Source organism: Phoenix dactylifera, chromosome 9 (genome assembly GCF_009389715.1).
Source record: "Phoenix dactylifera cultivar Barhee BC4 chromosome 9, palm_55x_up_171113_PBpolish2nd_filt_p, whole genome shotgun sequence".
In the NCBI taxonomy this organism is placed as follows: domain Eukaryota; kingdom Viridiplantae; phylum Streptophyta; class Magnoliopsida; order Arecales; family Arecaceae; genus Phoenix; species Phoenix dactylifera.
Genome location: NC_052400.1, coordinates 9787767 through 9930959, shown reverse-complemented (window position 1 = coordinate 9930959; position 143193 = coordinate 9787767). Strand labels below are relative to the sequence as shown.

Sequence of the window (143193 nt, the reverse complement as noted above, 5' to 3'; positions counted from 1 at the left end):
TTATGCACGCTACATAGAATAGGGACCACGGTGCACGATCTGCTGGAGGTTGCAAGGTTCCGATTGCATATAGGAGACGGGCTCCTTGAGATTATTCAGAAGGACACGATGCAGCTACAGATGATCTTGCACGTGGAGTAAAATCTATAGACGCATCAAGTTTAGAGTCGTATACTGGATCCTATTATCCGCAACCACAGACAGCTTATGACCCATACGGATACGGATGTGAATATGGTATGTCTGAGGTATCTTCCGGTTATTACTATCCTACGCAGCCTGGAGCATTTTACGGGTTGGATTTTATTGTCGGCTTATTCGGATGGGCCCTTTTACAGTCATTTTATTAGCCATTTTATTAGCCAGCGGACACCTCTTAAAGTTAATGCTTCAGCGAGAGATCAGAGAGTGCTTATAATCCGAAGCGCATTTCTTATGGGATGAATATACAAAACTACAATGTCGCTTGGTTAGAAGGGTGGGCTGTATGTTATACTATGCTAATGATTCGGATATCTATGAGAGACATCACCACTGGACGAGATTTTAGATTTCAATATGTATGTTATACTTTAAATATATGTAATTGACTGTATTAATTTATTTTTTTCTTCTCACTATTTGATTTGGGGATATTTCATGTTGCTTCTTGTAGTATGCAGCATCTTACTAATCATTTTATGTTTTATATTATTTTAAAGCAATAAGATGCATTATTTAGGTTAAATCGGGATCATAGAAACATCAAGAAACATCAAAAAATATAAAAAATATCAAATTAGACTTGAAATCATTGAAAAAGTTCAAAAAGATTGATTACCAATTAAATCAACTTGAAAAACTCAAAAAAAAGATTGGGCGTGCTGGTATGGAGCCGACATGACCAAGCGTACAGTGTGTCAGTATGGTACTGAATTAGTATCGTACCGACCCGTCCGCCAACCGGTACGAGTCCCGGTACCGGTTCGGCGGATCTTGTTTTTGAGGATAAATTTGGGAGGTACAATGATATGTACAAAGATGTTCAAAAATATGTTGTTGCAAAACATATACCGCTGCTTCTGAATCAAGGATAACTTGTACAAATGATTAAAATTGTTGTGACTACCCTTAAAATGTATGTAAACAGATAGAAATGCAACGTGTTGTATGATGAAACTGAAAATAGATTAAACATGTTTACATTTATGCTCTACAATTTGGTAGACATGTCTTAAAGATCTACTCTCACTTGCTATGTTCAATCTACCAAATACAATACAAATGCATGAATTGTTATGATAGTTGCTCTCTTCCTTTTTTACCTTATTCCTTAAAATGCCTTTTGCCAAGCAAGCCTGAGACATTCCATATTACAGCCATTTTGTTATTGTACAGGGTTTGGCAAATCGGAGAACAGGTGCTACCAGTATAAATGTAGAGAGTTCCCGCTCACATTGTGTTTTTACATGTGTTGTCGAATCCCGGTCCAAGGTAACATCTTATTGTTGGGCTGTGACTAGAACCTCAGCTAAAGTATGCTACACTTCTTTGATTATAGAGTGAAGTTTCCTTCTGATAAAATCCAATGAAAGTTATATAGTTATTCTTAAAAGTTGTGCAATTATAACTTTGTAGCTTCCATTACAAGCTTCCTAGAAAAGTTTTGTCTTTGTAATCTTAATGAAGTTGAATGACAATAAAGTAGCCTTGATGGAAATTTTGACACTTTGAAGGTTGATCTTCATAATCCTTTAGGTTCATGAATTGCACCAATTTATTGCATAATTATTGTAGTTATTCTCCAAGATGTGCATCAATACTATTGTAAGAACTAGAGAAAACATAAACTATATAAGTTACCAATTGATCCCATAAGCATTACCAGATTGGATGTATGGTCCCTAGTAAGGAAGAGATTTTGATATGTTCACAATGATGTGGATGTGGTCATAAAAGATTCTTACTATGCTACCACGAAACTATCCTTTTTAACAAGCAAATGTAGAAGTCCTCTAAGCAAGTAGCTAAGATGACCCTACAAGTAAACGAACCTGATATATGATGCTTCATTTCATCAACTGTCAAGCAAAAGTTGTGATGAGGCATGCAATAGAAGTAGAACACCATGAGTTTTGTATTGGAAAGCCAAAAATGTAGCAGTAGTGAAGTAGAGGAACATAATAGTTGCCAGTGGATCATTGCTTAGCGAAGATGCTAAGGGAAACTTGAAGTGGAGGAATTGAAAATGAAATCTTAAGTAATGATAAGTGCAAGTATACCAATTGAGAAGTGCAGCTATCAAATGGGAGAATGTTGTATTGACCATGAAGGCATGGTGGACTATGGTTTAAATGAGAACTGTTAGTCTAAGTGATTATGCAATTTGTTACATTGGCTTCTTGCATTGCACATGATGGCTGAGCAATTAAGTGAAGATTTGATTGCATTTAAAATTATATCAGATTTCACCATGATGCTTCAAGTAAAGAAATAAATGGAATCCTTGTATATTTGATAGGAGCATGGCTTGTAGGATCATGGCAAAGCTGGTAGAGGCTGCTGGGGGATCTGGAAAACTCGAGCATTGCCTCATCACCAATGGAGTGGTTGTGCTCAATACTGGATGATCTCAATTTTGGTGGTACTAATTTCAACAGGAGCCAAGCTTAAGGCTCTGAGACCAAGAAAAAGGAAGATTGGATTGTGAAAGATGGAGATCAGTGAATGAAAAAGATATTGATGAAATGATCTCATCTATGGCAGAGGCCTTTGCAAGAGCTGCATGTGGAGGATGTGAACCAACGCTACTAGATTTTGACGTATATGGTTTGCTGCTGTGGTATTTAGTGACTAATCAGCATATTTTTCTGGAGTCAGAGTTTGTTGTTTGGAGGGTACAAAGTGATATATGGCATCTGAGTATGGATGCGGCATGTGGCATTTGGAGATATGAAGTTCCAGATAAAATCAAAGGCCTAGGGCAATCAAAAAGGGATTTGAATGTGCAGAGATGATGGAGATGGATCATTATTATTCATGACTTATTTCCTCCATTGATGGTTGCATTTATTATATCAAGGCTGATTTTTGAAGTATGAGAAACTTGGACATTGGGCTTTGAAAGATTGAAAAATAAATATGGTTTGTGAGAACCTTGTTAGGTGGGGCAGCAGGATCAAAGGAGTATAGTGGTCAAAGATGCAGGTGATGGAAACATGTTGCATATTTGAGTGTGAGCTTGTGTGGTTCCATGAGCATGGTCAGAAGTCTCTGCTAGCAACCATTCAAGTTTTTGAGGGGGGGTGTTGCTGGATACAAGAATGTGGAGAAGCAATGAGAGTATAATAGATGGTCAAGATGTATGTGGCGGAAGGGTGTTGCATATGTGGCGGAAGGGTGTTGCATATGTGCTTGGGTTATATCATGAGCATGGATTGGAGTCTGAGTTTGCCATAGGTGCAAGTTTTTTGACGGGTGTTGATGGATGCAAGGTGGAGACTCAATGGAGGCATTGGCTGCATAGAGGGCTGTGCAACCCTGATTTGGATATATTCTTTCAGATTTTGGACATAGGAGGCTCAAGGATGATAACAAAGTGTTGGATCCCAGAGTGCTGTCAGTGAATCAGGCAAGTTTTGTGGAGATATATAAAATGAGAATATATTTCTCTGTGAATGCCTCTTGATCAAAGGTTCAGAACCAATATATAGAATGGAAGTGTTCTGTTATCATAATATATCATGATTGCATAATTCACAATAGGCATTTCGCTTTATCAGATATGGCTCTAATGCATTTTCCCTATGGCCAAGAAATTAATGCATAATTAATTTTAATTGCTACGTCCTACCTTAATTTTTATGGACTTAATGGGCTGGGTGTGTGTAGATCATGAGCTCTGGAATGTGGTCCATCTAGATATTATTAATGGCATTTTTTTAACTATTCCAAATGCTGTTAGATATTCTCAGCCAATATGCTACTTCCTATTGTATTTGGCTTCTGCATGCATATCATAATCTTGGCGGACTCGTTTTGATCTTACAGAGCATGGCTGATGGATCAAGCAGCTTGAGGACAAGTAGAATCAACCTTGTCGATTTAGCAGGATCAGAAAGACAAAAGCTGACAGGTGCAGCAGGGGATCGCTTGAAGGAAGCTGGGAATATTAATCGTTCCCTTTCACAACTTGGGTATGAGTTTATGATTTGAGGTGGTCTATCATCAAATTTACATGCATGTATGCCAATATCATGTACAAAGTACAAATAGACATGCATGTGTGCATCCATACACTAGTACACACACATATGTACCTGCATATTTATGTATATACACTTGAGACATAAACATATGAAAGTTGATATTGTTTAAACTTCCATTGAAATATTTTGTTTTTTTTTGTCCTTTGTGTCAAAAGCAGGCTATGTCATTCACTGGGTCGTTTCTGTTGCATATAGGGTTTCTTTTATTGGATTATGGAGTGACTTACAATTTTGTAACATAAAAAGTTCTAAGCTGACTCTCAAATATTAGTTCTGTTTAAATTTTTCTATTTGTGCCATTAAAACCACTTGGTGTTCATATGTTGAAAAGAACTTGTGATACTAACTTCATGTCTATATCATTTATTTTTTCAGATATTAAGTACTGGCTGATTAGTTAATGCTGATAGTTATTTATTTGGGGATTGCAGGAATTTGATTAACATTCTTGCAGAAGTTTCTCAGTCTGGAAAACAGAGGCACATTCCATATCGAGACTCCAAACTGTCATTTCTACTTCAAGAATCTCTTGGTGGCAATGCAAAGTTGGCAATGATATGTGCTATATCACCATCACACAGGTAAACTTCAGACTATTCTGATCTACTCAAATATCTCATAATCTCCCACCCCACCCGACCCCCCCTCTCTCCTCCAGTTTCCTTTTGATGTGAAGTTATGGATAAATGCAGCTGTAAGAGTGAAACATTCAGCACCTTGAGATTTGCACAGAGAGCAAAATCCATAAAAAACAAGGCAGTTATAAATGAAACAACTCAAGATGATGTTAATGCTCTACGGGAGCAAATTCGTCAACTAAAGGTGATCTCTCCATATTTTAAGTAATATCAGAAATTCTTGTTTTTCATTTGGTCTGATGCACGGTCCAACATTCTAAAGCGCTGCAATTTATTATCTTGTCAATAGGATGAACTGCTTCGTATGAAGTCTAATGGTACCTGTGCAGAAAGCAACGGCGGTTATTCAAATGGATGGAATGCTCGCAGAAGCTTAAGCCTTTTAAGGTTGAGCCTTAAGTGTCCTACAGCATTACCAATTATTGAAGGCGATAGTGATGAGGAGATGGAAATTGATGAGGATGATGTTGAGAAAGTCTGCATTCAGGCATATACACTTCCGTCTTCCTGTGAAGAAAACAGAAGTGATTTGCAGAGGTCATATAATCAGTTAGAGCATTTGAAGAAAGTGAAATCTCATAATGATAATGAGATGGATCAAGAACATATTTCCTTAAAGGATTTACCTGTGCCAGACTATGGAAGTGACCAAGTCAGTAATTTGATTGATATCAAAGTGGAAGGCTGTGAACTAGATAAAAATGTGGCAGAAGAAGTGGCAGGCTGTGATTTAGAGAAAACAACAAATGGACCAGTCTTTTCCAAGTCTTACACGCAAGAGCATTGCTATACAGATAATGTTGATACAATAAGTGAACTCAGGGATAACAAGGCATTGGATGATGGTTCTTTAGTAGACAAGACTTGTGAAATGGTCTTGGACTTGCCAGATAATAGTATTCCTAGAGAAGGCGAGCCACTAAAAGAAATGAGTTCTGCATGCCAAGATATAGCAGCAGGTGAAGATTCCACAGTTGTCTCCCTTGCAGACTCGACTAATAGTTCTTCCAGTTCTCCAGACTCTATAATGTTGTCCAGCCTTAGTGTTGTGCCTTGCCAGACATCCCCAGTTCTTCAGCCACCTGCATTTAGCATCTCAGCCAGGACTGAGAACTACAGCAGAAAAAGTCTCAGAACATCATCATCAGTGTCAGCATCTGAGAAAAGTTTATCGTTATATACGAAGTCTGATTCTGGATTGGACTTATCATTTGCAGATGGTTTGAACAACCCTCCAAATGCTTGTCTTATTTGGCCAACTCATAGTTCCCCAAAATCAACTAAACGCCTGGCAGTCAGTCTCTGTCGTGGTCTTCAAATGTTTGATAGCCATCATGGTGGTTCATCTCTAAGACAGTCATTGTTTAGGTTTTCAAAACAACCTGTTGATTTCAAGCGATTACTTCCAATTATCAAGGTTAATATCGGTACACAAACACTCCCTCAAGAATCAGACATATCAGAAGATTCACTTATATATATATGTAGTTATTGCAAGAATAAAGCTCCTCTTGAACATGATGATGTCAATGAGGGCATGAATTTGCAGTTAATACCTACTGATGGATCAAAGACTGCTGGCAAATGCATTAAACAAGTTCCAAAAGTAGGTCTTAAATCACGAGATGGAATATTTGTTATTGAATTTTTTACATTTTCTAATCTTGAGTGTTGGTTATATGGGTAGTTAACCTTCGGCTCTTATGTTTTCTAATTCTATAGGTTGTGGAGAAGGTCTTGACTGGTGCCATCAGGAGGGAAATGGCACTTGAAGATCTCTGTGCAAAGCAAGCTGTGGAAATTGTCCAGTTAAATCGATTGGTGAGTTGTTTTTTGTTCCTAGCTTCCATACTGTGAATTAGATGCTCAACTTTGTGCACCATCATAATTGACAGGTCGAGCAATACAAACATGAGCGAGAATGCAATGCTGTAATTGAGCAGACGCGTGAAGATAAAATTTCTCGCTTAGAAGGCCTTATGGATGGAATTTTACCCGTGGAAGACTTTATGGAGGAGGAGTTCATCTCACTTATGAATGAGCACAAGGTCTGCCTCTGTTGCTGGCCCGTTTTAGTTTCTTTTGTATTTTATTCTCTTCATTTGAGCTAAAATTGTGAAACTAATTGGTGACATTACCTGCAACTCGAATATCACAGCTTCTCAAACAGAAATATGAGAACAATCCTGAAGTTTTGCGAGTGAATATCGAGCTAAAAAGAGTTCTGGGAGAGCTAGATGGCTATAGGAACTTCTTTGATCTGGGTGAGAGAGATGTATTAATGGAAGAAATTCAGGACTTGAGGAACCAGTTGCAATATTATACGGACTCCTCTTCCTCATCAAATCAGAATCGAAGTCCTCTACCAAAGTTGACCTATGCAAGTGAGCCCATTTCAGCTTTCCATTGTACAAAAACAGACTTAACTAAAGAAAGTGCAGATGAAAAATTCGAACAGGAGAGGCGTCACTGGACTGAAACAGAGAGTAAATGGATTTCTATTTCAGAAGAGCTTAGACTTGACCTTGAAGCAAGTCGGTCGCTTGCTGAAAAGCTGAAGCATGAACTTGACTCTGAGAGGAAGTGCACACAGGAGCTTAAGGAGGCACTGCAGACAGCAATGCAGGGGCATGCCCGAATTCTAGAACAGTATGCAGATCTTCAAGAGAAGCACATGGCCCTGCTTGGGAGGCACCGAAAGATCAGTGATGGGATTGCAGATGTAAAGAGAGCAGCAGCAAAAGCAGGAGTAAAAGGTGCTGAATCTAAATTTATCAACTCCCTTGCTGCTGAAATTTCAGCTTTAAAAGTGGGGAGAGAAAAAGAGAGGCAATACTGGAGGGATGAAAATAAAGGGCTACAAGCTCAGCTAAGGGATACTGCTGAAGCTGTACAGGCTGCTGGAGAACTTCTTGTTCGGCTGAAGGAAGCAGAAGAAGCTGCAGCTATTGCTCAGGTATATACATTTGAGGTTACACTCTCACTTTTATATTCCAATTCACGTCCTTGTGGATAACATGTGCATTTGCTGCACACTTATGTATATGTTGTTTGTTAATATGCCTGCATGTACACATATTCATTTGTGCATTCCTGCTTGCCTATTTTGTGAGCATGCATGTGTATTGTATTTATCTTAAACATTTGTACAAATGCCACCCACCGGATTTCTGTTTAATGTTTTGTTAAAATTAACCAACTTATCATTGAAGTAGTACAATAGAAAACTTTTATCCCAACACTAATCTACTTCATAAACTTTACTAAAATTCCCCTGACTAGCCTTTTCAAAAGTATTTAATATTTACATTTGTTCATATCAACATATGATATCGTTGTGGTATAAAGCTACTTTGATATTAAAAGTTTCATCCTGAAAACTTTGCATCTGGAATACTTGATATATACTGATTTTTGTATCGGTATTTCAGTATTTTCTCATTGAAAAACATGTTCTTTGTTTTTGAACATTACATGTTTAGGGTAACCAAAGTTTTACATTTCGCTGCAGAAAATCATAGTAAAAACCATAACAGTTTAGTACCTTAGATTTGAACATTTTTACTTAAAAGGAAATAGAGACTGCATCACATTATTTAATGTATTAACAAAATTAATTACATTTAACGATACATCAAGAGTTGCAATATAAATATCTTACTTGCATTCTTAAGCAATAATGACCTTTTCAATTACAAAACCAAATAAAGTTATTTTACCATTGCTCCCTCATCTGGAGAAAGAACAATGACTATGCTAGTTGCTGAGTTTTCTTGACTTCAAGAAACTTCACTTATCTGAAACAAGTCTCTGTATACCAGTTCTCAGATCCAACTCCAATAATATCCACAGAATTTTCCTTCTCAGTACTTTTTTATAGAAAAAGAAAAATGCAACATTCAGTTATGACTGTCACTGTGATTCAATATTGGTATTCTTCCGACAGCTTGATATTAATAATTGGTAGGCAAATGTTCTACAGAATGATTAAGAGTGTTGCAAGCTCTTATTAGAAAGGCCCTGGCTGATTAAATTCTAAGTTAGTCCCATAAATCAGCTCTTTTTTATTTTGTTGCAGAAACGAGCTTTTGTGGCAGAGGAAGAGACCAAGAAGGCCTATGAAGAGATTCATAACTTGAAGAAAAATCATGAGAGGGAGATATGTACACTGAACCAGTTTCTTTCTGAATCGCGCTTGCCAAAAGAAGCTTTGAGATCGGCATTTGCCGGTGCTGATGTGGCAAAATATGATGGTGGGGAGAGTCTCAGTGATCAAAGGTGGAAGGAGGAATTCGAACCTTTTCTCCAAGACAGAGATAATGACTTTTCAAGGGGAAATGAGCCCACTTACACATGGCATTCTGGCTATGACCGATGCAACATCTAAAATGGTCAAGCAAGTCTCAGCTATATATGTATGTATCCCTGGAAATTTTGTTGTACACCTTAAGAAATGATAGTATCTGTCATGGATCAGTATACACCAGCAACGAGTCTCACAATTTGTGAGAACTCTTGGTGATTTTCATCAACATTTCCTCCCATTAAATTCATCCCCTGTGTAATTGCTTATATTTCAATGTAGTCATGAATTTTGCTTCTTTCACTTGTTTTGTTTGTTCATGGAACAACATAGCTTATCAAGCCTCCTCTTGGCTGTGTGAAGGGCTACACTACTGCAACTGAGAGCATCAAAATGTCGGTGAATCTTTGTATTAGAATGTATCTCTCAAACTTCTAACAAGCTGAGGTTCATTAGGCATTTCTAATGCCTTAAAATTACTAGATTTTCCAAATTTGTAATATGACTGCTTGTAAACTGTATAGCGACTACATTTGAAGCGAAGGGATAAAAGAATATTAAATTTCTTTACCACATGCCTTGCATCAATCTATTTGCCTCCTGTTATTTCCGTGGGTTGAGGAATTTGGGAGGTTTCATCAATGAATTTGTAAATGTATCATTGAAATTCTGTACTTTGGCTTACATAGGCTCTAAATGTCATCTATGTTTGATTAGAAGGATTTTTAGACTCGATGTGAACCACTTTGGCTACTACGTGCAGGGCTAGATAGGGTTCAAAAGCAAGATTCACTATATTGGGAAGCCGAGTTATGAGTCAAACTTTCGGAGGCTATAATTTGGTTATACAATATTCGATTGAATTTTTTTTAAAAAAAATTAGATAATTTTTTACGATCTATGATGCAATGCCACGTCTTTTAGAAGACGACGCTCCGAGCGATCAAGCCCAAATCCTATCATTTGGCATCTAAAATGAGCTTGTCAAAGCAAAAGTTTTCTTTTTGGATATAAATTTTGACTAGATGTGTCTTCTAATTCGGGAAGAATTAGATAGAGCGACAGCACATAAAGTTGATGCAAAATTTAAAATCTACCTTCTGAAAAAATTTAGCTTTTTTGAGTTTTTTCTACAGTCAAATCTATTTTGGAAAAGAGAGTTCTATTGAAACTAGAAAAAAAAATCCAATCTCGATTGTGTAACAGCGATCCTCACCATTACAAATAGAGCCTATATATCTCAGTTTTAGATCAATAAAAGAAAAAAAGATTTAAGCCTTATTTTCACAATTTTTTCATCTTCTTCTAATTTTTTTTTTTTTGAGAGATTTGAGTTAAGCAGGTTGAGAAAAATCTTCTTCCTTCCCAATCGGATCAATATTTATTTTTTTATTGTTGGTTTCTATTTGTCCTTCCGGCCCTTTCTCTCAACTACCATGCTAAACTCCAAGGGTCTTTGGCAACTTCCCACCTGCTTCTATCCTGACTATATGGAAATCTTTTACCATGTCTACCAAAAGGCAAAAAAATGACATACAACTATAGACTCAAAATGTTCTCCTCTTAGGTCATTTCTCTCAGTTATTTTCTATTACCAAACACGCGAGGTCCTTGCTCTGAACATGACCAAGTGGATCATCTGAGAATGATGGTCCCATGGTGCAGTTGGCTGAAAAAGATATTATCCACAAACTTGAGGTCTTAAGGTACTGGGCTAGCTTGTCCATGAATACATACTACAGAGGAATGATAGAGAATGTATGTGAATTGAAAGGAAGGGGTCCACTTGTGAACAGAAATGGCCTATAGAAGATCGTAGCATGATCTTTCTTGGTGCTCTGGATGAGAAGAAGGTAAGGAGGCAAACCTTCAAGTGGATCAGAGCAATGTCCTGTATCTCATATCCATATCGAAATGCCAATGTAGACCGCCCACCTAAAATTAATTCTGCAGCCTCCCAACAAAAGAAGACTGAACTTAGGAAGGCTTTATCTTACCAGCCATGAACCAGGAATGGTGACAAAAGTTAATGTCCTGTCTGATATGAATGCTCTAGTTGACCAGAGTTACATCATTGAACACAGTGTGATGACTTAGTTATAAGCTTCGATTCACATTGGCCAGGAGGAAGAAACGGCTCTAAAAGCGATACGCAACCTAACTACAGAATTAGCAGAAAACCACATCTCTTGTCCAATCATAATGCTTGGATTTGTCGTCCTAGTAGAGAAAGGAGCCTCCGACAGTGACACTAATACATCCAACCATGCAATTGGAGAAGAGATCATATTCTATAAGAAAGGGAGAGGTTTGAGGGTGATATGAGCAGTCAATGATCTCTATCGGATGACAGTCTCCATTACAGTTGGAAGGCATTACAGAAATACCGGCGTAACAGTTGGTGAAACTACTGATAACTTACAAGGATGACTTACCCAAATTAAAGCGATCTTGGATGAAGTAAAGAATGGTTGAAAAGGATGTTCTTGAGCTGAATGAAACTATGACAGCCTGGTTGATTGGTCCATGCCATGATCCTTTCAACCCCACAAGCAATTAGTCTCTCTCTAACCGTTATCTTTTCTTAGGACCACCTTACAAGACATCCTTATAACTTTTAAGAACTTAAGGCCTGCCTTGCAAAGCTGTGGTCCCAGCATGATTGCAGTATTTGATATGGAGATCTTTATGTTTTGTTGCAATACCTTATCCTTCTGCACCTCTAATGCCCATGTATTCTTGGTGTGCTGCTTTGGTTCTGGACAAAACTTCACTACTACTACTACTACTGCATCATTCTTCCTCCTTGCACTCTGGTAGAAAAGAAAAGAAACCAATGCCCGAAACACCGAAACAAAAGCGCAAGATAATGCTCGTTAATTTTGGGGTGAACAGAGGATAATGACATGCAACCTTCCCTGCCTTTGTTCTTCTTTGGATGCTTAAGACAGCCAAACCTTTCCTTGTGGTCTACCTACAGGGGACCATTCAAGTATTTCTGTCGTGGCTGAATTAGATTTCTTACAGCAGCCTGTCACCAAAAAAAGATGCTCTCGTGCTGGAAGGCACCCTTATCTGGGATTCCAGGACAATTTATTCTTCTATGCATAACTTTGTCAAGATCTCAGCTAATGGGATTCTAAAATAAAGGACTTTTGGCTATGCGAGCCTGGCCAACCTCACATTTCCCAATCTGATCAAGTGACACTCTCCTTTTGTTAATTTCCTAAGGCAATACCTTCTTCCTTCATAGCAGGATGCAACCGAATTTGATCCAGGAGAGAACACAGGAGAGTGTAGCAACTAGCAAGCAGTTATTTTTCCATATTTTTGCACTGCTGGCTAGGGAAGAATACAAACTTCAAAGAAGTGGGCTTCAGATTCTATATACTTTAGCTTAGTTCAGCTTTTATAGATTAGCATAGAAAGAAAATTCCTTTCGCAAATGATCTGCGAATTTAAAAGAGAGCCTAAAGGGGCCCCTTCAACAGCTAATTACAGACAGCAAGTCTAATCTTTGCCGAATTAAGATAGGAACACTAGCAACACTGTTGTGACAATGATTTCTCGTAGACCTTAGCAGATTCTCAGGCATCACCCGGAAACATAGGCGAGAATTGCGGTAACTCGAAGAAAACATCTTAATGAATTAATACTAGAATTTTCTTGATAATACAACAGCATCATGATGTCAAATCTCTCCCCTTCACTCACAGCAGCTCACACTAAATGTGGTGTTTGAAATATCTGCACCCCATGATGTCTCTAGTCTAATGAGACCTTCCACTGATGATCACAAGAATTCTCAAAAGAATCATTTGCCCCAAAGAAGTCTCTAGTCCACCAAGGTGGTAACTTGGTGGTAAGGGGGCAATAATTCCACCCGAGTTGCCCGGGTTCGAAACGCGCGGGCGTCGATTAAATTCAGGGACCGGATGCCCCACGTTCGGTTGGCTCGTTGGCGGTTATGCTTTCCTTCCACTTGTAGCTTGGTGGTGTCAGGTGTGACGTACTCACCTTCGGGTGGGGAGAATGTGAGTAAAATGGTGTCCACCCTTATCGAACATTCTCCTGGCGGGGCGGGGGCCTAGTGCGTGGGGGCTGCTACGCGGGGGTGGGCTGGTCCCTTCCTCCCCCCTACCCCTTTTAACCACCAAAAAAAAAGAAAAAAAAAAAGAAAAAAAAGAAAGAAAGAAAAATAGGAAATAATGAAATTTTGCTTAGACCTAAAGATTGTTAGCTTGAAGCTTCGCGTGCTGTTATATACAAACTTGTACTCTGAATGATTTCAACCGATCAGAGCTCAATTTTCATGTGAGCTGTTGGCAATGAACCTGCATCAAATATATCAGAGTAAATATTCTCTCTTTTTTGGCAACACTTCATGACATAACCAGCAGCACGGTAGACATCGATCCTTACATACCATGAAAGCACTGAGAAGAGATAGCAATCTCCTGATTCTGTCCCAAGTCCACTGGAACAACGTTTTGGAGATCATCCTCCCAGAATGTCCCCAGCTGAAAATTTAGTATTTGTTTCTTTTAGTAATCTCTCTCTAGTTGCATCACAAAATGCTACCAAAGGTTCATAAAGGTCATGGGTTAAGAATAGTGGCAATTGTTTACCTGAGATGAAGCATCTCCAAATCCGTTAACAAAAGGTTGGCGATTGCCTAGATTTTGATATAGAGTGGAGTCTAATGGGCTCATACACTCTGTTTCCAAGGCATTGGTCACAACACAATGGAAAGGAGCCCCCTGCTGAGGTTCGTTTGCATATGTTAGTGCAGCACCGGAGGTCTCTAGTGGATAAACTGAATTTGACACAGGTCCACAAGTTTGATGCATCTGAATCCATGAAGAACACCAAACTAAGGTGCGTAGAACCAAAAATTGACATAGGTGTATGCAAGAAAGAAAATCAGAGAAAATGTTTGTCTCACATCTTTGGGAAGGAGATTTGCCTCATTGTTGAAGTCCAACCGGGGATTCACAGTTGCCAACTTCATGGAAAGAAACTGCAACAAGAAAGACGAAACGAGGGATTTCAGATGCGACAAGTTCAGCCTCTAGAGGGAATTGCTTCTTTTCATGACCTCTATACCTCGACTTGGCGCTGCAAGGACTGTACATAGTTTATAATCTCATCAAGCATCACCGCTTTGCCGGTAACCTACAACAAGAAATTCCAATTCGAAACTGAGTTCTTGAAACAAAACCAGCTGTTAAGCTACACAAGCAAGCATCAATTTCCAAGTTGATAGTTTCAGCATACCTTATTGCAACCTGGCACAAGATCTTGCAGTAACTTCATACGCTGGCTGATCTTCTCTCTTCTAACCTGGCAGATAGAGAGAGATCATTCATGAGAGAGTTATGAAAGAATTAAGATACTAGGAGCCAAGAAACAACCATCGAACATCAAAATAACAATGAATCCATACTCTTTCTGCGAGGCTATGGCTATCTGTCGCTTGGCCTCTTCTTGCCCTGACATGAATATAGTCTTTAGATGGCTCCGAGGGCTTCACATTGTCCTCCTTCCCCTGTTTTTGACCACCATCATCACTGGCACTACCACTGCCATTCTGTTCAACCTTTGGCTTAATTGATCCCTTTTCGGTTCCATCATCTTCTGCAGACCTACTTCTCTTCGCATTCGAATCCTCCTCCTCTGCTGCCTGAAAAATCAAAAATTTTCAGGCACATTTTATGCAAAAGCGGTCGAATTTCACCGAGAACATAAACTTCAAGGCATTTTCTTGAAGAGAATTGGCATACCTTGGGAGGATCCATGGCAGAATTCGGCGAAGCTGTGTCCTTTGGTGCAGCTTTCCTCTTCCTTGGGTTGTTTTCGCCAGAACTTCTCAAGCTCACCTCACCACTCGCCGAGACTGGATCCGATACTGATGATTCCTCTCGAGCATTACCAAATTCTGCATCTTTTGCCTCCAACTGCATCCTCTCCTGTGTCTGGGTCGCCTTGCCTCTCTCTGGCAGCCCCGTTTGAGGTCCAGCTGCCTTGAGAGACTGGCCGCTCGATGCCCTCGAGAGCTTTCCAGCCTCCGGCAGACCAAACTGGCCTGCAAACCCACCGTAATTCCGGCCATCAAAGCAAGAAAACCTTGCGGCCCTCTCAGCGAACCCTGGGTCCGCAGAGAATTGATCCAAATGGGTTATCGGTATCGGATTCGCCGAGAACGGCAGGCTTCCGACGGCCGGCTGGTGGGGGCCGATGCGGCCCATCATGGAGAGATTGAGCTTTGGAGGGGAATTCAGAGGGGTGGTCATGTAGTGGGACTGGGGGGAGATCTCGCCGGAATTGTAGACGCTCCCCAGCCGTCCAACGAGGTTATTGACGGCGAGGCCCTCCGCTGTAGCAAGCGAATTGGACGATGGCGAGGAGACGATGGAGCTGAGCGCCGACTCAAAGTGGCTGGTCGGGTCCATGGACTGCTCCCAGTTGAGGTTGAGAAAGCACGGCGGAAGCTGACCTGGCGGCGGCCCACAGTTCATCTCCGGCGAGGCACCGAACTCCTAAAATTGCTGGAAAAATCTCAGCTTTCTCAATCCCGAGTCCCTAAAAGGAACGAAAATCCCGAATTCGCCGAGATATTGAAATCCTGGAGGATAATTCGCAGCAAGAAGCAAGAAACGAAGGGAAAGGTGGGAGCTTTTTGCGGAGAAATGAGAGGAAAGGGAGCCGGGAGGTGGAGGAGAGAGGGAACCAAAGGGGAAAGCGAAAACCAGGGGAAGTGAAGAGAAAGGAAAGGGGATGGGAGGGGAGGATAAAGAGGAGGAAAGAAGACTCTTGAAGCGAAGGAAGAAGGTGGAGGACAGAGTGGAAGGGGGAAGAAAGAAGGAAAATGTTGACCTTTATGTGGATATAATAATAATAATAATAATAGAATTATTTGAAGAGAGGAGGGAGTGGTCTCACAGATGCCAAGCCCTGGAGGTCAAACAGAGCTGTGTTCCTTCTGCCTTTGGAAATCCTTATGGGCATCAGCTCAGCTTTCCTGCCATTAGAGAGAGAGCAAGATGGGAGAAGGGGGGTGGAAAGGCCGGGGGAGAGAGAGAGAGAGGAAGAGAAGGAAGGAGATCGGTGGGGGGAAGTGGGAAGATATAGGGGGTTTTAGCTCCACTTTGTTCTGATCCCTAAGCAAACATTGTTTGTCCTGAGGTGAATCCATCAATGATTAAACGAAGAAAGAAAAGGGAAGACAGACAGGATTACTAAAGCTGGTACTTTTATTATAAAAATAGTCATACAAAAAATTGTGAACTATTTACATATTTTTTATGATATTTTAATTTTATACAATCAAATGATCAAAATTATGAATTATTTATATATTTTTAAAAATTTATTTTTTATCTGATTATTATTTTATTATAAAATGTTCTTTTGTATTGCCCCAAGCATATTCAAGTTTTTTCTATTTCATTGTTTTCGCCTGTGTTTTGTTTTTTGATGGATACGTGAGGTGTGGATGAGCATATCGGGTGGTGCCCAAAATTTTGCATGGCGGAGAAGGCTTTGCATTTCTTTATATTTCCCATTCTTTTAATGAGGTCAGGTTTGCTGAGGGAATGAAAACATTAAAAATGAACTGAGCATTTTCTTGATGGTATTAAATTCTTTGCCGTTGGCCTTCCTAATGTAAGGAGGGAAAGACAGTGGTATCTTTCAACTGCTTCCATAGAAATTTCTGTGAGGCTTTGGACCTAAAATCAATTGTCTTTTAAATTAAAATAAAAATCTCTTTTAAACGCATATCATCCATAGGACATCAGTGTGCACCGCACAAAAAAAATATGATGGTTCAAAACATAGTATGCCATAGACAGTATGGGCATACTGTGCCATATTGATTCGGTACAGGTGGTGTACCGACATTCGGTACATCAAAAAATTTCATACCATACTATACTGACATTGTGCTAGTATGGTACCGGTACGGAGCCTGGTATCGAGACGATAAACTTTGGTTCAAAGTGTACCAGACAGAATTGATCCTGTAAGTGGCAGATTAGTTTGTATTAGATAACATGATAGGTAACTTAACCAAGGCTCAACAAGTAAAGAAACGGTGGATAGGAGAAATATGAATTCTCTACTGATAAGAGTATGTAGCTTTGAGGTGTACATGGTTAGAACTGGATGGGTTTAGAGATAAGATTGAAATTGAACGAATTTAAATCAGTTTTTAAAATTGAAAACAAAATCGGACCAATGGTCCATAAAAAATGAATGGAACCAAATCGAAAAATTCAATTCGAATTATTAGGTTGAAGAAATCTAATTTTAGGTTCATTGTATTAGGTTGAGAAGATCCAGACATTGCCAATTCGTGATAGTTTTTTTAGAGGTTTTATTCAAAAATTTTATCTAAAAAATGCATAAATTTCACAGGAAAGGAAGAGTGAGAGAAAATGGGACCTACAGTCAGAGTATACTAGAGAAAATTTTTGGATGCTCTCTAATTTTCTTATAGACATCTGACTCCAAAAACCCCTCTTTTCCATATTTTTTATCCAAAAATCAAAAGAAAGGCATCATGATGGGAAGTGAAGTGATTAGTTAAAAAGAGATGAAAAGATTGTAAAAAAAAAAGGGAAAAGAGAGTGGGAATTAAGGACCTTATTAGAAAGTTTCTAGCGCCGAATTTTATAAGGAAGACTAGGGCTTGAAAGAGATGAGACACGCTCCGAGGCACAAGCGAGATGCCTCTCCTGCCCATTATAACCACTCCAGCCACGGGGCAAAGTCACTATGGCTCATCGACTTTGGATTAGTAGGATGGAATCAAACCGATTTTTCTATTCGAAAGTTTTTTTACATTGAAACCAAACTAACTATAGAAACAACCCAATTTAAACTAAACTAAAGCGATCTGTTTGTTTTGAATTCGTGGTTTGGTTGGCTTTTTGCATACCCTTCTTTGTGCTTGGACAGTAACTGACTTGTATGATAGGTGCAATCCATTATAGGCCACGCCACCTAAAGTCATAACTCCCACCATACAGTCTAATAAGCTCATGGAATTAATAGGGTTACCACAAGACTCCATCCACACAGAAGACACTCTGATATAATGGTGTCTCCCATGAAGTCTTTTGCATTGCAAAAAGTATCTTCTTCATCTTGCTTTCCATGCGAGAAAGTTGAAAGCTTTTTTCTTTTATCTTAAATTTATCAGACTTGAAAAGGCAGCCAGAAGTCTTCATTTTTGCTTCAGTCTTACTCTTCATATTGCTTCTACAAGCCCAAGCTTCTAGCCTTTTGGGGCATGGGGAGCTTTTCTATTCTCAACTCTTGCCTTTTCTTATTGCATGGTGCTAAGCAGCTCTTGTAAATTGTAAATCACGCTTCTTTGTTAAACTTGCACCTTATTTTTCTCTTTTTTTTTTTTTTGGTAGAATGGATGACTCATATCTGACGAGTACAAATGCACCCAATAAAATTAGAAAACAGAACTCTCTCATGTACTGAAGTAAAGAATTAATGAGAGAGAGAGAAGTAAACAATTAATAATAAAGAAATTATAGAAGGATTTTTTGAGGAGGAGTTTGTTACCTAAGCAATGGTATCTAAATGTTTCCATACCTGCTACTGTTCAATCTTATTCTATTGGCAGTGCATCGGGATTGCTGTTGACAGTCACATGCATGTGGGGATTAACAATTTGGTTTCGTTTGGAGGTGGGCTTCCACCGAGGTCTCTTCTTTCCACCCCCCAACCAAGTTCTACGTTAGTACACATATTCTCTCCTAATCCTTATTAATTTTATGGGTCTCAGATCACCACCTTTCTTTTTATCATGACCCACCTTATTTAAAAATCTCTTGGACATTGTTTAAGAGAGTAATATATAAGACACAAAAAAGGTGTATCATTTATTTAAAGAAAGGGCGGTTCCATAGAATTCTTTATGATGAACATCATTTATTTAAACACCAAGATAAATATATGGTTGTGTCGTTAAAGGACATGGAGGTAAAATATGGGCCCATTCGGGGTTATTATTTTTTGCAATCATTGGAATCAAAAGGAAAAGAATGAAAGAATGAGGTGGTTAAAAAGTCAAGAGTGAATTGGAAGCATCAAGGTTGATTAGCTTGAAAATGTCAATTTGTGAATGTGTCGGCTATTAGCTTAATCGATAAGTTTAAGAATTTTTCATGGCCCCAAGGTCAATTCTTAAATTTAGTTTTCACCCTCTTGTTGAAAAGCAGCTTAGCTGGTTGGAAGAGCTTTTTTTTTTTAAAAAAAAGAAACTCATTCTTTGTGATTTTTTTCCTGCCTTTTCCTTTTTGGGTTTCCATAAGAGTCTAAAAAGCTTTTCAATAACGGTGCTATAATGGTGTTAACAACCGTAATAATAGTTCATACACTTTATTTTTTTGTGTTATTTTTTTTGAATAAATAGCCTAAAACATTTGTGGGGAATGAGGCATCAATCAAGTATATTTAGTAAAACCTAATTAAGGTTGATATAGGGATTAAATGTCGATAAAGAATAGTGTAGATTGGTGCACATGTTGAGTTGAGTAACGTTATACAGCTCTCATTATACTATACACACGTACAATTTTCTTACCAGAATAAGAAAAAATTGATGTAATCAATAAAATTTTTCCATTAGATGACTATGAAGCCACCAAATTGGCAACAGCAAACTCAATAAATTATTCGTTCGCACATTATGGGTGACCTCGCCAATAATACTTTTGCTTCTTATTGAAGAAGGGAGACTTCAGCGCATTTAATTCTCTCCAAAGCTCTACATTTCTTTCAATATGTGGAGGATTTTATGCTCTGTCAAGACCTTGGATAGCCCCAAGGCCATTCCCTTCCCCCTTTCCTCCTCGCAAACTCTTTTCTTGCTGCAACTCTTTCCATTGCACCATATTCTATTTTATTTTGCATCCATTACAAATCTTGAAAGAAATTTCTCACCTCCTCCATATTTCTTCAAAAAATATATACATATAATGATAACTTTAATGTTTGTTTGCACCAAGGGCTCATTTGGTTCGTGGAAAAAAAAAGGAAGAAAGTGTGGTCAACGGAAAAGTAATGAGATGCCTCTTGTTTGGTTGGAGTTTTCAAAGGAGAAAGATGGAAAAGTTGTATTCCCATGGAAATATGATTTCCACATTTTATGGAAAAGTTTTTTCCATGAGAAATATGAGAAATTTATTTTCTCATGAGGCGGAAATCACTTTATTTTTATTTTTTTTCAAAAATACCCTTCAACATTAAATAAGCATTAAAGAGACATTAAAGACTTAATTTTTATTAAGGACATAATAGGAATTATACATAATTTTTTCAGAAAAATGGATGCCAACCAAACATAAGCACTTTGTAAATTTGTAACTTTTTTATAGTCAAGCAAATATGTCAAAAGTATTTTTTTAGACATTTTTTTTTTAAAAATTTATTTTTTAAAAATTATATTTTTAGAAGAGAAAATGCTTTCCGTAAACCAAACGAGCCTGGTGTTTTTTTGAATCCACCGAAGGAAAGCAGGGGCAAGAAACAAAATATAGAATGATTTCTCCTGAAATTTAACCTATCCTAGAACAAGAATATCCGAAACCTATAGAGCATAAAAATTCGTGACTGCACGACTTGGTTGTCACATCTAAACATAGTCTCTTGACATGACACGCGACATGAAGAAACCTTTCTCGGCAAGAATCAAGGCGGCATAGAAAAATGGAAGGCTTCACGCAATAAAGTCCAAGTACAATGTACATCAAAATGCCAACGACTAGTTTCATGAAATATTGTCCTCCACATCATAAAAACCCCACTCAAAATAGTGACAACTTCGTCTGCATTATAAATTGCATAATAATTGTAGCAATTTCTTCTCTTAAAAAAAAATCATAGAAATTCTGTGTATGATATATATTTTTTTTCAATAGAAGAAGTTGATCATTGATTTAAATCATAGATTTATCATGGCTACTGTCCAAAATGTTTTAAATTTTTAATGGTCCAATAATTTTCTGCTATAATTATTTTTTTTGTTGTTTTTTGCTTGTTCTTTTTTTTTTTTTGGAAAGGGTGTAAACCTAGAGATTTTTGGTGCCATGCATGCGGTTGGTGGATTTTGCTCCTAACCATTGAGTCAAAAAAACAAAAGCAATCATGAATGAATGACTTCAAGGGAGATTTTGAGAAAGATGAATCTTTTTCCATTTCACAAAGTTTTTTTTCTAAACAAAAAAATCAGGATTTTTATTTTTTTAAAATTCATAATCCTTTTGAAGAGACGTGTGCATGAAGGTGTGGCCATGGGATTGCACCTGGGAAAACAACCATGGTAGCCACAAAACCTGGTGGCTTTTGGGGATGCTCAAAGGTCGAAGGCTGGCGTTTTTTTTCATCAAAGGCACACCATACGCCGCACCGAGAGTTACAACCTAACCCCACCCCAACGCACGAGCCAGGCACGTGATAAGTACTATAGTTTTAATTAAAAAATGTATTCGATTCATATAGATAACAAAAATATTAAAATTATATGCATATATACTCTCGTAAAATTGCTATTGCATATTTTAAATGTATATGATCTTTTTTTTATTTTTTATATATATGTACCTATACCATCTAACACTATTAAAAAATAAATGATTTAAATTTTAAATAACTGAAATACCTTTATAGATAGATGTGTAAAAAGAAAACTTTATAAGGATACACATATAAATAGAAACTTTATAAGGGTATTTATACAATTATGCATATTTAGTAGGGTATGCATTTAAAAAAATTCAATAAAAATGATGAAAATTTAGTAAAGATAATTCAGTTGTTCGTAATAAAAAAAGTGACAAAAAAAGATTAATATTATCATATCACATGATCTCATATTAATATCAACTCTTAATGAATGGATCGTGTTGCTTTTATAAAATTTTGCCTACAAAACAAATAACTCAATGTTTACAAATCACTAAAAAATATTTTACCAATCTAAGCATCTATAATAAGGGTATTTCAATCATTTTAGTTTTAAGTTGTTTATTTTTTTAATGATATTAGATGGTACGGCTACATATGCAAAAGAGAAAAAAGAAAGATATACATGCAAAAAATCCATTTCTTAAAGATTAATCTCATAAAATATGCGACATCCTTTTTTTATAAAAAATGTACTCGATTCATATAGATAACAAGAATAATAAAATCAAACATTCATATCACAATTAATTAATTATGGTTTATATGAGAGCAACTATTAATTCAAATCTAAATACCTCATTAGAAACCAAAGCACTAAATGGTCCAAATATCCACAAGCATCCAAAGTAATATTTAAATTTTGACTACCCCAAATTTTAGATGAAAGTATCTATTACTACTAACAAAATTAGACTAGTTTGCAGGGTCTCTTTCCTAACCAGAAGATGAAGTCCAATCCACACCATAAAATAGCTATTTTTGCTCCTAATCACAATCCTAAATGATAGTTGTTCACCTTTACACCGCAATACCTGTTTAAAAAAAAGATAGCGAGCATACTATCACAAGAAGGATCCAAGAAATATAGCAATATATTTAATTGAATTACTAATTCAACTATAGATAAATGGAAGAAAATGCAATTTCACTATATTCCAAATTATCCATAATCATAACATAGAATTTGGAAAAAACTTTTTTTTTTTTTTTTTTGATAGTTTTGACCCGATCATGCTTATATCTCGTGCACCAGCGACATGTCATGCTTCTAACCGGTGATCGGGCAACTATCTCATGTTACATGTCTAGTTCGTGATAGCACATCAAACTCATGAAATGACTAAGTGCTATCAACACAACCAGCATAATCACAACCAACTAGCAATTGTTACATTGTCAAAATTCATATCACACTTAAAATATTAATTTTAGAGGTGAAAGCTTCATTCCACTACTTATTTAAAATTAATACTATTAAATAAAAAATTCAAAGAATGAGAATTTTATTACGATCGCAGTGGCACGAGATGCTGCATGATAGGTGTGTCCAAATAGCAGGCTGGCCCCAGGCATGGTTATTACCGTTATGGACATTTACTGCATTTAGATGTGATATTGGTACGTAATGCATGATAAGTGTTTTTTTTAACTTCAGGCAACATATGATGAGAGTTGATCTAATGAAATTATTATTCATGTCAAAGATGCGAAAAGGACTCCTGAATTATTTGGTTAGGGCGTATCAACCCAAACCAATTGGTTATCTAGATGGAACGAGCTTTCAACTTGGTTCAGATTCGAGCTTTATATAATCCTCTACACATTCCACTTTCCTTCGTCACTAGATCTAGGATTTTACCGCTGCTGCTACTGTCAACGACAATAATATGATGATGATAGACTAGTATGTATACATCCCTCTCTCTGTCTCTCTCTTGCCTTCTATGTTTTGTCTCTCTTTCATCTGCCTCTCTTTCTCTCTCACCCTCTCCATTTGAGGAAGCCTGGCTCTCTTTCTCTCTTGCCTCTCTCCCCTCTATCTCCCCCCTCTCCCACTCCCTCCTTCGGTTTTGGTACAACTCGGAATTAGCACAATATGTACTAATATCATATTGAATTGATGGCCAATACAATATCTGGTACCAATGGTTTTATAATAAAATAATGAATAAAAAAATATAAATATATCAAATAATGAGATATTTTATATCATACTCATAAGTTTTGCATTCTGTAACAATTTAACTAGATACCAATTTAGGAAAAAATTCATCAAAAGTTCATAAAGACTTCGGATGACAAAGAACTGAAAAATCTAAAATTTTTGAACTTTCTAACGTAAGTTTAAGTTTATTTATTTTAAAATTAAGTTTATAAGAGGAAAAATCACAATGATAGCAAAAAACATTGCCATTGCCAACACTATATAGTATCAATAATTTTATATTTTTTGAATTAGTCATGAATAAATCTTAGAATTCAACTATAATTTGAAAATAATCTCATAATTCTAGATCAATTTATTTTTGAAGAATAATTTGAAGAATTATTCGATCAAGATAAAAACTGAGAATAATTCAAATTTTTTTTAATAATTCGGAGAATAATTTTAAAGTATAGCTTACAACATTATAATAGCCACTATTTTCAACTCTCACTTTGTTTGACTTGGCACTTCGATTGGCTAGATGCTAAAGAAAATGCATGAAATTAAAAGGAAAGTTTTGGCAGTGGGGATACTTGCATAGATAGTTGAAAATGAAGCTTACACGAATCTCTTTAGACTCAAGGTTACAACATTATAACAACCACTATTTTCAACTCTCTCTTTATTCTAGATGCCCAGATGGTTGCATCACTCTGTAAGATAATTACAGGACATGCAGAGATTGGAGCATAGGACATGGATCCAGCAAAGCAAAATAATATATATATATATATATATATATATATATATATATATATATATATATATATATATATATATATATATATATATATATATATATATATATATATATATATATATATATATATATATATATATATATATATATATTGTGTTCATGCTTATCAAACATTACAAGGTGATCAATGCATGGCCAAAATGATATACTAAGGTGAAAATGGCTAGGGTACAGCATTGACATGCCACCAACCAAAACTATAGGTAGAAATGGAGAATTTAGGTAACTTAATGATATATTGTGTTCACACCTCTCTGCTTAGCAACTAGAGATTCTGGGATCTGAGTCTTGGGCAATAGAGGATCAGGTCCACTAAATGCATCTAATTACATGGGTACCATTTGAAGTTGAATAACATCGCTTCGAATAGGATCTTTTGCTCAACTTGCAGTTCATCTTGTGATAAAACAGTGTCCTCGAACCGACCTCTTTCATTTTTCTAATTCACAGTTGTTTTTTTAACAGTTTCGATAATCTACAAATCACGGGCGTAACCTCGACAAGAGTTCACCATTCATCATCTTCCTCATCAAAGATCCTATTAATTAAGCAAAGACTTAAGCGACAATCCAAACTTCAAATTGTACCAACGCGGTTGCAACCGCATCCAATCACCTTTCATATTAAGGCAAAGTCCATGCATGAATAAAATAACGCAAGGATCGCTATATAAATGCTCTGTCTGGTGTAGAACACAACAAACTTATAGTTAATTTAAGATGGATTACATTATTCTTGTCGAGTGAGTGATTCCTCTAACAGATGGAAATATATACATATGATAGCCCACATCAGGTCAAGATCCAACAACCGCTATCTCTTGGCTCCATTTACGCCTATTTTCCCTCAGTGAGTGCTCACCCACCACTCCACAACCAACTCCCCACCAAGTCGAGGCAGTAATTTGTTGTTTTTAATTTGCCTTCATTCAAGCTACAAAGATGCTTCTTACTGTTCTGGAGGCAAGGATGCATGCTTACCTTAATAGTTTATTCTAAGAATCAGTCTTGGGTAACGTGGCCTTCAATGATTGAAATAATAGAGATTGGCTCAGTATCGATACAAGGGTAAACCATCGCAATAGCGAACTGGCTTAGTGAAGGACATGTGTCCAGTTCTCCTTGGAAACTGTTGTCTCTGGATTGGAACTCTCTGTTTTAGATCCAATTAGATCATTGAAAACGATGAGACACTCATCCATTAAAAGCTCATGGGTGGGTCGGAAGGCCAATCATGTAATGGGAGGGATTCTAATGATCATGATTGAGTTGGGTTCTTGTTGCTTCTTTGTTTGTTATATGTTTCATCATGAACAAGCCCATGATAGCAATCGCATCACTCGAAATAATTTAATTTCTTGTTGTTGGAGATGTTTATTGGCTCGGTTGGGAAAACAAAATGAAAGCTTTTTCATTCATTACCCATCTAAGAAGATGGGTAAGGCTCATCGAAAATTATGATGTAGGAAGAACTTAACCCAAGGTTATTAGCACCAAAACCACAATAGATTTTCCAATGGAATCAATTGACATTCTGTGCGAAATCTCTTTAAAGTAATAGCGTGCATAAATGGGTGATAGCAACATCTTTCGAGAGATCAACAAGAACAGAGGGATCATCCGCAAGAAGTTAAGAACTTGATGGCATTTTTTTTCCCCTTTAAATTACTCTTGACTTGGCAATTTAGTTTTCTTCCCATTGGATGTTCCATGGCTGCAACACGGTATTCCTTGTGAACCATATTTTTTAGACTATTAGTCCACCCTTTGACAACTCTACCGACATCATTTTCTTAACGTTAAAACCAGCTAGCTGCACTTGGTAGTCAAGGTTTCGCTGCTGAAGGCTTGTGGGTAAGCCAGCCTGCAAACCTTTCATTAAGCTCGTAATTCCATGAGGACCAACTGTTCCCAAGCCCGTAATTGCATCAAATATTGTGTTCAGCAATGCTCGTTTTATTACTTGGTACATGAGACTGTTTATTTGTATAACAAATTGTGAAAACATGTCACGGCTTTTATCTAATCTCTTCATACATAAAACGAGCTCTGCAAGGTCTCTCTCTCTCTCTCTCTCTTAGTTTTTTGACTCCTTTTTTTTGGCCTTTCATAATACCACTGTACATAATTTGTTTCTTATGTGTGTGACCCTTCTGCAGAAGATATAGAAACATGTCATTATGGTTTTATGAAACAGTTATAAGTGGTCATTGTATTATAGTAAATGCAAAAATACAGATGAACACACAATTTTGTCAAATACATAGAAATAACATAATCATATAAACAGCAATTTTATCAAATAAAGCCATTATTTTGCCCTCATTATCTATAATTTTGCTATGAAGTAAAGGTCATTTAAATGTTGAAAGAGTGAGGCACAGCCGTAGAGGCAAGCTTAGATTTTGGGCCCGTGAGCCCGCCCAGAAATTCAAATCAGGCTTTATTAGTAAAATGGAACTGAGAGGAACTGGATTGATTTCTAACTGCACAATTTTAATGTCACAAGTGAGCAAAATGTATTTCTAAATTATTTTATCCCAGTTATAGCTTGAAAACTTTTAATCATATCTTCGACACAACGATGTAGATAATAAGGAATAGAACTTGAATCCTACTGCTGCAAATTAAATTATGCACCGTTCAGATTTAGACTTTAAAATATCAATGTTGACTTAAGATTGATTGTTCTGAAGGTTTCTTCCTGTGCATTCAACCCATATTAAGAAATGTTTATTTTAACTTGTTCTAAGCATTTCAAATAGTGTCCATCATGATTTTACGGGTTTTCAATTTGGTCGATTGATTATGTTACTTGCACCATAAAAGATTTGAGCTTTAACCCTCATGATTGAGTTCTAGCTCAACTCACAACGACAAAAACACCACCTAATGCACCTTTTATGATGCAACAATCTACAATCTTAGACCGCAATGGCTGCAGGACCATTGCTTTGGACAATGATGAAAACATGTAGTTTCAGGTAAAATAGAGGATTAGCAATAAAGCGTGTTGTATCGTACTGCCCTACTGCTACTCCAGCTCCTGCTGCAACATTTATATAGAACAATACATTATTTTTGGTATAGTCTTTGGGCTAGGCAGGCTCTATAACATGCCAGACATTGTCCTGGAAAAAGTAATCAAGCCGAACCTGTGCCCTCAAAGAACAACTTAGTTAAGCCCAATTATGATCGAGTTGCACATCCATTTATTCAGTTTGAGAAATCTACACCCTAACCTATTTGCAGCTCCAAGATCAAAAGAGAGTTTATTGAGCTATCAATATTTCATAACTTGTCATAGCACTCTCCTGGTAACTATTTATGATTCAGAAGAATTCTACTTTTGGTACGACTTGTTTGTTACTCTTACAGTGTGAATTCATATTTCATCCTCTACAATAAATCCAGCATCATCTTGTCCGGATAAAAAAAATGTGTCACTGCAACTTTCGTTATCCATCTAGGTTCTATCTAACATTACTACAACTTTCTCGGATCCCTGAACGAAATGCTATACATACAGTTACTTGTTTCCAATAAGTATCTCCTCCTACAATGCGCAGGACCATCAAAATCAATTCAAATTAGTTAGCATAGGTAAAGAGATTGGGGGCCTGGGGATGTCTTTTTCTAATGCTTAAAATCAGGGAGCCCAAAGATGCAAACCTGAAGCAGCGAAGACAGCTGCTGCCCCACTTCTGGACTTCAACAAACGCGCAATCCTCCAGCCTGCTCCAGGACCAGAGCTATCCATCTGGTTACATGAATTTTTTTCTTAATTATAAAATGGCAATGCACTGTAAGGAAAACCACAAGAAGCATAACTCCAGCAAACATTTATTAAAATTTATAACAGGATATGCCGATATCATATGCATCTACATGTAAAGGCAGCAGCAGGCAAATAATTATCATCCACATACAAAAAATTTATGAAGACTTTAGAACATAAATATGAATTGAAATTTGATAGCAGGTTTGTCTGCTATATTTCAAGTCATATCGTGCAACATCTAGCTATATAATGATGGAAGTAATTCAAAATAACAAATTATTTGTTAGAATATATCAAGGTCGCTACTTCCTAGATATGATGAAGACTGTTGAAATAAACCTATGATTATAATGCTACAGAATGTGTATTGAAGAGACTGTAACTATGCTTTGAAATAATAGGACTGCCCTGCTTCCAAGATTCAATCACTGTTAGATTCTCAGAAATTGGCAACTTTTGAAATGTTATTAGGTCGAACAGCATCTGATTCAAAAATAATAATAATAATAATCTTTACGCTGCATTTTCTCATAATAAGAAAGAGATGACCTGACATAATTCATTTGAACATCTTTCTTGCACAAACCAGAATCGTATCCAGCTTTAATAATAAATAAAGCTTAAAAAAGGCTGAATAATTATTCCTTAGGGGACTTGGAGGGAAGTGAATACAGTCCCACAGTAAGATCTCCTATCCACTACATGAGGCCAGAAACACAGTCATCCATATTAGAATCACCAACAGAACTATCAAATTTACCAATGAAATGTTCATATCAGCAACCAAATCAACTAGCCTTTCTGTCTGACCAGAGTAGCTCTCATCTGGAACTTCTGTGCTAGTTCAGTACTGACCGTATGTGCAAGTTAAAACTTGTGAATCAGCTTGGTTTCATCTCGGCAGTGGCCTGCTTTGATCTTCCATGCTCGATGCATTATCAAAGAACTCTGGATCTCCCAATGGCCAGTAATGTGTAATAGTATGTGTTAGTTGCCCACCATTCTCCACCAACTTGACACCTCAAACTGAACTTACAAACAAGAGAGTAACCAGTCAATAAAGAAATCAGAAATAAAGAATACAATGATGTCAAACTTGTCAATGAACTACTGTAAAAGTATAAATGATCTTTCATTACAACAACCATCTTTAGTGAAACTAGATGTCTGTAAGAAAATCTATAAAGAATACCATGTACATTTTCCATGGAATTCTTAATCTCAAATGTGTTTCTTTGTCATAGTGATCATCCCTTTTAGTTAACTTTAATATAAAAGTCTGTAAAAGTACAAGATATTATGAACAAAATCATATTTCTGATCACCTGAACTGCCATTCATCCTGGTCTTGGTGCTACAAGTCAGCTAACAGAACATATTACAACAGCTTGTAGTTAACGAAGAACTGGTGAACAACTAAGTCAAACCATATGGGCATGTCAAGCACATGTCCAACGAGGCCCCAAGGACAAGGCAAATGTTTGGCATTGCTTTTTCTTTTTCATGTTTTTTTTCCTCAAAACAAAAATATGAAAAATCAACACAAAAAACATGTATGGTACTACTATTTTGGTATTCTGTTTTTAAAAACTTTCATGGTTTTTCCAGTAAGTGAATATAAGAAAATTTTGCTTTTACTTTTTATAGAAAAACAAGGAAGTTGAGATTTAAACTGGAACTCCTCCCACCCCAATTCCTGGATCCCCTTTCTCTAAACCATCTGGATCCCAACCCTCCCCTGTTATTGTCATTGCCATCAACATCACCACCTTCTATCCACCCTGCACCCTCCCCCTCCTCTTCACTATCTCTAAATCCGATCCCCTTCATCCACACTACCTAGATCCCACCCTCCTCTCTATTAACACTATTGCCAACACCACCTCCACCCTTTCCTCTCTCCTTTCTCCCCTCCGCCGTCCCCCAGCTCTTATCCAACAACCCTAAACCAGAACCCCTATCTGCACATTACTCAGATACCATCCTCCACGCTAATCAGATTCAAGCCAATCCTCCTCCTTTCAGCCTTTCATTTCTTATACACTTTATGTCCGATATCATCATGACAAAAAAATGATGGAGGGAAAGCTTGTTTGAAGAAAAGAATATCTATGGTATCTATGAAGAATATCATCCGAATCTCTTTTATTTTGTGTTACTTCTCATTCTGCTACCTTGGGAGGTAACTTGTTTGCTGCTATTATGGGTCTTTTTGCAATAAGCACGTCTTTGGTTCTATCTCTTCATATGATAGGATCATAAATTTTCTCAAAATCTGAGCTCTTCAATTTCTTCTTTCTAAATATATCTTCAGTCTATTTTGCCTAAAAGAAAACAACTAATTTTCCCCAAAAATAGTTTGCTCCATTCCTTTTTTTGGCACAAACAACTTTTGCTTTCATGACCCATGTTTTCTTTTTTATTTTTAAATAGTGGATCCTTTCATTATGTTGGGGATTTTAATTATAATTTTCAGAGAACTTCCAGTAAACACCATAACAGAGGGAAGTAAAAAAGGAATTATGAACATCGACCATGCAACGGTTGACTTGCCATATGATTTTTATTGAAAATGCAGGCTCTTTCCTCTAGTTCATAAGTATGACATTGTTAAGAGTTTTCTTTGGGTTAATATGTTTTTATCTAATACCAATCAGGCATTTCTACAAATTCCAACTTCAAGCATAATGCAGTAATTGATGAGGATATATTCGCTATTAGTCTTAAAATTTGTGCCAAACAGATAATTGCGAATCCCGACATCAAACTTTTCTGGTGCCTCTCTGTTTGTACTCTTTTCAGGTCTGGAGGAGCCTCAGAGAGTGGCTACCTAGAGCAATAAGCTAACACTAAATAAGTGGTAAAGTAGAAGGCCTTCTATCTGCCAATGAGGTTAATGGGATTCATGGCAAGTCCCTCCATTGGTCAAAGTTGTTTTCATAAGAATTGAAGTACCTATCCACAGAGAATTGAAACACAATTAACTCAAAAAGCTACAGACAGCAGGTTTTCAAATCTTGAAGGATCATATCTTGATTAATCAGGCATACCTCACAGAAATGGGGTAAAGCTTGTTTGCTTAAGGTTAGCGTATAGTGTGATCTAGGATTATTGTAATAATATAATAATAATAAAAAAATTCTACTCCCTAAAGATATGACATCATTTCTCCTAAAATCTTTCTCTGCATGTTTTCTCAATACTTTGATGTAAGTTTCTATTTTTTTGAAAAATAAGATAATTATTTTTTTATATTTTTTTCTTTTCTACATGCTTTTCTATTTTTTATTTTTTTATTTTTAATTATGTGCAGGCATGAGGATATTCTGGTGGATGCAACAAAATTAGGAAAAACAGGATGAGAAACAAGGAAGCATAAGAGATCCACCAAGAGCAAAGTGATGGGACAATGATGGAAATGGTGTGTTCAGGTTCTAGAACGATAGGGATGCTCCAAATAAGAGAGTGCTCAGGTATGTATTGAATGGATGGAAAAAGGAAGACCAAGCATAAAATGGGCAGAAGTCATGATAAAGGAGAAGGAAATCCCTGTACTGATTCTAAATTTAGCGCTTAATAGAAGGATCAGCAGAGGAGCCATAAATCCAGCTCAAGCAAGGCAAGAATGTTGTCAACAAGATCAAACATTTTGTCTTCGTTATACTCTTGCTGCAATTAGTGTGGTATTTTTTGAATTTAACTAGAGATCATTTCTATGAGGCTGCTTTTCATTTGGTTCTTTAGCTTATATGTGCTTTTGAGATGAAAACAACTTCATCAAAAATTATCATCTTCCCCCTTCTTCTAGGCCTTTTGCAAGTCCAAAGGAATTTTGAAGGGTTGCTCCTTGGTTGCATGAAAATTAAACTGACTGATAGAGTAGATCTCCCTAACCACCAACTGGCCATATACATGACAACCCACTCTCTTGCCTAGATTTGCTATGGCTGGGAATTTGACAATATTTTCTATCGTGTTGACATCCAGTCGACAATTGGCTATAAAACCTGTTCAACCTATTAAACCTTCTCAAATTTGAGTCATGCTCTGTAGACAACCCCATATTTGATGGAAAAGACTTGTGTGACATTGATGAATTAAGAATCATCTTAATCTAAATATATTTTAAGGTTCTTAACTTGAACAGGCTTTTAATACAATCAGATACCACATGAGAAAACTTCATATTTTGAGTTTCAAACATAAAAAATGTTTATCATGTTTCTAGAAAATTTCAAGACAAATACAATAGATGTCATTGAAGAAAACCTACATTGATGTCCCACACCATCTACCCTGACTCCTCCTAAAACAGTCACTGAAGTCCAAGTTCAAAACGGCAAGTACTTGAACAAGTGATGCTTTCATTATAGTGAAAGGAGGCATAAAATTTTGAGTGTCCATAATATAATGGTTGTCACTGCATGTCAAGGGAAAGCTTCCAAATAGGTCTTACTTTATTGAGGTGAATGAGGATGAATCACTTAAATTCAACTATTCATGCCATACAAGTTAAAATTTAGTGAGGGCCAGCAAAGAGAGTATATTATGAATTCTACAATTATGGGGAAGTAAATGATTATCTTAGAAATTAACATGTGACTAGCTTCATAAAGCTAAGTTGCTCAAGGATGAATCCTGTGCAGCAAGTATATGATGCAATCTGTATCCAAGAAAGATAAAGGCATGGTGTAGCTGAAAGGGTAAGCAGCCCTTGAAACCAGTTTAGGAAAAGATGCAGCAGCGTCCTTGGATAATATTTGTTTAAAGATTGCTTCACAAATATTTGAATTTAAAGACAAGCCTAGTATCACTTGTAAACATACATGGAATATGTTTCCAGCGCATCTGAAATCATTCAGATTGGAGTCCAAATGAGAAAGATAATGAAATAACACCAATTATGATGAAATTAGCTTGTTAATATTGGTCATTATACACAAAAGTAAGTCTGTTCATTGGGACAACTTTTCACTCTTGCTTGTTCAGGTCACACATATCTGGTTCTCTCAAAGAAGCATCGCATGGTTGTAAAAGTAGAGTTTTGACATTAATATCTAAGTTGACCAAAACTTAGGCTCCAGATAGATTTTTCCACATCTTTTACAGCTCTGGTGTCTCGCACTTTTCCTCCCTCTTTTTATGCCTCTTTCTCACTTTAAACAATTTAGTCTCTTCTTCTTTACAGCACTTCGTATGGGAGCTGGACAATTCACTTCAAAAACAATGGAATTGATTCTACATCGCACCAATGAGATGCACAAAACTTAATTATTTAGGATGGTGCGTATAATGTAAACTTAGCATCACTTAGATGCTATGTGATAACTCCAGAATTCATAAATATTTCAAAACAATAACAAGTATTTTAGATTTTTTTGAGATTATGTCTCTTTAAAGGAATAGAAACAAGAAATAAAAGATAATACATGTCTGTAAGAAGCATGAGCAATTGGTTAATCATTCATTACTTCATTGGGCTAGAAATTTGCACAATTCAACCTTTTGAAACATGGGAAAAAAATACAACTGCAGTCAAGTTTGTCACGTTCTATAAGTCGACGAAAAAGATCTTAATTACCTAATCATAGATGCATGGTGAAGAGTATAAAGACAACATAGTTATGAGGGGCAGATTCTACCTGAACAGATCTGGAGAAGGTAACCCATCAAGTGTAGATGAAGTTTTGCATCACAAGTGATGCCAAGAACACAGCATGAGATGCCAGCCTCATCAGAGTAACCTTATAGATGAAAGAATTTCCTAGCAAATTATAATTTTCTTTACTCATATAAACAAATCCCATTCAACAATCAGTCAGTAGTCAGTTTCCCTGCAGCAAGACCTCCTACTGCTTCACCCCCCTTGCAAGATCATGCTTCAGCAATTCTTCAACCCATCCGCCACCATACCTTCCTCCCTGCATGCCCACCTTTCACCAACATTGTGTACATCGGTTGGTCTAGTTAGTGCCCTTTCACCTTCATATCACCAAAAAAGCTGAAAAGGAGAAGTGTTTGACCTTATGATGCTTTAGTTATCACAAAATCAGGCATAAAACTGAGTGTCCATAGATAAGACAAAGATTACTACAAGTCAATGAAAAGCTTCCACAAAAAGGCTTTGAGGGAGAGCCGATGAGTTGTTATAAGGTTGAGGGGTATGATGTTTAATCACTTAAGTTCGATAATTCATGCATAGAAGAAAAAATTGGATCAGGGACATCAAACAGAGTATATTATGCATTAATTTCCTTTATTGTTGAGAAGCATGCTATTTGGCAAATAATAATCATTTGTTGAGAAATACCGCAACCAATTGAATTTATTGTCAAATTAACTTTGCCAAAATTTTGTATCTTTAAACTCCTCAAAGCTATCAAAGTTAGGTGCCAAGGACAAGACAATGGTCACATCATATTGTTGAACTAAGTTTTCTATTCTCTATTGACATTAGGTATGTTCTAACTATGATATCAACTGTTGGCTCGTGTCAGGCTAATATCAACTCGAGGCATTGGGTTGGCAAGGCACCAATTAAGTCCTATTTAAAATTTAAAAAAAGGCTCTTAACTTCACCTTTAAAAGAAAATGTTTTAGCATGGCATGAATGCATGTTAGCACAGCATAGCACATTTCATGTCATGCGAGCCATTGTTTGGCACATCCTATGCCATCAATGCTTAAATCCTACATTCCTTGTAAGTGCTGCATATATTCTTCTTGACAAACAGTTGCAAAACCTCATAGAGGTTGGCAAGTCTTGTATTAGTGGCACTTAAGTCTAACCTTTCTCCCAAATTCTACACATATTCTCCTTGAATAGTCATACTTGAAGCTAATGCAAGTGACTTGGCACAAAAGAACAATAGTATCATCCAAGTTACATGCATGTGTAACAACCTTCATCATATGGACTTATAGAGTGCACCAAATACAAGCAAATTGGGCATCAACAACTTGGTTCAACAAAGTCCTTTGTAGTTCCTGCTTTCCAAAAAAACTGAACCTTCGAAAACCCTCACATCAGGCATCAACATGTGACTAACTTAAAAAGATCAATTGGCTCAAGGATGAGTTCTATGCAACAAAGCTTATGATGTAATCTACCTTTAAGCAAAATAAAAGCATGGTGCAGTGGAAGGGGTGGTTTAAATCTTGGGACCAGTTATTAAAGCATGGTGCAGTCTATCCTCAAAATAATTATCAAAAGATTGCTTTACCAAGAAAAGCACGTTTTGCATTTAGGGTATGATTGTTCGGAAAACTATAAAAAAGGAAAATGTTTTCCAAAAAATAACAAGTATCCTTAAAGATGATCTTAATATCATTGAAAAGCCCTTAGAGTAACCTTCCTAGCACATCCAAAATCATATACATCAGAGTCAGAATGGGAAGGGTACGGAAACAGAATACATATTGATGAAATTAGCATGTTCACAGCACTTACCGTAAACAAATTTAGGTCTGTTTATATAAGTGAAACCTCATAATTTGTGCTCATTCAAGTCATACACATGTACTCCTCTTGGCGAAGCACACAATTTTAGACATAGGTTTTGGGTCAAGTAGGAATAGATTTAAATGCAATGCTCTAAATTTTTTTCTTGTTACCCTCTTCTTCCTTTTATAAGGAGCATTGCATGGTTGTGAAGGAAGAGTTTTGCAATATCTCCAAGTTGACTAAAAAGTTTATGCTCTAGGTTGATTTTTCTGCAGATCTTTATGATTATGGTATTTCACACCTTTCCTCCCTCTTTTTTCATCCCTATAATCTTCTCCTTCCCTTTTATGATCACTTTGTATCTTCTTGTATACATTGTTTAGCAAGGGAGATGAACTGATTAATAAGGGAGATACGTAAAACTAAAGATTTTGGAGCACACATACATTGTGACCTTGGGATCACTTAGATACCATGTGATAACTCAAGAATTATAAATACCCCTTAAAATTGAAAATGATAACAAGTATTATGGTATCATGAGCAATTGGCCCCTTACAAACACCTGATCTTAGTCAAGGTTGAAATATAAAATTTTATCTACCAATATAGTATACACTCATTGGATCAAGTTTATGGTGCTTGATCCTAGTCAAGGAATAACATCTACATTACTCAATGAAAATTTGCATAGTGAAAGTACAAGAGGATGTACTGGGGTTCGAAAAAAAGAGAAGAGGGGGGGGGGGGGGGGGGGGGGGGTGTGCAGCTCTTACCTAAACAGATTAGTGAAAAGTAACCCGCCATTTGCAGATGAAGTATTGCATCACAGATGCTGGCAGGAATGCAGCATGAGATACCAGGCTCATCAGATTAACCATATAAATGAAAGGATTCCTTGGTAAATTGTAATTTTCTTTGCTTGAATAAACAAATCCCAATCACAATCAAAAGTCAGTCACCCCTAAGCGAGACCTCCAAGTGCTCCATCCTCTTTGCAAGGTCATGCTTCCCACAATGCTTTAACCCATCAACCACCATATCAAAGCTCTGTGGCCTCGGCACCAGTCCCATCTCTGTCATCTCCACCAGATAATTGGCGGCCTCGACATACCTCCCTCCCCTCACGCACATCTTTACCAGCATTGTGTACACTGGCCGGTTCGGTGGGTGCCCCTTCACCTTCATATCACTGAAAAAGCAAAATGCATCAGCAAACCTCCCTGCCTTGCACATGGCCTTGATAATCGCTGCATACAAGCTCGGGAACGGCTTGTGCCCATCATCTACTGCATTATAGAATAGCCTAAAAGCCTCCTCGATCTTGCCCATCTTCGAGACGGCCGGGATCAGGATCTTGTACGTAGAGACATCCGGGCAGAGTCCCAAATCGTTCGCATCCTGGAGAAGCCCCACGCAGAAATCGACCTCACCCGATTTGCAGAGAGCCTCCAGGAGGGAATTAAAGGTGGAAACATCCGGCAAGATTCCTTCTTTCGTCATCCGGCGGACCATTCCCTTGGCAGACTCGAGATAGCCAGCGCGAACGAGGCCGTCGATGAGGAGGTCGCGGCCGCGGACGGGGGGCTTGAAGCCTCTCTGGGACATTTCCTCGAGCATGTCCTGGGCTTCGCGGAGCTTGCCGGCGGCACACCATGCATCGACGAGGACGGCGAAGGTCTGGCGGTCGGGTGGCACGTTCTTGCGGGCCATGCGGCGGAGGAGGGCGTAGGCGCCGTGGAAGTTGCCAGCGTGGCAGAGGGCGGAGAGGAGGGCGTTGTAGACGAGGGTGGTCTGGGGGCAGGAGAAGCGGGGGAGGCGGTTGAAGACCTCGACAGCTAGGTCGGGAAGGGCGGCGCGGCCGTAGGCGTCGATGACGGCGGCGAACGAGTCCGGGGAAAGAGGGAGGGAGAGAGATCGCATGTCGGCGGCGAGGGACCAGAGGTGGGGCCACAGGCGGGCGCGAGCGAGGGGGAGGAGGAGTGCGTCGAACTCGGCGGCGGAGGGGCGGTAGGAGGGGCGGGAGCGGGCCCAGGAGAAGAAGCGGAGGGCGGGGAGGGGGGCGGCGGGGGCAGCGGCGCGAATGACGCGGAGGACGAGGTCCGGGGTGGGAGGGGGGAGGCGGAGGCGGTTCAGGGTGCGCTCCAGGTAGAAGTCGCGCCGAACGATGCCGGCGATGTGGTGGACCACGGCGAAGTAGGCGTCGTTCGCCGTCGGGTGGCGGCGCGGAGGCGCGAAGGCGGTGGAGAGGGGGCGGAGGAGGAGGGAGGAGGACGGGCGCCCGCGGAGGGAGAGGAGCGGACCGGAGAGTGAGCGGAGCATTTGGTTGGCTGCTAGGAATGAAGTGCAGAGGAAGCTACCGGAACCGGGCGCATCATCCCCAAGTCCTATATGCAAAGTCTGCAAAAGAGTCGCCGGGTTTATTTGATATGAACATTAATATTCCTGCTCCTTTTCCGTTTCAGGAAATAATTGCGTACGATTCAGTGATTTATAACATTTTAAAAAAATTACAAATCAAACGGACCTTTTTTTTCCTAATTTTTGGTAAAATCGGATATATTATATTATTCAGTTTATTCTTGAGTAAATATAGGACTTTTTTTTTCAAATTATACTGTCAAATTGTTAAAGTTATATATTTATAATTGGTGCGGACACGAGTACTGGACTGATTATTTTGCCGGATCATGGTTGTCGCAGGAAGACGGTCCAGCCACTCTCGTTGTGGCTGGATTGATTGATGTCATTTTTATTATTTATTTTATGTGGGTAGGATTAGTTTGCATATTGTCTTTTGAGGGCCTCTTCTGAGTTGTTTTCTTCATAGGGACTTATTTGATATTTGGTGGCCCTACATATATAGGGCAAGCATTTGCTTAATTTTTTTAATGAATTAATGAATGAAAATTGGTCTTCTTCTTCCTCCTCCTCTTCTCCTCTTTCCCTTCTTCTTCCCCTCTTCCTCTCCTCTTTCTCTCTGTATTTCAATCCGTACTTCCGTCCTGCATCAGCTTTGCTTGGTGCGGACACGAGTACTGGACTGATTATTTTGCCGGATCATGGTTGTCGCAGGAAGACGGTCCAGCCACTCTCGTTGTGGCTGGATTGATTGATGTCATTTTTATTATTTATTTTATGTGGGTAGGATTAGTTTGCATATTGTCTTTTGAGGGCCTCTTTTGAGTTGTTTTCTTCATAGGGACTTATTTGATATTTGGTGGCCCTACATATATAGGGCAAGCATTTGCTTAATTTTTTTAATGAATTAATGAATGAAAATTGGTCTTCTTCTTCCTCCTCCTCTTCTCCTCTTTCCCTTCTTCTTCCCCTCTTCCTCTCCTCTTTCTCTCTGTATTTCAATCCGTACTTCCGTCCTGCATCAGCTTTGGTATCAGAGCAGGGCTGACTTTGCCTCTGTTGCTGAAGTCGAAGGATCCGGTTTATGGACGGACCCCCGCCGATTCCTTTTCGGCCTTTTCCTCATCTGTATTTTGCTAGATCATTTGCACCGCAAACGCCGGAACGCACGGAAGGTCGTCACACGGCACGTACTCCGAAGAAGAAGGGTCGCTCCCTTTCCTCCTTATTTTCTTCCCTGTTCATCACCTCACCCACTGTGAAGAAAGAAAAAGCAAAACCCTCCCGTCGGTCGACTGCTACCCGGCATCAATCCACAGATCGCCTTCGCAAGACGCCGTCGCCGCCCTCACTTCCCACCGCCGCTTCCTCCGACGCTCTCGCCCTTTCTTTCCCTCCTTCTCTCGGATCTCACGCAGGGAAGAAAGGCACTGTCGCCGGAAAACCCCAAGGCAGCCCGGGAGGCAAATAAGCCGGCTTCCTCGTCAATTTCTCCTCCGATTGTCACTGTGCAAGCATCATCCACCGCATCCGTTTCGCCGCGCCGCCGATTCGCCTTCGGTCGCCGCCGTGCTTTCCCGGGGTTTCGGCAGCATCTTGCTGCCACCGACCGTGGCCGGAACCAAGTGAAGGACGTCGCCGTCCCGTTCACTGCCGCACCAGCACCCCGCTCCACCGGCGCAACGTCACCCCGCACCCACCGCCGCAAAACCAGGCGAGATCCGGCGGAAGCGGACGGGCGGTCGAAGGTGGAAGAAGATCCACAGTACGGGTAAGATCTAGACCCGTTAACCCATCACCCGTTAGCCCGAACCAATTCAAAAAAAAAAAAAAAAAATCAAAATTCAAAATTCAAAATTGCGGATCGGATTGTCTTAACGGGTTGGGTCTGTTAACCCGATAACCCGAGTCCATTTGGGTTAAAAAAAAAATAAAAAAAAAATAAAAAAATTGCCGCACGTGACGCATAAGTCACGCACGTGCGGGAGCTTCTTCTTTCCCTTCTTATTTTCCCGATTTCTTCTTGGGTTTTCCGACCACCGTTTCTGCCATCCCACGCCGCTCCTTCTCAGCCGTCACCACTTACGCCCACCTCCTCCGCCACCCACTCTGCCGTCCACTGCTATCTGCGCTCCCGCCCGTTTCCACAGCCGCTGCTATCTCTGCTGCGTGCACCACCGCGCCGCGCGCCGCCCCCGCTCTTCCGTGCCGCCGCTCGCCGCTGTTAGTCGCCGCCGCGCCGCCGCCTGCTAGTTGCTGCCGCACTGCCGCGCCGCCGGGTTGCTCTCACCGCCGCGCCGCCGCGTTGCCGCCGCTCGCCGCTGTTAGTCGCCGCCGCGCCGCCGCCTGCTAGTTGCTGCCGCACTGCCGCGCCGCAGGGTTGCTCTCACCGCCGCGCCGCCGCGTTGCCGTCGCCGCCGTCGACTGCTGCACCACCACTGCCGGCTCTGACAGCCATCACCACAGACCGCTCCACCGTCCCTGCCATCAGTTGCTCCGACCACCACCACCGGGCCCTGTAACGCTGTGACCTTCTTCCCAGCATCATCTCAGCTTGGACGTCTTCTGCAAGCACAGGCCACTATCTGGTTTGGGTCAACTCTGTTTCCCCTCCCCGCAGGTTACATCTGTTCATTTAAGTTGGCATTAATTATCAAATTTTGTGCTTGGTGATTCGTTCCACATATTCCGATACATGCAACCACATACGTCCATAAAACAACCAGACACCCTAGTGGTCACATTTCTTTAATATTAACTGTGGAGCTAGATCAAATCGAGGAGACATATGTGGCTCCGTGACACCTTGCATAGTCCGAGAACTTGGTACTACTTGTTTGCAGCTACTTGTTGGCCTGCGTATTATATTAATTTTCAGTTTGCAATAACTATTTGCTAGGGAGTAGTTTTAGTTTATATTGAGCATTTACTTTGCAATTGTGAATTCATTTCATGCATTAGGTCTACTTAGGCACCTTTATAGTTGGTCGGCTCATACATTTGGTCATTCATTTTATGCATCTACGTAGTGGTCGTGTCGCATCTCATCTTGAGTTTCCCCTAGACATGGATTCCAAAATTGAAGCCCTATTAAAAGCTATCCACGACACTAATGATCAAGTCCAAAACACTAACGCCCAAGTTCAAAAAACTAATATTCAAGTCCAAAATACGAATGCCCAAGTCCAAGCAAACAACGCCCAAATTCATGACCTAACCACAATGTCCACCCAGGTTAATGCTCGACTCGATTCAATTGAGGCTTCACTTCAAAGGGTTATTGAATCCCAAAAGGTTAGTACTCCCCATTTACCGGATCTTGATGAGGTCGATACCCTAGAACAAATCCTAGAACAACAAGGTTCGGTTCGGCAGGGCAACTTTGATCATAGGTCTGTTCCAGGTCACCATTATGCCTACCCTCGCCCTAGAGGACCTGGTCCCATTCCTCCTGTTGATAGAGGTCACCGACATACCGTAGAATCTAGAGAGCCTCGTGACCCTGATGAAGATGTAATGCGAGGCATTAGGATTGAAGCCCCCACTTTCGATGGTCGTCTTGACCCAAAGGTCTTTTCCGATTGGCTACACGAAATGGATCACTTCTTTGAGTGGTACAATCTGTCGGAAGAGAAAAAGGTCTGATTCGCTAGAATGAAACTCCTTGGTCGAGCTAAGTTGTTTTGGCAAAATACTGAACAACTGTTAGCCAGGAGACATCAGCCTGCTATTACAGATTGGGTAGAAATGAAAGAAAAATTGAAAGAAAAATACCTACCACTAAGTTATCAAGCTGACCTCCTAGATCGATGGAACAATTTACGACAAGGTAGCCGCACAGCTACTGATTACATCGCCCAATTTGATGACTTTATGATGCGAAGTAATATAGCTGAAGATGAATGTATGATCTTAAGCCGGTTTCGACGAGGCCTAAATGATGAGCTTAGGAAAGAACTTGTCCTTCGTGAAGTGGCCACCTTAGACCAAGCATATACATTTGTGCAAAACTACGAACAATTCTCCAAATCTATGTTTGCTAGGCGCCCTGACACCAGGCGAGTTCCCACTAGTGCCCAACCATCTGGACCCAAACCCCCAGTCGGTTCTGTCCCACCTAAACCCTTTTCTTCTCCACCTATCCAAAATCGAGATATTAAAGGCAAAGGAATTTTAGGTGAACCTCCAAAAACAAGCTCAAGAATTCAGTGCTTTAAATGCCAAGGGTTTGGTCATGTTGCCTCCCAATGTGCAAATCATACCCTTGTTATTGATGCACATGAACAGAAGGATGACATAGATAACTTGGAGGAACAAATTTATGAGCCTAATTTAGATGATATTCAAGATGTCGAAGATGAACCCGAGGAAGAATCACACACTTTAGGTTGTATCCGACCTACTCCCCAGATAATTGCCCACGAACCTGACCGATCCACTATGAATGTAGTAAGGTGTGCAATTACCCAGCCTAAAGAGACTGATGACTGGAGACGAACCTCAATTTTCCACACTTACATTAAATGCGGCGAAAAAGATTGTAAAGTTATCATTGATAGCGGGAGCTGCATTAATGCGATATCTTCCAGCATTGTCGCCCGCTTGGGCCTGACTCCTGTGTCCCAACCTCAACCTTATAAGGTCTCCTGGATCGACACGTCATCCATTCACATTAAGGAACGGTGTCTTGTACCTATTCAAATCCTCTCTTATAAAGACACTGTCTGGTGTGACGTACTCCCAATGGACGTAGGTCATCTGATATTAGGTAGGCCTTGGTTGTTCGATCTCGATGTCACCATCTACGGTCGAACTAACTCTTGCTCTTTTGTATTCCAGGGTAAAAAGATTAAGCTTAATCCTTTACGGCCCAAAACGCTAAATAAGAGTACGGACAAGAGTAAATCAAAGGGGAAGGAACTGCATATCCTTAACCCCACAGAATTTGAGAGGAACGTCCTTAAGGACTCTCCGGTGTTTGCCTTGCTAGTTAAAGAACTTCAGCCACATCTTACAAACACATTATCGGCTAAATCCCTCGCTATTCTCGAGGAGTTCAAAAAAGTTTTTCCTGAAGACCTTCCAGATCATTTACCCCCTTTGCGTGATATTCAGCACGCCATTGATCTAGTCCCGGGAGCTACCCTTCCTAACTTGCCCCATTATCGGATGAACCCTTCTGATCATGCAGAGCTTCTAAAGCAAATTAACGAGCTTCTACAAAAGGGATTTATTCGAGAGAGTCTAAGTCCTTGTGCCGTACCTGCCCTTCTTACTCCAAAAAAGGATGGGACTTGGCGAATGTGTGTAGACAGTCGGGCTATTAATAGAATCACGGTCAAATACTGTTTTCCTATTCTCCGGCTCGACGATATGCTGGATATGATGGCAGGTGCCACGATTTTCTCCAAAATTGACTTAAAAAGTGGCTACCATCAAATCCGGATTCGTCCAGGAGATGAATGGAAGACAGCCTTCAAGACAAAAGATGGCCTCTATGAATGGCTGGTAATGCCTTTCGGCCTCTCAAACGCTCCAAGTACATTTATGCGAGTGATGACTCAAGTACTCCGGCCTTTTATGGGCAAATTTTTAGTCGTGTACTTTGACGATATCCTTATTTATAGTCAAACTAAGGAGCAACATTTAGGCCATTTAAGGCAAGTTTGTACGACTTTACGCAACGAGAGCCTCTATGCTAACCTTAAGAAATGTTCATTTTTCACTACTCACGTAAACTTCTTAGGGTATATAGTCTCCTCTGAGGGTTTATCTGCTGATCCTGCGAAAATCACCGCAATTGTTGAATGGCCTGAACCTAAGAATATTACTGACATCCGTAGTTTTCACGGCCTGGCCACATTTTACCGTCGTTTCATTAAGGGCTTCAGTACACTTATGTCACCTATCACTGATTGTCTTAAACGAGGTGATTTTCAGTGGACACGCGCAGCCGCTAAAGCATTTAATGACATTAAGAAAAAAAATGACGGAAGCGCCAGTTATGCGACTCTCTGATTTTAACAAAGTTTTTGAGGTGGAATGTGATACATCTGGCTTAGGAATAGGTGGTGTGCTTAGTCATGAACGTCATCCTATAGCCTATTTTAGTGAAAAGCTGAATGAGGCTAGACAAAGATATTCCACCTATGACAAAGAATTTTATGCCATAGTCCAGGCCCTACGGTATTGGCGACATTATCTCCTTCCTAATGAATTTGTTCTCTATTCTGACCATGAAGCACTTCGTTTTCTTAATTCCCAGAAAAAATTTAATCATCGACATGCCAAGTGGGTTCAGTTCCTCCAGGATTACACTTTTGTCCTCAAGCATATGTCAGGTGCTGCGAACAAAGCTGCTGATGCGTTAAGTCGTCGAGTAACTCTGTTGTCCGCCATGTCTGTTTCCATCACCGGTTTTGATAGACTTAAGCTCGATTACTTGTCTTGCCCAGATTTTGGCCAACTCTATAATGCCCTTGCTGATGGACAAGGACCTTTGATTGATGGTGTTTATCTACAAGACGGGTACTTGTTCAAAGCTTCCAAGCTCTGCGTTCCGCGCACTTCCGTGCGCGATTTCTTGATATGGGAAGTACATGCCGGTGGTCTCTCTGGACATTTTGGCCGTGATAAGACCATAGAAGAAGTTGAACGTCAATTTTTTTGGCCAAGTTTGAAACGGGATGTTGCTAAAATTGTGGGACAGTGTCGCACGTGTCAACTAGCTAAGCACAAAAAACAAAATACTGGCCTATACACTCCGTTACCTGTCCCAGATCGCCCTTGGCTTGACCTTAGTATCGACTTCGTACTCGGCCTTCCTCGCACATTTCGGAAACATGACTCCATTTTTGTGGTTGTGGATCGTTTTTCTAAAATGGCCCACTTCCTCCCTTGTTCCAAAACTTCTGATGCCTCTCGAGTAGCCAAGCTATTTTTTGATGAGATTGTTAAGTTATACGGTTTACCAAAAACCATTGTCTCCGATAGGGATGTCCGCTTCATGAGCTATTTTTGGAAAACCTTGTGGCATCTGGTTGGCACCAAACTTAAATTTTCTACGGCTTATCATCCTCAAACCGATGGCCAAACCGAAGTCGTCAACCGAAGTCTAGGTAACCTTCTGCGTAGTCTAGTAGGGGATCACAATCGTAACTGGGATTCTATTCTGCCTGTCGCCCAATTTGCATATAATTCGTCGGTCAATAGATCTATTGGGATGAGTCCATTCGAAGTGGTCCATGGTTATAAAGCTCGCAAACCTGTAGATCTCTTACCTATGTCCCCCCATATTCGCATTTCTGAGTCTGCACATGCATTTGCACAACACATTCATAATCTGCATCAGGAAATTAGCAAGCGCATTCATATGAGTAATGCTCAATATAAGCTACAAGCTGATTCTCATAAGCGAGATAAAACATTTCAAACTGGGGATTATGTTATGATACGTATTCGGCCTGAGCGGTTTCCATCTGGAACCGTCAAGAAACTGCAGGCTCGTAGTGCTGGGCCCTTTCGGGTATTGCAACGAGTGGGTACTAATGCTTACGTTCTTGATCTTCCCTCTGATTTTGGTATTAGCTCCACTTTTAATATTGAGGATTTGGTTGCTTACAAGGGCTCCCTTTCTATTCCTACTGATCCTTTCGCTCCGCCATCACTTGAGCTTGATGATACTCCTATTCTTGATTCCATCCCATCCCCGACCACTCTAGCTTTACCCCCAGCACAAAAAGAATATATTGATGCCATTTTAGATGAGCAGACTGTTTCTACCAGTGATGGGGGTGTTCAGCGTTTTCTGGTTCGTTGGCGAGGACGCCCGGAGTCTGATGCTACATGGATTACACGTGCGGAGTTACAGCGCATTGATCCAGATCTTTTGGAGTACTACCAGAGTCATTCATCGGGGTCGACTTCTTCTTACCCGAGGGGAGTTGGTGCGGACACGAGTACTGGACTGATTATTTTGCCGGATCATGGTTGTCGCAGGAAGACGGTCCAGCCACTCTCGTTGTGGCTGGATTGATTGATGTCATTTTTATTATTTATTTTATGTGGGTAGGATTAGTTTGCATATTGTCTTTTGAGGGCCTCTTCTGAGTTGTTTTCTTCATAGGGACTTATTTGATATTTGGTGGCCCTACATATATAGGGCAAGCATTTGCTTAATTTTTTTAATGAATTAATGAATGAAAATTGGTCTTCTTCTTCCTCCTCCTCTTCTCCTCTTTCCCTTCTTCTTCCCCTCTTCCTCTCCTCTTTCTCTCTGTATTTCAATCCGTACTTCCGTCCTGCATCAATAATCCTATCTTATCCCTATGTACAAATCCACCTAAATAATGTCATTCTTTTTGCAAAAAAACATATAGGGTTATACTTATTATAGCAATGGCCATTTTCTTAATCATTTAGGGGGTAAAATTGCCTCCATCTCCTTTCTAAATAGGTCCTAATTTTATTATTTTTTTTATTATTTATTGTAGTTTGTCGATGATTAAGTTTTGGGTACAAATAGGTCCTAATTTTATTAAAATTTAGCTGTACCTTTTATTCAAAACAAAGAAACAAGAATTTTCTTTATCCATGAAAAAATCCACCCAACCAACCATATTAGAAGGAAAACAACTTGGGAGAAGGATATGGATGACTATAAATATGTTTGAACAAGGAAATGCAAGGTGGATAAAATTTATCAATAATTTTTGATGATATATTTGTAATTTTGATTTTATTTTTTTTCATTTTTTTTAAGGTTAGTATTGGACTTTGGATATTGGACCTTAACAAGATAGAGAGTTACCATCTTGAGGAAGGATAGAGTCTAACATTACTTCAGTCACTGTGAATGATAGAATTTGGCTCCAACTTAGTTGCTTGAGATGATTAGAACTTTTACCTCTATAAATAGGGAGCTATAACTCGAGAGTATATGGTAAATCACGCACATATTATGAGTATTGAGATAATCAAAAATCTAAAAAACCAAGCCAAGTGAGTGACAAGGCATATGAAGAAATCCAAAAAGTTTTTTATCATTACTCCAAAAAGCTATAGGATACTTGTATTATGGCAAGTGTGTGCTTTTCGGTACATGATTGTGCTCCCAAGTAGGATTGAGTAAGTGATTCAACCCAAAATCCTAGATACGTTGTACTCGTGCTTCCACAAGATATGATCATCCAAATTTATTAATATTATTTTTTTATAGTTAGCTATGACGTAAAGTTTATTCTAATTTCCACTATCCAAAATAGTTGATCTTTCTCCATTTAAGTTAGTTATTTTTTATTTGTTCCATTTAACGAACCAATTCCTACTTTTCTAAGAAAAAACTATGAAATACTCAATTTTTTGTTTAATAAATCTAAAATTTAGGTATACTTATATATTTATTATAAAATTCGAAGATTATATTATAGTTATACTTATCTTCTGGCTCTACATCATGCTAGACCCTTTAGGAGAAAATATTCAGCTCCATCTTTGACTATCTTATTAAAGAAGCTACTATTCATATAGCAACAATCATGCTCAAAATTTTAATACTTTCATTAATCATTCATTTTCATATGGTAATACTTTTTAAATATAAGTCACTATATCAATTAAAATATTATCCAACTTATTGTAACAAAATTAGATTTTTGAAGTTCTTGTAACATGATTAGATAATTCTATTAACTACTTCTATATTGTTCCCACATGATTTTAACTAGAATATATGAACGAAATTGCTCACTGGGCATTTATTTATCTTTAATAAGCAAAAATTATGGATTCCTCTCTCATAAGTAATTTTCACCAAGTTAAAGAAAAATAAGTGCAAGCAAGCAAGTAAAAAACTTCTAAATTCTTTTAATGTAAAATATGAAAAAGCATTTCTCCTTGTTATTATATCATTGGAGCATCCAAAAAAAATATTTTACTAAATGAAATTGAATTAGTGAAACTTTATTCATTATTCATAAACCTAAAACTCAGTCAAAAGTTTGATTGGGTAAATAGCACAGTGTATTCCGGTGTAAGAGAGAAAACGGCGTACCACCCGGCACACGTGGAAGTCGTAACGGGATGAAAATCGAAGCCATAAATTTTCTCAAAAAAGGGCACTCTCTAGAAGCGTCACGGCCCTTCGTTTCGCTGTCTCCGCTTCGAACTCTCTAGAAGAAGGCTGCAAGGCCCTGTTCCTCCGACCCTCAGAAACCCTTCTCGCTGTTCCTTTCTTCTTGCTCAATCGATTCCAATCGCCCTGGAACAAATCCCCATTCGTTGCTCTGTCTTGCTTTGATTTCTTTCTAATTCGTAGAGGTTTGGAGGTGGAGATATGGAGGAGGACTTCGATCTGCCGGCGGGCGAGGAGATGATGAACGAGGACGCCATGGATTTTGCCGACGAGAGCCCCATCATCAAGGTTGGGGAGGAGAAGGAGATCGGGAAGCAGGGCCTCAAGAAGAAAATCGTCAAGGATGGCGAGGGCCGGGACACCCCCGAGGTCGGCGACGAGGTCGAAGGTATAGTCAAAAAGCTATCTTGGATCCGAATATCTTTCTTTTTTCTTACATTTTTTTTTGGGTTGGACGGGGGTTTTGGGATGTGGATGTGGTTTATTTAAGGTATGCTCGAAGTATTTTGGAGGAAAAATCTGATCTTTGAGGTGTTGGGTTGCAGTGCACTATACTGGAACGCTACTCGATGGGACAAAGTTTGATTCGAGCCGCGATCGGGGGGCGCCATTCAAGTTTAAGCTTGGACAAGGTGGACTTGATTTCTCTTCTCTTTGTTGGTTGGATTTCTATTTGATTAATCTTCGGAGTGTTAGGACTGATAGGAGGACATATACAATTTTTAAGAAAAGATTTGAATTTGAACGTATGTTCTTTTTTCTTAACTGAAAAGTTATGTGTGCATTCAATACCTTCGATATGGATTGGATGATGCTTGTGAAATGGAGAAATGAATGTAAGATTTATTTATACGATTTAGTGGGCGTGGATAATGTTAAGTATATCAGATGTACCTATAAGACAATCTTCTTAGAAGCTTAGTTAAGAAAGAGGGAAGCTACAGTTGGGTGGGCAGATATCTTTTGATTCGGTAACTATTGGAAACAGGCTTAAACTTACGGCAATAAAGATAGATGGTAATTATTTTCTCATTAACAAATGACATGTTTATTCTTGGAATTAAGTATAATCCTTCATGGGTTTGATGAATTGGTAGGAAAGAGGATTAGACGTACTGGATGTTTTTTTAATTGCTATTCTCTTACATACCTGTCAGTATTCATTCATTTAAAAAATGCTGATACATGTACTGAATCTGGTCCAATCAAATTACTCGTTGTGTTTTGAGGGTGAAATTTCCATCTAAGCCTCCAGAAAAACTGGTATTATGTCGGGTTTTGACTAGTTAGGGATATGACTTGGTTAGCATGTCATTTTCCTGGATATAATTTGTAATCATCTGAACTTTCATGAGCAAATTTAGTATTTAATGACAGATGGTTAGCATAGAATGTACTGTGTTCTCTATCTTATTTGGCTAAAGTCCGAACCAGGGAGCTGGTGCCTGATATAGTAACAGAGTTTGCAACAGGTTTATAATGCGAAGATTAGGGGCGTTTAAGTAAAGTACTATATTATGTTATTAATATTCTAAATGGCTCCTGGTGTGAGCATCATGTGTTCTTCTTCTGCCTGGGTCTCCCCAATAAAAGAAGTGTTATGTAAGATGCAAAGTCCCTTTTTTGAAAAAAAAGGTAGTTCAGTTTCGTTGGTGATTTTTTTTAAAAGATGCTTAATTTAGATCCATGTTTTATGATTGTAAGTAAACAACAAAGCATGCAATTTTCTATAGTTGAAAAATGTTTATGTGAGGGGAAATTTGTAAGCGATCAGGTGCTAGAGCAAGAGGAAGATTCTACAAGATTAGATTTTAAGGATTTAATTACCTACGTCATATCTGGTTGGCATGCAGTGACAATTATGAACACTTATTCATAAGGCTCCTGCCAATCATTCCACATTTCTTATCTTTTATAATTACTCCAAACAAATGTACGTGCTGTTGTTCTACCTTTGCTTTGAGGGATAAAAACATTAGAAAATGCAGCTTCCAAAAATTATTATTATTATTATTTTGCTAATTATGCTGGAGTTGTAATACTTATCCCATGGTAGGTTTTTCATTCCAACTTGAAGTATTTTTTGTTGAAATGCTAGTTCTATTCTGGAAAATGTAGAGAGAAACAAAAAAGAAAAAAAGAAAAAAAAATCTTTAATGCTTTCTTTTTAACTATTCCAGGCCATGTGATAAAGGGATGGGATCAAGGTATCAAGACGATGAAGAAGGGTGAGAATGCCGTCTTCACCATCCCTCCTGAGTTAGCTTATGGTGAATCTGGCTCTCCTCCCACAATTCCACCCAATGCCACACTCCAGTTTGATGTTGAACTGCTCTCCTGGTCGAGTGTTAAGGACATATGCAAAGATGGAGGCATTATGAAGAAGATCTTGAAAGAAGGAGAAAAATGGGAGAATCCTAAAGATCTTGATGAAGTACTTGGTATATTATATTTCCCTAAATTTCTTGTCAATTCAATTACACATCTTCCTTTTGCCCTGAAATTAACAATTCTCTACTATAAATGTAGTGAAATATGAGGCCCGGCTCGAGGATGGAACTGTAGTATCGAAAGCTGAGGGAGTGGAGTTCACTGTCAAAGATGGTAGGTATTATTCATTGCTGTCCATATAAAGTATGATAGTATGCTGTAATTATAGTAAGCTAACAGGAATACGTTTTTGGAGCCAGGATTTTTCTGTCCTGCACTGGCTAAAGCTGTGAAAACCATGAAGAAGGCTGAAAGGGTGCTGCTTACTGTGAAGCCACAATGTAAGTCTGTAACACTGGTAATTTGGAATTCCCTTCTGTTCTTAGCCACAAAATAATTCTGATTTTTAGCACCTTCATTATGAAATCCTTATTGTGGACAGATGCATTTGGTGAGAAGGGTAGACCGGCTTCTGGTGATGAGGGTGCTGTGCCACCAAATGCTACCCTTAGTGTGGAGCTTGAATTAGTCTCTTGGAAGACTGTTACAGAGATAGGGGATGATAAGAAGATCCTCAAGAAAATTCTTAAGGAAGGAGAGGGATATGAACGTCCAAATGATGGTGCAGTTGTGACAGGTGATAATTTATTTCAGTGTTTTCTTATATGTTGTCATATATTTGAACTCTCTAATATTGATTGATTGTGATGTCAGTGAAATTGATTGGGAAGCTTCAAGATGGTACAGTGTTCGTGAAGAAGGGTTATGATGATGAAGTGCCATTTGAGTTCAAGACTGATGAAGGTAAAACCTATTTCCTTTTTCTAGACATTTGTCTTTTCTTTATCTTGTTAACACGATAACAAGGGTTGTTGCATTGTTTGTGGACAGAACAAGTCATTGATGGTCTTGACCAAGCTGTGATTACCATGAAAAAGGGGGAGGTTGCTCTTATCACAATTCCACCTGAGTATGCCTTCTGTTCCACTGAATCAAAGCAAGATCTTGCAGTGGTTCCACCAAACTCCACGGTAACTTACGAGGTTGAGCTTGTATCCTTTGTGAAGGTATGCTTGATCTTGTTTCCAATAGCTTGATTGTTATAGCAGGTGTGTATCATGTCTGGAGAGTAATGTAACTTCTTGTTTTCAGGAGAAGGAGTCTTGGGACATGAACAACGCAGAGAAGATTGAAGCAGCTGGTAAGAAGAAAGAAGAAGGAAATGCACTATTCAAAGTGGGTAAATATGTAAGAGCTTCCAAGAGATATGAAAAGGTACTTGTTATATTCAGTATTTTGTTAAGGAATGCACTTCTTTATAGCCTGCTTGTCACAGATTAATGATTTCGTTGTCCTTTATAATTTTCATATAGGGGGCGAAGTTCATCGAGTATGATAGCTCTTTTAGTGATGAGGAAAAGAAGCAATCGAAAGTGCTAAAGATTACATGTAACCTCAACAACGCAGCCTGCAAGCTTAAGCTCAAAGACTACAAGCAGGCAGAGAAGCTTTGCACGAAGGTATTACAACCTACCACCAAGAATTTGTGTGGAATCTGTTCTTTTATTTTTGTCTTTCTTCTGAATATGTGAACATTGCGAAAATTATAGGTATTGGAGCTTGATAGCAGGAATGTAAAAGCCTTGTATAGAAGGGCCCAAGCTTATATTCAGCTTGCTGATTTGGATTTGGCAGAGGTGGACATTAAGAAAGCTCTTGAAATTGATCCAGACAATAGGTATGCATCCTGGTAAAAATCTGCTTCATCCTCTGATTATTATTATAAGCGACGATGCTTATGGTACAACTTTGTGTCCTTAGGGATGTGAAGTTGGAATACAAGACTCTGAAGGAGAAGGTGAGGGAGTACAACAAGAAAGATGCCAAATTCTATGGAAACATGTTTGCCAAGATGAGCAAATTAGAACATGCGGAAGCCAATGTAAGGCATTAAAACTGGGAAAATCTTCTATGCTTAGACTCCTGTTTCTGATAGTTCATTAATTGTGCATATAGCTGCATTTCTGAGATCTTTTACTTTTGTTGATTGCAGAAGTCTGCTTCAAAGCCGGAGGCAGAGCCCATGAGCATTGACGGTGCAGCTTGAGTTTAAAATGAAGCTGAGTCAGTATCTGTGTGGGTGTGGCTTCTTTTTTGTTCTTTTTTCTTTTTTCTGGCTTGGCAAGCTGCATCTTTTGGAGTTGAAGTCATATTTCTTAATTACGAGGACACAGAAATTGCTCAGTGGGAGGGTCTGGTCTCTGCAACTGACATTCTCAGGGTCAACAATGTGCTGTTAGGTTTGGCTCCATTCCGGCAGTCAAATAGATCTATGAGCACTAAGAAATTAAAAATGTGGATAAACGTCTTTCTGGGTATTCTATAAAAGTTAGGGAGTGGCTGCTTATATTTATTATCCACACTGACTAAGGATCCCACTCAAGCCAATAGCATCTCTCATGGTTTTTTGTTTGAAGCTGTAACTAGTTTGGAAGCTTATGGTGCATGGTTCATCCTTTCGCGAGCGTGCATGGTTAGGTTGGCACAGGTTTGTATCTTTGGTGCTCCTTTAACTATTCTATTATTTTTAAAATTATTTTCTAGATTTGAGCATGCTTGGACTCAAATCTTGTGAATAGATATCCGTCCAGACTCGATTAGCTAATTTCCTATATAAATAAACAATGAGCTTCTGTCATATTATTTTGCAAAACTAAGATTACTGCCAAGAACTCATGATAATGAAGCAATCTTTATGTTAATTCTCTTTTGGTTTTAAAATAATTATAATTGGCTCGGTTGATTTTCAAAGAACATTGGGCACGGGAAAGCTTTTTGAAGAAATTTAAAGGTATACCTTAAAAAAAATGTCTAACTGGGATGGTTGATGGGGATCCATGGACTCGGTGGCCAAGTATTTTCTGAAGCGCATAATCTGAAATCAGACATGATCTATCTTGAAGCATCTCATGAGAAAGTTAAAGAACAACGCCGTGGTGTAATATCGGTCGCTTGGACAATTAGATTTTAGATTAATGTGCAGGGGCTGGAGACTTTTCCGAAGATGAAGTGCATTACCATTCAGCCCTTTTTAAAAAAGAGACTGATCGGACAAAGTCCTTAAGACTTAGTTTAGAAATTGCCCTATACATTGAGGTAATAATGCAATGAGTCATGGACTGGTCACAGCTTGGTTTAGATTGACAAGTAAAGATGTTCAGTTGATGAACAGAAAAAGGAAAATTATTTCTCCCATCTGACAGCTAATATAAAAGGCACGCCCTTGTTCATGCCCATGCAACCTGACAGCTAATATATTACTTATTGCTTCTGATTTCTTGATATTGGACATAGATTTTTTTTTCTTTTCAAACTATATCTCCTCCATTCTTTTTCTTGGTTGCAGCTAGATGATTGGGTCATCTGTAAGATCTATATAACATCGAAAGCTGGCAAGATTTATGTGACATAGGAAGATTTACTTGAAATACAATCAGTAAACAACGCTCCATCGGAGCCAGAAGCAAAAAGGAGAAGAATGGAAGATTCACAAACTATTGATTCACTTTACGTGCACCCAGCCAGGATATTGCCGGTCATTGTCAAATTCTTCAGCTGCCAGACAATATTCTATCACTGCTCGTCAATGTGTCGGGCATGCCCATTGATTGTTGCTCCTGTACATAATATGCTGGTGAGGAGCCAAATATTCCAAAGACATTGCTGATGACTTCTTCCAAATACATCAGCTCACTGATGACACCTTGCCGCAGTCTGACCCAACCGTTCCGGTGCATGTGGAGACGATGGAAGAAGGTCCAACCAAGTGTCAAGGCTAGCTAACCTTGACTTGATGCTGAGGATTCCATCATTACCTTCTCTCCAAAAATTATGCAAGTTGGTGGTGAGGAGACGGAGGAGACTGAGGAGATGGGCGCATCACTTGAGAGAAAAATTATGCAAGCCGGTGGTGAGGATACGGAGGAGACTGAGGAGATGGCCGCATTACTTGAGAGAGAAATTATGCCTGATGGTGAGGAGACAGAGGAGATTGAGGAGATGGTTGCATTACTTGAGAGAGAAATTATGCAAACTGGTGGTGAGGAGACTGAGAAGATAGCCGTATTACTTGAGAGAGAAGTTATGCAAGCTGGTGGTGAGGATACGGAGGAGATCGAGGAGATAGCCGCATTAGTTGGAAGAGAAATTATGCCTGATGGTGAGGAGACATAGGAGACTGAGGAGATGGCTGCATTACTTGAGAGAAAAATTATGCAAACTGGTGGTGAGGAGACCGAGGAGATGACCGCCTTACTTGAGAGAGAAATTATGCAAGCTGGTGGTGTGGAGACGGAGAAAACTGAAGAGATGGTCGCATTACTTGAGAGAGAAATTATGCAAGTTGGTGGTGAGGAGACTGAAGAGATGACCGCATTACTTGAGAGAAATTATGCAAGCTGGTGGTGAAGAGATGGAGGAGACCGAGGAGATGACCGCATTACTTGGACGAGAATTACGCCTGGTGGTGAGGAGACGAAGGAGATTGAGGAGATGGCTGCATTACGTGAGAGAGAAATTATGCAAGCTGGTGGTGAGGAGACGGAGGAGATTGAGGAGATGGCCGCATTACTTAGGAGAGAAATTATGCAAGTTGGTGGTGAGGAGACAGAGAAGACTGAGGAGATGGCCGCATTACTTGAGAGAAAAATTATGCAAGCTGGTGGTGAGGAGACTGAGGAGACGGCCACATTACTAGGAGGAGAAATTATGCAAGCTGGTGGTGAGGAGGCAGAGGAGACTGAGGAGATGGTTGCATTACTTGAGAGAGAAATTATGCAAGCTGGTGGTGAGAAGACTGAGGAGAGGGCCGCATTACTTGGAGAAGAAATTATGCAAGCTGGTGGTGAGAAGGCCGAGGAGATTGAGGAGATGGCCGAATTACTTGGGTCACTTCGTGATGACATCTCTATGCCGTCGATTGATGACATATTCCGATAGTCGGTTGATGACAACTTTAATGAATAGCTTGTTTATGTATCTTGTAGTTCTTAGTTATCCTAAATTTGCTTCATGTTACATTCCTCGATAGTTCTGTACGCTACAAAACCGAAATATCTCACTGCAATGATATACTAAATCTGCCAATTGCTTGCTATATGAAACTCATACCCTTGTCTTTACATACTTCATGCTTGGATATGCTACATTTTTTTTTGTTACTTTGAGAAACAAGAATTTCTCGGAGAAATATTTGAAGTGAAATATATGTCATGTGTATATATATATCCTAAGTTCCTGCTAAAGGTGTCCTACACAAGAAAAAGCTTGATAAACTCTTGTGCCTCATCTTCCTCAATCTCGATCGGTCCTTTGTCTTTTGGAGTTTAAGTTAGATTTCTTAATTATGAAGAACTAGAATTTGCTACAGAGTTATATTTGATGTACCAAGTAGAAATTTGCCACAGCCTACTAATGCGCTTATGGGAGCGCATTGTGAAGCCCCTCCTGCCCACCTATCGCTTAGTACGGGGCTCTGCTCTGCCGTTGATAGCCGTGGGGGAGTGCTTTGCGGTGGTCAGCTTCGGCTTAAGAAAATAAAATTGCGCCTCTACTAACAGCAATTGCTTTTGGTATGGTGATAAGCGCTTGATCTAACAAGTAGTATCAGAGCGAGGTTGCAGATTCGAACCCCCAAGGTGTCGCTGTGGGGGGGGGGGGGGGGGGGAGATTGTTGGGATTTTTCCAAGCCTCCCCTAAGGGGTTTGCTGCCATGTGTGGCTTATGGAGGCCACATAGTGGCATCAATGCTTGACAGCCCAGCCTGCCGATACGCTTATGGGGACGCATTGCGAAGCCCCTCCTGCCCACCTGTCGCTTAGTACGTGGCTCTGCTCTGTCGTTGATAGCCGTGGGAGGTGCTCTGCGGTGGTCAGCCTCGGCTTAAGGAAATAAAGTTGCGCCTCTACTAATAACAATTGCTTTTGGTATGATGGTAAGCGCTTGATCCAACAGAGGAGCTTCTATCAATGGCTTGCTTCCTGGTAACAAGATCCATGCCAATCCAACAGTGGCAGAGGCAATCGGATCCAGGCTTGGCTACTAGGTATATGATTAACTTATCTCTCAATGTTAGTTGAAAACGATCAGCTCTTTGATCTTTGAGCAGAGTGCATAAACTATAAAATCCAATCCCCCTCAACAACACAAAATCTTCAATACCAGTATGAGCAACAACTCCAATGAATCAGCTATTCTATTCTCACATCATTAACAATAAATCAACAAAAAACAAAAAGAAAACTCCTCTTTAACTAAAAATCTAATCTACTCTATATCCGTTTCACTCCCACCATTTAGAAGTCGTGGATGAAGAATTTGATCAACCGGAAGTATGGAATTGAAGGTTCCAGCTTTGCATCAAATCCATGTGATTAAGATGATAGATGTAAACATACATATATCAATAATGCTCCAATATCTGCGTCTATAACCAACAGGTCAAATAAATTCAGGGATCCAACCTAATTCATCCCACAAACAAAATAGACAAATAAGATAAAAGCGACTCCAAAGAGTCTTTTTTTATACTTCTTTCCAGAAATAAGTTGTAAGCACCACAAATAAATTTGTGGACCGAAAATTTACTCATAACATTGTATCTATATCCCTGAGCCCCCTATATTAATGATGAGTGCATGTATCATATATCAGGTCAGGTTGCTTGCTCATTTTAAAGATCCTTACTTTGCCATTGTTGTTTTACTTTATAGACAGTTCGTTTTGTCTCAACCATCACCTTATCTATTGCTTTACTTCTGCTTCAAGGGAAACAAAATTTTTTGGTAGCCTGCTATTCTGGTTCTTGGTGAAGCAACGGCGAATGACATGAGTCTTTTGGGCCAGGAGATGGAGCGGTTGGTTCTTCTTGTAAGCCTCTATCAATATTCTTGTATTCTTTTTGGATTGATTACCCATCTTCTATTTATTATCAATATTTCTATATCTCTCTCAATTTTTTTCTTATTTTTAAAAAATTTTAAAAATCTTTAAATTAAAAATTTAATTATTATTCTAAATAAATATATCTTTAATCTATGTGACACAGAAGACAAAGGTATTTGGAGCTTCTTAATTTTTCTGAAACACTCATATGTGGAATTCTCTAAGAGATAATTAATATGAGGCTTTATCCTAAGAAGCTCAAAAAACTCAAGAAGGTTTTCAATTAAAATTCTATTTTAACTCTAAATAGATATCACTGCATAGAAAATGAAGGTATTTGAAGCTTCTTAATATTTTTGAAATGCTTACACATAGAATTTTCTAGAAAAAAATTGATAGATAGCTTTACCTTCAGAATTTTTTGCTAAATAAACAGTAGACATTTACTATACATACCTAGCAATGTTTTCTATGGACGCTTGACAATATTATATGCAATTCCTGCTTAAAAAACTAACTTTTATATTATAATATATAGATTTTGAAGACTGTTCCTTATTAAGACCATATATTTATTCTATCTTTCTACTTGAACTACCCTCATCACACATTCTTTAGCTATCTTTGATCAACATCTATATCAAATCTTTTGCTGTTGAGTAATACTCTAAGTAGGGCTGCAAATGGACTAGATATGGCGGTTATGAATATGGATATAAATATTAAATGAATATCAAGATTAGTATTTATGATATTGATAAAGCCATATCCATATCCATATTTTTTAGCAATTAGAAATACGTATTCGGATATTAAATGGATATCAAGATTAATATATACATTTTTTCTAAAAGGAGATGAATACAAATCATACCAACCATATCCATATTTGTTCTAAACAAAATAAGATACAAATTAGATATTAGTTATATCCATATTTTTTATTTAATTAAGGATATAAGTCAGATTTTCCGGATACAAATAGGTCCGATAAACTTTAATAATAAGAATTAATATAAATGGTATAGTTGCGAATGATGCATAACTAACTGGTAAGGATCCAAGTTATAGTTTGTTCATTGGGAGAGCAAACCAGTTGGTGTAGAACCAGGTCCGGGAAGGAAGACTTCAATGGTGACGATGTACTCTTGAGATTGCTGCTGTACGTTGTAGCTTTAAATTGGAAACAGAAGAAGAGAGAAGAGAAGGAGGAAGAGGAAGAGAAGAAGGAGAAAGAGGGGAGGGGAAGACGTGGGGAAAAATTCTTAATCAATTCATTAGCCCTAATTACCATCAAAGTTTCCTTTAAATAGGGCCTCATAAGAACAATTAAAATAAACCCCTTACACAAGAATAATTCTCAATAAACCCCAAATACACAAATGAACCCTAAAATGCAAACAAGCCAATAAACAAAATAAAATAAATAAATATGTGCTAAGATGGTGGACTAGAAATAAATATATACTAAGATGGTGGACTAGGCTCCGATGTCCCCATCAACTCCTCCCGAGTGGGAAGAACTCGACCCTGTCGAGTGCAGGTCTGGCCGGCTGTCGTACTGCTCCAGAAGGTCAGGGTCAATGTGCTGCAACTCGGCTCTTGAAATCCACGTCATATCCGATTCGGATCGACCTTTCCACCGAACAAGGTAACGTTGGTAACTTCCTCTCCTGGTAGATATAACCTGCTCATCTAATATATGTTCTATGTGTTCTCTACGTGCATAAAACTTTGGAGGTGGAGGCTCAATAGCAGGTGCTAGGTCAAGGTGATTAACAAAAGTGGGTGTATCAACAAAAGGGTCAGAAGGAATGAATGTTGCCTTCTTGTATGGGACTAAATCTTCAATATTAAATGTCGCACTAATCCCATAGTCTTCAGGAAGATCTACAACATAAGCATTCGAACTGATTTTCTTTAGGACTTTGAACGGTCCCGCACTACGAGATTGCAACTTTTTGAACGTCCCCGAAGGGAGTCGTTCAGGTCTAATTCTTACCATGACATAATCGCCTACATTCAATTCTTTATAACGTCTGTGCAAATCAGCAAGGAATTTATATTTTAAATTATTAGAATGAATATGTTTGCTAATCTCCTGATGCAATGAATGCAGGTGTGAAGCAAATGATTGTGCAGACTCAGAGACTCTATGTTGATGAGACATGGAAATCAAGTATATGGGTTGCTTAGGTTTATATCCATTCACCACTTCGAAAGGACTCATGCCTAAGGTCCTATTGACCGAACTATTATATGCAAACTCGGCAGTTGGTAACACGAGATCCCAAGTCCTAGCATGCTCACCTACCAGACATCTTAAAAGATTTCCTAGACTTCGGTTGACAACTTCTGTCTGGCCATCAGTTTGGGGATGATAGGCAGAGGAAAATTTTAATTTGGTACCTATCATGTGCCAAAGAGTTTTCCAAAAATAGCTCATAAATTTAACATTCCTATCGGACACAATAGATTTTGGGAGGCCATGGAGTCTAACGACTTCGTCAAAATAGAGTTTCGCAATCCTAGAAGCATCGGAAGTCTTAGAACATGGGAGAAAATGAGCCATTTTAGAGAACCGGTCCACCACTACAAAAATGGAATCGTGTTTGGTCGAGGTACGTGGAAGCCCTAACACAAAATCCATGCTAACATCTTGCCACGGACAATCAGGAACAGGTAGTGGAGCGTAAAGCCCAGTGTTCTGTTTACGTTGTTTGGCTAGTTGACATGTGCGACATTGACAATTTTGGCCACGTCTCTCTTGAGACTCGGCTAGAAGAAATGTCTTTCCACCATTCAATGGTTTTGTCTCTTCTGAAATGCCCAGATAGTCCTCCAGCATGTACTTCCCATACTAGAAATCTCTCAATGAGGTTCGAGGAATACACAATCGGTCAGAGCGAAAGAGATAATCATCTTGTAAAAAGAAATCATCTTGTTCTTTCTCTACTCCATCTCGTAGGGTCAATTATACATCACTAAAATCGGGACAGGTGGTATATTGTTCCTTGATCCTTTCAAAATCAATTATTTCAGTGCTCATCATGGATATGAGGAAGATCCGTCGACTGAGCGCATCAGCAGCTTTGTTCTCAACTCCAGCTTTATGTTTCAGCACAAAAGTATAGACTTGCAGAAACTCAATCCATCGGCCGTGTCGAAGGTTTAGTTTCTTTTGGGAATTGAGATACTTTAAAGCCTTATGATCTGAATACAGGACAAATTCTTGCAGTAGCAAATAGTGTCGCCAATGTCGCAAAGTTTGCACTACCGCATAGAATTCCTTATCATAGGTAGAATAACGCAACCTGCCGTCACTTAACTTTTCGCTAAAGAACGCGACAGGGTGACCTTCTTGGCTTAACATGCCACCTATGCCAACGCCAGAGGCATCACATGCGACCTCGAATACCTTAGTGAAATCGGGAAGGCGCAAGACAGGTGCTTTGGTCATCCTATGCTTAATATCTTTAAATGCTTGGGATGCCGACTTAGTCCAGATAAAGTCTCCTTTCTTCATGCAATCTGTAATGGGAGACATTATCGAACTAAAATTTCTAATGAAGCGACGATAGAAAGTAGCCAGACCATGAAAACTACGTACTTCTACTAGGGTCTTAGGCTCAGGCTAATTGACTATCGCACTTACTTTTTCTGGATCAACGAAGATATCCTTGGAAGACACTATGAACCCTAAGAAAGTGACGTGATTAGTCAGGAAGGCACACTTCTTAGGGTTTGCAAAGAAGCTTTCTCTCCACAGGACATCACAAACCTGCCTTAAGTGTGAGAGATGGAGCTCTTGAGTTTGACTATAGATAAGGATGTCATCAAAATATACAACGATAAATTTATTCAAGAAAGGTCGAAAGATCTGTGTCATTACCCTCATAAAAGTACTAGGAGTATTTGTTAATCCGAAAGGCATTACTAGCCATTCGTAGAGTCCATCTGTGGTTTTAAAGGCAGTTTTCCATTCATCCCCAAGACGAATCTGAATCTAGTGGTACCCACTCTTTAAGTCGATCTTGGAAAAAACTGTAGCACCAGACATATAGTCTAAAAGGTCGTCCAGCCTGGAAATGGAAAAACGATACTTAACTGTGATTTTATTGATAGCACGGCTATCGACGCACATCCTCCAAGAGCCATCTTTCTTGGGAGTGAGGAGTGCAGGTACAGCACAGGGACTCAGACTCTCACGAATATATCCTTGAGTGAAGAGTTCGTCAACTTGACATTTCAGTTCAGTGTGCTTGTTTGGGTTAAGCCTATGATGGGGAAGATTTGGCAAAGATGCTCCAGGAATGAGATCAATTACGTGCTGGATATCACGCATTGGAGGGAGTGTATCTGGAAGATCCTTAGGAAAAATAGAATGAAACTCCTCCAACAGGGGAACTACAGCGGCCAGATGCTCGGCATTTGACTCCACACTGATAACTCTAGCCACAAGGGTGAACACAGGTGAGTGGCTTTCGATATCTTTCATTACCTCTTTCGAAGTAATGATGTGAAGTGACTCATCTTTCCGTGGTGTAGCATCCTTCTTTTCAGGGACGGGATATCTAGGGGGCAATGAATTCAGTATAATTTTCCGACCCTGAAACATAAAGCTACATGAATTCGACCGACCATGAAGACTGACGTCCCTATCATATAACCAAGGTCTCCCTAGAATGATTTGACCTACGTCCATCGGAAGACAGTCGCACCAGATCTCATCTTTATAAGATAGGAATTGAATCGGAACAAGACATTTTTCCGACACCGAGATGGACGTCTTATCTACCCAGGCTATTTTATATGGGTTGGGATGAGGGGTAGATTTCAGACCGAGGCGAGTAACAACTCCAGACGCAATGGCGTTGATGCAACTTCCGCTATCAAATAGGATCTTGCATGTTTTACCATTGATCTTAATAAGCGTGTAAAATAGGGAGGTTCGGTGCCAATGTTGTTCAGTCTTGGTTTGGGCTAGAGTACACCTAACCACATGAAGCCTAGGGTTTTGGTCATTCCGATCAGTAGGCTTATTTTGGTATTCAGTCTGAACAAACTCTAACCCGGTCTGTTCGTCTCCAAAGTCTTCTACGAAATCCTCGATGTTTGGTTCATAGACTTCTTCGACACATTCAGTCTCCTGGGTTCCTGCTTCCAGTTCAGTCATTAGATAGATCTTGGCATTACATTGGGACGCGATATGACCAAACTTTTGGCACCTGAAACACTGCGTTTGACTTCTTGATGACGGGTTGGAACCTAGTATGCCTTTTCCTTTATCAGTTGACGGACTTTGAGCAGGCATCGGGGACGGCCTAGTCGGTGCTTGGCTAGAACCAGACTGATTAGGATGGTTGGAAAATGGCCTGGATTGCGGAAAATAGCTTTGATTAGGTCGGCCTCCTGGGGATATGGACCGAGAGTCGGTACACCTCACTGCAGGGATTCGTAAGAAACTATCCACATCTTGAGCCAACTGATATACTTGGCCAAGGATGGTAATCTCTTGGAGGATTAATTCTTTCTGGATCTCCTCGCGGAGTCCTGCCCGAAACCTAGAAAGAGTAACAGTTTCTTCTTCGATTACACCACACCTCATGTGAAACTCCTCAAATCGTGCAATGTAATCGGCAATAGTTGAGATCCCTTGAGTTAGTTTCTGCCACTTATCCATAAGGCGTTGTCGGTAAGAGAATGGCAGATACTTCTCATTCAGTTTTTCTTTCATATCCTCCCAGATGGTGATACGAGGAAGCCTCTGAATCTCACGCATATGTTCAACGTTATGCCAGTACCAGTGAGCTTGCCCAATAAGCTTCATTTTAGCGAACCGTACTTTTCTATCATCAATCATTTCATACCACTCAAAATAGTTATCCATGGCTGCTCTCCAATCAAGGTACACACTCGGCTCTAATTGACCAGCAAATGTGGGAGCATCTACTCGTACGATACGAAGTAGTCGCTCGTCAAGATCACGCTGGTAATCAAGAGGAAGTTGGTTCCTAGGGGGATGGGGAAAAGCTACAGGTGGTGTGGTCAAACCAAGCTCAGGATAAGCTGCGATTGGGGTTGACGGTTCAGGAGTCCTAGGGTGTTGCACTAGAGCACGGATCTCTCTTTTGAATTCATCTTGATCAGCTCGTAATGCAGCTAATTGTTCCAAAATATCTTGTAGAACTCTGGGGTCCATGGTGGGTAAAGGGGTCTAAGAGTCAGTGAGGAGGTACTCTCTACCACTACGGATTGGCATGCAGGGACTACTCTAGTTGGTGATATGATATGCAATGCTACTAATGAACCCTAACTCACCAAATACAATGCAGGACAACCTACTAATGCAATCTACTATGAATTCGGAAATCAACAAATTTTCACAAAAATAACTTAAGATTAAATATTACTAATTTGTACTTTGGTTATTTCAGAATTAAGGTAGAAAATTAGTCACTATAAGAAATTAGGCTGCAAACACGTGTTACGGTCGCTCAAAATCCAAAAGTAATCTGATCTATGGATGTTGAGAACTGTCTTGTCGCTAAGGTGTGCTAATTTAATATTTAGATTTAAATGGTGGGTAGCATGGGTGTGGTGGTAAATATTCTAGGTTTTGCAGTTTGACAAGAAAATAAGTTTCAAAATAGGACTGTCATGCAAGAGAACTAGAACATAACTAGATAAACAAGCCCAAAAGAAATAAGAACCTGTTACCTGTGGCGGATGCAGTCAATCAGAATCGTATACTCGTGGACTGGGGCGATGATCGGGGCGTGGTTGCAGCCGATGGACTCTCGAAACGGCTCCAATTGGATCTGATCATAGCAACTTGATTGGGCTTGCGGAAGAGAGGAAATTTGCCTGATGGCCTGCTGGACCTAATGGTGTGGGTTTGTATAAGAAAAAGCCTGTTGGGCCCTTAAATTGGTTTTTTCTTTGACGGCTGCGGGCCTGATAATTTGGGCCCCAGTAGTGCGCTCGGTGGAGGGCTGCGGGTCTGATGGATTAGAAGAGGGGAAGTTTTGGTGGGATGGGCCCGAGGGTCTGGTGTGAAGCGAAGGAGTGGAAGGATGGAGGTGGTGGTGGTGATGGCTGGCGAAAGCAAGGGCGACAGAGGAGGCGGGGGCGGTGCTGTGGGGAGGCGGATCTCGAATGGCGACGGCGGAGGCAGGTGCGGCTGGAGACGGAGATGGCGAGGGTGGGCGGCGGTGCAGGCAGTCGCGGAAGGTGGAGCGGCGCTGCGGACGGCCGCGGAAGAAGGGAGGACCAGTCTTTTAAAAATAAAAATATAAAATTAAAAATAATTAAAGTTTATCGATTTTATGGAGAATATGTAAGAAAGATAATGTATAAATGTAAGAATATGCTATATGCATTGAATTGTTTTAAATATTTAAACAATGAAGTTTCAAAAGTATCATATCATAAAGAGAAATCAAAATGTTTTATTTTTTATCATGCTGAGAAGGATTGATTTTTTTAATTAAAAATAATATATAACTGTTGCTGGAAATTGGACCCGGGGGCCGCCGCGAAGCCGGGGAAGGAGGAGCTCCGCTGCTACAGGGGGCGGACGGCGGTGCGCCGGCCGGCTGCGTCCTCCGCTGCGGGGGGGTGTGCAAGTCCTGCAAGGAAAACCGGTGGCCGGGCTCCCCGGCGCCGGCCCTCCGATGCCTAAGTCAGAGGGGGCAAGTATGTGGAGAGAGCAGGGAAGAGAGTTTATGGAGAAGACAACAAGAATATTTGGATAGGATAAAGAAGACGAAGAGGATGATGTCCTCAATTGTGTCTATGCTTCCCTGAGGGTTCAGTCCCGGGGATCTGTTTCCGTTTTTCGTTTGTTCCCCCCCCCCCTTGGTTCTCCCAGCTTCCCTTTTATAGGAGGGGATTACGTTACCTGGGAGGTAACCGGGGGATTTGTCCCTGTCTGTGATAATTGGGCACGATTTGGCCCATTTATGGCATAGTGGAGAACAGGGCCGAATCAGACCGGAATCAGGGAGTTGTCACGGTCGATCGGACCTGTTGGAGTGGTTGAACCGCCGGCCGTAGCGGGCCTGGGGTCTGTGGATGGTAAGTGCATTTATTACCGAATGAACCGGCGGTCAGGTAGAGCCATGCGCTCTGATGGTTCAGTGATCCGGAGATCGTCTTGGGCCGTGTTCATTAAATGACTGAGTGCATCGGAGGCTTGAGAGAGTCTCGTGCATTAATGGCAGGTCGTGCCGAATACCTGCGAAGATCTTATGCCTTGATGGCTTGGAGATAGTGGCAGGTCGCAAGCCGTAGGAGTTGTCAGTCCCTTGGACTTTAGGCGGAGGTTGAACATTTGGTTAAGGCATCGGCTCGGCAAGAGTGCCGAGTCGAGCTGGTCGCCCAATGGGGCGCCCTGTGGCGGGGTTGCTTCAAGTACTCCTGGTCGGCGCCCTTTAGGCGAGCACCTTCTAGCAGAGCGCCTTGGCGCTGTCTTTGGTCGGCACTTTCTAACCGAGCAGCTTTGGGTGGGGCACCTCTTGACGCGCGCTCTGGTCGACGCCCTCTAGTCGAGCGCCTTCCTGGTCGGCATCCTTTGGCCGAGCAGCTTTCCGGTCGGCGCTCTTCGGCCGAGCGGCTTTCCGGTCGGCGCTCTTCGGCCGAGCGGCTTTCCGGTCGGCGCTCTTCGGCCGAGCGCCTCTGTGGATATATGACTTAGGGTTTTTCCCCTAACAATAACATATGGAATATGTTGTTCTTATGATGTGAGCAAGTATTAAAGAACCACAATAAAACATTAACACATACGAAGGATGCAAGCTGCCTCAATGGCTGGCCAGTTGACAAAGAAGTTTACTGATTTAACTGTAAATTGGAAGGCTAAGGAAAAGAAATCACATCCGATGGTGCTTTTATGTTCATCATAATAACAATTCTTATCTGTTGAGCATATGCGAACTTCAGTCAGACGAAAACCCACAAAGACTACTTCTTCAGACTTAACCAGAATAGTTTATTTCCAACCCAACCCACCATCACCAAGTGGTCTGGCAGATAATAAAATATATGCATGTAGCAAGTTATTTCTGAATGTAAGAACCCACAAGAGAAGTGCTTGATCATTGAAAATAAAATAGCAAAATAAACCATTCATAGTTTCTTTTAATTGAAACTGCATTACAAGAAACCTATCCAAGCATTGGATACCCTGTACTAACTTCACCATTAGCATCAAAATTGTGCCACTTAAAAAACATAGTAGAAGTTCTAAGGCTAACACTGAAAAATCCAGAAAGGAAAGAAATACCAAATAACCAACAGAGTAGAATACTTACAGACACCAGCAATAAGACAATATCCAAATCTACAGTATCATGACTTGAAGTATAATGATCCTATATTGCGTCAACACTAAGATGGGTGCTGAGGCCACTGCTGCCATCAAGATGATTCGACCAGCCAACGAGAGAGCAGCCACTAGGCACAACAGATGAGTTCATTGAATGGATGGGCAGCAAATAAATGGCATCCAGGCCTGTTTTCCTTTGACTCTCCTTTTCTGGTTCTTATTGACTGGAAACCTTGCAGGAGAATTCCATTCTTTATAATCTTCTCGATTAAGAGAGGGCTCAGCAGGATTCTCAGAAGCTATTTTGGAACTCCATGCCTTTCCTGTGCATCGCTCATTCTGCAAGGTCTGACTTTTCTTGTCCTGCATTGATTTGTAATGCTCCTGGGCATTTGTTACCTGTTGGTTCTCAAAGTTTGTCTCGGCAAGGAGGATTTTCAAGGGAACATGAACTTTCTGGGAATTCCCCCTAGCAAACTTTGCAGTTATATCTTCATTCTTCTTTCTTGCTTCAGATTCATCTTGTGAGTTCAGTATTGATTGTATCTCATGAGAAACTGATGGTCTACCAGGTTTCACATGGGTCATGAAAGAAGGTTCCTCAAAAATAACACAGTCGGTTGCCCTGCTTTCTGGAAGAGCACCTTCCTTAGAAGCACAAAGATCCTTTGGAGTCTGGGTTTGTGGGTCAAGGAAGGATCTGCTGACTGTTTTATGTCTTATGGATGGCACTGTTCCATCTGCAGCAACAAATGAACAATCCAATACTTTAGTTCAGGGAAACAGGTTGAGGGATGAAAATAAGGAAACCATTACTTGAAGGCGATATTGAATTGATTACATTGCTTTGTGGCAAAAATGACATGCCGGTATTCATGTTAACAAAGGGGAATCTCTAAAGAACTTGTTACAACAGAGTCATAAAACATCAAATTGAAGGCTTTTTTTCCCATTTTGAGCTAAATCATCCTGTTAAAAGTTGAAGTACAGGGAAAAGTAACAAATATCCACTAAAACCATAAGAATCAATTGAAAGTTGAAATGTTGGAGAGTATGAATACATATTCATGTCACACTGTCAAAAGATGTTTAATTCTATGGATTGTTAACTGGGTATCTCTGGACAGACAACTTAACAACTGATTTTTCCTTGCATATAAGACTAGTTTAATCACTTCAAGGTGATTTGACTGCAGGCTCTTTCATTTGGACATAACTTGAATTTCATAAGAGGGAAAAAAAGCCCAAATAGCCAGAAGATAAGATGCTCCTAGCTTTAGTATATTTTCAGAAGTCCATATGATTTGATTAATTGCCACCACATGCCTCCCAAGTGTGTAACAAGATGAGCTTGAGTGAACAAGATCAACCTTGAGCACAGCTCGATCATCAATGAAACAGATTTCAAGAGAAATAAATGATTCAATGATCTGATCAAATATTATAAAGCCAACTTGATTTCTTCTTAGTGATTGACAAGCAGGGAAGGTCCCAGCTCAAACTTGGTTTCCATTAGTTGGAGATACCTCAAGTTTGGTTCAGTTGGGCCTACTTAGGGTGGTCCAGGAGAGGAGTTTAAAAGGGTTCATGGAGGCAATGACAACATGTGGCAGCCCACAGGATTGGGGTTGAAATAAAATCATAAAGGGAGAGAGGAGCAAGGAAAGAGATCACAAAGGTGAAAGAGAGAATGCAACAGAGAAGTAGAAACAAATCGGGAAAGAAAAAGACCAGTTGGTATTCAGCAAGGCCTGGGAGCTTCTTCTAAAGGCAGATGCAGGTGGCAAGCGTCATGAATGAAGGCTGAAAGGCTGCATCACCACTAATGAAATGAGAGCATCGAGTCTCAGTAGGTAAAGCTTATTCTACAACTAAGATGTTTACACATCACTAGATGCCTTAACTGTTACATAAGATGTAATGGCTGAAAACAGTTTCTTCAACAAAGAATATAAAAAAAAACCAACAAACAAAACTAACTTTGACTTTTTATAACTGAAATATCTATTATGATATAAATTATTTAAAATTCAAGCTTAACCAAGCTAAATACAAGTAAACCATAGAAATCTTAAGCTTGGCAGGATTGGAATCTTAGCTCAAGCTTTGCAAGTCTACTAATCGAGTTCGAGTGCAAGACAATATCTAGCAGAATTACAAGCCAAACACAAGATGATCACAAGTACCTCCCTTATTTAACAATCCTAATGCCTCCATCTGAACACCTGGCAATTGATCTAATGTAAATGTTAATTGAGAATGTTTTCTTCCATGACCAATTTAATAACAAGTTATAAAAAAAGGAGGCTACAACATATTCACTAAATAAATTGTTTTTAGTAGCTAGTAATTTATTGGAAAAATGGAAAAAGGGTATCAAGTGCAGTTTAATGAAGTCCAAACTAAGCTAAGAACCCGTAAGTACAGTCTCTTACCTCACCAAAATGCAGCTATGCTACTCCACTAATTGCAGCCACTGAATCCATCTCCTTTAGAGATTTCTCACCCATTCTCTATGCCACCATAAGCAACCCTCAGAGTTTGTAGCCCAGAGGGCAAAAGCAGGGCAGGGGAGTCAAGTTTGAAAGCTAAAAAAAATCAACATATGGACTAATGTTTCATTTAGACATTCAATTAAGGCATGCCATTAATAAAGCGTGTATGTTACAGTGTCGCTGGTATTCTTTCAAACCTACAAGCCAACAGATTCTTATTGCAAACTAAGATGTCCAGTTGTCAAAAGGAGATTACTACGTGTTATATTTTCGAAAAGGAAAATTTAGCAACCTGAAAAAGCAAGAAGTGAAGTACAATTGTAAGTAATGAAGCTGAGTATCGAGCCGCAGCAATGGTTTTCATCTCAGATTGATACCAGTTTGTGACACCATCGGGCACTCACCGATACAATATAAATAAAACCAGAACTTTATCCCAAAAAATCAGCCAATGCAGTATTAAGATATCATCTGCAAACATTCTAATCTCTTGTGTTTATCTTGTTAGGTATTATGCATTTATCTTACACTAGATACTAAAATCAATGCATAAAACCATAATTTTTTTCCTTTTTTACTATATTGCCTAATATTTCAGTTTCTCATTTATTATATGTGAGGCTGCATAGCGGCTACGTTGGTCCTTCCAAATGTCCGCTACCTTCCACCCTGGCTGAATAAACTGAAGATTTATCACAATATCATCACCCACCAATATAGTTGAGATATCAAATTATATAAATCTAGACCATGGCACATACAACAGGTGAACTCTTCAGTTAAGACTTAAGACACTACTTTTTTCAAAATAAAATTTCTAATCTAAGGTCAACAAAACCACAAGGTAACAAAACACAGTAAAGTGTATTGTTAATTCATTTTCAAAGGAGGTTGATAGTAAGGAGGTGACCATATGTTAAATCAGAGTGTTAAATTACTAGTGTCATACGCCCTGCTTAGAATAATTTTATACTTCATGGTCAACTGTAGCCACCGAGTCCTCCTAAATTTTCAACCGAAGCAATCCTACATCTTCTGCTACTTGCTAATTTTCTTAAGAGAAAAAAAAGGAGAAAAGCCTTTTTGCACGAATTAAAGCTAATCTTCTTAACTAACACTGCTTCGACTGCTATGCCAGATGGTCATGGTACCCTAACTTATTGTCCTTTAGTCTTTATTACAGTAGTGTCTGTATCCATTCTAATCTAAAATTAAAAAGGGGAATAAGGTAACTCTGTACTGGTCCGCGTGTTGATAATCTTGCTACAATGTTAGTACGCCCAGTATAGAGGTTGGTTTGGTGTAGCAATACTCGATATGCCCCCACATACTGCATGTGGGTTTGGTACTGGTACAGTATTGTACCCTCAGTACGCACCAATACAGACTGATATGGTGTACCATGAAGCGGACATTTATGATCATGTTGATAATCAATTGTAACATTATGTAGGGGTGGCAATTGGGTGGAGTTGGATCGGATATGGGTCGGGTCAAGAATATGTCAACCCCAATCTAACTGGGTCAAAAATTTAGACTAGACCTGAACATTGTATTAAACAGGTACCCCATCCCAACCCACATAACCTGTTTAACAAACAGGTTGAATCATGTTAAATGGGTTAAACCAATTAAGTGGTTCATATACGAGTTAAATGGATTTTAAATAGGTTACACAAGCCTTAAAAGGGTTAAATGGATTGAGTCATGACTTGACCCAATTACTATACAAGTCAAAAAGGATTAAACAGGCAAGAGATCTAAACTTGAATCCAGCCTGTTGACACATCTATGACCTGAATCTGTTTATGGCGAAATTTGAATTTGTTTAATGTGGATTGAGCCATAAATTGTCAACCCAAACTTTAGGCCCATGAAACAAGAGCAGTAAGGTATAAGATTGAATACAAATGTCAAAGTATCATTAACAAACAAAAACTTATAGGTATCTTTCAACTTGAAAACTCATCTATAATGAGAAAGATAAAAATTAAAAGAAATATAAAATCATTAAAGTTAACCAACATGGTTGACTGCAATAGAAAATTAATCTCTCAAAGGGTAAGTGATTGGCCCAATTATGTTTCACAATTTGAATTGTTACAATAAAGTTCATTGGTTATGTCTCAAAGGAATCCATAAAACTATTTTTTTGATCAACTTGAGTTGGAATCTAGGCAATAATTACCTTCTTGATTTTCAAAATAATAGAAGTGCCATCAAGCCTGAAGATAGCTAATCTTGGATATTTGATATTTCAAGCTTACAGCAGTTTATATCCAACCACAAGTAATTTAAGAAATTTTCATATCAGAGAATAAATGACACTAAAGAAGCTCCTAATCGAACAGCTTAGGTGCTGGAACATAATAGGAGATCAAGGAATAAATTTACACCTGAAACAGAGTTCCTCAGCCATTCAACATGGTCTGTTTGGCCATTAGAATCTGCGGAGATAACTGTATCCCAAATAAAAAAGTCAGGATGTTGCTTAGGTTCAAAATTGGCATGCTCTTCTTTCAAAGGCTGATAACATAGATCAGAAGCAACTCCAGATATACCACTCGTTTCTGAGTCACTGCAAGTAATGGGATTTTTGATTGACTCCACTGATGGTGATGAAGTGACTTGCCCCTCAAGTGTGAAATCTTGTGCATCACTACTTTTTTCTTTGCAGTCTGGATCTTCACTGGATGGTTTGGCAAGACCATTTTCTGTTTGAAAGTGAGGAATCTGAAAACCTATTTCTGGAATAGAATAATTATTGTCATTACCAACTGAAGAGTCTTCTGAATTGTCTCGAAATCCATTCTGAGGTTCCAGCTGAGATCCAGGTATGTTTGCCACATGCTCAGTCTGAACTTTGTGGTCATTCAGTTGACAAAGTTCTTCCATAAGGTTATTTTCTGTATTCATGCAGTCATTTTTAAGTGTCGTTTTCATATCAGGATCATCAGTGTCATCACCAACTGTATTTTTTGTAGATCTTATCTGAAGAACTTTTTGATGTTCTAGTTGATCTGAATGATCTTCAGTTATATTCTCCAAGAGCCAGGATTTTTTTTCATTAGGTTGTAAGCCTAAGCCGTTATCAAAAAGAGTGGATGCACTTAAATCTTTGCTCTTTTCCACTTCATTCTCTCCGATATACTCATAAGGTAGGGGCTCTGGTTCCACAGTGTCACATTTATGTTGAGCATTAGTCTTTGTTAAATGACAGCTTTCCTCTTCGTATATTTCCTGTTTGATCCCCACAGAACTGTAATGATTGTTAACCTCTGTTGCTTCATTAATAACATGTTGACTTTCATTACTTATCTTGGTTGTTTCATCAGCTTGACTAACCTCAGATGCTGCAAAACCACCCACTTCTGCAGCCACCATATGATCACATAAGAAAAGTTCACGTGATGGGTCAGACTGCTTTTCAGATTGAAATTCAGTTTCAAATTCTGCTAATTGGATTGATGCAGCACATCTTTCAAGTGAACCAGTAACTTGATCATCTAAAGTCACTGCTTGGGCTCCTGATGTTCCTGCAATTGTAACACATGGATGGGTTTCAAGCCCATCTGATCCTAACCCTTCGGAACCTTCTGCCTTTGCCAGAGATACTCTGGCTTCATGTTCAGAATCACCGACGAGAGTAGACCTATCTCCATTAACATGCTCATCCATACGACTCTGGTCAGCATTCAGCTTACTGACTGCATTTATACTGACTATTTCCTCACTAGGAGGATTGCTCTCATGAACTTGAATGGATGAAAGGATGCCATTGGCAATGCTGTCTAGTTCCACCATTGGAACTATTTCAGAGGCAACATCTCCCATATGATAATTTAGCTCATTTCCAGTGTCGGCACCAGCAGAAATTACAGTTACAATCGGTTCCACAGATCCACGATCCTCATAAAATCCTAGAGTTACTTCAAGAATTTCTCCCTGAGAAGTGCTTGAAGGCATTTCTAAAGCATTTACATTCTCCAGTTCATTCCCATTCATTTTCCATTTATCAGACTTCCCATTTGGACACTCAGATTGATCCCAGTGAGCAGTAGAATTCAGATGCTCACCATCATTATTTTTCATAAGGCATAATCCAGCCTCGGATAATAACTCATTTTGAGACAGCTGTCCTTCTTCGTTAGTTTGCTCATCCTGTGTATTGCAGGCAATTGACTTGGTTTCCTCTATATCAGCAGAAACTTCATCAGGGTAAACATTCATCAAGGTGTTTTCTGTGGCATGATCTAATGGTTCATTGAACTCCACACACTCATCCATCTTCTGTAATTGAGAGTCTATCACAAAGGAATCACTTGCAGGATTACCAAGTAGGGTTGGAAAAACAGGCATGTCATCATCACTATTATTCTTTGCATGGTACCCTAAATCTGTATCATTGACAAGGATAGTTCTATTAACCTGGCTTTTGGCACAAGCAACCATATATGCTTTGATTAATACAGAAGAATCAGAGTTCTCTCTATGTTTGGAGGCAGAATCCATATTGACACTACAGGACACATCAGCATCATAGGACAATGTATGATCTCCAAACTGTTCATCACTTTCCAATTGATTTGTGCTGCACTCAGTACCAGGACCAGGAACTTGGCTGCCATGAAGCAAAACATATGATTCCAGAGTATTATCTGCAGATGGAATTATATATTCATTAAGGAACCCAACAACTTTGATGGAACATGCTTCGCACAATGAATTAGTGTCAAAAGATCATAAAATAACTTATGAAAGATTTACTAAGACAAACAAGAATTCCAAATAATATCGGCACCAAGATAAGCAAGTAGTCAGTCATTTTGATGGTTCCAAGAGCATAGTTACTTATCAACAATGAAATACTAAAGAATGGAAAAGGGACCATAAAATTGTTTCCATACATAAAGGAATAACAATAAAATAGACAAAGGTTGCAAGTAAATGTAGATGATTGTCAAATCCTCCACATCATTAATAGGTATTTTCAAACATATGCCATGTCTTTCTTGCACTTTATTCTCTTGTAAATGGAAACACAAATAACCCACTAGCAAGGAAAAGAATAGTTTGTAATATGTTTACAAATGCACAGTGAGAACGAGGACCAATGCACATCAGAAGAACAATAAGAGAAGCCAAGACAGCTTCCCCCTACATTCTGATGCAATTGCAATTTTATATGACAGAGAATTGGGAACAGCACAGTTTTGGAGTATTCAATTAGTATTATATGTGGGTAAAACAGGTCATTTTTTATATTGAACAGGAAGTTTCAGAGCAAATCCTTACCTATGTAGTTTAGGTTTGAAGTAGATTTGATTTCTTATTTTTTTTTCTTGGATTTATTTTCAATTAGTTTGCTGTTTTATTAGGTCCTCAGAGTTTTAGATTTAGATCCTTTTCTGAATGCTAGGTGTTTCTATTATCTTGTGAATTTTGGAGGTACTATTTTATTGAGTTTCCGAGTCCTATTCTGGGTTGAATTTGTGCCTGTAAGTCCTATTAGAGTTTGGATCCTTTGGAGAGGGCCAATGCAATTACCAGCTACCCATGTTTTGCAGTACAAAGGGTGATTTAACAGGGCCAAATGTGATTTGAACTTGACTTCTCCAGCTCATACATGAGGTGGAGAGGCTGCAAACTCTTTTAGGTCTCAATTGAGGAAAAGCTTAAAGTCATAATGTTTCAGATTTGGATTGATTATGATAATTTTCTATTTTGGGTACAAAATAGAAAATTTTGTTAGGTTTTGCAGGAAACATTTTAGTACCTTATTTGCTTCTTTTCTTCAATTTTTATTGGGGGAAAAGTCCAGAAGTGTCCTAGTTGATGAAGGACTCGGTAGTAAGTCTTGGAATGTCTTTAGATACCAGAGGAAAAGAGATAGTGTGAAATCAAATTTAATCATGAATAAAAAATAAATTAATTTCTTCTATCTTCTTGTTACTTCTTCTCATTTTCTATCTTCGAGCTAGAAAATGCACCCTGAATTGTAGAAATAATCATCTTCAAGAGCATATGTTCATAGCTTGTGGCTATTTTGAACAGGTATCTGAAAAATTTTCAGATTGTATATCTATCTCAGATATGAAATTTTTAGATAAGATCTTTCAGATAAGATCTACATTAATTATTATACTTTGAGGTATCATGATCAAAACCAATATTATTAACAACAAGGTTTTAAATGCTGGTACTGAACCATGAACTATTTTTCTATTGGAACGGTACAGTATCAGTACAACAGTATGTACTGCAACAGACAACTTCTAAAAAAATGAAAACCTATTGATACCGACAACCTGCCGGTATGACCGGTATATACCACTACAGCTGCTTCGGCATCCTGACACCTGTATTGGTGTCGGTTTTGCACCAGAATGGTATGGTTCCAAACTACCAATCATACCATCTTGCTTCAACAGTTTTTGAAACCATAATTAGCAACATGATAAGATACAAATGAAGATATACTGTATGTCTAACTCTTTGTGATGGCCGACAAAAGATCTAGCTTTAAGAGCAAGGGAGGAAAGCATGATGTGACATATTTATACTGAAAAGGCATCTCCTTGTTATTCTAGTAACATCTACCTAAATAAATTTGGTATATTATCAAGGATATAGATAATGCTGTAATTACATTCCAATATAGCACTTTAAAATCTAATGAGCAATACCACTATTCCAACACTGTGATTTTATGCAAGAATGCACTTGCATGCAATGCCTGTGAGAAGAAGCATAGAGTGTACTAAAATAGAATAAGAGTAGCTAAAAAGGTGTTAAGAGTTGAGAGCAGTATCTATATATAAGCTACCACACGTGGCCATAAGCACAGTCTGTCATGTTATGATAATAGAAAACATATAAGCTAATCCAGAATATACTCTATGTCCAATTTTGAATAGAAATAGTTGGAACATAAGTGGAAAATCACATTGCACTAAATAGTGCATGGTTAGAATCTTAAACTAAGTTTTTCTGATAATTATTTTTTACTTTCACCTATGATTGCTATATGGTTGTTCAATACAATTTTTTTGAGAGAAAGGAGGAGGCCCATACTTGGAGATGGGTCACCTGAGATTCCAAACCATAACCTCTGGTTGCCATACAGAGGGCTATGACCACTGGGATAAGCCTCAATTCACGCTTTGTTCAATACAATTTCACTATTAATTTTCTGCATATATAAACAAGAGAGGACTTTGCATAAGCTGAGAAGTGTCCAGGAGTTTTGTGGGTTCATCATCAGTTGTATGAACCTTGAGTATACAAATAGTAAGGTATGTTTAACTTCCCGCCAACCATTCTGAATTTTCAACCCTGCATTCCCAAATGTTGTGCTGGAAATGACTTTGGCACCAACATTGGGGAGTTTGTGCCCTGTTGAGAGTGGAACATGAAATGTTCTTGGAATTTGGTGGTCGATACCTTGAGGCTTAAAGAGGAACATACAAATGTAATAAGTTTGCTGGTTAGGGTACACAAACATGTCCACATATGGGTATATACCAACGCAGCAATCAAAATGTTCATTTTTTTTTGTGAAAGTTGATCTAAATTAGTAGTTTTGAACATCAAAGGGAAAATTTTAATAACTAGATGAGAGAGAGACTAAGAGGGCAACTGATATGATATAAATGACCCAATTCCGCATAAATAGCACCAATGCCCTCCTGCCATATCAGACAGTGAAGATGCTACAAGACGAACTGCTAATAAAAATGTGTAGATATGCATATCGTACACCAAATAAGGCATTTAAAAGTTACATTAGACATATCTGATGGGGTCTCCAGGAGGTTCACAGAATGTCGGACAACAATGTGATAACCTTAAGATCCCCATCTTACAATTATGTAAATACATTAAACATCCTTACTTACCGGCTTAAAGAGAACAACAGCCAAAAAAAATCCAAGAGCAATGATAACGTATTATATGACGTGTTATAAAGAAGTTGAGAAGCTGAAGATTGAATAAGGATAGGGAAGGGAATGATCCCTCAACAGGAATAATGGAAAACTTGGTTGCCAATATCTCACAGTTGCAAGTAAGACAACAACAACGAACCCTCTCAACAAGAAACATCTTGAATGTACTGACTGAAGAGGGCAAATAGTTAAGAAGAGAAAATAAATAAATAAATAAACCAACAAAACTCAAACTTCATCAACAGACTTAGAACTATCGATGAAAAGCGCTACTACTGAACATATATTCACTATCCGCAGTCCACACAGACCAAAACAGTTCCAGAAAATACTGTGACCAAGTCCCTCCTTAGTAACGCTTCATCTAAATATCCTACTTCATTGAGTCCATTCATTCATCACTACTCCAAACTTAACAATTCAATTAATCATATAGCCCACCGATCTAGCATGTAATCCCATCCCTCATCGAATCCACAATCTTAGTCCACATTTCCAAGTGTCAAATGATCACTATACCCTGTAATTCCTATAATTCAATTCTTCCACTTGGCCAACCCTCCATTCACATACTAAATCTCCACTAACCGCATAGAGCCAAAATTGTTCAGCAAATCAGACATTGAGAAAGAAAGCTCAGAAAACTCATTACATTGCGTCAAGAAGAATGAGAACAACATAATAATCCATATACCAGCATTGTTAGTCTCCAAAATCGCATCTTTACCCGAATTTCTTACTTCTCCTCCAGATCCTACGCCGCTCTTTACTTCTTTCCCCTCTTCGATTCCTAGCTTCAAATCCTCCAACGCCGCTTCCACTGCCAACATCAAGAACTCAGTCCCAAAAACACCACCCACACAACATTGACAAAGAGTAAAACTAAAGAATAAATCAAAAAACCCGTACCGGAGTTCTTGCGGCTGTCTTCGTTAGAGAGCTCCTCATCTGAGTCCTTCTTCCCCTCGCCACCTCCGACACCGCCTGCCGTCCCGCAGTGTTTCCGGTGGGCCCTCCGCTGCTTGGCGCTGGGGTGGGGGTTGGGGTACACCGACCCACACTTGTGGCACACCACCCGCTCATGTCCTTCAAAAAAATCACCCCAAAAGAACTCAAAATCGAAGAAATCTTCTTCCCAAGAATCTAGAAACCAAGAAGAATCCAAAGAAAACAAGACGAACAGGAAGAAGAAGAAGAAGAAGAAGAAGAAGAAGAAGAAGAAAACCCGCGGGCTGAGGCCTTCGCTTCTCCTCTCTCTCCATCTCCCTGGAACTAGGCAATGGCGACGCCGGCGCTTCGTCTCTTTCTTCTTTTCTTTGGATTCTTCGGACACTCCGGGAGTCGTTGGGGAGCTTAAAGGAGAAGCGGTGACCGGTGAGGGGGAAGGAGGAGGAGGAAGGCGGACTCCATATGGAAACCTGGGTGTGGCAAAATTGTCTACCATTTCTCTACCGTTGGATTCGGTTTGATCGCGTGGAGATTACAGAAATCCTGATCGGACGGTCATTAATGGGATGGACACAAGAACTTACCATGTGGAGACCAGAACAGTATCAAACACGGATTCGGCGGAGCTGCGACCCATGTGCGCGCGCATGGAAGGAGGACCCACATCGAATTTTATCGAACGTGATCCCGCATAGAAATGGTTGTGCGAGAAGTTAAATCTAGCGGGCTGCTGCTCTTCTAACGGCTGGATAATGGCATATATATTCGAGATCTCATATACTTTGTATGCGGAAATGGGTGATAGCGGCTTGCGACCGGATGTGGGATGTCGTTTTCCCGGGCTGAGGGGAGGCAAATCCGGGGATTCGCCTTGTTTGTCACTTGCTGTGCTTTCCCCTACTTAAATAAGGGAGGTTATGTGACTCTCTTGGCTTTTCCTTGTTTTTTTTTTTAAGCTAGGCTTAATTTGGTTAGATATTAATTGGGGGAGCTCAGGCCTCCAAGTTAGGTGTCAATGAATGGTACTTTCCATAGGATCACTGATTTTGGGACCATAGAAGGGTTTTTTGTTGTATTTTCCTGATCCACCATGTATCTCACTGTGTCATTTTTGGTACATGGAAATCAGCAATGTATCCTACAGCTCAGGTTGCAGAGGATTGTTGTTCTTAAACATCCGGTAATATTACAAAAAAAATAAAAAATAAAAAGGCATCTTCTTGTAATGAATGCAATAAAATTTGTAGCACTAAAAAAAAAATTCTGGCTAGTTAATAACAAGAACGTATGGTGCCAAACATGTAACAATTGAATTGGTGCAATATTTCCATTGTGGTGTATTTGAATTTGTAAGTAGATACAGAGTAAGATTTTTCGATAACTAGTTGAGAAAAGGATGCATGTTATTTAATACATAGTGCTATAAGCATGCAAGTGCTGTCATATGCATGCTATAAGTTGGCCGATTTTTTTTAACCTGTACTAATAGTTAATGCTTTTAGAATTGGTCGGCTCCAGCGATAATAAAGAGTAAATTATTATTTACGAATTGGTAGTTAAAATATTGAAGCAACTTTTAGAAGCAAGGAATAATTTAAAGGCGGAGGTGAGAAATGATCACAAACTTTGGTTTTTATTTAGATTTAAAATTGTGGATTAATATATTTGATCCAAAAAATACACTAAGAATGCACAATAACACCCATCCAGAATGTTACATAAAACTGCACCAACCACTCACTTGAAAGCAATGGATGAACCTCTAGATTATTATAATAGTCTAACAATTGTCATAATTTAGCTACCTCAATGGCCTTCCAGATGCAACCAATGTATTATTTAACATGGTTTGCTACCTTCCTCACATGCCTGAATCCTTTCCTGCTATTATGTAGCTCAAATCAACACCTTCCAACAATCAAAGTTTCCAATTACCCAAACTCTTGGATTTTACCACTCATTAAGTCATAGAGGATCACTGAGACCTGCACCTCCCAGCCTTCAATTCTATGTTAGTAAGAGGTAACTCCAAGGTTAGAAAGCTAAGATCCATCTCCTAGGTCATAGAGGATTTTACCTAGACTTGTCCCTTGCTTGCCGTCTTATGAGTCTATTGACTGTAGACTGCAAAGTGCCAAAGAATAAAAAGACTCAGAGATGGCCAAAAGCCAAAAGGCCTTCACAATCACATGTCTCTGTCCCTTGTGGACGTCTAATAATCCATCTGAAGCCAAGACAGGCCGGGACAATTTTTTAGTCATCGGGATGCCTTTTTTTTCATTATTTCATGATTCTATCTGCTGCCTATGGTACATCAATGTGGACCTCTGGATTGATGGTTCCTTCTACTCTTTTATGGTTGATTGGTTGTAATAGTAGGTAGAATTGATGACAAGTATCTTATGAAGAGCAACTTTTCTTCCAATTGTGGGAAGGAGGGACAAAGGATTTTTATCATTTCCCCTGGATAAAGAATGGCAAGGGAGAAAGTTCATTATTGGCACTTTGGAGTGTTGATTTTGAAGAATGATGACAATTATTGGCACTAACAATAAGTTTGGATTATCAAAGATTAACTATCGGCGACAATAAATTTGGATCTAGGAGTCGGGATGATAACATGCAAAATCTTGAATCGTCATATCTAATCCAGCTTAATATCAGGTCAAGATTTCTTAATCCACGTCCGCTCAATCGTCACCTACTATCTGATCTCGCTAAATGATCTATAACCCAATCTTTTTGGCTAGATTCAGTTCATAGCAGATGCGACCTAACAAGTCCGGCCTAATTCTTTTAATTCCTTGTGATATTTTGAAGATAATTTTGAGTCAAAGCTCTAATTGATACTTGGTCATTTAAAGTTCAAGTCAAAAAAATTTAACCCATAACTAACCTAAATAGGACTTTATCTCATCATTTAGGTCTGGTCAACTTTTGCTACCCTTAGTCAATATCCCAGAGCGGTGCTATGAGCCTAGTTAAACTCGGTAACAGAAGAAAGAAAGAATAAGAACTTCTCACAGTATCATTTTTTGGCAAACAATTAAGACTTTTTTTCCTATAAAAATAAGGATGGATGGCTCATGAGAAGAGGATATTAAGGGCATGTTTAATGCTACATTTGCTTTTAAAAAAAATTCCTCACCAAAAGAAGAAGAGGCTAGGTTTTATCTTCTTCTAAAATACTTGTTGCAACTTTCTCTTCATGTAGAAGCACTTTTCGCATATTTTTGTCAGATACTTTTTTTTTAAAGTAGGAAGCACTAATTTTTTTTAAAAAAGTTACAAATTACTTATTAGGCAATACCAATGAATTATCAATGAGATACTATTTGCAAGTCTACCTACTACAAGTGCTATTAAGTAGATAAGTAGTAAAGATCTATAGGACGACTGAATGCAGCTAATAAGTTTACCTTCAACTAAGCTTATTTTAGTTACCAGCTCAACATTGCAAACTAAGTCTAATGACTTAGATTCTTTTTTGACAGAAATTATTCGTTCTTTTATAACACTAAAATTATCTTTTATTCAGAAAGTGCAGCTATATAGCCACGGTACGCATGAGCGATGTTTAGGTATATTGTCGATACGTTCCTTGCTAGGATATTCGAGTGGTTAGATTATATATGCATCTACTGTAACCCATGCACGATTCATAGCCTCCCGTAATTGGTTAACCAATCTACTGCTTGGTTAGCTTCATGGAACATGCAACCAAAATACATCAACTCAAAATTGTTGTCCAAGATGTCTAATAATTCTACAAGTTTATTGAGCTCACAAGCAATAGGCTCACCACTCTCCATAATAGTAAGAAAGATGAAAATTTTATTATCACATAGGAAGCTTGTATTATTAGCAATCAAAGTGGCTCCTCAGCAGCCAAGGAAAAGTCAATTGACAAAGATAATGTCTTGGCTACAATGGAGACTCTTCATAGTCCCTTGCAATAATGCTTGCACCACTCGCATTGCCATTAGAGGACAGAGATCTGTTATTGTGGATTTTAACCCAGGATGAATGTGATAGTTCTCAGATCCAAATTGGCTTTTTGGTGTGGTACCATGCCCTGTCTCAGACCTTATAAATTTTTTTTTTTGGTATAGAGGCCTTATAATTGATTTGTTTCCCTTACAAACTCTTATAATGTTCATGCTTTCTAGTCATGCTTATAGATTTATGGAGAAAAATTGATCCTGACTGCCTCATCCTTAAGGATTCTGCATTTATATAAATCAGCCAATTTTGACTGTTATATTCAGGTTCAATTAGGGTTTGTGGCTTAATCTTAAAGAACTGATGATGCATTCAAAATATTTAATTTCATGGTAAAAGATTTGAATGGTACTTTCTATATTTTAGAATGTATTATACTGGGTGGGTTCGAGTAACTAAAGTGGTCAATGAAAAGAAAAGCTTTCCTATAGGTAAATATTCCACACATTTTATGCTAATAATTCCTGCAGATTCCATTGTTCATCATCTTAAAATTCTTCTCCGAGAATGGCCCTAGACATGTAGAAGTCCTCATTAGAATTTCATCACCTTTTAAGCTTATCCAGCATAACTACATGCCATCTGAGTACAAAATTGATACTATAAAATTGATGAGTACAAAATTTTTAGTTTAATGGCAATAAATTTGAACGGTATTTTCTGTATTTTATGAATGTAGGTCCTTTTCTCCCTATGGGATTCGGATTAGGCCATTCTACAGCCACTCCTAAGTATTTATAAATATAAGCCTAACCAAACCTGTAAGCTTAGAACTTTGCTGGTTGTACCGGCCCCAACCCACGAATTCTCATAAGATTTTCAGCCCAATCATCCAAACAAGCTCTTAGAATATATAATACTGGGTGGGTCAATGAAAAGAAAAGCTTTCCTATAGGTAAATATTCCACACATTTTATGCTAATAATTTCTGGAGATTCCATTGTTCATCATCTTTAAATTCTGCTCCGACAATGGCCGTAGACATTTAGAAGTCATCATTAGAATTTCATCAGCCTTTAAGCTTTTCCAGCATCTATATGCCAGCTGAGTACATCAGTGTTCAAATTGAGGGCCCTTGCAAGCCCCCTCACTACAGGTACTAGGAATAAGGTGAGTGTGGCGTGAATGCAACAAAATCAGCATCATGCCAAAGAAGGGGAGCAATGAAAGACATCAGCTATGTTTCTTCTTTGGTATTGCTGACCAGAAGTTTGCCATTTATTTTTGGCTTTCTTTAATCATTGAACTGTTTTGAATGCTTATTGATTTTTTATGATGAGGATTGTAATGAACAAACAATGGTGATCATAGGTTTTTGTTTGTTTTTTCTATCTTTAATTTGCTCTCTATTTTCAGTTTCCTTGGATCGCAACATTGTTCGAATTATTGTGCATTTTAATGATAATTGATGATAAGGCATGATTTTGATAATGATCAATGAAGAAAGCATGTTTTCCGAGAAAAAAGAGGCTATTAATGGTGATGTTTTTTGAGTTAGGAGAGAGCATACATAAAGTGCTAGAAGATAATAGAGTACATGGCCTTTGTAGTTAACAAGTTCAGATGATCAATTACTAACATTATCCAACCTAGAAACCATGCATAGTAAATATTGGTTCTCTCGCTCTGAGAACCTTGCAGGCGTGTGTTTAGTCTCACATCGGTTATTTGCCGAGAAGATCTTGGGTACTTATACAGAACTAAGGAACCTAAAGAACACCTTCCGGCTAAATTTTTGGGTGAGATCTTGGATTGTGACAAATAGTAACCAAGAAAATTCGGCTCATTAGCCTATGTGGATTAAAAATACTGCAACACAGATTTATAAAAGCTAACTATGGGCCAATCGTGGTGCTTAATTATGATTAGATTTGAATGGATTTGAATTCTTAGTCTGACGAGAATATCAAGACTTGAACGGAGGAGGACGCGAGAATCCATACCACCATTCTCGCTAGACTCACAAGAAGTCAATTGAAGGGTCTTGCAGTACGATGCCCCCAGCCCATTTGTCATGAATTTATTTTTGCATTCCATTGTACTCTAGAGAAGCTGTTATATCAGAAGTGCATTGCCCGCCGGGAGACCTCATCTCATGAGCCAGCGAAGGGCCATCAGGTTCAGCCCCGAAATAACAACAAAGAAGTTCGGATTCACCGTCAGCCCACCTCGCCCTGTGTCCACATCAATTTGTAACATATGAATATCGAACAAAATGCACACCTTTCAATTTTATAAATTTTTTTCTGGTACTCAGCTTGCAATCTTTTTATCTGTCTGTAGTAATAACTCATCTAATGAAATATTGAAGTTTGTATCAGATTTTTAAATGGTTCTTATTTAAAAAAATAACAGATGCATACTTTTTTTGCATCATTTTGATACAATCAGGAGTTCCCAAAATTATGGTTTCATGCTGCCCCTGATTGTGTTTCTAACAGCCTTTTCTCATCTAATTCTATGTTCTTTTAAGACCTTCTCCTGACTGTTGCCTGCTGCTTTATGATTTTAGCATTTCAGCCCATCTCCTATTTAATGCATACACTGCTTAGTACAGATATGGAACCAAATAGGATCAATTAGGCAGTTTGGTTATCCTCTATTATGATCTTAACACTCATGTATTGGAATTATAGATCACCATGATCATCTAATCAAGCGACATCCATTCGTAGGGTGGATTACATAAAATGTCTAACACATGCTGTGCCACAAAATAAAATGAGATCACAAAGATATAATAAACATCGAGAACTTTGATCTACAAAAAAAGGGATTAGAAAGAGAAAAACATCGATATAATCCAAGGGTCGGATATGTGTGGTTGAACTGGCAGCTTAAGGAAACATCAATGGATGCTGAGTTTATGCTTTTATATCACATAACTAGGAAAGCAAGTCTTAGATTATCGCAAAAGTTCAATAATATAACATACGAGCAGATGATGTATGTAGAAAGACTATATATCGTAGAAAAAACTTGAATGTTATAATTTAAGAATTCAGGAATTTACTGGTGGCAAGGCTGTTTAACCCTATTTTTGTGTCTTGCGCTGTACACCGTTCTCAATCTTTTTACTTCTTTTACTCTTCTTACATATGTGCTTTACATTTTCATAGCTATAACTTCTTTGCAAAAGATGTATTTTGTGATTTTTATCATATACTCATCACCAAAATAAGCGACGCGTGAGTGAAGAGAAATATTATATGGTTCTTCTTATGATTTTATGATTTTTTTCATACCTTTTTCTTGCTCTATTCTTCTTATGATTGATCTGTAGGAACTGAATACTTCTCAGTTCTCCTAGTTTTCTACTCTCTCTTCAAATTTGACTCTATAATTTATGTCAATTGAATAAATTTTGGGTGGCTAAACTTCCCTTCATCTCAAAAAAAAAAAAAAAAAAATCTTATGTCCATATAACTGAAAAAAAAAGCATACAAGCAATCTCACATTTAGATTTTAAGTAGGACCTCAAAACTCTTTGATTTTGCCAAGTTTAATATTGATGGTTTGCTATAAGTGGTGATAGGTTATCTGGTGCATGAACCATTTGGAAGGAATTCAGTGGAGGCTGCCATCCTGGCAAAGGCATGCATGCACTACATGAAAGCAAAACTCAATCTCTCTGCTATATCTTTCTCAATAACGCAATCTGCAACATGTTCATCAAGAACCAAATCCGGCGGCAAATTGGCTTACTAACTGGGGAAGAATATGAGCCGCTGCACAGTTTTGGGAGCTAGTATTCTTCTCTAATGAAATTATTAGCTTGTGAAATTAATAAATTGCATCAAATGGCTCGGTTGAAGACCAAGTCATGAAATGTGTTGGATTCTCTGACCACCCTATCACAAAAAGATTACTAGCAGAAAAGAACTATAAACATCAAACAGGTGATATAGCCTAAAAATTGTTGGGGAGGGAGATCTGGAGCGAGAAGTAAACCAAAAGCAATGGGTGTGCTTTGCAAGTAGGAATGGTTAAAGAGAACTGCTTCGATTCCACATCCAGTTTCGGCAATGAAGACGTGGAGTCAAATCATTCATGCCAAGGAGATCGAGCATTAAAGAATTGCTAAAAATGAAGACCTGGAGTCAAGTAATTCAGTCCGACGAGATCAAGCATTATAGAATTTCTAAAGGCTCATAAGATATTTCTCATGCTCTCTTCATGCAGCCCAGCCCCCTTGGATCTCGGGCCATCGTTCTTTAGATCGCGGCCCATGTGCTTCTCGTGCCGTGCGCGTGAAGCGGCCCATGTCGCCTGGTCGGACGCGTTGACCAAGTCTTGTCGTGTATTGTTGGATCGCAACGGATCCAAACCGCGTCCCTTTGTCCGCTACTCGACACGGTGGAAAAAAGTAGAGCGACAGTGCCTCCCTCCAAACAGAATGGCCCTTCCATGTCATTCATCACCGGAAGGGAATAAAGAAAAAGAACATCCGAAGAGAGCCAAAGAATTATTGGGCGTATTCGTACCCGTTGTATGCATGAAACGCCTCTTTTAGCAAGCAAAAAAAGAAAAGAAAAAAAGAAAAAAAGAAAAAAAAGAGAGCCAGAGAAAGAGAAAGGACTCTTCTTAGCTCTTTCTATCTGTTGCCGTGCCGAGCATATTTATGGCTCTGGAGCCTGGAATACTTTATTCCATGTGGAGACCTCTAATCTAAACAACCTATCTTCCTCTTGACTCCTCTTTCTGCTTAGGAATACGAAGTAGCTCAACTTCTCTGCCTGCCTTCAAAACTCTTTCCCTCCTCTCCTCCCTCCCCTTCCCCAAAGAAGTAAACAAAGGGAAAACAAACCATCTTTCCTCGCATCCACACTTTCAGCATTTCTTCCACCCCTATTCCTACTTTTACTCCACCTTAAAAAGGCTCTAAGCGGTGAAGAAGAACTTGAAGCCAGCCCAGGAGGAAAAAGAGAAATGGCCTTCCTTCCTCTCCTCCTCCTCTTCTTCCTCTCCACCATCCCTTCCCCGGGTAAGCAACGCTCACTTTCTTCTTCCTATTTCTCCTAAACTCCTGTCCTCATCTTTATCCAATATTTTGTTTCTAATATTTCATTTCTCCCCAGTCTCTTGTTTTCCTGTTTCTTTTGCTTTGGAACAGCACAAGTTTGTATCTTCACCCTCTCAAATGCACCTTTTTTTTTGCTCGCTTCCACTTGGACTGCAGAAGTTTCAGGCTGTCTTTTGGGCAGCACGAGTTCCTCTTGACTGCTTCTTTTCTCTCCCAAAAGCCAAGCACAAGCACAAGTTCCCTGTTTTTTTCCGCACTCTAAATTCCAATGCTCTGTTTTCCTTTGCCTTTCAGGACTTTGTATGCTCTGTTTCTACTCACCAAGAAATGCTTTGTTTTGTTTTCTTCTTTTCTTCTTCGGGACAGCGCAAGGTGGGAGCTTCGCCAAGCTGGGTGTGAACTACGGCACGTTGGGCGACGACCTGCCCTCGGCCGCCCGCTCCATCGGCTTCCTCCAGTCCCTCCGCGCCGGCGCCGTCAAGATCTATGACGCCAACCCCGCCATCCTCCGGGCCCTCGCCGGCACCCGTCTCCGTGTCTCCATCATGGTCCCCAACCAGGTCTTCCCCTCCCTCGCCGCGAACCGGTCCCTCGCCGACGCCTGGCTCGCCGCCAACCTCCTCCCCTTCTACCCCCAGGCCCGCATCCGCTTCCTCCTCGTCGGCAACGAGGTCCTCTCCGACTACTCCGTCAAATCCTCCTGGCCCTCCCTCGTCCCCGCCATGGCCAACCTCCACCGCGCCCTCCGCGCCCGCTCCATCCGCGACGTCAAGGTCGGCACCACCCTCGCCATGGACTCCCTCAAGACCTCCTTCCCACCCTCCGCCGGCGAGTTCCGCGACGACATCGCCGGCACCGTTATCCGGCCCCTCCTTCGCTTCGCCAACCGCACCCGCTCCTTCTACTTCGTCGACGTCTACCCGTACTTCGCCTGGGCCTCCAGTCCCTCCACCGTCTCCCTCGATTACGCCCTCTTCCGAGGCAATTCCGCCACCAATTACCTCGATCCCGGAACCCATCTCACCTACACCAACCTACTCGACCAGATGCTGGACTCCGTTGTGGCGGCCATGGCGAAGCTAGGGTTCGGCGGAGTCCGGCTAGCCATCGCCGAGACCGGGTGGCCCAACGCCGGCGATCTGGACCAGATCGGGGCGAATATATACAACGCGGCGACGTACAACCGGAACCTAGCCCGGCGGCTCTCGAAGCGGCCGGCGTTGGGGACGCCGGCGCGGCCGGGAGCCGTGATGCCGGTGTTCGTCTTCGCGCTCTACAACGAGAACCAAAAGCCCGGGCCGGGGACGGAGCGGCACTGGGGGCTGCTCTACCCGAACGCCACAAGGGTCTACGAGGTGGACCTCACCGGCCGGAGGCCGGACGCATCGTACGGTCCGCTGCCGGCGCCGGAGAACAACGAGCCGTACAAGGGGAAGATCTGGTGTGTGTTTGGAGGAGGGAAGAAAGGTGCGAATGCGACGGAGGTCGGGGCGGCGATCGCGTACGCGTGCGGGCAGGGGAAGGGCACGTGCGACGCGATCCAGCCCGGCGGGCCGTGCTACCGGCCGGCCTCGCCGACGGCGCACGCCAGCTACGCGTTCAACTCGTACTGGCAGCAGTTTCGGCGGTCCGGCGGCACCTGCTACTTTAACGGGCTCGCCGTGCAGACCGCCCAGGATCCAAGTAAGTCCGATACTCTTTTCTTTCTGGTTCCTAATATTAGCATATTTCTTCTGTTTTTTTTTTTTTTTTTTTTGAGTTTTTAGTTAGTTGACCATTTATGCTTGACATTATTATTATCAAGTTTGAATTATAATTAAAAAGTTTGAACCTAATAATAATAATATTGAGAAACCCAAATATCTCAAAAACTCTAGGCTGAGTGGGGGAGAGGCATGGGAACTAATAAACATATTATGTTGAAAGCTTAAAGTACTGAGTTTTGGGAAGACGCGCCATGTATAATTAATATATAAAAACAGAGACTATATGCCAAAAAAAAAAACAAAAAATAAGGCTGAATTTTGGGGCGGGATGTCATGTTTTTTGGTGACATAACTTTGCATTTCTGGCATCAAAATTTTTTAAACTTTTAGATTGATTCGGCACACTACATGCGAGTGAGCCATCTAAAAAAACAAAAAAATAGTAAGCTTTGGAGTGCTCTAGGCAACTCCCTTTTTTTCAACCCACATAAGCTATATTGCCGCTAACTATGGTCCGAATATTTCAAAATAGAAGGTGGCACCTACCAAGCACTTTATTTTTGAGCTATAGAAAAATGACATCGCACCTCACATGTGCTAACAAAAAGTTTGCAGCCTGACTAATGGTTATTTTTACTAAACTAGATAATGCATGAGGTTAAGTGGACCGTGACTCCAACTTCTTATATATATATGGGTAAAGGCTTTATTTAGGATTAAATATAGAATTTTTTTGGTTAGCACAAAATCCGTCAACTTTTGATGCCCCACATCCCCGTCTTATGTTTGCCGTAGTGGAAGAGGTATCCGTTCGACATATCAATCGTTTGCAACAGGGACAGCTCAACAACCTGTCTCCAAAAAAACATGTACGATTGATGTATCATTAGTGACCGTTGTGTCCTCTATTATAATGTTGTTCATCTGTTTCTATGAAATGTATGGCAGAGCGAAGATTCATGGGGCTTTCAAAAAGAAAGATCTTATTAAAGTTAAAAGTCCTTTTCTTTTTCGTACAGTACTGATTTTGATGCAATTTATCCGAATATTTGGTGGTTTGTGCAGGCCATGGATCTTGCAAATATCCAAGTAACTGAAGAGAATTCACATATTCCATTTAGGCCGGAGATGGTTCTTTTTGAGCTGTGTTGAGAGTTTGGGTGGTGGAAGAAAAAGAGAGTGAGGGAAGGGGAATGTGTGGCATCTTGTTGAGGTTCTTACTAACTCATTTAGACGAATTTGAATCTTGTTCTCTGGTGGATATCTTGATGACTCGTTATAAATAAAACTTGAAGACAGTTTGGTTATTGATTGCTGGCTATCGTAACATATCGGTGTCGGAGGGGAAGAGAGAGAATATTTATTGGGCATTGTATTGAAGTTTTAGCTGATTGAGACTGATCAAATCATGGACTCCATTGGGCATTATGGGAGCTTAATATTAAGCTGCAATTACACTTTTAAGTATTTCTTTTTTTTTTTGTCTAATATTGCCTTTCCTTACTAATATGTTACTCTAAATGATAAGTAGAGGGATGTGACCAATAAGGCAAACCCGGATTCATAATAAATATCGTTATATCAACCAGTAGCAATCATTGTAATTAGTTTTTTTTCTTAAATTATTCAAATTTATTACATACTTAAATAGTAATATGCCAACATACTTATGTACATACGTCCATCAAAAATAAAAACCATTCTTATGTACATGCATACATACATAAAACTTTTGCTTGGATTCTCCAAGGATAAGAAAATACAAATGCTATTCAACATATGCGAAGTGGGAAAAGTGATTTGGTTGATTGACACACAAACAACATATGTAAATGGGGATGAGTACATACAATTAGGTCACAACAAAATTGGTTGGAGAGTTATAGCAAAAACTATCGGGATAATTGCAACAAAAATTGTTGTGATAAATCTTATTACTCCTAACTATTCCTAGATATCTTATTATCTATTAATATGCCCCCTTAAGTTGTAACATGAAGATTTTGAATGCCCAACTTGGATATTAGAAATTGAAATTGTCTTGCCAAATGGCTTCTTAAAGATGCCTGCCGGTTACTGATTAATAGGAGCATATTTAGTTGCAATCAAACCATTCTGAATTTTTTCATGAACAATGTGTCGATCCAATTCTATATTTTTGGTCTGTCCACAAAATACAGGGTTAGCTGCAATATAAAGTACACTTTGATTCTTACAAAAGAAAGACAAAGGTTCGCAATGTGATATCCCTAGATCAAAGAGGAGATATTTAAGCCATATAAGTTCACAACATGCAGCAGCAATAGATCGATATTCAGCTTCAGTAAAAGATCGTGATAGCATAATTTGTCTCTTGGTTTTCGGTGAGATTGGGATTTGGGACATATCGTCTAAAAAATGTATAGCACCCACTGGCTGAACTTCAAGTTATAGAACAAGATACCCAATTAGAATCTTCGTGGGAAAGATGGATGGAGGTTATTAATGGCTGAGAAAAGAGTTCCTTGACCTGGTGTGTTTTTTAAGATAGCATCATAAATGCATCGCAGCATCCATGTGCATTTACAGCGTTTATGCATAAATTTGCTAAGGACTGAGTACAGAGAGATGGATAAGCCTCCTAAACCATGAGCCTCAGTAATGACTTGGATCATTAAAGAGATTGCCAAAATGACCAAGGTGAAGATGCTGCTCCATTAGAAAATCACGAATTGCAGAGATCTGGTAGGTCATCAAGAATTTCTAAAGTATACTTCCGTTTGGTTCAAAAAAAAAAAAAAAATGCCATTGTTTGACCTAGCCACCTTGGTGCTAAGAAACTACTTTAATTTCCTATGTCCTTGATGTTGGAACTGCTGCTGAAGGAAGGCCTTGAGTTGATTAATTGTAGGTTCATTACCCATAGTGATAATCTCATTGGCATAATCTAAGAAAAACATTATTGAAAAATTGTTAGAATCCTGTAGTAATCAAGGCTTTTGCAAATTCAGAAAAACATTATCTTGATGCTTTTTTGACATAGAGAGATTTCTTCAGCCAATAAGCAAGCAACTTGTTGAAATATACAAGGAGGAGGACATGTAACCTCTTCCTCCAAATAAATATGGAGGAAAGATTTAGGTATATCCTTTTGGTGGACATGTAACTTGCTGGCTTATATTACCAAATAGGAGAAAAAATCAAAAAAACAAATTTGGAGGGAGAAACCAACAAAGCTTCCACAAACCTCATACATGGAGCAACCAAAGAAGCGTTGGCCTACACTTGCAGCTGTTTACAAAGTCAGAAGTGGAGTTCTTCCATAATGTCGACATAGATGAATGAGATTGCTTAAGGATATCTTCTATGGCAATCTCACTTGATTTTCCCCTGCCTCTCTTTCACTACCTCTCCTGATCAAAATGATGGGCTCCTTATGATTGTTTTCCCTAACTCTCCCTATCCCTGTGGGTTAAAGCAATGGTCAAATGAGCAATTTAGTGAGATCTACTTCAAGAAGATGGACAGAAGAATAACTAATGTCAAAATAGTAACTACATGGTTTAGTTGAGACTTTTTTAAAGCAAAGGTGGTTTAATTGTAACCAATGAAAACTAGAGGGTGCAAGCTGTATTTTCCAAACGGTGACGGAAGAGGCGGAGGCGTGGGTTTCGTCATCAGAGACCGTGACTCTAGACTAGTGGCGACGGAAGGCCAGCAGATTTTCGACTCCTCGGTGGTTTGTGTGGAGCTCAAAGCCGCCTAGAAGGGCATATTCCATGCCCGACGGACACTCGGAGCGGACCGGATTATCCTTGAAAGCGACTCGGCCACAGTGATTGATTGGATCAGGGGTCGGAGACGTGCAGGCGATGGCAGGCTGTTGCTATTTGACATTTGCGGACTATTGTAGGAGTGTAGTGCTCATCAGACTTCACACATCTATAGAAAAGTGAATAGTGCAGCTGACTGGGTTGCTTCCTATGTGGTTCACCATTCTAGATGTTTTGTTTGGAGGGAGCACGACACAGTGCTGGACTCCTTCTCTGCTTTGTTGTTTTCGGATTTTGCTGGCCGTATTCACACCCGTAAGGTGTGAGCCGCTGTTGTACAAAAAAAAAAAAAGTTTAGTATTTCTTTATTTTTATAAGTTTTTTTCAAACAATTATTTCTAAATTTTTTTTCTAATTATAGGGGAAGAAGAAAGCTACTAATCACATAAGGAACCTTTATTTTCATTATAATTGTTAAAATGACCACTATTGTCACTATTAATGAAATGATAAGATAAATTATGTTTTTGTTTAGGTAGTTAGATTATATTTTGAAATAAATATGAAGATTTAAGTTTTAAAAAGATAATGGTGAAAATGCCAACTGACATTTATTAATTCTTAATATAGCATTATTCAAAGAAAGGGCTTGATAATGCTTGCTATGTGGATTGTGTGCATGCTTAAATACACTTATCAATCCCGAAATTTTACGCCAATCCTAAATTCTTAAACCTCAAATTAATTTCCAAAAAGTTAAAAAGGAAAATCAATAAACAAATAAAAAACAATCTGTCTGAGCCCGGGTTCGAACCGGGGGCCTCTAGTGTGTGAGACTAGCGTGATAACCAACTACACCACCCAGACAGCTGTTGTGAAGAATAGAACTGATAAGGATAATTAATATCTTTACACGGGCAGACTTCAATGTTTGAATTCACTGACTAGGTTGGTGAATGGGCATCAAATTTCAAATTCCTATCCCTCAATTATCTTGGAAATTAGTTTTGGAGAGGGGTGTCTATGAAAGATACCTAATTTTTATGTTCTTTAATTACTTTGCATAACTTATATAACTTATTATATTCTAGTTTTAGTTGATACTCATGTTAATACTTGTAGAGCTAACTTTATTTGCGTCTCTTTTGATCGAAATTACCTCCTAGTGATAAGAACTTTAGGGTGCATCATTGTCACATGGAGAAGAGAGATAGGGCTGATTACTTGTACCTCCTATCTAATAAGCTATACATATCATTCTCACTAACTTAGGCTATGTTTTATAGCTCCTCTCTCGTATCCCTTTTGCAGCGACGAAGCGAACAACCTGACTTATGGCATGAACTTATTAAGCTTCTATCACTTAATACCCCTATCTTGATGATTGGTGATTTTAACACTATATTATTTATACATGACAAAAAAAAAAAACATGGCAGGGTCGGGCTTTAGTTGAACTAGAAAAAATGCCATTTTGTGCATGCTCATGCATTTCATCATGTAGGTTTCACCGGTTCTCCTTTCACATGGTGTAATAATTACCAGGGTTTAGCTAGAGTTGGATATTTTTGGATTGAACCCTACATAATAACCCTTCGTTTTTCTCTTTTCTATCTGCGGGATCATGCATTTGGCTCGTAATGTGTTAAAATATATCTTTTTAATTCTTAACTGGAATACATGAATGCACCAATGAGCAAGGATTCTTTTTTTATAAATCCAGAGATCTAAGTCAACATAGTAGGTACATAGTTGAGATCATGATGCACCGAGATTTCAAGTTATCTTGGCCGAGACACAGATCCACACCTGAGAGGAAAGGCCAAGATATTATAGGATCTCTGATGGTATTTAAGGAAGCGAGTTATGGATATCTTGGCAAGTATAGTAAATTTTGAGACTAATTATACTTTAAGATACTAATCTGTATATCTAGTGAGTCAAACATTAATTTAAAATAGGGAATGAGTAACTTTGGAATATATTGGAATATATTGTCCCGGATAATCTGTGCCAACACATTGGTTTTGTTGCATGCTATTGAAACAAACTAATGTTTCATTTGACATGAATAACGTTGCCTGCAACACAAGCAATTTCAATTTGAGGCCTTTTGGTCTGAATAAGCTCAAGTTTGAGAATTCATCAGAGGCTTTGAGCTCTATGCTTATGGCTTTCATATGTGTCTCATCAATCTAACCTCGCATACTGAAATAGCCATGGTCTATGTTAACTTGAAAATATATCGGATGTTGCTAATAAGTGTGCTAATGTTTGACACAAAATCTAGATGAAGTGAAAGCAAAACTCGCAATTGAAATGGGTGTATGGAGGCAATACAAGTATTAGATTCTTTCAGGTACGTACATATTGATGAGGACATTATATTGAGCATGAATTTCTTGCTTTCTATTCTGATTTATGGGAAATTGATGAGGACACTTGATTTACTGGATAACGACCCTCACACGCACCAATTAGCTATTGATTTGGAAATCAAGGAGACTCTTTGAGCCTTGACTCATCCAAAATCTCCCAGTCCTGATGGTTTTCGTGTGGGGTTCACGAATACTTTTACCATATTTTAGGTTTTGATTTGGTAGAGGTGTACGCTATTTTTATGAGCATGTCTATCTTCTACTACAATGGAACAAGACTTCTTGTGTAATGTGTGCTAGGCCTTTAATTAAACTTCTTGTTAATGGATTCAAACCCTCTTGCTAGAAATTGCTACTTGTGATATAAAATAATAAATGTAAATAAAACTTTATATCTACAAAAAAATTTGAAAACCAATTGGTAGAAAGCTTGCATGGATCCAGATGTATAATCAATACTACTATAAAAATGTGATTCACTTCCTACGTGCGGGTCTACAGTAATTTCGTCTGCAAGGTATAATAGCTTGATTCAGCCTAATACTTCTTTAACGAGCATAATCGCTGGAAAGCTTGATCTGAAAGACTTTTTCAATTGCCCCCTCTCAAAAAAAGTAGAAGAAAAAGGATGGAAAAGAAGAAAGTGCACTGTGGAAGCAGTCTTTATCCTAGAAGCAATCTCAATATCAATTTTAGAGTAAAAAAAAGTGTGCAAGTTTATTTATAGATTCTATTCGAATGCCTGTATAGACGCAATGATTCTAAAGATACGTAATACTTTAGAAATACTATATTTTTTGGAAATCGATATTTTCTTCTACAAAATTGCAACTTTTTTCTAACAAAAAAAAATCTTAAAGCATTAGATCAAATAACACTTAGAGAATAAAAATATTATTATTATTTTTAAATTAAAACTCCAATGGGTTCGTGAATCGTGATCAACGAGGTATTTATTTTAGCGCAAAAAAAAAAGGGCAAAAACCTTTGGACCGGCAGGTGCCCGGTTCACCGGTTCTCCGCCCTAGGATCGAATGCCCGTCTCCACCGCCGTCCCCCGCCTCGCCGCACTCCTCCGCTCCGCAGGACTCCGGCGCTTCCCCGCTCTCTGCCGCCAGCTCCACGCCCAACTACTTAAGTCCGGCCTCCGCCATCTCCCCCCCTTCCCCGTCGCCCTCCTCACCGCCTACGCCCACTGCGGCCTCCTCCCCGCCGCCCACAACCTCTTCGACGAAACTCCTCACCGCGATCCCTTCCTCTACTCCGCCATCCTCGCGGCTTTCTCCCACTCCGACCGCCCTTCCGATGCTCTCCCCCTCTTCTGCCAGATGCTTGCCGTCGACCGTATCCCTCTCGACGGGTTCATCCTCGCCACCCTCGTCAAGACCTCTTCTCGCCTTGCCTCCATTCGCCTGGGCAGGCAAGCCCACGCCCAATTCCTCTCTTCGCCATTGCTCTCAGGAGACGATGTCGTTAAGTCCTCCCTCGTTGACATGTACTCCCGGTGTGGCGCCCCTGACGACGCCCGCAAGGTCTTCGACACTATCCTCCACAAGAATTGCGTCTCCTGGACAGCTATGGTCTCCGGGTATGCGTCCAATGGCCGAAAAGTGGAGGCTTTGGAGCTTTTTCGGCAAATGCCGGAGAAGAACGTATTCGTGTGGACTGCTTTGATTTCAGGGTTCATACAGAGCGGCGATAGCTTTGGCTCTGTGAAGTTATTTGTTGAGATGAGAAGAGAAGGTGTTCAAATAGAAGATTCCTTCATCCTATCAAGTATTATTGGTGCTTCTTCTCACCTGGCCTCGCTTGAACTTGGCAAGCAGTTACATTGTCTCGTGGTGGGTCTAGGATATGAATCGAGCATGATTGTAGGCAATTCTCTTGTGGACATGTATGCAAAGTGCAGCGATATTTACTCGGCTAGAGCTGTATTTGAGGGAATCTTAGCACGGGATATTGTCTCGTGGACAACTATGGTCGTCGGAGAGGCTCAGCATGGGAGAGCTGAGGCTGCACTGACTCTTTTTGATGAAATGGTTCTCGCTGGAGTGAAGCCGAATGAGGTGACGTTTGTTGGGGTGATCTATGCTTGTAGCCATGCAGGTTTGGTCCAGAGAGGGCGTGGACTTTTTGATTCAATGACCCGGGACTATGGAATGAAGCCCTTGCTGCAACACTATACTTGTTTGTTGGATCTTCTTAGTCGGTCGGGGCACCTATCTGATGCAGAGGATGTTATCAGAACAATGCCATATGAACCTGATGAAGCTACTTGGGCTGCTCTACTGAGTTCTTGTAAGAAGCATGGGGACACCCAGAGGAGCAATAGGATTGCTGATCATTTGTTGGCCTTGAAACCAAGAGACCCTTCAACTTATATACTGTTGTCTAATACATATGCCATTGCTGGGAAGTGGGGGCATGTGGCTACTGTCAGGAGGTTGATGGCAAATATGGAGATCAGGAAAGAGCCAGGTTATAGTTGGGTTGAATTAGGGAAGGAGAGCTGTTTGTTTCGTGCTGGGGAAGTGCCACATAATATGAGAAATGAGATCCTTGAATTGCTTGAGCGGTTGGTTATGGAGATGAAGAAGAGAGGGTATGTTCCAGATACCAGTTCCGTTATGCATGACGTGGAAGAGCATGAGAAGGAGCAGCAGTTGTTTTTGCATAGTGAGAGGCTGGCTGTTGCCTATGGGATACTCAAGTCAGTTCCTGGAGCAGTGATTCGTGTGGTGAAGAACATTCGTGTTTGCAGTGACTGTCATACAGTAATGAAGTTGATTAGTAGTATTATCAGGAAGGAGATTGTTGTGAGAGATGCCACCCGTTTTCACCATTTTGAGGGTGGAAAGTGCTCTTGTGGTGATTTTTGGTAACCTAAGAATTCCATGATGAAAAATTAATTCTATCCAGACAAAATAGTATCATCAGAAGATCAGCATCAACTCATCAAACAAGTTTTTCATAAAAGGACATTAAATGCATAATAACTTATCAACTGGAAGGTATGGATATCAGAGACACCTTATATTGCTTGGAGGCTATCTGAAAAATCTTACTCAGCTGAAATTTGTTCTTTATTGCAGCTGAACTCCATATACCAAAATACAATGATCAGGGAAGAATTAATATAATCATTGTTGGTAAGATGATTTGTTTCTAGGCCTTCATATGTAGCATGGAATTCTAGTAGATGGCCAATTGACATTAAAATTCCTGACCAAATAGTCTTATCATTAAGTCTGATTGCATGCAATGTCCTTGGTAGAATGAGTAGTGTATACATGAACATTGTTTGATGATAGTTCTGGCATGCAACAAGTGGGCGAGATGAAAAATTTTGACCATAAATCCCACCCAACTAGTGCAATGTATTACAAAAAGGATAGTTAACTGTTTAATAATCAAATGATAGGAATGAGAAACTTGAGTGTCGGTGATCATATGATGCGCATGTTGCACTTTATTTATTTATTTTTTGTAAAGCTTTTCTTGATCTTAAAAGCCTTAAGCATTTTTTGCATTTGCTCAGAGGTCAAAATATGTGTAAGTGACACTTCTAAAGGGAATACCATGCACAAATCCCTCCTGATTTTGTAGATCTTTTTCTGGAGGTTTTTGAGCATTACTTGCTCTACAAAGGAGATTTTCTGTGTGGCCATGTTTTCGAAAGACTTTTGTTGGTTCCTTTCATTAGGTGTCTGCAGCAACTCTTTCAAACATAAAGAGGAAATCATGAGCAAAGTGATGCATAATATTGTCACTTGGCCAATACTATAGCAGGAGATGATTTGTTATTCTTGTCTTGTTGCAGGCTCACTTTGTGTTAAGTTTGTCCTTGGGAAAGCTTTCTTGTGTATCTTGAGTTTTTGCATTGTTCTTTGTTGTCCTTTCCCCCCTCATTGTTATTGCTAGTCCTGTACAGTCTTAGTAGTTAACTAGTGCTTTTCAGGAGATCGGTGAAACTTATCCTGTTCATGTCTATATACTGTTAGATCCTAATTACTTGTCCTTTTTCCTCTTTATATTTTTACTATTTAATAATCTTGCTGTTCGTGTATTCAAATTTTACTAAACAAAGTGATCTCTCTAGCAAATGGGGATTGATTTTATAGAAGCCAACCTTCTAGTCAATGCATGAGGCCATGATTGGCTCACAAGTCTGTCTTTGTATGGCTGGAACCGGTTTTCCATGTAATCCAAGCTTATGATGCCTATCTTTCAATGCAAAATTATTATTGAAGATAGTCATAGTCATCATTCAGCACCTCTTTGTGAATCGGTCCAGTCTTATAAGATTACATAGGGACAGGATGACATTCGTCATGAAAAGTGGGCATCACTTTACCCGATTGTGAGTTTCAGAACAACTTAAAGCAAATGTCTCTACCAAGATATGCCCACATTACAACCATTTTGATTGATAGCTATGTTGCATTGAATGTTGGCTGCACTCTCAAGAACGCAATAGCCAACCCTTGATAATATGGCTGAGGATCATGCTTGACAGTTAATGGACATGTTAATGCTCGAATGATTTGAATAAATCTAATAGTTCAATGAATTGAATTTTAACATTTATTAAGTTGGAAAAATAAATATCAGTAACAGCAGTAACAGCATTCAAATGGATTTAATTTTAGCATTCATAACTTTTTACTCTAGTTTAATGATATCTCATCATAACATTTTTAATTTGTATTGCAGGGGTAGATGCCAACATAGTGAGGAGCAGCAATACGGTGGAAGCAGAGGCCATTGTTTCAAGTAAGTACCCAAGAAATCTCTTAGTTTGTAATCTATGGAGGGAGGCTCAATTTTCATCGCCAAGTTTACAGGAATATGTGCACAAGTACTTGGAAGTTAGATTCTTTGGAGGATGTTGAGGAATGATAATTTACTGCTATAGATATTTAAAGGCAGGAGGCTCCATGGTGTGATCTTGGTCTGATGGTGGTTCTAGATAGAACGTACTAAGAGTGCTTTGTGATATTTTCCGTGCAGATAAATCCCCTCTATGCCATTCAAGGCTAATATTAATATTTTGAACAATTACAAAAGGTGAATGAACTGAAGTTAATGAATAAGCTTGACTTGAGGTGTCTAAATGCTCCATTTCATGGTTATGGGGTTGGGTTATGAAGTGTGGATGTGGTCAGGATCTGCTGAGCTTCCACTTTGGATTGGTCTCTTCAGTTCAAAAAAGTTGTAGCAGAGTAGGATTAGAAGCAGCGGTATGAGTTTGTCTTCCTTTTTGAGAGCTAGGCTTCTGGAGAGTAGGACCTTGCTAGGGTATGGGGTTCTTTGCTAACCCCTATTCTTTGGCTGTGATGGCAACAACTCAAAGACGGAGGAGAAGCCTCAGAACCATGATGATGCCATCAGAGGGCAACATGAGAGCAGACAGATTAGAGAAATAAGCCTTGAATGAGCAGCTGACTTGCGATGTTGCTTTGCGGATCTGTTAGTGGTGGTTCTGCTTGAGGAAACAGATAATGATCACCTCCCTCAGAGCAGGGAACAAGCAACATAACATCAGCTCATCTATGGTGCTCGCATGTCCATGCAGGCCCTCTGTCGGACAAGATATGCCTGTCTGACATCAGCTTAAGCCTTATGAGCTTCACGTTCTTGTCAAATTCATCCATAAGGTGGCGATGCATGAACCGGAACTGGATGCTGCTGCTGAGCAGGTTCTCCTGCCTTTCATCCCTAAAACTCTTGTAGCCATGACTCTCATTCTCTTGAGGAATCAATCATGGGGAATCCTCTCCAATCTAACCTAAGCGGCTGGCCTTGATGCCATGCTCACAGTGGTCAGGCCTCAGATGAACAACGCCAGCGAGTACATGCTGGAGGCAGCTGCCAAGTCCTTCCAAGTTTGTCACCTGGGTGTCAAGATGGTGGAGGAGATCAACGTTGTCGTGGGATGTACTGTTGGTCTTGGCCAAAAGGAAACTATGGTGATGAGGATCATTGCCATCTTGCAGTGCTTGCCTGAAGCTGCCTCTCTTTGTGGCTTGGATATTTTTAAATCAGTGTCGGAAGCTGTGCACAATTTGCCTGCACCATCGGTCTGAAGCTGTGCCGGGAGCTTGTGTCTTCAGTGCCACATTGCAGCATCGGTATGGGAGTTGCGTCACGTTGCTTCATGTCCATTGTTAGCATGTGATGAAGAATCAGGGGTATCATTTGCAAGTCTCAAGCAGTCTGTGAGCTAGGAATGTCACGAGGGCTGCAGCACTCTAAAGCTTCCTTTTCTAAAGAATATGTGGGGTAGGAGGTTGAAATTGGAGCACAGTCGTCCCAATCTGATAAGAAAGCTACTGCTGCAATTGCCCGAAAGTTGTAGTAGAAAGAGATTTTTCAGGATTATAATGAGATACATAGGAGGTTGATAATTGGAACAATGGAAAAGGTGATTTCCAGGACAGATTCCATGTGTTGGTGGTGCCCCTTTAGAAGAGGTTCTCATGGTCATGGAATCCATGTTTTCATCTTTGTTTTAGGTGGGCAATGTGCTGAAAAATCTGAAGAGTAAACTAAGGGATATAATATCAAGCCTGCGCTTATGTTTTGCAGTGACCTTAAGTGTGTTTATGATCTGCAATGGAGGGTCACAATCTTTTATATATGCACAAGCAACGAAACTATACAGGATTCTGCTCATGCCTCTTCAGTTTGCATTACAAATGAAGTGTGCATCCATTCATGTGTGCATGGAAATTAGGTGAATTAGATCTCTCAGTGTAAATTTTATTACAATAATGGTGTTGTGTCTCATGCTTGATGGGCTCCGTGAATTTATGGTTGAAAATAGATTGTTAGACTAAAAGAACGCAAATTAGATGGTATCACTGTTTGATGGCTTTCCTGTTTGGCTTAACTCCTGATTTCCCCTGCCTTCTGGTGGGATGCTGGATATTCCTCCTTTCTTGTTCTTTTTCTTTTCATGGAAAGACGACGTGCTGGTTTTAATTATCCAAATAATTGAAGATGGGTGGGCTCCTGCCTTTAAAACATATCTCCCCAGAAAAGAGAAAAATAAAGGGATTGGTAATACACACCCACCGTCCTACCGGCAATGAGAGAGAAGCATAGGTGGTTCTAATAATAGTAATCATGGTAGCAGTAATACTATTTGTGAGAATCGACCTCATTGGGCCATACCTAGGGGTGGCAAAATATGACCCGACCCGCCAATCCGACCTGTGTTCGACCCGCCATAAACAGGTTTGGGTTTAGCCTAAACAGGTTCGGGTCGTAAACAGGTCGACCCGTTTAACCTGTTTATTAATTGGGTCGGATACGGGTTTTAGATGTCTAACCCGTTTAAACCGTTTAACCCGTTTAACTGTTGGGCAGGTTAAACAGGTCTAAACAGGTTAAACGGGTTAAACAGGTTAAACGGGTCTAAACAGGTCGGGTTGGGCAGGTTAAACAGGTTGGGTTGGACAGATTAAACAGGTCTAAACAGGTCAGGTTGGGCAAACAGGTTAAACAGGTCGGGTCGGGTTGGGTAAACAGGTTACCTGTTTATTAAACAGGTTAAACGGGTCGGGTCGGGTTACCTGTTTAATAAACAGGTCAGGTTCAGGTTTGCAATTCCTGACCCGTTTAATAAACAGGTCGGATTCAGATTTATAGTTTTCTGACCCGACCTGTATTTGACCCGACCTGTTTATGCCTGACCCGACCCGACCCGATTGCCACCCCTAGCCATACCCAGGTTGAAGTCGTTAATGCACACCGGCTTCAACTCAAAATTTTCAAAACAAATTGGAGCGATAAGAGGAATTGCATTCTCCTGCTAGATCCGCCGGCCGTTGAGGGGATAAAGCTGTGGATTTTGATCAGTGACGACTCTGTGGGGTCGTTCGAACGGCCGTTGACTATTGGGTCACGTTTAACCGCCACTAGCATCGCGGGGCGGATGCAACAACATCAAGCCTATCTCTCCATCCAAAATCCCTTGAATCTCCCTCATCTTCTGTGATTGATCCACCAACGAGCGTCTCTTTCTTTCTTCCTCATCTTCGGCGGCTATCGTGTAGCCGACACCGACCTCTGCCACCCTAAAACCTTGTCCATTTCTCTCTAGTTCCCTCACTGCCCTCTTTTTCTTCTTCTCCCTGTTCTGAGCGTTGCCGCCACAAAACTGCCGGACCGAGTTGTTCTCGGTCGAGATCCACCATGCCGCACATAGGCAAGCTAACCTTCCCTCTGTTTTTTTTTTCTATTCTTCCTTATGTTGAGCTATGTCTCCTTTTTAGGGTCGAACCGAGAATGTTCCTTGGCTTCTCTCTTTTTGCCGGTCACCGCAGCGGTCGCTAGCCACCGCTGCTACTGTCGGTTGGCTGTCCACCACCCGGGCCTGGCCGCCGTCACTCTTCCTCGGCCTCTTCTTTCATCTTTGCTCTCTTTCTTCCTGTTTTCTTCTTATTATTATTATTTCTTATTTCCTTTCCATTTTATTCTTATTTAATTAGTAATTCAAAAAAAAATTGATTTACTTTTCTAGCTGCTATTTCCTCTTTGGCCTGTAGATTAGATGTTGGAATGGTATGTGCCATTGGCAACTAAACTCAGACCCCTGATTGAATCCGGACCGAGACTCTCTCTCCTCTCTATCTTCTCTCTCTTTTTCTCTCTTGACAAGCCCAAGGATTCTGCTTTAAGATCCTATCTTCCTTCGCTCGGATCCAAATTGACCCTCAGAGTAAACGTCATGCATCACTTCGATACCCGGGCAGCATACCGGACTATTACCGTAGCCTTGTTAGGTACCACTATAATTTGGTTACCCTTGATCTTTATTGAGCCACTTAAACCATAGCTTATCTTGATCAGTTGAGTTCACCTTGCTCGTACGAACTAGAGCAGTTGGGCACTGCTACCTAACCGATCTGATTTGGAGGCACGAGGTCGTATCCTCAATAGTATTTAAATTTTTGACTTCGCCTGGCTTCTAAGATAACGATGAAATTAATTACATTTTAATGATATTAAAATAGGTGAACCTGACCTGCCTAACTAAAAAGTAGATTTTTGAAATAAGAAGAGGTAAGTAACCTAATGCTTCAAAGTGTATTTTCTGACCTTTGGTAAAATTATAAATAGTTTATCAACTTTGAATGTGATCTGTGTTTTATACTTGATTAAATGGGTTGGGCATTTCATAATTGTTTTAATTTGTTATATGTTATGTTATTCTTGTAATATGAAATTTGAAAAATATGACTGGATAAATTATCAACTTTGTTTTGTATATATGTAGTCTCAGCACGGCTATAATCTAGCTCTGCCAATGGAGATTATTTGTTGGCCCCATCGACTTGTAATCTGAGAAACTAGTTTCGACACCGAGTCACTAATAATTAGAATAGTGGTATCTGACACTTTGTGCATCCTGTATTTGATCTATGCCATTAGGTTACGTAGCTATAAACTAATTTTAGATCTCTAATATCAAATAATAATAATAATAATAAATTTTAAAAGAGATATATGTATTATTTGAAAATTAATTTATTTTTGGTTAGTATCATACTTTTTAATTATTATTTTATTTAGCATGCTTAGAACCCACTTTGTGGTGGTATGTTGTTTACTGGACTAGTGTAGCTTATTATTCTTTTTTTCTTCTATTTTGTAAAATCTTGAATCATGATTGTTTGGAACTTAGGGGAGTGCATTGGATCTTCTAAATATATTTGCAATTATTGGAGTTCTAGTTTTGACTATTTAGAGTAGTTTAGTTAGAACATTTTATTTGATTTGAATAATTAATAGTTAGATAGCATATTTTGATTTATAACATTTTGGATAATTATGAGAATGATTTATTTTAGATCATGGTTGAATTAATTTTTAACAATTAAAGAATTATTTTGATTGTTTTGAGATTATGGTATGATTTGTAGCTATGCATGCATGTATGGTCTGCCATGCAGGTATGCGACGTTTGTTACACTCTGAGTCCGGGGCATGACACTATTATTGATGCTATACTACAAATGCCTGAAATCATAAAGATTGTTTTAAAAGCTTAATCATACCCAACCTCAAATGTCTATAAAGCCACATGTCCAATTCTAGTTTGTTACATAACCTAATCTACAAAGCATAATAATTTACTAGGAATTCCTTGCCTTAGCATCACCTTCCAGGAGGGAAAAATAATCACCACCTAATAAATATCCAACAAAAGAGATTTTTTTTTTGTTTTTGCATGTATATCTTTCTAAATATATAAAATTATATAAATAACCCTGTCAAGTTGATATTTATGTATGTACTCATATAAACACATACATTCTTATTATTTTTCTTTTTGATACATGTCCATGCTAATTAATGGTGTTAAGAAATAAACAGTTTAAAATTAAAATAATTAAAATATTATTAATAAATAGATAAGTAAAATAAAAAATTTATAAGGGTATGCATGTAAACAATAATTTTGTGAGGGTATTCATATAATTTTATATATTTAAGCAGGTATATATTTAAAATAAACTTATTTTTTAATCAAAACTTAGTTTTTTAATAATTAGCTTAGCATTATTATAGATTCCTATTAAGAAAAATTAAAATAATCCCAAATAACCAAGATTGCAAAGCTTAGAGGCCATGCAATAATGACTAACAGTTCCTTTGTAAGTGACAATTAGCATATAGATTACGGGGTTTTAATTAAAGAGAAAAATATTACTGGACACAATCTTGAAATGTATCTTTTGATTAGACTCTAAATCTTCATTTTATACTTATATTTAATTTCAAATTTTGTATTGCTTGTGTTATTCAATTGTTCTGTTAAATAATTTATTTTTTCATAAATACTAATCCTTTTCAGTAAGATTTTGAAATCAAAATAATAAATAATTATTCAATATATTCCACTTATAATATATATATATATATTAAAATTATTTATTTCTCTATTATATAAAATTATATTTAAATTTTCATTAATCTCCAACACGCGCATCATTCTCGCTAATCCATTAATTGTCCTCCGGATCTTACCCTTTTTTTCATTCCTCGGCGAAACTCTTTACCATTTTTAATAATCTCCTTTCCTTATCTTTCCCCCCTCTCTCCCATGCCATATCAAATTACGACAACGCCCTTTTCCCCCCAGGTCCACTCCACTCCGAGTCAAAGATCTCTCTAACCCAGGAATCCGTCCAGGTCCACTCCGCACCGAGTTAAAAATCTCGTCCACGCCTCACCCCACCCCCCCCCCCCCCCCCCCCCCCCCCCCCCGCTCTCCCTTCTCTCAGTTTCGAGGGGAATTTCAAGATCTTGGTGTTTTCCCATCATACTGTGAGTGATTTGGTCGTTTTAATCTATAAAGTAGAGATCTTTTTTCGTTTCTTTGGTCTTCTGAGGATGGGCTGTAATCTAAGAAAACCCTGTTTGGTTCTTTGTTAATCGGCTTTGGTCGGTATTTTAATGTCTCACTTATTTGCTGTTAGAGTAGATTGGTTGCTACCATCTATAAAGTTGTCATTTTTTCCTGCTTCTTTGGTCTTTGGAGGGCGGGAGGTGATCTTGGACTAGGGGACTTCTCTTTGTTTCCTGCTCTCTTGAGTTATTTTGGATGATTTCAAAACTTTTATGGCGTCTTTCCTATTTTCGATGGATTGATTTCAACAGTCGATAAAACTGGGAACGTTTTGTTTTTGCTTGGTATTTGCAGGATTGGGGGCGATCTGAGTGGACACAACCCAATGGCTGGTGCAGCAGAGGTGGCGCAGTGCAAGAACCAGAGCCTGTCCAATGATGCTGAGAGAAAGGGTTGCTGCGCTGGCAAGGGGCCAGGCTACGCGTCACCCCTGAAAGCGATGTCAGGGCCGAGAGAGACATTACTCTATGTCACTTGCATCTATCATGGTGAAAATTCTATCCTTTTTTTGGTAATTTGGATGATTTTTGTATTTAGGGTTCATAAATTGTTATCCAGGTTTTCTGCTGTTTTTGTTTTTGGAAGGAGATTTGTTGTTTTGCATCTTTTCTTGGCTAGGTATATAGGGAATTTGTGAAATGTGCACGTATTTTCTTTGAGCTTTCGATTTCTTTTTTAATGGATGGGATATTGGTCCCTATTGCTCAAACTGGATGCAATTGAAAAGGCTTTCCTTTTTAGTTGAATTACAAAGCGGAGGTTCTTTATCTTGGAGGGGCTTAAGGAAACTCATCTATGTTTAGTTCGATGCTTTTTTACCTTGTTCTTTTTGGTGCATGTGCATGAGTGCTTGTATGCGTGCTTCATCTTGGATTGCTCGAAAGTAGCCTATTTGTTTCTATTTATAATCATGAGATTTTGTATAATTGAGATAACAAGCTCTTTGAACCCAATGAACAAATATTTCTAGCTATTGTGGCTTAACTGAAGGGGGAAGGGGGACAAGGTTCTGTGCTGTTTGTATTTCTGACTTGGGGAAGTCAGAAATTTATTTAAAGTCCATATGAAGGAGATCAAGAGATAAACCCAGGAGGAAAAGGAAGACAACTGATATCAGTTGACATCAATGGATATTTCTAACTTTAGATTTTTTGGTGTCTCACCTAGGACCACCATAACAATTGCCACTCCACTAAAATTTGTGCCATAAAATAAAAATAAAAATGTATTTTACCCTTTTGGAAAAGTAAACCTGAGATGTTGTTTTGATTTGGGGCTTGGCATAGCATTTTTAGATTTGTTATGTGGGCAAAGGACCATGGGCTCTTGGTCTTTGGGCTATATGTTTATGTTCATCGGTGTAAAGTTATCTTATGGGAATTTGAGGGGCGCATTGTTTTTGCCTATTGAATCTAGGATATATAGAGGTACTTTGGAAGGAAGCTAAGGATCATATTTTCCAAGGGTCTCTTTTAGGATGTCAAGAAACAAATTTTCTTTTTGAATCTAGAAAACTCAGCTTATAGGAAACTGGGAAGAAAATTAATATCGTGCATTGCATATTTGATCAGTTATATTCTCGCACATCTCAAACTGGATCTTTCATGATTTTGCTTTGGCCCTTATCACTAGAAGCTCTAGAACTTTACAGAAACACTTTCTTTATGTGCTACTGAAATATCTACATATTCATTGGGAAAAATTGACTTTGATTGTACTGTATCAGTTCATTTTCTCTTTCTTAGTTTATGGTTGATTGTCTTAACATATTGCGCATGCAACATGGACCTGTCTAAGGGCTTAGAACATGTTTGTTTTTGTGGAGAACCACCAATGATCTGGACAAGAGAAGGGATTCAAAGAAAATCTATTCCGTTCTTTTTTATTCATAAATTGCCATTACCTTTATAAGACAACTCATATAGAGCATAGTTGCTCTTTAGTATTTTGTTTCTAGAGTTTACTTATATAGGATAATTATTGCGGAACAGGGTTTCTAGGAGTTTACCCTTTTTTTAAAATTCATGCACAATTTGCAGTTTGTTTACAATCTTGTTATAGGTCTATATACTATTTGTTCTTTGTTTTGTCTCAACATCTTGTATATTAATAGCTCTTTTAGGCATCTTTACAATGTTAGTATTCTTATCTGTATTCCTTTTAAAACTCATTGAACTTCTATAGAGGATTGTGTTGATCGCTTGCCACATCTATGAATACTTTTAGAACACTCATATCTTAGTCCACTTTGACAACTATACTATTGATGGTGCTTGTGTCAAGTCATATACTTTTAGAAACTTTTAATTATTATACTTTATTGTTTTTTTTGTCCAACGTCTATTTGAAAAAGTGTAAAAAAGTGTGTCATAGTGCACGAGGATCTCACCTTGGCGGGGTTTGGGGAAGGTCAGAAATGCACAGCCATATCTCCGCATGTGGAGAGGCTATTTCTGTTTTTCCAACCAATGATGCCCATATCACAATAGAGCAACCTTACTATAATAACCCAGGACCTCACCACAAAAAGTTAGCTGAAAGATATTATTTGGGTTTCTTGGCCCTATATAACTATCTAAGATCTATCCAGTGCATAGTCAATGTGGGACTAAACACACAAGTCTTCACATGCTCCCTCTGTTTAAGCTCTGGTGCCTTTGCTAGGCTAAGGATCCAAATCCATACAAATCTAATCACAACTACTACCAACCTAAGTACGAACACTATGACCAACCTATAGTCAACCCAAATGAGCTTGTGCTATAGTATCCCCTATGCCACATAGGCTATGGATCAAGTCTGCTTTGATGCTATTTGTAACAATCCAAGATTTTATCTAAAAAGGCTAGTCGAAAGATGTTATAGGATTCCTTAGTTCTGTATAAGTACGCAAGATACACCTAGTGTATAGCTGATGTGGGACTAAACACATGCTCGCACAGGTCCTCACACATATTGTTGCATCAAGGCCTGACTCTGTTTGAAAAAGTGTGGATTTTGTTTTTTTAATGGAGGGTGTGGGTGGCTAGAGTGGTAGTTCAATTTTTTGCTTCTTAACTCAATATTTTCTCAAAGTGCTAATTGATTTTTCTACAACTTGGTATAAAGAGACTCAATTATTTTTTAATTTTATGTTAGCAAGAGCACAGTGATACTAGTAACTCTGTCTGAACCATCATTATCTAGTTTCACATGTTGCATGCAGTAATTTGGAAGTATACTCAACTCAACTAAGCCTTGGCCCAAACTAGTTAGCATTGGCTACAGTAATTTGGAAATATCTAACCTCATGATAATTTTTTTTATCATACACAGGAACTGAAATAGAGAAACCTGATTACTTGGCAACAGTGGATGTCGATCCTAGCTCACCGACCTATTCTAAAGTTATCCATAGGCTGCCTGCGGCCCATGTAGGTGATGAGTTGCATCACTTTGGTTGGAATTCCTGCAGCTCCTGCCACAGTGATCCGTCAGCAGTTCGGCGTTTCCTGGTCTTGCCTTCATTGGTGTATGTCCAGTTACTCTGGTGTTCATTGTACATTAGCAAATCATCTTTCTCAGAGAGTTGATAATTTTTATTGTTCCCTTTTCCATCTATTGCAGTTTTGACATCTTTTAAATGCTAGATGTGATATAGGACTTGCTTTAATTCTGAACTACTGCAATTGCTGACCATTGCTTATCTGTTCAAGCTGGGAGGTCAAGTCACTAGAACATGATTTGGAGGTTTTCATATGATGAAATTCTATATCGGATGGCAAAAGTATTTACTCTTAATATTGAGCTTTGCCAATTCAACCAATTCTACTTAAATGTGCAGAAAACTCTGATAAAAGCATGTAGCGGATAAAGGAATACCTGGTCTGTTACCTTAGAAATATGTGGTCTTCTAACTGCTCTAGTGCACTTTACTACAAGGTTATTAAAGATTAGAAATCAAGGCTGGAGAGGAAGAAGAAAATTAATATGTTTGTCCTTTCGTTGAGTTTACCTCAGTTAGAGGATAAGAAAACTAAATTTATTGCTGTCCTCTATTAGTACATCTTGTTTCGAAAAAGAGCAGAAGTTCATATAGGTGGGGAAAAAGGAATGGAGATGTTCTTTTAGTGAATTCACTGTGAATAGAAAGGAAAAAAAAACAATTGTTCTATCTATCCTCATTGAGTACAGCATGTCTTCAATATAAATGAAGTGTTTAATTATATTATGCTGTGTATCACTCAAGGCCTTATGGTGCTGACTTAGTCCTTCATGTGAGTATTTTGCTTTGTGTCCTCATGCTTCAAAGTTTTGTTTTTATTTTCCTTTTCCAATCAGTGATAATATGGCTTAGTTCTCCATTACTATCTGCTATCTTCTTCTTTTTTCTTTCTTTTCTCTTGCATGAAAGGGAGTAGACCCACCACTCACTCCTTTCATTAAGGAAATGAAAGGCTTGGACAGTTACCATTTGTATATCCTAGAAGATTTTCATTCTTGAGATGTTATTGTTCCTCTATTTTTTCCAGGTCAAGCCGCATATATGTTGTTGACACTGCAACAAATCCGAGAGCTCCAGCTTTTCACAAGGTGGTTGAGCCGACGGATATTGAGCAAAAAACTGGATTAGCATATCCTCACACTTCCCATTGCCTTGCATCTGGTGAAATAATGCTGTCTTGCCTTGGAGACAAAGATGGAAATGCAGAAGGGAGTGGCTTCCTGCTCCTAGACTCGCATTTCAATGTCAAAGGAAGGTGCTACTCTTTCGAATCTCAGATGTAGCTAAATATTATAAATGAAACTAGCATGTTGGATTCTTGCTTTACAACATCATTTTTCTGTAAGACTTAACTAACTTAATGCGTTATTAGAAGCAAAATAGATCAATGAGATCTTTACATATGAATAGTGCAGCAAGATTGTGATGCTCTTTACCCTTTTCTATTCCCTACTAGAAAATTCATGAGTTAGTGTCTTCAAAATGGTATCAAGTTGTTATTCAAGTCTATACTTCACTGTGCATGTTATCTATTTTGCATTACATGCGAAGCTTTCTCTATCTATCTTTGTTTTCCAGCGTGATAGATGATGGTTATTATCCTTTTTATATTTGTCCATTAATTCCATTTCCTTTGAAGTTTACTCCTACATGATCAATTCTCCATTTCAAAAGGGCAACCTTAGATGTTCTTATTCTCTTTTATGTGATGTTTTAAAACCAAAGGCTTACATACAGCGCATATAACTCTGAGAAGAATTTCCATCCATGTCATGATTTACATCTTGGGAATTTGATTCAGGTAAAATTGCATGGAAAACTATAATGTTTAATTTTGCACTTAATGTGCACTATCTGGCTTGCCATTTCTAAGACTTAACAGATTCTAGTAAATTTGGAATGCCAAGAAGGGGATCTGTATAACTTTAATTTAAACAATCAACGAGCAACAGGTTTATGATCTTCACCGATACTGTATAAAGTTCAAAATTAGCATTAAAATAAACTTAAACTAATAACATTCTAAAGAATAAAAAAAACACTAGATAACTCAATTAGGTACTTCTTGGATCCAAAAGTGGCTATCTCCAACTTGTGTAGAGTCCTTGAAAATCCCTATTATGCAATGCATCTTCTAGTTGGTGCTTGATTAAATTTATAGTTGAAATTCAAAACTGATTTGAAGCTCTGTTCCATTTTTCTTGAGAAACATGGTCGGAGTGCCGCCACCCAGGTCTGAAACCAGGACTTCTCTCAAGTAGGAGAGGAGTGCCAACCAGGTGTTCAGGTAAACTTTATTCAATGTAGCAAGTAATCATGCAGGAAATTACAGACTTAGTTGCCACCATGCAAACTTAAGCATTAATACAAGTAAAATAATGAAACTGCTTTTTTCTTTGGTTTGAAGGATTGTTTTACAATGCATGATGTGGTTATTATAGAACATCTTATATACTTTAGTTTCATTAGCTGCATCATTGGGTCTTTGCCATTTCTTGAAAACCCTTCGGGTTAGACTTGGCCATTGTGCCCTAGACTTCATGACTTTAATGACTTGAATGCTCTATGATAAGTTTTGACGCTTAACTTTCGATTATACCTCTAATCATGACTAAGAATATGCATGCCATGAAGTTTTATGAGCCTCAATGATTGCTAAAATTTTTTAAGGAATTAAAATGTTCTAGGATTTTTTTCTTCTTCTTACAAGTTAGAAATTTCTCATTACTCACATCCTTCATTGTGGATCTAATATCAAAGAACTTGATAAACATGAGTTTTGTTTTGTTTTTAAATCTTTTCCCCTATGGGGAAGGGGGGTTGCTATGGTGGGTCTTAAAATGCTTTTGATGCTTGGCTCATGTTGAGTTTATTCCAGCTCAACTATGAAGGTTAGCAGAAACTGAATTGAAGTTTCTTGAAGCAGTATTACTTTGGGTTTATGCTGTATTAAGCAAGTCCTAGATACATGAGAATCAGGTTTTAGAAGCTTCTCAGTGCCTTTATAGAATAGTGTTTGCAAAGTGGCATATAATATAGTGGTGGTTCATTACTTTTGGAGGACCTCAAAGAAGTATTATCTTCACTTATTTCCTAACTTTAGTCTATAATCGCCTCCCATTTCTCCAGTCTTCTTCTTTTTTTTTTTTTGGTAAAAGCGGTTACTTATTTCATAGAGCTCTAATGTGAGTACAGCCTGTCAGATCACAGGATAGTAAAAAATATAAAGGAGGAGGAACATCTGATACAGACATCCACAGAAAATCTCCAAAATGCCGGGCGACAAAGGAGGTGACCCAGTCCGCTGCCCGGTTCGCCTCCCTGAACACGTGTGCTGCCTGAAAGTCACCATAGAAGATTTGAGAATGTTGAGATTGATGCATGGTAAATGTAGGAGGGTGCTACTAATTAAGAACAAAATAATGGAGAAGTATTGAGCTGATAGGGGCTTATGCGTCGGAGATTGGAGGAGTTGCTCAAATCTGTGTCAAAGGGTCTAGATAGAGGATCACAAGATAGCTAACATGGACAAAAGTTATGGAAAATATTTTGGGAAAGCTTATGTATTATGAATGATTGGTAGTTAAGAATTTATAGAGATGAAACCAAATATTTGGAATAAGACTTGGTAGTTATGGTTTTCATCATATCAGCATATTATATGGAATGCGGATTGTACTAAAATACAGGTCCCTTTAGTGTTTTGGTTTATATGCATAAAGCAACAATTATTGTGCTAATATTGCTGATCTAGGGAGAGAAGTTAGGTGCCATGGATAAAAATATACATACACTGGAGTAGAGGATGGAAAATCTCTCCCAAGATACAAATGACTTGCATATGATGATGGTAGAGAAATTAGAACAACTCTTTTACTATTTTCATAAATCAAGCACCATACATTTACAGGAAGATTCTCCATTATCATATGCTTCAGCAACAAATTCCTCAACAATGAGGATTCCCTGCAGTTACTGTAAGATGAAAGTAATGCCTTGTTATTCTATCAAAGCAAGTGAGAAAAATCCAATTGTTCCTTTTCTACTATCATTTGGTTTACCTTTTCTCATCCACTATCTTAATTAGTTCGGAAGCAAAAAGAGATAAAATCCATCTTCATCTCCATTTCTTTGTTCAAAATTCCAATAGTTGATAGATTGAGGAGATAAGGTTGTGTTTATGGATGTAATTAGAAATGCATTAAGTTAGAAAAATTTAGTACATTCAAGTCTTAAGTTTAGAAAATGAAAAAGAATGACAAGCTGAATTGTTTCCTCATTTGTAAATTTTAGTCTGCTGCATTTTATGGTGAGCAATATCCACATCCTCTACCCTTTATCATCATTTGTCATTCTACTCTAATTTGATTACCAGGTGCACCTTTAAGTGGGGGATGCACAGTGTCACCCCCTTTAATCATAGGAATGCCATCAAATATCCATGGTTTGATATTCATGTAGATTTCAATCTTTCAGTGCATTATTCCTGTGGAACAGTTCGTGGATATTTGCTCATTGCGAAATGGTGGTTTGAATTACAGATCTTAGTCATTGAAGAACTAAGAGGCTCAACTGAAAGAAGAGTTTTAGGGAATTCATGTATAGGGATTCATTTTTTTGAAGCCTGTAGTTGACATTTACAATGCACTGACTAGTATCTAAAAGATAGGAAAGTTGTCAGGACAATGAGAAGGAATTATGGGACAATAATGTAGCTATTAAATGAATTTCTTCGGAGCATGATGGTTTTTACAGCAAGCAACCAGGAAGGACAAAACTAAAAAAGTTAGAGAAAACACGTAAAATTGATGTAATTTTTTAGGAGACATTAGGAACACATTTATTCTTGATATGGAGAAAATATTTTTACAAAAATACTAAATGAGTTTAATGTCTAAGGATAATTCTATGTCGAAAAAATTCTTGCTGAAGAGTGTCTCGATGGAGATTGCTCCGATTACTTATATCAAAGTAACCCAAGGTTCTAATCTGCCCTTTATACCCTTTAAGATATCATATTAATATCATCCTTCTTTTTGACAATGAGATGGCTCTGAAATTCCTCCACTGTGCATTTCTTTAAAAATGATAGTTGGGAAAACACAGAAATATATCTCTCTCTCTCTCTCTCTCTCTCTCTCTCTCTCTCTCTCTCTCTCTTTCTCTGTGTGTCTGTGTCCGAATCTGCGTGCTCCTTTGTGTGCGCCTGTGCATATACTGTATGCGTATTCCCTCTGACCTATTCATAAAGTGCATTATTTTTTTGGGTTTTTTTGCATGAATACCCTCCTAAATATCGAATTTTGCATGAATATCCTTCCTAAATTGATATTTGCATGTATACTCTCATAAAACACTTATATTTCTATTCTACCCTTTTTTATCCTTATTTTTGCATATGTACCCACGCCATCTAATGCCGTTAAAAAAATTAACAGTTTCAAATTAAAATGACTAAAATATCTTTAATGGGTAGATGTGCAAAAAGAAATATTTATAAAGCGATCGTGATGGAAGATAAAAAAGTAATTTCAAAATTCTATTTTATTTTTAATTAAAATAAATATGGTTTTTATTAATAGTGGTTTTAGAAGAACCGTCATATATAGGGGCATTTGTGCAAAAGTAGTGTTTTATGAGGATACAAAAATAAATATAAATTTTTAAAGGGTATTCACGCAAATTTGAATTTTTAGAAGGGTATTCATGCAAAAAACCCTTTTTTGTTTTTTTGCTTTTCAACATATATTAAAGCTTTTTGAAATAATGATCTATATTATAATAATTGGAAAAACTTGAAGGTAGTAACAAATCATCATCATCATTTTTTCTGAGGGAATATTATCATCATGATGAAGTTTTAAGGTGTTGACAGAAGCCTGCCTTTTACTCGAGTTTATTGTCATTTCAGTGAATTCATTTGATTCAAATATTTAGCTTCCCATATGGTTTGATCTGACTATATTTTGTTAGCACTCAGGTGGGAAAAGCCAGGTCACAGCCCACAGTTTGGCTATGATTTCTGGTACCAGCCTCGACACAAGACCATGATTAGTACATCATGGGGGGCTCCTGCAGCTTTTTCGAAGGGCTTTAATCCTGGGCATGTTAAAGATGGATTATATGGAAGACACCTCTTTGTATACAGTTGGCCTGGTGGTGAATTAAAACAGACATTGGACCTAGGCAACGCAGGGCTTTTACCTCTAGAAGTCAGTGTCAAGTTATTTTTCATTCAAGGTCAGGACCTATCCCTATATAAGCACCTTTTAAAAGTCATTTCTATTTTCTGCAGATAAGATTTCTCCATGACCCTTCTAAGGACACTGGCTTTGTTGGCTGTGCTTTGAGCGGCAGCATGGTGAGATTTTTCAAGACCGTAGATGGAACCTGGAATCATGAGGTCTGTCTATGCTCTTTGATTTTCTTGCCTTCTTTTCTAACCAACTGGAGATTAATGTTGCCTGGATTCTGATTTAACACAACATACCCATGCTGATATTATTCGACGCATGTATGGGTATGCCTCTTAATTATGTGTGCAAAGGAAAAAAGTTTAAAGGTTCTGACTCTTGGATATGCACCCGTGCCCAAAACTTGTAATTGAGTCCATGTGCAATGTTCGAATTAACATCAATCAACTTTCAGTATTTCATGTTAGTCACTTTTGTCAGATATTTTAAATCCTTTCCTTCCTGAATTTGCTGTTACAGGTGGTGATATCGGTGCCATCACTGAAGGTAAAAAACTGGATTCTCCCTGAAATGCCAGGACTGATAACCGACTTCCTCATCTCGCTAGATGATCGCTTCCTCTACTTTGTTAATTGGCTACATGGGGATATTAGACAGTACAACATTGAAGATCCTACAAAGCCTGTGTTGAGTGGCCAAGTATGGGTGGGAGGACTCCTCCAAAAGGGGAGCGATGTAGTCTATGTGACAGAGGATGGGAAAGAGTTGCAGTTTGATGTACCTTCTATCAAGGTGCGATTCATGCATTCTTTAGTATCGCATCTCATTCCCTTGTTTTAATGCTATATTCAACCACTAGAGCTATAGTATATACTATTTTTTTTCCTGTAACACCATGCTTGATTTGAAACTGAAGTATATCCAAACTTTTGATTGTGTTCTAAAATGACATCTTTCCTATGATTAAAAAATGTGGAGTTTCACCATCAAATATATCGAGACGTTTTTTGGATGGCCCGCAGAAGGGTCGGAGGAGGGGGAGAGGGCAAATAGGGAAGTAAATGAATTTTTTGAAAATTCTGGCTCCGTGGTTACTTTATACTGTTGTTTATTTTGATTTTATCAAAATGATGCAAAAAAAAAAGTATTCATCTGTTATTAGTTTAAATGAGAACCATTTTAAAATCTGACACAAACTTCAATATTTCATTTGATGAGTTATTACTACAGACAGATAAAAAGATTGTAAGCTGAGTACCAGAAAAAAGATTATAAAATTGAAAGTTGTGTATTTTGTACAATATTCAACTCAGTCATGCAGAAATGTGTTCACAAACTTTATTTGAAAACATAAATATCATGACTTCCAGTACACTGAAACAAGCCTAGGAGGCTTGTAGGAATAATACAAGCACTTCCCATAATGATTGCATATTAGTATGATCAATTAACTTAACCAAAATTCGCTTTTATCAGGGAAATCGACTCAGAGGAGGGCCTCAAATGATCCAGTTGAGCTTGGATGGGAAAAGACTGTACGTGACCAATTCCCTCTTTAGCGCGTGGGACCGTCAGTTCTATGGTCAGGATCTTGTGAAGAAGGGCTCTCATATGTTACAAATTGATGTGGACACAGAGCGAGGTGGGCTGACGGTGAATCCGAACTTCTTCGTTAATTTCGGGGCTGAACCTGATGGCCCTTCACTGGCTCATGAGATGAGGTATCCTGGTGGGGATTGCACTTCTGATATATGGATATAAATATGTACAGCTTCTCTAGAGTAGAATGGAATGCAAAAATAAATTCATGACAATTGGGCTGGGGGCGTTGTACTGCAAAGACTTCCATTGACTTCTAGTGAGTCCAGAGAGAGTGATGTTGAATAAATCCTATGACCATCTTCATGATTAATGTGAAAATAAAAGCAGTTGCATGCAATCTTTTGGATTTCTCTGTATTGATAAACCTGCCAAGTAAATCTGTTCATTGGTTGGCAGCGTGAGAATCAATATTTACTACGTATGGTTTCTGGGTTGGATAATGTTAGTAATTGGTCATCTGAACTTGTTAGATACAAAGGCCCCGTTACTCTATTATCTTCTAGCACTTTATGCATGCTCTCTCTTAGCTCGAAAAACATCACTGTTAATAGCCTCTTTTTTTCTCGGAAAACATGCTCTTTTTCATTCATCATCATCATCAAAATCATGCCTTATCATCAATTATCATTAAAATCTGTAATAATTCGAACAGTGTTGCAATCAAAGGAAACTAAAAATAGAGAGCAAAGTAAAGATAGAAAAAACAAACAAAAACCTATGATCACCATTGTTTGTTCATTACAATCCTCATCATAAAAATCAAAAAGCATTCAAAACAGCTCAATGATTAAAGAAAGCCAAAAATAAATGGCAAACTTATAGTTAGCAAAACCCAAGAAGAAACATGGCTGATGTCCTTCATTGCTCCCCATCTTGGCTTGATGTTGCTTTTGTTGCCTTCACGCCACACTCACCTTATTCCTAGTACCTGTAGTGATGAGGCTTGCAGGGGCCCTCAATTGGAGCACTGATGTACTCAGCTGGCATATAGTTATGCTGGATAAGCTTAAAAGGTGATGAAATTCTAATGAGGACTTCTAAATGTCTACGGCCATTCTCGGAGCAGAATTTAAAGATGATGAGCAATGGAATCTGCAGGAATTATTAGCATAAAATGTCTGGAATATTTACCTATAGGAAAGCTTTCTTTTCATTGACCACTTTAGTTACTCGAACCCACCTAGTACAACACATTCTACAATATGGAAAGTACCATTCAAATTTTTTACCATGAAATTAAATATCTTGTATACATCTGTTCTATAAGATTAAGCCACAAACCCTAATTGAACCTGAACATAATATTCAAAATTGGCTGATTTATATAAATGCAAAATCCTTAAGTGTGAGGCAGTTAGTATCAAATTTTCTCCATAAATCTGTAAGCATGACTAGAAAGCATGAACATTACAAGACCTTGCTAAGGGAAACAAATTATAAGGCCTCTATACTAAAAATCTTCCAGGATTCATAGGTTGGGTCAATACAACCAGCAAAATCTTATGATTAAAGGTTGGGTTAGGCCTATATTTATAAATGCCCTGGAGTGGCTTTAGAGTGGCCCAACCCGAATCCCATAGGGAGAAAAAGACCTACATTCATAAAATACAGAAAATACCATTCAAATTTTTGGCCATTAAACTAAAAATTTTGTACCCATCAATTTTATAAGATTAAGCCACAAACCCTAACCGAACCTGAACATAACATTCAAACTTGGCTGATTTATATAAATGCAAAACCCTTGAGGATGAGGTAGTCATGATCAAATTTTCTCCATAAATCTATTGGCATGACCAGGAAGCATGATTCGCAAGTGCTTGAAGATAATCCTTGTTCGTCGAAAGTAGGGATGATCAGGCCGACAGTGACACTGGCCTTGGATTTTTATGTGGATACATGTGAATACAATGATCCCAGAGTTGGTCTAAGGAAAGACCCAGCGATCCCTGTGGCTTGATGGAAATGCGTTAATTAGTCTTTGGTTGCATTGATCAAATCCAAGTCTCACCAACCCAAGTTTCTTTTCCTCCTTTTTCTTCTAAAGACATTCTGAGACTTACTATCACTCCATTAACTGGTACACCTCTAGAATTTCTTTTCCCACAAAAATGAAGTAAGAAAAGAAGCACTCTGTAGTATTCATATAGTTTCCATAAGTGCGTGCTTGGGCCTATCATCTAGTTTCCATAAGTTAATCTCATTACCAAAACATGGTTGACTGATAATAGAATAAATGGAAGTAAAACTAAACTACTCTACTAGGTAGCAGCATCATGATGCTACTCATCATTGTATGGAACTCATTTTGAACTGAGATGACTGCAATGAGTGATACTTGTCCTTGAAATTTTACGATGACAACTATTAATTTGTTTTGAAAATTTTGACAACATGTGTTAACAATTGAAGCAATGCCATGTCGAGCCGACATCACTTGCTTACGGTAGCATCATCAACCCATGGTACCTGGATCCGGGTATTGTTTCAAGCTTAGATATCATGATATTGATGAGGAAATTACGATCTAAATGAAAGGCTGCAATCATATAATGCCAGTAAGAGGCAAAGGAAGAAAAGCTATAACTAGGAACGATCACAGAGCCTGCAATCAAGGACTTTGTGATGCCACAAATTACCTCTTGGATGGAATGTGAGTAGTCCGAATCGGCATGTGGTTGGAGGCTCCGAACTGAATATGCCCATGGCCAACCCTTTCGGTGCATCATTTTCTTTGCATCTCCCTGCCATCCATTGTATAATATCCCATGTATTCAAGATCTACCATGGGTGCAGACAGGCACTTTTGAAGGCATTCTAATTTATGGATTGCAATTTTAATGATGCCCTGTTATATATATCATACACGCCAAATTTTGCCACTAATGCTTGTTTGATTTATATATGCTTGTCGGATGGAACTAGGGCTAAAATTAGATCGGATACCAACATATCAAAATCCATATTTGTTTTGTTTGACGGAAACAGCTATGAATGTTAGTCAGAAGCCAAAATTTATATCTCTATTTATTTTAAATATATACGGATACAAATTGGATACCGAGAGTATGGATATAAATACAAATGCAAATCGGATAATTAAACTTTATGGCCACAGAATCAAAGATATTACTAAGTGGGTAATAAATTAAGTTAATAGCATGTCAACGCGGTTATTTATTTTTCTTAAAAGTTCATGAGTGCTATATAAAGTTAAATAGAGTTATAAATGAAGTCGAATATTCGGATACGTATCGGATAGTTATCTATTGATATCCAGATCCATATTTTTTTGACCGATATGGATACGGATATGGATATTAGTCAATTATTCAAATTTCTATCTATATCCAGATAGATTTGAATATGAAAACAGATCCAGATGGATCTTATCTGACCTACTTTCATCCCTAAATGGAACCACAGTAAAAAAATAAAAAATAAAATAAAATAAAATAAAATAAATAAAAGGTCCGCCGAGAGTTGAATCAGCTGTATGAATAGTTTTTGGTGTTTGCTGGACCATCTTAGTTACAAGTAACTAAAATTACATGTTGTAGTAGTTACAGTAACTCCAGTGAGACTGCAAACCCCGAGTGTTGGACAAAAAGCACATGGATCCTGGGACATAAGAGCTAGCAAGTAGCAAGTATCAACCATGAACATGGGATATTCATATTACTTTCAGAAAGCCTCAATTCAGCAAGTTTTTTTTTCGAGAGAAACAAATACAGCAAGTTTATGGGGCATCATTCAGAAATAATTGGCACAATCACTACTACAATCACTACTACATGCAAGAACCAAGACTCTCAAACCTGATCTTGCACCACACACACAATGCAATAGAACGACAGCTTCAAACGACAGCCTCCTAACAGCAGCAGCCACATTGTCCTCTTATTCTCTGATAAATGCCTCGAGACACCACCACTCGAAGACCTTTCACATTTCCACAACAATTTTCCCTGTAGCATGACCATCTATGCTCTTAGCCCAAGCCTCCTCTGCTCTGCTCAAAGGATGCCTCGAATCCACCACTGTCTTGATCTTCCCTTCCTTCGCCAAATCTACCATGAACTTCAAGTCCTCCCCCTTTGGTGATAACAGCAACGGCACCAGCGTCTTCTTGGAGAAGGTCACCTTTTTGAAGACAGAAGTAGCCACAGCCTTGATGGATGGAGTTACGTCGATGACTTTTCCATTAGCAGTCAGATTAGGCTCGAAGGTGGACCAGGCAATGCCGGTGGTGCAGTGGATAACAGAGTCATATTTCCTGTCCGACGGGCTCTTCAAGCTTGCACCATCTGGAGTCTTGTAGTCCAGCACCTCATCTGCACCCAGACTCTTCACAAGCTCTAAGTTACGAGCACCGCAGGTAGCTGTCACATGGAGGTTTGCAAGCTTGGCGAGCTGGACAGCATAATGTCCCACGCCACCAGAGGCGGCGGTGATCAGGATGTTTGATGGCTCATCAGTGCTGTCAAACTTGGTCCCAGCAGCCTTCAGTGCCTGGAGGGCAATAACAGCAGCAGTGGGCAGGCCAGCACCTTCAGCTGGAGATACTTCAGAAGGCCTACTGACTGTAAAGGCCGCTGGTGCCACGGTGTACTCGGCAAGACCACCACTATTCTGTCAAGAAGTGAATCCTGATTTAGAAGAATGGGAAACAAGCACAAGGGCTTGGGCACCAAGTAGATACTTTGCTGCCTGCTCTCGAATATCAGTTTATGCTCTTCTAATAATGTGACGAGCCATCATTGATAAGAAAAGATGTGCAGCAGCCACCTTGCAGTGAGATGACTTCATTACCAACAGGAACCATCTTATCCTACCACTATGAACCCGACACATCATCAAACAGCATTGCCATGACAGCAACATCAACAATGTAAATGACGGCACGAGTACGGCTGCTCATTGGCACAAGAATGCCAATGGACCAAAGCAGCCAACTTTGTATGTTTCATAAAAATGGAATCATGCAAGTGTTCAGCATAATCTTTTACTAGTTTCTTATTTTGCTTCAATAAAAATCAATTTGGAAAATAGTTATCCATTCAAGAAAATCACATGTTAACAATAACATCATGAGTGAGGCTTCGAAGCCATCTGGATCAATGAATACAAAGATGATTTTGACACAGATCAGCGACAAACTAAGGACAGTTCGATATTATAATGCCAAAAGAAGCTTATCTGAGGCATAATTAAGTTGTCTGAAAAGGAGATAAAGTATGGGAATCTTGAAAGCTATGGTGAGTGACACCCCCCCCCCCCCCCCCCCCAACCCAAAAGGAAAAAGACAGAACTATAATCTGCTTTGTTTTAGTTTACTACTATTTTTTATCTGGTTCAAGCAGCAAAAACTACCATTGTTGAAGTTAAATATGTACTGTTTATGTGGTTTCCTTTCACTTACTGCCTACCATCCCTTGAAGCAAGTGCAAAAAAAAGATTACAAAAGTTGATGACTCACCGGAAGGTTAAGCATGGCAACAACTTTGTCACCTGCTGTAAAGGAGCTCACTCCAGGACCTACCTCAGTAACTTCTCCTGCTACATCAACACCTGTTTCAGAGCAATGCATTATAAATTTATTCCATAATGCTTGACTCAGTGAAAAATGCAATATTAGAAAAGAAGGGCAACAGGAAGATATCACCCAAAATTTAAACAGAGATAAATTGAAAAAATAGTACTCCACGAAACATATAATTCTCAGTCACAAGAGGCATTGGTGTTATGCGCTGAAGGAAACAAAGTTGTTCCTAATGCTATCAGGCCTGTTGCTACTTTCTATTCATGTATCAGGAAAGAGAAAAAAAAATAGTAAATTTTAATTTCCAGATCCTAGAATAAATATATAACGATAAATTATACACATAAGTACCAACACCATGTTGACTACTGTCTCAAATTTTTTTAGCGGGTTTCTTATTTATAGTTTTTTTATATGAAAATTTATTTTTGGGGTTTCTTGTGCTAAAATAAAACTAAATGGCTTGTCTCTTGAGTTCTAGGCCTGAGGGTACCTGATGCTTGGCCATTGAGTTATCAGGTCTGAGGGTACCTAAGACTCAAGATCAGCATATATTGTCTATGGCTAATACTCTACTTCCTCCTGGTTCAACATATATTGCTTTCGTGGTTTCAATTCCAATCCTTAACTATATAGCAGTATAGCACATCATATGCCTCTCTATTTGGTTGTCTTCCATCCCACTGCTCTCCAAGGCTGAGGTTTTAGTATAACACTCCATTAACCAGCAGTTGACCAACTCTAGGGACTGATGTTTGGCAAGCATGCAGCATTTTTCTTTCTTTTCTTTCTTTCAAACTTATTCTAATATTTCTTCCCCTTTAATTTTGACTTTTCAAATTTCTTCCATACATCAGAATCAAATCAGGCTTGTTTTAGCTTCCTTATAATTATAACTCCTTTACTCCAAAGTTTCTCATCCATTTCCTTACTTCAGCTTTGATCTTCTTCCTCCCACGTCTTTTAAGCTATATCCTTATGCATGATTTTTAGTTTTTCCACCAGATCAAATCCATTTCCTTTGTTAAAATTTTCTTGAAACTTTCTTAAACATTTACCTTGAACCGCACTCGTATTTTCATCTTAAAATTTTCTTCTTCCATATCTTGGAGATCCTTTTCTTTCTTCCATTCACCTTTATTAACAATTTCATTAATAATCACTTTATCATTCGCTAGTGGCATGAGACATTGTGGGACACAAAATTTCTGTTCAAAAGACAAAAGTGGCTAAGCCTTATCCACTAAACCATGAGCATGATCTAATTTCTCATGTCACCAGCCTTAAATTTGCATCTATTTTTCTTTGCATAATTAAGTAATTTGAATTGAAATTTTGAGGGTTACACCTTTGTCCACCTCTAGGCTTAGCTTCTCTTCAAGCTCCATCTTCCACAGCCTAAACCATTTACTACCTAGAGCTAACTAGTTCATTAAGAAAAGACTAAAATGGTAAATAAGTGCATTTACATACAGATGCTATACTACAGTTTTCTGACAATCTTGCTTCCCCTTGGTTCCCTCAATATCACCTCTAATTACAAGGGAAGAAAACTGTGTGCGCTTCTGTAATTTAGTCACCCGACAGCTTAACTACCTTGGGTTAAGCATAGATAATAGAAATGAAAACAAATGCATTAGTCCTATAAAAGGTTGTCCTAAGCCTGATTTCCAAAATTAAAAGGCATTGCGTAGAAGACAAGACAACAAAAATTCATTATTCTGATCAAATCACTGAGAGGTACTTGAGCAAAAGTTAAGCAATGAATTCCATCAGCACTCTAAAGGAAGAATTATCCCCACAACCACATAAAAGAACAATTATCTTGTTTATTTGACGAGCAAGACTTACATGGTATGAATGGAAATTTGGGCGGCAAAAATGGCCGAAGCATGCCTTTCTGAACTTTCCAATCAATTTGATTTATACTTGTTGCTTCCAACTTTAACAAAATCTCATCTTTCTTTGGTGAGGGAATTGGAACCTCGGCATGCTGCAATGAGCATAAATTCCAATGCAAAAATGTAAAAGTACTTTAATCAAGATTAGAGTATTCTTCTATGCATAGACAACACCAATTTTAACAGTTACAAAGCATAAAAGTCTCCTTGAGCATTTGTTATATCAAGCGTAAGAACAAGATAATATAATGATTAATAGGGTACAACATACACAAGCATCTACAAACTAACCTCTTAAATACCGATACCGAACTTTGCACCATTTTCATATTGGAATGGTATGCTATCAGTATGGCACTGGTATCAATGGTATGTACCAAAACTAACATATTCCAAAAATTGAAGAAACATCGGTATCGACTAGTATAGCTGATACAATATCGACTGGGACAATTGGTACGATATTGCCAGTACGCATCGGCATGAACTGGTGTGGCCAGCAGTACAAGTGTTTCAGCATCCTGGCACCTGTACGGGTGCCAGTTTCACACCGACATGGTATTGTAGCGGTTGTACGATCCCATCTCAATGGCTTTTGAAACATGCTATAAACAATTAAAACCACTATTCCAAAATGAACGTTTTAAATACAACATAAAGATTTCCTCCATCAAAGGCATTTACACTATAAAATTATGATTTTATATTCAAGAAAAACCAGTTTGAATTATTTAAGAAGCAAAAATTTATAATCACAAGAGGTCTATAGTTTTCGAATCTATTGGCAACGATTCCACTTTGTTCTCTTCACAGTTTTTATTGTGGTGCTTTGGGACTTCATACAAAATCAATAAGCATATAAATCCCTATTATTTGCACAAATGCAATTACACATAGTAACCCGCAAAAAGGACACAATAGACATAGTAACCCCCCAAAAATATACTCTTTAACAATTAGAACCTTTTTGGAAGTAAACCAATTTCAGGGTCATGAATTGAAGGATCTACTACTTATTACTAACTCAGCAACATAAAAGTAAAAATAACCAAATGATGGGTCTTGGTGTGGTTGGGGGAATAGAGGCCCATCACTGATGACCTTCATGGAGAAGACTAAGCCTTTCTAGCTTCTAGGTGCATAAGGTTAACATCGCTCCTCTACTCCCAAAGTATTACCACATCAACGACATGCAGATATTGTGTTCACTAAAAAAGAGTGGTACAATTTTGAACCAGCAGTCTCTTGAGACCCAGAACATCTTTGCAAACGAAAAGTGAGCAAACAAACTTCCGTTCTAGAGTCCCTTAGGGAAGAGCCCCATTTTAGAGAGAGAAAGAGAGACAGAGACAGAGACAGACAGAGAAAGTCAGGGTTCTTTCTCATGAGATAGAGAAAGAAAGCCAATATATAAAAGACCAATGGATCTGTCCAATGAATTATAGCACCCATTGGATTCCCAAGCGTATCCATCCATTTGTTTGAAACATCTTTTGAGAAACACAAAATCAAACCATGAAACTTCATAAAAGAAAACAAGCAAGCTACAGTATAAAAAATGGTATTTCTATTAATGAAATAGTGCTTCAGTTGCAACAGGGACTACTCCATGGGATTCCAACATTTGAAACATTTTAAAAGCATTTACACAAAATAGTTCAATGGTTACTAAAATACTTATTTAAAACCATAGTGGTAAGCCAACGGTCTACCACTGAAAATTTTGAGCTCTGAAAACTTCTATAAAGAGTTAAAGTTTCCAACAAAACTTCCTTTTTCTTGGGAGAAAATCCAACACAACATTCATTGAAGTTAAGGATATTAAAGGACCTCCTCAAATCTAATCAAGAAAAAACCTAGAGGAACTCTACACATATGGCAATGCCAATTGTCAAGCTAGTTCAATATTTTATGAAGTATTACACCTCATGATCCAATACAGGATTAGCTCTTCGGATATGAGGTAATGCTATGCACAAATCTCTTTATCACAGGAAGATAATTTCTTGAAGGGAATTGTCAAGTTTCTTTCTAATTTCACATGCTTATCTTTTTATGTTAGCATGAGAGCAAATTCCATATCTAATGAATCAAAGTATACAACCAAAGCTGTACCAAAGTCAGAAAGGGAAAGGATAGGATCATCCTTTCTGTTCTTTTTGACAAGATTATAACGCTTTTCTACTTCCTTTATCTACTTACAAGACTTCAGACATTTCATGATGAGGACCATCATTAAACTTTTTTATTTAAATGACAAAGAGGTAAGAGTGGGTGGTCATGTAAGATTTGAATACCATGGACGAAATTAGGATATTAAAGTTGATTGCCAAACTTTTCTAAGATGAACAAAAGAGTCGAAAAAGATGAAGCTACTTGTCCAGAGTCATTAGATTTGAATAAAGTCTTCGGTCCTAAGGAGCTCAAAGATTTGGCTGGATGGTGCATGTGATCCTCTAGGCTTGTGCAATCGATGATAAATCCATCTCCACATGGCATAATAACTTGGAGCTTCATAAGGATGCTTATGGCATAAGATAGCTCAAAAGGTATCACTGTCCATTCAAAAAATCATCTCTTTCTTTCAGTAGTCCTCGTTCATTTCTGTGTCTCACCTCTAATTTTTTGTGGTAGCCACTTTCATGATTCACCTTCAAGAGGTCTAGAATGAGGAAAAGGATGCCTTATCGTGATCCTTCTCATTGTTCTACCATCCATGAACATTTGTCATGTCCATCTTTTTTTTTTTTTGTTATAGAAAAAGGTATAGGATGGCAGGGCAATACAACTGCTTGTGCTTTTCTTCACCAGAATCTCAGGATTTCATTTGCTTCTCTCTCTGTATCCTCATTTTCTTTTGGGCTTGTTATAAAGTGAGTATATTTAGAAAAGCAGCATTAGGTATGAGGGCCAGATGGAACCTCTTCCGCTACTAAGAAGAATTTCTATAGTAAGTGGAATGATTTCCACTCAATATCTTCCATATATAAACTAAATAATAAGACTCACCAGATCTCTCCATTTATCACCGTTTCTTATGGAGGGTTGAAAAGTGCTTTTCACTCCAGGAAGACCATACTAACCTTAACTTCAATTTATAGAAAGGTGAAAGTATATTTGAATCCATCATGAAAAACTCTTCCATCACATTGCATGGATGCCAAAGTAGCAAGTGTGACATTGACTAGATCTTCTTGGCATGATATTGCTTAACTAGAAGATGAATAAGGCACCTTGTTTGGGAGATATTGCTGCAAAACCAATCATCCTGTTTGACATGAGATAAATTCAAGATATAATGATACCAACTTGACAATGATTATTGGTTTTGGATCCTTCCTCATTTTCCTTTCTCGCACCACAGATTGGAAAAACACCAATTAGGTCTTCTGTAATGAGGACCTTCATAAAGTTGATGATACTATAGTTGGGACATCTAGAAGTGATATGTCCAAACTCCAAAGCTTCGGAGCTTGAATGGTGCAATGTTTCTATCAAACAAGGTAGTCGAAGAGCTAAAACTAGCTACTCCATGCTTCAAAAAGGAATTCAGGGGAAGATGAGATAAGAACTAATCTAGTGGTTGAGAGTGTTCAAATGGCTTGGTAATAAACAAAACTCGCTTCCTTTGCCTTTAGATGTTTCTGCACTGAAGTTGCCAATGATGGAATTAGAAAAGTCACTAGTGGATGTAGAGATCTACGTTCAAGTATCACCTTCATGCTAATAAAGGTAGCTGGAACTCTGAATCTGCCCTTCCTAAGTGTCAAATTGCTTCTGCACCTTGATTGTGAGCTTGAAGACATTAGGATATCTGCCATAAGGATGAGAGTGGACAACATCATGAATCTGTAGTTGAGATCTATCACAGAAATGCCAACACCAAATTATGCAATGATTGAACTCCATCATTGTACTCCAAGGAATGAGTTTCTTGATGCAAGTTGTGAAGATGAAAATGAGGAAGACTATAGTCCTCCCCCCCTCTTTTGGTGGCTAAAATATCTGTACTTTATTAATGTCTTCCCACAATTCTAACCAAAGCTTTGGACAAGCATCATCATGAACTGAGGCTTTATGGAATGCTATTGGAGATGTTGCACTTGTCTCCTCAGCTCTTCCAATTTGACATTCAGAATTCTTATTAGCACACTAAAGTGCCTTCCTTACTTGATTCATGAAGATGCCAACGGGCGATTTCAACCTAGGCTGTGACACTAAAGTCAAACTATTTTTGTAGGATGGTCAAAATTAAATGCCACTGTGTCAGATAAAATTTGAACTACCTTTTGCCGAAGAAGCAATCTCAACTACCAGTCATGAGAACTCAATGCCCTTTCCATTTAGAGAAAGTAAATGCAAGTACATGGAACTTTATAAGTTACCTGTAACCAAGGTACGCTGAACCGGTACCGGTAGGCGTACCGGTTGCCTACTGGATCGGTTCGTGACCAGTTCGGTACGAACCGGTCTCATGGCCCTTTTTTTTAGTTCACGTCCGCGCGCGGACGCAGGTAGATAAAAGACTGGCCATAGAGTGGCATTTCTGTGGCATTTATGACCCGCGCGTGCCCCACGTCTGTGCGGGGCGGTTCCTAGCACGGAGAATCGCGCCCGTGCGGGTGGAATCGCGCCCGCATGCGGAAACACGCAAGGCGGGGAACCGTGCGCAGGCGCGCAGCCCCGCGCCCACCCAGGGCACTCTACCTCAAGGGAGCGGGCCACACGCTCTGACACCACAACGCGCGCACTGTGGTTTAAAATTCATAGTGCGTGCGCTGTGATTAAAAAAACCCGGTATCGGTGTGAACCACCGGTACGGGCCAGTACGAGACCGGTATGTAGTCGGTACCGGCTCGAAAATAGCTGGAACTGGTTTTCACGTTGTCCGAGTACCAGTTTCAGGCCGGACCGGTCCATACTGGGCTGAACCGGCCGGTACGGTCCGATTTGGCAGACCATGCCTATAACAACCCAGGACGTCACCTAAAAAGGCTAGCCGGAAAATATTATTTGGGTTTCTTGAGTTGTATAGGTACCCAAGATCTACCTAACAAATAACCGATGTGGGACTAAATCACAAACACCACGATCAGCCCGTGGTCAACCCAATGGATCCGTGCCGCAGTGTCTTCTAGTCCACATAAGCTATGGGTCGGGTCCGCTCTGATACCATTTGTAACAATTCAGGACCTCACCCAAAAAGGCTAAACGGAAGGTATTATTTGGATTTCTTGATCTGTATAAGTACCCAAGGTCTACCCAGCGAATAACCAATGTGGGACTAAACACACACCCACACGGGTCCTCACATTACCTAAGAGAACTCTATGGAGACCAGCCTCTATTTTGGGTCAAGAGAAGAAAATCAACCTAGTGCATGTGTAGACAAGTACAATACTTGTATGGGCACTTCTACTGTCGTTATTATGCCCAAACTGATACTTTAATGAGAACATTGTAAATAATTTTGACCTTATTCTTGGAACCTAACCTCAATCAAAAGCCTTATTTCATCTGTTTGGGGCTGCTTTTATAAACCACAGTATAATCAATTTTGGTTTAGTTCTAGGTTGATATGGTTAGATCCAAGGTTCGCCGTGTCGGTACCGGACCCTGTACTGGTGCCACACTAGCACTATATTGGTATGGTATAGTACAGGGTCCTTTTGGCATAGCGAGTGTTAACATACCATCCGTACCAGATATCGGTACCGAACTGGTACGGTATGGTACGTTTCGTACCGCCCAGTTTGGGCTAGCATGGCGAACCATGGTTAGACCGTATAATGATGAACTTCAATGCATTTCTAGATAGCATAAGGTGCTCCATGAAGCATGTATTCTACAATTGCCCTTTCATTGAATTGTGATTTCAAAAAACTCTAAGTAGGTATAACACTTTTGTTTGATATCCTTTCCGAAGATGGACTTAATTGCAATCTAATGGCATAAGGGCTCCTTTAAACAAGACCTATCATGCAAAGAACTTCATAGTTTCATTTGTCCCTTTCCATCAAAAAAAAAAGTTTCATTTTTCTTTTATTAGTTCTTTCTCGGTAACATTTGAGGAGAAAATCTTTTGTTTAAATTCTAATTTCTTTTAATAATCAAAAAGAGATTCACAAAGCTATATGCAACCAAGAATTATTAAATATCATAGAAGGAGAATAAAAATATTGAAACCATTAGAATGGCATTACGGTTGTCCTGTAAAGAGAAAAAAGGAAGTCAGAGCACTGGAAAGCTATCAAACAAAAATACCACAGCAAACACCCATGTCTTGCTTTATCATCAAAAACACCATTATCTTGCATTCCAAGGAAATGATACCACTTTGCATCTATTGCATATCTTTCCCACGTTATCACATGTAAAGAATACTGGACAACAATAAGGATGTCTGGAAAAATGGAATCAAAAAGACAATCTATTTGTATGAATGCATTAGATAGTTCTCAAGTCAAGTCTATTTTCTTCTTCTTATAATCCCTCATATTGTAGATGAATCTTTTGCAGTTACCTCGACTTTTATTTAGGCTATATATATATATATATATATATGATTATTCCAGTTAAACGTACTCCACATAATCCCCTTGCATTTCTATTCGGATACAGCAATGAAACTGTCTAAATTGATACCATCAGAGCCTCATATTGAACTTGATGGTTCTTCCTCTTTTATTTTTCAGCTAATCAAATCTTCACTTATAAGTAAAAATATGTTACAGCTTGTTAAAACAATTTCAGGCAAATATCAAGTCTTTATTTTTATTAAGTCGCTGAAAAATTCACTCCTTTGAGAGAAAACAGAAAAAATTACTCCATACACCACCCTCAAGTAAAAAAAAATCCTGACAAATGGACCTCACCATAACAGTGCCAAGTAATGCTCAGACAAATAGCACAAAGTGCACTAAATTAGCCTGAAAAAAAAACAGTGCACTAAGTCCTAAATAGTGCACAATTTATCTTTCCAAGTACTAACTGACAACTACAATCACATTTTAGAAGAAAAAGACAAAAAAAAACCCTCTGTAACTGAAATTTATCATTGAAAGAAATAAAATTTCCAATTTCAGGAAACAAAAACTCAAGCAAAAAAAGAACAGCAATAGAAGAACAGAAAAGAATTAGAGGGGCATTGTGGGAAGAGTACATATACCTTCAAGCCCGCAGCTCCACCACCGTAACCGCTGTACTGGACCGCCTGCATGGATTTCCCAGCCATGGAAGGAAGGTTAGATAGAGAGAAATGGGAAGAGAGAGTAGTGTGGTTGGTTTGGGAAAGTGAGAGCAGAGCGGAGGCGTTTGGTTTGGAGGGAGTGGGACGAATATTTCTACTGGTTTGGCAGCTAACAATCGTCGCACCGTGTCGCCACCTAAGGGTCTCGTACCGGTCCCGCCCGGGAATGGATTCACGAAAATAACCCTAGAAAGACCATAAAGGCTGTGGGGATTTTGGGCATTTTCTAACTAGTGGCATATTTATATTTAGTTTGTTTGACGATTACAAATATAAATATAGATGTTAGGTGGATATATATATATATATATATATATATATATATATATATATATATATATATATATATATATATATATATATATATATATATATATATATATATATATATATATATATATATATATATATATATATATAATAAATATGATATAAATCAAATATCGGAAGTATAGATATAAATATAGATATAATGAGGATAACTTAATCAAAAATATTACTAAGTGGATGATTAGTCAAGTTAATAGTTTATTAATATTGTCATTTATTTTCTTTAAAAGTTCATAAGTGCTATATAAAATTAAATAGTATTACAAATAGAATCATATATTCGAATATAGATCGGGTAGTTGTTATCTATATCTATAATTTTTTCACGAATATGGATACGGAAATTAGTGAGATGCTTTAATTTATATTTATATTTGGATAGATTTAAATATGAAAATAGATTCGGATGGCTATTATCCGATCTACCGTTGATTCACAGTTTAGCTTGTTTGGCTTTAGTGGTGCTATCATATCCTTCGGAGGTGTTTGGCATGGGATGATGACCCAAGATCAAAAATAATGTGAGTAGAGGTAATGAGATTATCGTATTTTGTTGTACCGTAGTGATTTTAGATGTTAGTGCTCTTTAATTATTCTCACTTATTAAATTATCGCCCAACCTGGTGATAGAAAACTTTTGAGGTCAAGTATCCAAGATCATCCCAGAATAGTGATCTTGAGCTAAAATCTGGGAATAAAAATATACTTAAGTTTAGCAAAAGAGATTGGTATATAAATATACTATTAATATACTATATCAATATTATGTATATATATATATTATATTATATTAATATTACATAAATAGCATTTATAATATATATTCATATTATAATTTATTTATATTTTTAAATTATATTAAAAAAATATTTTATTGTACTTTATATTTACATTATAAAATTATTTAATATATTACTTCTATTTGCCTTATTTTCCTAATCAAAATAAATATTAGTATTAAAATAACAATATATTATAACTATAAATCAAAATATATTTTCTATAATAATATTTAATATATTTTTATAAGATTAATAATTTATAGAATTAATAAATATATTTTTATAAAATATATCAAGGATAGTTTTTATATTATATGGCCAGTGTTCTTGGATTCTTATAGAATACAAATATGTTAGTTATGGATACTCGGAAATCTTCAATTATTAGAATATAGCATACCAAACACAATTATCCTAAATCGATGAGGATCAAATTACCTGAGATAAAAATTACTAGTAATTAAAAATCACTTTAGTGATTTCATTTGGGCCACTAAATGCCACCTTTATTTTTTTTATTTTTTGTTCCTAGAGCTCTTTCATCATTGCAGGGAACTTGCGCTTCAGGGGAGGGGCAGGTTTGAAAGCATCAATATATCCACCTATATTTTTAAATTGTATGCTTTCTTGACGAATTTTAAATTAATAAACTCAAAAATTGATGTTTTAAAATCACTGCTAATTTTTGATTTTTTATATTGGATAAGATGTTGATATCTCAGCCCAGATATATCACCTAAGATCTTGGAAAATTTCATAACTTTCCAAATTTTTCAACCATTTATCTAGGCCAATAGTTGCCATATAAAACATGCTTCTAGCAAACTAAGCGGGCAACATGATTACAAAAAAAGCAAAATTATTATACAAAATATATTTAAAAAATCCATAAAAACCATAAGAAAACCATTTGTTTAGGATTAATTAGATTTTCATTGAATTCACAGCTTGGGTTGATAAGTAGCTATAAATTAGTTACTAATAGTGAAAAAAAAAATTCACTGTTATTTTCTTTCTTATATATAAAAAATAAGATCAGTAATTCACCAAAATAGTTTTCTCATGTTCATCAAGGAGAATCTTTAAGTTATTATTTTTTTCCCTCCATTCCTCCCACCTCTCTCTCCCTTCCTGCCATGCTCTTCTCTTCACAGCTCATTCATTTGGGCTCTCAATTCTGATTTCCAAGCTAGATTCCAAAGGAATCGCACTGGTTTCCAGTTTGGTTTCTCATAGTTTTCTTACTTGAATAGGAAAAAGGTTTCTAATAATGATAAAATAAATCTATCAAGATGGTTGATATCTTGGCTTTTAAAAGCCTTGACTATCGCCTCGTATGGTGCTCTTCACCTGGGAGCTCCCACCCATAGCTTCCTCAGGGTCAACTTCGACGGATCGATTTTGGATGGTGGGAGCAGAGGGGGCATAGGTTTCGTTATTCAGGACTCGCGGTCATGAGTGGTTGCGGCTGATGGCTGTCAGCTTTTAGATACTACTGTTCTCGGAGCTGAGTTGCGAGCGGCATGGACGGGCATTCGTTACACCCGACAGGTGCTGCAAGCCACCTCCATCATTATGAAAAGGGACTCGATCACCGTGATAGGCTAGATCCAGGGGTGCCCGAGTGTGGTTTATAAGGGGACCACCCCCTGCTGCGTGACATTTGGTCGATGGGCGGAGACGGAGTGACTCTTGAGGCCAAGCACGTTTTTAGGTAGGCTAACGGTGCTGCGGACTGGATGGCCACTTATGCAGCCAACCAGCCAGGTGGTACTTTGTGGACTCGGGATGCAGATTTGCCCAAAACATTCCGTGATGTTTTATTTTCTGACTTTATTGGGTGCGTCCGAACTCATGTAGTTGGACATGTCCACCTTAGCAACAACAAAAAAAAGAAGAAGCCTGGTTACCAAAAAAGGGGGGCTCATCAATTTCATTTTTTCACCTAAAATAAATCATATAAAGTAATTCATTCAAGGGTATACCATTTCTTCCATGGTAAATAATTCACAATCAAACAAGGTCCAAGAGATTGCCTTGCAATTGTAGCCAATAACTAAAATTTATCCATATGCATGAGCCAACAACCTAAACAATAATTAAAGTTTGTCCATATGCATGAGCCAACAAGCTAATAGATTGCTATACTCGCTATGGGGTGCAAAAGCTACATATGGACTAGAAGCCAAGAGCACCTTTCGATGGGGAAGATTGGCAATGTTTGGATTTTTTAAAATTTTTGATTTAAGCACAAAAGTAGGTTAGATGAACTTTTATCAAACATAAAAAGAACATAATCAACAAATTCTCCCATAAATAATTTTCTTCGTTTGAACAAAACCTTGGGGGAAGAAGAAGTACGACTGGTAGCTCCAACAAAGTTTACAAACAAATTTTAGAATATATGTCTCGTTTTTTGCATATGGGCCGGTAGAGATCTAGGCAACTTTGGCTTAAAGAGAGGGATAAGAACCCTTCATTCTTTCATAAAATAGCCAATGCTGGGAGGCAATTCAATCTCATTAGTCATTTGGAGAAGGGTGGATGTCCACTTTATAAGGAACATGTAAACGCCAAAGCTTTTCAGGAGCACTCCTCTTCTTTATTTGGAGCATCTGTTTCTTTGGTTGGCGTAGTGGATCGGTGTCCCTTATTCCTAATGAAGGGGTGGATGTACAAGGCCTTGACTCACTTTTTCAGGAAGATGAGATTAGATGAGCAGTTTTTGAGAATGTCCTTGGGCCTGATGGTTTTCCAATTTTGCTCAATCAAAGATTTAATTAAGTCAGATCTTTTGAAAAAAAATTGAGGAGCTGAGTCTTGGTCAAGCTGATTTGTGATGTATAGATTTTACTCATATTATACTTATTCATAAACAAAAGGATGCTTCTCCTATCAAGGATTTTGGGCCTGTCAATCTATTAAATGGGATTCACAAAATTGTTACAAAGGTTCTTGTTAACAGGTTGAAAGGTGTCCATGAGCTGGTGATGGATAGTCAATTTGCTTTAACTAAAGGAAGATCTATAATGGACTGTTTGCTGCTGCTCAGGAAGTTGGTTCTCACACTTGTAGAGGTGACAAGGATTCTTCTGAAAGTAGACTTTAGAAAAGCATATGATATTGGTTATTCGGCATTCTTGTTGAATATTCTCCATAACAGGAGTTTTCTCAGAAATGGGTTAACTAGATAGAGTGCTGTCTAATGTCTGAATGTTCTGGAGCTCTTTTGAATGGCAAGTCTGGATGTTGATTGCTTGTCAAAGTGGTTCAAAGCAGGCAGTTCCTTTATCTCCTTTTTCTATTTATTTTGATGGCAGATATTGTAGTAAGAATGTTTTTATTGGTGCAAAATAATTCTTTAACTAAAATTTTAGTAAATATTAAGGAGCATGAGAATGTGGTTTCTTTGCAGTATGCTGTTGATGCATTGATTTTTTGTGATGCAGATTTCATGCAGGTTAGTAATATAGAAGTTACTGTTATTTGAAAAGGTGGTGACACATCCTTTATTCCATCCTTTGTTCTGATGGGCTTTGATAAGGAGTTGGAGATGAAATGTGCTTCGTTGATGGGGTGCAATGTGGAAAGATTTCCTTTGAAAAATATTAAGGATCGCCTTTGAGGCTGAATAATCTTCATAAAAATGATTGGATACCGGTGATTGATAAGGTGGAAAGGAGACTTGTTGGGGGGAAGGGTCAGACTTTCAATTGGAGGTCGGCTGATTTTGATTAACTCTGTACTAGCAGCACTACCTTAATGCTACTTTTTCCATATTCTCAGTACCGGTTCGGGTTATCGAATAAAATTTATGTTATTAGAAGTTATTTCTTTAGGAAAGGGATCAAAGAACTTAATGGGGGCTTCTGTTTAGTCATTTGGAAGGTTGTTTCTAAGGCTAGGATCCAGGGTGGATTGGGGATTAAGCATTTGAGATATGTTAATATTACTTTGTTAGGAAAATGACAGTAGAAATAATTGTCTAATTGTTATATTCTGTGGTAGAAGATGATGATCTTTTCTTATTATCCTGGAAAAGTTACTCTAGGATTTGTTCTTATACGGTTAATGGTTATGCTTTCTGGAATGGGATTATGAGGGTTAAAAAGGCATTTCCCTGTGGTGTTTCATTCCCTTGGTTTATTATTGGGTCATTAGTTAGCAGTTTGTTTTCCTTATTTATTTGATTTTGCTATGTTCTCTGATGCTACAGACTGAAGGTTCTTTTCATTGGGATATATAAGTTTTAGAAGGAATATTGGTGTCTGTTTTTCGAATTATATCCGTTTGTTTCAGCTGTTGCAAGTTATTAAGCCCCCTACCTATGGACAATCCTATTTTATGGGGAAGTAGCAAGGAAGGTGTGTCTTTTGTTAAGTCCTTGTATAACTTGCTGAACTTTGGAGCACTAGTTCATGACTTTTAAGTATCTTCGCAGCTCGGGCGTTTCCTCTGAGGTAAAAGTTTTTGGATGGCTTCCCATGATTGGCTCCTACCTTGTGTTCCATTTTCCTCAGCTCCTGCAACTGCTTTTCATGCATTCATCGAATGTTCTTTCATCAAGTTGATATTACAAGATTTTGCCAACAAGCTTGACATTTCTTCTTGGCCATTGTCATTGGCTTGCTTTTCAGAAAGATTGGAGGAGTGATGCAGTTAAAAGGGAATTTAGAAATGGATGGGGCATGATCCTTCTGTATTTCGTAGGTGGTTTGGCAGGAAAGTGAGAATAGAATTTTTCAGATGTGTAGCTATTTCAGCATCAGAGATTATTCAAAAGACTAGGACTTTTTGATTACTTCGGCCTTCTGTTGTTTCTTCTAAACTTTCTTTTAAGCTCTTGTACCTGTAAAGCAGTCATCTCTCTCAAAACAGAAGTTGTTCAGATGCAAAAACTTACTATGCTCCGGACAAGATAGCAAAAGTGCATGGCCAACATTGAGGAGAGGACATAATATGTCTAATAGAGGCAATGCCTAGCCCTGATCATCGGCTAATCCTTCGTTTCGAGCATATGAAAAACTTTTGTCTGAATGAATTCCATACCGCAAATCCAAGCGAAAATCATGCAATTGATGCCAATAATAAACAGCTTATAAGTTGTCCATTTTGATGAATTATAGCTGCTGAATGTTGTTTCATGTTAGAGACAGGCACTAGCTGCCCACATGTATTTGTTACCATTCCTTTTGCTACTTGTTAGTAGTGAGAAAGCTATGATGACATGTTGTGATACTTAGGATAGCAGTTCTTAATGGCATTATCTCTTATTCACACCAACTCACAGGGGCCCAAACCAACAACATCTTTGTAGTTGTCCTTTGCTTCAAGAGAATGATTACATATTTAATATCAGAATATAAGCATGACAGAAGATTTTGTACTTGGCTTTATAGAACAATTTCATAATACCAAGAATTGACATGCTTTTAGATCCGCGAAGCAGTTTTCCAAGATCCACAAGCCCCCATACGCCGATGAGAGGATAATCCATGGTGTATGTATGTGAGAGAGAAGGTAAATATTGTTACAAAAATTGCTGTAAATATTTTATTATATTCATAAAATCAGGTTTTTTTCTCTATTTTTCTCAACATTTGCAAGGTTGTTCTTTCTATTTTAGCTTTTCTAATATCAAATGATCTTTGAACTCATTAACATCATGTACATCTAATAACCATAACTTTTCTACCTACCTATTGATTATTTTTATCTTGTACTTGCAAGAAAAATTTCAATCATATAGGCATGCGGCTGATACAACAAATACAGGCGTATATGCCAGAAAATCTTCATTGAAATTTGCCAATTGAGCTGTAAAGCTATAATCATATAATAGTATATTTGTCAAGGTGACTTGGTTCCAATCAATTGGTTGAGCTAATTGGAGCAGCTCTGTTTTGATCTAACCTAGTTGCACTTAAGCCTGGCTGCCATTCGACTCTTCTAGTCGATGTATTCATTACAGATTATTCGCCCGTCTCACCCTAGTTAATTGTAATCATACCAGTATCGAGTACCATGTCATGACCATATTCTCTAAGTTAATCGTGCCTATTATGAACGCTCATGCCCTTGGTTCATCTCATGTTGTTATTGCAAAATAGTAATTTATCACCTGCAATTATGGAATTATATCAGTGTTGCATGTCTACATAATCCTATAATAACATAATATAGCTTGCAAGCTAGATCAAGGTGACTGCCCCCAAAAACAAAAAAAGAAAAAAAAAATTATCTTGATCATATATACAGGTACCCTACATAAATAAGATTTTCAAAGAAAAATTAATGATCTAGATATTTAAGAAAACTTCTCCTTGTGGGTGGTGAGCCCCCCACATGAGCTGGTCTCATCATAGTTGGCCTTCTAATTCTCATCATTGGAAGAAACAAACATATATGTTAATTCTGCAATCATTTGCTTCCTTTGCAGACATTGTAGCTTTCTTAGCGCATAAGCGATTTCCACCATGCCAACCAGCGGCAGAATCAATGTTTATGATTAGGGGCCACTTCCAAAGCATTATTTGGTCACCAAGAAACCCCTCTCTCTCTCTCTCTCTCTCTCTCTCTCTCTCTCTCCCTCCCTCCCAATGGGTAAGATCAAGTCCTTGTGCTACTGGGGATATATCTGTGTCCTCTCAAACATCACACACTAATATTTTTTTATTTTTTTTGTACAACGGCAGCTTACACGCGACGGATGTGAGCACAGCTAGCACAGCTAACTGAATCAGAAAAGATAAACCTAAGCAACGGTACAGAAACCAATGTAGGGTTTGCCCAAGCAAAGCCCTAGAGTGGTGGGCCATGAAGAAAGCCACCGAATCAGCAGCGCTATTCGTCGACTTTCTAAAGATGTGTGAAGCCCATGATAGTTCATACTCGGTTAAGAGTCTACGGTGTGAAGCATGCATTGGTTTATTGCCTAATTTGAGAGCCCATCCGTGCATGGCACATGAGCTGCAATACTGTTTGTTGCTTGAGAAGATCCAATTCAGTATTGGAGAAGAAATTAAAAGACGGGAAAAGGGTGACTACTAGCGATCGAGTGGGTCCTCGCAAAAGCAAAGTGAAAAAAGAGAGCATATCCTTCTTCTTTTAAAAAAATAAGAGAGATGACTCCAAATGACCGACCCTTTAGATATCTAATTCTTTCCATTGTAATAAAAATAACGGCCTTCATTTGTCCATTTCAGCCTTGCTGGATTTATTTCGAGCAAAACATTAGCTGTAAGCTTTGGCTGTTATTACCTAGCTTAGTAAAATATAATGGATAATAAGTTAATAATAGAAAAATAAATCATTTCTAAATGTAAATAGATATTTCAATTTAATAAAACTATTTTTATTCATATGGTTGGTAAAATATTGCGTAGTAATTATCATAACAACATAAAATCATCCCAACGGCCGTTGTTTAACAGTATATATGTATGAAGGTTAGTTTAAACTAAGATTAACCCAAGAATTTCTTTATAGTATTCGGTAAGAAAAAGGAAAATATCGTCTATAAAAATAATTATGCCACAATCATTCTACTGTTTTTTATTGACACAAATGATACTTTGAGGCCAAGCAGTAGCTAATGACAGCTCTGTTATAGAATAGTTAAATCTATCATAAGTAAGTTTAACTAGTATACTTGTTCCTAGGATAATCTACTTTCTAAAAGTTGTTTACGGGGCATAAACCTCATCCAAGTTTTAATAAGAATTAGATTTTTAAGCTTTTAAAGTTGGGTCGAGCAATTTGGTTCCAAGTGCACTAGGAGTTGTAACCCTTCTTTTTTCTAGTGTTCTTTTTCCTTCTTTTCTTCCCTGAAATGTGGTGGAGAGTGGCACCATTCTTGATCAAATGTGAGACTTCTCATCGAGGATGGGGTGCCAACATTCCAGATATAACAACCCAAGATCTCTCCCAAATAGCTAGTCGTAAGGTAATTTTTGAGTTTCTTAGTCCTTTATAAGTATCCAAGATCTCCTCGGTAAAACTGATATTAGACTAAACACATGCTCGCACGGGCCTTCACATACTCCTTCCATTCAAGCCCGACATTCTCGTCAGGCTAAGAATTAAAATCCATTCAAATCTCATCATAAGCACCATGATGGCACGTAGTTAGCCTCCATGAACTCGTGCTATAATGTCCCTTAGTTCATATAGGTTATGGGTCGAGTTTGCTCTGATAGCATTTGTCACAACCCAGGACCTCATCCAAAAAAGCTAGTGGAAAGATAATTTTTAAATTTTTTAGTCCTTTACAAATATCCAAAGATTTCCTCGACGAATAGCCAATGTGAGACTAGACACACGCCTGCACGAATCCTACCAGTAAGTCCAAGATTTAATTCCTAATATAACATATTAGTTAATGCATTTAGTTCTGCTCCAGCTAACTTTTTAAATTTGCTTTAAGTTTTCTAGTGCTACCAAACAAATTTTCTTTTATTTATGAAGAAATAGCTTTGTCATGATGGGAACAAGCATTAGCACTACATGAGAATTATGGCAAGAAAGCCTAAGACTATTAGCACAAAAACAATACTTAGCGCTATTAAAAAAAAATACAAAGACACAAAGGCATCATTTAATTTTCTTCATAATGTAGGCAAAAGAAAGAAGATACCATTGTTTCTCTTAAATAGATTATTGTTGTTGAAAGATATTCAAGATACAGCGGGTGTTATGTTTCTTTGAAACAAAGTATGATGATATTAAGTATTTTGAGAAGTGTCAAATCATGCAGTTCCCTACGTATTAGGGTATGATGATTCAAATTCAGCTGTGCATGTAAACATTAGTCAAGTAAAAAATACAACAGAAAATTATGTTCTTCGGGATATACAACTCATGCATGCATAAGCAGTACATAAAAAGAGAGAAGCTAGATAAACGCATACAAGTAAATTTTAGTAAATTCTAACTCACAACAAGTCAGTATAAACTCCATTTATTTCTTCATTTTATAGCTGCACAAGCAATTTCCTGAGAGACCACGAAAAGATTATAGAAGTAATGTCGTAGGTGACACATATATGTTACATTATTTTTGTTAACAAATTCCACAAACTTAAGTAACCCTACCCCTTTCTTTAGTTAAACCCTCTCTTTGTTGTATTATTTTTATCTACCATTTTGGAAAATATAAGAAAATCAAATTCTTGACAAAAACTAAGGACAATGTTATACTATTATATTTCCATGGACAAATACGGACATTTGCAATTCGGTCATCCACTTTCTTCCATATCAATCACTGTTGCAAGATCGCGCAACAGTGAGCAACAAAGATGACATGAGCAAAAGGCCAATAACATGATCAAAGCTAAAGCTACATCAAATCTGAACAAACTTGGCCGGGGTTGTATCCT

General features: G+C 38.6%; 10 protein-coding genes, 1 long non-coding RNA gene and 1 other non-coding gene across 26 annotated transcripts in view; 7 read left to right on the top strand and 5 right to left on the bottom strand.

Moving 5' to 3' along the window:
- Positions 1-9491, top strand: part of LOC103709411 (kinesin-like protein KIN-12B) — a 13252-nt gene extending 3761 nt beyond the window's left edge. The window contains exons 8-16 of one of the 2 annotated variants that reach the window (XM_008794724.4): positions 1378-1473; positions 4030-4175; positions 4679-4828; positions 4940-5069; positions 5175-6491; positions 6608-6706; positions 6781-6933; positions 7044-7841; positions 8964-9491. In XM_008794724.4, coding sequence (XP_008792946.2) covers positions 1378-1473; positions 4030-4175; positions 4679-4828; positions 4940-5069; positions 5175-6491; positions 6608-6706; positions 6781-6933; positions 7044-7841; positions 8964-9272 — 3198 coding nt within the window. In that variant the 3' untranslated portion in view covers positions 9273-9491. Of the gene's footprint in view, positions 1-1377; positions 1516-4029; positions 4176-4678; positions 4829-4939; positions 5070-5174; positions 6492-6607; positions 6707-6780; positions 6934-7043; positions 7842-8963 lie in introns of both variants that reach the window. The other variant, XM_039129978.1, reaches the window with a different exon arrangement.
- A 3314-nt stretch (positions 9492-12805) lies between these two features.
- LOC103709409 (transcription factor bHLH62-like) lies at positions 12806-16341 on the bottom strand. The gene is made up of 8 exons (XM_008794723.4): positions 14972-16341; positions 14635-14871; positions 14466-14531; positions 14295-14363; positions 14134-14208; positions 13817-14038; positions 13615-13708; positions 12806-13522 (listed from the first exon to the last, which is right to left on the bottom strand). Exons 1-8 carry the CDS (start codon positions 15704-15706, stop codon positions 13485-13487), a joined length of 1536 nt encoding a protein of 511 aa, XP_008792945.1. The 5' UTR covers positions 15707-16341; the 3' UTR covers positions 12806-13484.
- A 10251-nt stretch (positions 16342-26592) lies between these two features.
- Positions 26593-38260, bottom strand: LOC103709441 (pentatricopeptide repeat-containing protein At5g18390, mitochondrial). 7 transcript variants are annotated; one of them, XM_026805547.2, is made up of 5 exons: positions 36644-38260; positions 34066-34424; positions 29184-29449; positions 28315-28402; positions 26593-26795 (listed from the first exon to the last, which is right to left on the bottom strand). In XM_026805547.2, exon 1 carries the CDS (start codon positions 38187-38189, stop codon positions 36822-36824), a length of 1368 nt encoding a protein of 455 aa, XP_026661348.1. In that variant the 5' UTR covers positions 38190-38260; the 3' UTR covers positions 26593-26795; positions 28315-28402; positions 29184-29449; positions 34066-34424; positions 36644-36821. The 7 variants fall into 7 exon arrangements, with proteins under 7 accessions (XP_026661348.1, XP_026661351.1, XP_026661347.1 ...); XM_026805548.2 differs by lacking the exon at positions 26593-26795 and adding an exon at positions 26811-28198; XM_026805550.2 differs by lacking the exon at positions 26593-26795 and having other exon boundaries at positions 26809-28402; positions 29279-29449.
- A 10096-nt stretch (positions 38261-48356) lies between these two features.
- On the top strand, positions 48357-53210 carry LOC103709408 (70 kDa peptidyl-prolyl isomerase-like). Its single transcript, XM_008794722.3, has 13 exons — positions 48357-48748; positions 48906-48992; positions 50541-50801; positions 50890-50964; positions 51051-51131; positions 51233-51427; positions 51505-51594; positions 51682-51857; positions 51943-52065; positions 52164-52310; positions 52401-52528; positions 52612-52732; positions 52844-53210. Exons 1-13 carry the CDS (start codon positions 48562-48564, stop codon positions 52895-52897), a joined length of 1725 nt encoding a protein of 574 aa, XP_008792944.2. The 5' UTR covers positions 48357-48561; the 3' UTR covers positions 52898-53210.
- Positions 53211-53248: 38 nt separating this feature from the next.
- LOC120111880 lies at positions 53249-56073 on the top strand. Its single transcript, XM_039129976.1, has 2 exons — positions 53249-53338; positions 54197-56073. Exon 2 carries the CDS (start codon positions 55342-55344, stop codon positions 55786-55788), a length of 447 nt encoding a protein of 148 aa, XP_038985904.1. The 5' UTR covers positions 53249-53338; positions 54197-55341; the 3' UTR covers positions 55789-56073.
- A 10760-nt stretch (positions 56074-66833) lies between these two features.
- On the bottom strand, positions 66834-79482 carry LOC103709407. Of its 2 annotated transcripts, none has more exons than XM_008794720.4 (5): positions 78727-79482; positions 78411-78587; positions 78196-78321; positions 71952-74213; positions 66834-67800 (listed from the first exon to the last, which is right to left on the bottom strand). In XM_008794720.4, exons 1-5 carry the CDS (start codon positions 78761-78763, stop codon positions 67208-67210), a joined length of 3195 nt encoding a protein of 1064 aa, XP_008792942.2. In that variant the 5' UTR covers positions 78764-79482; the 3' UTR covers positions 66834-67207. The 2 variants fall into 2 exon arrangements, with proteins under 2 accessions (XP_008792942.2, XP_008792943.2); XM_008794721.4 differs by having other exon boundaries at positions 78229-78321; positions 78727-79481.
- On the top strand, positions 67316-68012 carry LOC113462878. Its single transcript, XR_005513282.1, has 2 exons — positions 67316-67406; positions 67633-68012. It is a non-coding gene; the product is annotated as an uncharacterized LOC113462878 (long non-coding RNA).
- Positions 79483-87049: 7567 nt separating the features above from the next.
- On the top strand, positions 87050-90647 carry LOC103709406 (probable glucan endo-1,3-beta-glucosidase A6). The gene is made up of 2 exons (XM_008794717.4): positions 87050-89157; positions 90246-90647. The coding sequence occupies exons 1-2, from the start codon at positions 87777-87779 to the stop codon at positions 90275-90277; spliced, it is 1413 nt and encodes a 470-aa protein (XP_008792939.1). The 5' UTR covers positions 87050-87776; the 3' UTR covers positions 90278-90647.
- Positions 90648-93725: 3078 nt separating this feature from the next.
- TRNAV-CAC lies at positions 93726-93799 on the bottom strand. The gene has a single exon. It is a non-coding gene; the product is annotated as a tRNA-Val (tRNA).
- Positions 93800-96258: 2459 nt separating this feature from the next.
- Positions 96259-102115, top strand: LOC103709405 (pentatricopeptide repeat-containing protein At4g14050, mitochondrial). 6 transcript variants are annotated; one of them, XM_026805544.2, is made up of 3 exons: positions 96259-98321; positions 100024-100083; positions 100155-102115. In XM_026805544.2, exon 1 carries the CDS (start codon positions 96345-96347, stop codon positions 98190-98192), a length of 1848 nt encoding a protein of 615 aa, XP_026661345.2. In that variant the 5' UTR covers positions 96259-96344; the 3' UTR covers positions 98193-98321; positions 100024-100083; positions 100155-102115. The 6 variants fall into 6 exon arrangements, with proteins under 6 accessions (XP_026661345.2, XP_026661344.2, XP_026661343.2 ...); XM_026805543.2 differs by adding an exon at positions 98403-98459 and having other exon boundaries at positions 100024-102115; XM_026805542.2 differs by having other exon boundaries at positions 100024-102115.
- Positions 102116-106566: 4451 nt separating this feature from the next.
- LOC103709404 (selenium-binding protein 1-like) lies at positions 106567-118454 on the top strand. Its single transcript, XM_008794714.4, has 8 exons — positions 106567-106647; positions 107024-107217; positions 110045-110240; positions 111241-111468; positions 116194-116425; positions 116509-116616; positions 116927-117199; positions 117884-118454. The coding sequence occupies exons 2-8, from the start codon at positions 107055-107057 to the stop codon at positions 118166-118168; spliced, it is 1485 nt and encodes a 494-aa protein (XP_008792936.1). The 5' UTR covers positions 106567-106647; positions 107024-107054; the 3' UTR covers positions 118169-118454.
- Positions 118455-121652: 3198 nt separating this feature from the next.
- LOC103709403 (chloroplast envelope quinone oxidoreductase homolog) lies at positions 121653-132788 on the bottom strand. Of its 2 annotated transcripts, XM_039129972.1 has the most exons (5): positions 132621-132752; positions 129169-129266; positions 125403-125544; positions 123489-123580; positions 121653-122641 (listed from the first exon to the last, which is right to left on the bottom strand). In XM_039129972.1, exons 2-5 carry the CDS (start codon positions 129256-129258, stop codon positions 121955-121957), a joined length of 1011 nt encoding a protein of 336 aa, XP_038985900.1. In that variant the 5' UTR covers positions 129259-129266; positions 132621-132752; the 3' UTR covers positions 121653-121954. The 2 variants fall into 2 exon arrangements, with proteins under 2 accessions (XP_038985900.1, XP_008792935.1); XM_008794713.3 differs by lacking the exon at positions 129169-129266 and having other exon boundaries at positions 132621-132788.
- Positions 132789-143193: the final 10405 nt, after the last annotated feature.

Excerpts from the sequence above, each read along its gene's own strand:
- LOC103709409 (XM_008794723.4), bottom strand. The coding sequence starts at position 15,706 with ATGAACTGTGGGCCGCCGCCAGGTCAGCTTCCGCCGTGCTTTCTCAAC. Across the intron at positions 14,532-14,634 it reads GCCATAGCCTCGCAGAAAGA|GTTAGAAGAGAGAAGATCAG; the intron begins GTATGGATTCAT and ends TCTATCTGCCAG. Across the intron at positions 14,039-14,133 it reads CAAATCTCCTTCCCAAAGAT|ATGCATCAAACTTGTGGACC; the intron begins GTGAGACAAACA and ends TCATGGATTCAG.
- LOC103709441 (XM_026805547.2), bottom strand. The coding sequence starts at position 38,189 with ATGCTCCGCTCACTCTCCGGTCCGCTCCTCTCCCTCCGCGGGCGCCCG.
- LOC103709408 (XM_008794722.3), top strand. The coding sequence starts at position 48,562 with ATGGAGGAGGACTTCGATCTGCCGGCGGGCGAGGAGATGATGAACGAG. Across the intron at positions 52,311-52,400 it reads CAGAGAAGCTTTGCACGAAG|GTATTGGAGCTTGATAGCAG; the intron begins GTATTACAACCT and ends CGAAAATTATAG. Across the intron at positions 52,733-52,843 it reads TAGAACATGCGGAAGCCAAT|AAGTCTGCTTCAAAGCCGGA; the intron begins GTAAGGCATTAA and ends TGTTGATTGCAG.
- LOC120111880 (XM_039129976.1), top strand. The coding sequence starts at position 55,342 with ATGGCTGCATTACGTGAGAGAGAAATTATGCAAGCTGGTGGTGAGGAG.
- LOC103709407 (XM_008794720.4), bottom strand. The coding sequence starts at position 78,763 with ATGGAGAGAGAGGAGAAGCGAAGGCCTCAGCCCGCGG. Across the intron at positions 78,322-78,410 it reads AGACAGCCGCAAGAACTCCG|TGGAAGCGGCGTTGGAGGAT; the intron begins GTACGGGTTTTT and ends TGATGTTGGCAG. Across the intron at positions 67,801-71,951 it reads GCTGAGGAACTCTGTTTCAG|ATGGAACAGTGCCATCCATA; the intron begins GTGTAAATTTAT and ends TTGTTGCTGCAG.
- LOC103709406 (XM_008794717.4), top strand. The coding sequence starts at position 87,777 with ATGCTCTGTTTCTACTCACCAAGAAATGCTTTGTTTTGTTTTCTTCTT. Across the intron at positions 89,158-90,245 it reads GCAGACCGCCCAGGATCCAA|GCCATGGATCTTGCAAATAT; the intron begins GTAAGTCCGATA and ends TGGTTTGTGCAG.
- LOC103709405 (XM_026805544.2), top strand. The coding sequence starts at position 96,345 with ATGCCCGTCTCCACCGCCGTCCCCCGCCTCGCCGCACTCCTCCGCTCC.
- LOC103709404 (XM_008794714.4), top strand. The coding sequence starts at position 107,055 with ATGGCTGGTGCAGCAGAGGTGGCGCAGTGCAAGAACCAGAGCCTGTCC. Across the intron at positions 107,218-110,044 it reads TGTCACTTGCATCTATCATG|GAACTGAAATAGAGAAACCT; the intron begins GTGAAAATTCTA and ends TATCATACACAG. Across the intron at positions 116,617-116,926 it reads ATGGAACCTGGAATCATGAG|GTGGTGATATCGGTGCCATC; the intron begins GTCTGTCTATGC and ends TTGCTGTTACAG.
- LOC103709403 (XM_039129972.1), bottom strand. The coding sequence starts at position 129,258 with ATGTCTTCAAGCTCACAATCAAGGTGCAGAAGCAATTTGACACTTAGG. Across the intron at positions 125,545-129,168 it reads CTACCTTTATTAGCATGAAG|CATGCCGAGGTTCCAATTCC; the intron begins GTGATACTTGAA and ends TGCTCATTGCAG. Across the intron at positions 123,581-125,402 it reads CAAATTTCCATTCATACCAT|GTGTTGATGTAGCAGGAGAA; the intron begins GTAAGTCTTGCT and ends GCTCTGAAACAG.